This window comes from Panicum hallii, chromosome 1, assembly GCF_002211085.1.
Source record: "Panicum hallii strain FIL2 chromosome 1, PHallii_v3.1, whole genome shotgun sequence".
Taxonomy (NCBI): domain Eukaryota; kingdom Viridiplantae; phylum Streptophyta; class Magnoliopsida; order Poales; family Poaceae; genus Panicum; species Panicum hallii.
Window position 1 is genome coordinate 55236955 of NC_038042.1, and position 132191 is coordinate 55369145.

Genomic DNA, 132191 nt, shown 5'->3' on the forward strand with positions numbered 1-132191 from the left:
GAATGCACACACTGATTTGACACAAATGATTCATATTGCACAATGCAGGGCCATCCTGAGTGGAAAAAATTGCAGTCCGGTTGGCCTATTTACCTTGACGAGTTGGACCGCATGTTCATGGGTGTTGCCGTTGATGGGTCGAGTTCATATGTGCCTGGAGATGAGGATCCTGTGGACGTCACCCCAAACGATGAAGAGGATGATTCAGAGGACGATCATGGCCTGCAGACCCCGCAGAGCACCGGAAGCAAGAGGACACGAGACAGCTCGCAAAGCCTACGCAGTACTGCTACGAGCCCCGACAAGAAGACGAAGAGCCCGGCAGTCCGAGCCATGGTGTCTCAAATGCAGCTGCACAACGAGATACAAACCCAAAGGAATGCAGCCATGGAAGGTTTCATGACGAAGAGGCTGCAGGTGACGCAGGCTGAGGAAGCAAAGATGGAGAAACAGTTTGACACCATAATGGAAGCGGCAAGGGACTGTGGTGTCACCGAGGACAATGCGCAGCTGTGGATTGGTGTGCTCAAGATTGCTCAGGACAAGGGTGCATCTTACTTTTTCCTGCGCTCCCTTCCGCATGGAAGGAAGGCTCTTATTGAGCACTACGCTAGGGTCGTCGACTAGAACCTTCTATCTTTGCATTGTCTTTTGAACTTTGTGGTGTCTGTGCGTGGATTTGAACTACTAATTTCCATGAATGCTGTGTGTTCGGAGATATTTATGTGGATGCTGTTTATGTGGTTGGTTTTTATGTGCATACTGAGTATGTCGATGGTCTTAGGTCGATGGTACTTATGTGCACGATGTGTTCGTAGTCCTACCTTTGCTGAGCTGCATGTGTTCATTATTTGTACCTTGGAGACTGATTGCTTGCAAATCTTTTGTTGTTGCAGGAAGGGGTTCATTGCTCAGAAGAGGGAAACGAAGATGCAGATTCAGATGAGGAGTTTGAAAACTTCATGATAACACAATTCATGGATGATTCTGCAGACATTGATTTCATTTACGGTACGTTTCAGCTAGCTACGCATGTTGACACCTACTGCTGTAGAAATGTGTATAGGACAGTACCAGTAGGCTTCAGTGGTCTGGAATGGGTAGAGAGGGTCCTTTTGAATAGACAGAAATGCTACAACATGTTTAGAATGCCCCCAAATATTTTCCATCGGCTTCACGAACTTTTGCTAGAAAAATATGATTTGGCATCTAGTGCAAAGTCAACCTCCATAGAGGCTTTAGGCATGTTTCTGTGGATGGTTGGAGCTCCGCAGTCAGTAAGGCAAGCCGAGGACAGATTTGAAAGATCCATGGGGACGGTTCACAGCATGTTTTACAAGGTTTTAAAGTCTTTACTCAAACTTGTTGCTGACATCATTAAACCCAGAGACCCAGAGTTCCGAACTAGGCACCCCAGATTGATGCACCATAGGTTTGATCCATTCTTTATGGATTGTATTGGAGCAATAGATGGAACTCACATTCCTGTCGTGGTGCCCCAACAGCTTTTGGTCCAGTACATGTGTCGTAAGAGCATCACAACACAAAATGTGATGGCAGTCTGTGACTTTGACATGATGTTTACATTTGTTCTCGCGGGTTGGCCTGGATCGGTACATGATATGAGGGTTTTTGATGATGCAATGAATAAGTACAACAATGCATTTCCCCATCCCCCTCCAGGTACACTTTTAACATGAAGCTCCATTTGCAATTCTAACGGCAGTTTCTTGACGCTTACAGGTGTTTGGTACTGCAGGCAAATACTATCTGGTGGACTCGGGGTACCCGAACCGACCGGGTTACTTGGCTCCTTACAAGGGCAGCAAGTACCATCTCCAAGAGTTTCAAAACGCCAACGAACCTCAAGGTAAAGAGGAGATGTTCAACTACGCACATTCATCCCTTAGAAATGTCGTAGAAAGATCATTTGGAGTTTTAAAGCACAAGTGGCGAATGCTCACCAAAATTCCCTGTTATCCAACACAAACTCAAACACATATTATTGTTGCGTGCATGGCTCTGCATAATTTCATCAGGCAGAGTGGGTTTAGGGATAAAGACTTTAGGCGCTGTGATATTGATGATAACTATGTGCCTGATGAAGCCTATGAAGATCAGCCAGAATGCGAGCCTGCGCCCAGTTATTTGGAATGTCCACACATGAATGGCTTTCGTGATACAATTGCGCTCCATATATTGCATCGAGGTTGAGCTGTGATTATATAACGAGACTTTTACTTTTTATTGTAATTTGTGAGGACGTGTACTGCTGCGTCTTTTTAATTTCGAGTTGTGGTTGCCTTGAAATACTGTTGTTGTACTGTTATGCATATATATGTTGTTGTGTCAACTTGTGTGCGCAAGGACACTTTCCTTCATCAGTGTGTGCAGACAAGTACTTTCCTTCAAACGTTGCTGTTCATCTATGCACAAGAATGCAAAATGAGCCATCCAACTAAACAGCTGTAAACGCAAAAAAGCTGTAAACGCAAAAAATCTGTAAACGCAAAAATCTGGCTATCTAAACACCTGTAAATGCAAAAAGGTGTAAAGTTTTACGCATGCAATTTTGCGTTTTGCCTTTTTGCCTTTACACCGGAACTAAACAGGCCCAAAGTTGTCCTGGACGACTGCTGGTGCTGAAACCGTTGCCGTTTCAGGCGGGAGGGAAAGAGCACTCCCCCAGTCCCCTTTCAGTTCGCCCTCCTTCCCCGAAGCACGAGAAGGGATGGAGGCAGTCACGCGCCGCAGCAGGTCCTGCGCTGACTGGCCAATTGAATCGCCTCCGGTTAGCCGGTTGGTAGTACAGATACAGCCTCCCCAGCGACCGCCATGATCATCGTGGTGGAGCGGCCGGGCGGATTCCATGGAGACGGGCCTGGCGAGCTGCTGGTTCGGTTGCGTCCAGGCAGCGCCCGGAAATGGAAACCCACCCACCCGCGAGATCGCGACCGCGACGGCGCACCCGATCCCGATCCCCTCCGCCCCCCCACGGCCGCACGGCGCGCGCGCGCTTCGCGTCCAGCCAGGCGTCCTCTGCCATCATCACCTGGAAGCGGCGAGGGGAGGAAAATGGAGCGGGGAGCGCGCTCGGCCTGCTCATTTCCGCGGAGATGACGGCTGCTCGCCGTGATCCAGAAGCACGAGCATGAGTGCAGGAGCACGGCCCCGCCGCCGCCGGGCATTCATTGATCAAGGACGCACGCACCCGGCAGCGGCGACACGTATATGCGTTCTCGCGAGTACGGCGGTTTCAAATCTTCCGGCACGCAGCGCCGTGCACAGTTGGTGTCAGCCGGGACAATTAATCCGCGGCAGCGACAGCACTGGCGGGCGAGGAAAATGAAATGGCACTGCCAGGGTCTCCTGCATGCCTGCGCTGCGGGGGCTGCTGCACAGTCCGACAGTCGCAACGGGTAACCAGCAACAGTGAACAATCTGGTTCTCAGCTCATGCCTCGTGGCAACGTACGCAGGTGCAGGCAGAGAGGCAGTACTAATTTGAAACAACCGATTGATAAAGTAGGTACACAGATTTTTAGAGTTTTAGTAGGTACACAGATACATCAAGCTGCTCTTCTTCTTCTTCTTCTTCCTTCTTGTCTAGCTCTTGTCTCTCTCCTTATACTGGATGAATGTATTGAAAGAAAATACGCAAAACATATAGAGAAAAAAAGAAATGGGAACACAATACGACGCGAACGAGTCACACCCAACGAGTGTGCCTGTATAGCCGCCCTCCTGGAAGAGGCCGACGCGAGATTACGACCACACCAGACCCCTCTTGTCCCTCGACCACAACACACTCGCCCGCCCCGGCGGCGCACATGCACGAAGAGCCTCACCTGACCCGCCGCCTTTATGACGACCACCCCGCCGCCCGCCCTGACAGGCTAGCTGACACGACAAAGCCCTCGACCTCAAACTCCCGAGTTCATCACTGTGCCAACGGTTTGATTTCCACGAGCCAAATGCGGCAATGGCAACGGAACCGGAGGCCGGAGAGGGAGCAGAAGAGTAAAGGAAGAAGCGGACGGGGAGAGAGGATGTGCAAGACACTGGACGGGGGAGGCAGGAATGGCTGCACGTACAGGAGGTCGCCGGCGGCGGGCGGCGCGGTCAGTGCTTGAGCACGTCGGGGATGTGGACGGGGTACCGGTGGATGCAGTTGGCCCACGGCCCGTCGGCGTTGGCGGCGGGGCGGATGCACTCCCAGGCGGCGCTGTTGCACTTGAACCCGGAGCCGAAGCCGATCATCCAGACGCGGTCGCCGCGGCGCATGCGGCCCTTGGCCTCGATGTAGGCGAGCTCGTACCAGAGCGAGCTGCTGGAGGTGTTGCCGAACCGGTGCAGCGTCATCCGCGACGCCTCCACCTGCTCATCCGACAGCGTCAGGCTGCGCTGCAGCTCGTCGATCACGGCGCGCCCGCCGGCGTGGATGCAGAAGTGCTCGAACGCCGTGCGGAAGTCCGGGATGTAGGGCCTGATCCGGTTGTTGAGCACCTTGCGCGCCATGAAGGACAGCGCGAACAGCAGCTGCTCCGACGCCGGCAGCACCAGGGGCCCCATCGCCGTGATGTTCGCCTTCAGCGCGTCGCCGGCGATGTTCATCAGGTCCTTGGACAGGTTGATCCCGACGTTGCCCCGCTCGTCCTCCTCCTGGTACACGCAGTGGTACGCGCTGTCTGTGGCGCCGCGGAGTGTGCGCACCACGCGCGCCAGCCGGAACCGCGCGTTCGCGCCGTTGGTCGACAGCAGCGCCGCCGCGCCGCCCATGCGGAACAGGCAGTTGGGGAGCAGCATCGCGCGCTCCTGACCCATGTAGTAGTTGGGGGTGATGGTCTCCGTCGACACCACCAGCGCGTGCGCGCCCCGGGGAGCCACCTGGAGCAGGTTCCGGGCGAGCTCCACGGAGATGAGCCCCGCGCTGCACCCCATCCCGGCGAGGTGCACGTTGCGCACGTCCTCGCGGAGCTTGTACCGGTGCATGATCATGTCGGTGAAGGACGGTGTCGGCGCGAAGAGGCTGCAGTTGACGACCAGGATGTCGATATCCTGCGGCGACATCTTGGTCTTGGCGAGCAGATCGTCGATGGCGGAGAAGATGACGAGCTCGGCCTCGGCGCGGGAGGACTCGAGGTCCCGCGACGGCGGGATGTAGTGCTGCGCGTACGGCAGGCACGTCTCCTCCCCGAGCCCCGAGCGCTCCAGCAGGCGCGTCATGAACCGGACGCTGCGCTCGTCGAAGCCCGGCCACACGCGGGAGTGCTCCAGGAACGTCGCGAACGGGACGCGGCAGTTGGGGTTCGTGCGGAAGCACGCGTAGTCCACCAGGTACACCGACCGCGGCCGGAGCAGGAGGTACAGCACCGCGCCCGCCGCCGGCAGGAACGCGGCCAGGAACATGTGCGCGGGCCGGAGCGCGCGCAGCCGCGCCAGGATCTCCCCGGGCCCCAGCTCCGCCGCCTTGAGCACCACCGCGGCGGCGAGCGGCACCGCGACGATGGCGAGGATGTTGTTCACCACCAGCTGGTACAGGGGCTTGAGCCGCTTGAGCTGCGCCGTGGAGCCCATGGTGCACGAACCCCTAGCGCGGGGCTCCGGTCGCGTTGTGCGGTTGCGGTGCTGGACTAGCTAGCCGCCGGGTGTCCGGGCCAGGCCAGGCTCAGGGCGTGGAGCTGGAGCTGGAGCTCTAGCTGCTCTCGTATGATTACTGAAGTCTGAAGCGAGACGAGAGGAGAGGCAGCGAGAATTTAAAGCGGCCAAGCGAAGCCCGGGTGCGGTCGGGCCCCGCGCCTGTGATGAGTCACTCCGTTAGAGGGCAGGCCACCGAGGAGAGACTGAAATTGGATAGGCGACGGCATCGTCGTCGTCGTCGACGTCGTCATCATCATCAAAACTCAGGAGTGAAGGACAAGTCATTGTACATCTCCAGGGCGAGGGACTGACGAGGAAGACGGACTCGAAAGCCATGGCCATGGAGGTGAAGTCCAGTGAAATGAATTTTGGTAACGACACATGGCGAGCGTCTGCAGATGAAGATGCAAATGACACAAGGTTACGACCGAGTGAATGGAATGAAAGTGTCTTCTAACTACCTAGATTGTTGCTTTCGGCAGGAATTACAGTGCCAAACTTTCAGTGCGGCGCAGCATTCTTTTTACAAATCAGATCGCAACAGCAAGGCCGAAATAGACCTCCAACTGATTTATTTATGAGCCCTCCCGAAAACAACGAAATCCACAAGAAATAGAATCGGAGCACGGAGTTCGCCAAAAAAAAAATTGTCAACTACTCAACTCATCATGTGTGATGTGTGGATGGTGTTCTCGGCACAGCGGGACACAGTTAGCTTAGATATGCAAGAACAAGACCGAAATAGACCTCCAACCAGTGAATTTATTGGCCCTTCGTTCCGAGAAGCACGAAATGCCATCCAGAGATTACAGTGTGTGCACTCATAGCCTGATCATGGCGGCACTGAAAGATGCTGGAGAGATCGCCTGCGGTTTTTTAAACACATTTTACGGACGATGCACGTTTGATCAGTTGATGCATGGTTCTTGAACGCTATTGCAGAGCAGAGCTTTGCTGCGTAAGTTCCTGCAGGTTGGCTGTGTACGGTTGCTGAGGTCTGAAACTCTCCCTTTTCTAGAAAAAGTTCCTGCAGACTGTCTAGTTTCAGAGCAAGGCAGTTCTTCAGTCTAAGTAATGGATACGCGTCAGACAAGGAGACATTTTCTTAAAAGAAAAAAAGAAAGACATGGCTGCAAGTACTGAAGGGAATGTTTCGGTGTCCATTGTTCTCATCCTCAGGTCTGGAACTGAAGCGCGTAGCTCCTCTGATGCGTCCTCTGAGTTGCTAGGTCTTGTACCTTGAAGGAAATTCTGTTCCCTAGTCCCTACTACCAAATTGCTTCATTCAAACATGGCCATTTTCGTCCGCAAGTGACAGAGACCGCCCGAATTAATCTGACAAGGACGTCTACCAGAACTAATCAATTGCCGGTATTCATGATCGATCAAGCATTAAGGAGGCGCCCGGGCGTTGTTCTTCAGTTGCTACTTGCAAGAACAAGTTGCAACCTTGGAAGTTGGAACTACCTGTTTGCCTGCCGGTTGGATCATGAGTGGCATGGGCCTGCCAATTTTTGGAACTTCGGCTACATCTCGAGAAGAACTTGATGTTGCTGTGGCCGATTGATGGTAACTGGTAGGCTAGTAGAGGCTGTGATTTGTGCCGGCAGGCTAGTGTCTCGTTGCGGCTAAGTTACAACAAATCTGAAACTGGCATGACGCCAAAGGCAAACGTGCCTGAATGTCACAACTCACAGTCTCTCTCTACCAGCTGCTTTAAATGGAAACATGCGATGAGAAAATGGCGCCCAGTTGAGAGACTGTGCTCGAGCCAGGTCCCCGCCCGGGTAGCTGTTGTCTTACTGTGTTGCCCAAGAGACATGCAGTTGACTGTGCCCGCTCTCTCTCCTGCCACCAAACTACAATTAATCCGTCGCGGTACTACGAGTCTACGGTACAATTTAGGCTTAATCAAGTGATTTTTTCCATTAAATACTCCGTTTTGTCATTACCAGATGGGGACTTTTGTTGGCAGTGTAAGACGGACTGTCTCGGTCTGAATTTTGCCACTAAACACTCCGTTTTTGTTTTCATTTCTCTATCGTAGGTCATTAAGCGAGACATGCATGCCAGTGAGAGTGTGAGACACTAGGCCTGAACCTGAAGTGTTTGGTGCTACTATCCAATTGCACTGGAACGCGAATTCTAGGTTATTTAAACTCGAATTGTCTCGTCGAGATTTTCCTTTCTAGAAAATGAATTGTCCCCGTCAGAACGGCAGGCAGATAGGGCGGACCGAGCGAGGACTGGCCGACCAATAAATTAAGACGCGCTCTGGCGATAGGGCGGTAGCCATCGCAGATTCTGAGCAGCAAGTCTGCAAGTGGTGGGCGTCCGTGTGGCACGGCCCCCATCCGTGCGGTTCGACGTCGCCGGACGGGCGGGGCCGGGCGGCGCAACCGCGCAACGACCCTCCTGCTCGCTGAAGGCCACCGCCACCCGCGACGACAGGGATTTCGTCTAACCGCATTGATCGGGGGGACGGTGGAGCCGATGCCAGTTGAGTTGGGGAGGTTGGCACGTAGTCGGCCGACGCGGCGCGTGCTGCTGCACAACTGCCGCCGGCGCGGAGCCGACGAGCATTTTTCCTTTTCGGAGTGGTTGCGCCGAGCCGTGCGCTTTTATGCATGGGCGGGTCGCAACCGCTGCCGCGCCCCGGCGGGTGAGGCCAGCGATGCAGTTAGGTGACGCGGTCTCAGCCGTATATTTTTTTCTTGATTACAGTACAACTCAGATATTCACAACACAGCATGTATATCCATTCTATGAACATCCATACTATAAAGGTACGTGCGTAAATTCTACTTCTATAAATATTTTTAAGACTGGATTGACAAATCCTCGAGATTGATAAAGCGTCTCATTGTTGATATGAACATTGTCTATTATCACTAAAAGTACAATTTAAAAAATTTGCTCATATGGAAAGTCGAAATCTAAGATACTACTCTTTCTCGTATTGCATTTGGCAGGCGAGCAACAGCTAGACGTTCACCTTCTCTTTCTCGTGGAGATCAGAAAGCCTAGCAGCCGGCAGCCGCAGCAGTGGACGGTGCGGGCATGCGGCTGCTGATGCTCTTCGCGTATTTGTCGTCGTAGCGTGACTGGGTCCCCGTACCAGCGAGTCCAGGGCTGCGTATAGCAGGCCTCGCATCGATCGGTGATCATCAAAAGAAGACGGAAGCAGCTGGGCACGCCAACGGGGGACAAAAGCCACGTTCGCGTACGATGCATGGGGTGAGATGCTACTGACTTTATTCGTACCACCGTGCATGATCGAGGGGTTCCATAAAGGCAGCTACGTACGTTGATTTCGATGTCAAAGGTTCAGTGCAGTAGGACCTCAGGACGGCCACGTGGATAAGATCGGGCCACCGTACTCATCACTCAAACACTGTCCATCAAGTAAACTGATCGACTGACATCTGCCAGTTTAGTGGCAGGCAGCTGCCAGATTGCCAGTTTCAAATAATTGAGACTGGCATCGATCAAAATATGGGCTCAATTCAAGCTAGGCTTTGTCTCCCTTACCGGGCCTTTTCCCTCTGTCTGGGCCGTCAGCTAAGGAGTCTGAGAGCCCAGCTCACGAAGATCTCGATTTCTCGGTTCAGTTTCCCCGCCTCGTCAATATAGGCTGGAGCTAGTAATTTGGAATTCAAAAAAAAAATCGTGGTCATCGTCTCTATAAAACGGAAACAAATCTTGGTCAGTGCAGTTCTCCGTTCCTGATTAACGCTAGCACGTCTCTGCGGTTTCTGGAAGACTGAAGACCTCCGTATTTTTTCCCTAGAACGTGGGTGTGAGAGTGAAATGGGCAGAGAAGGTTGGAGACGGCGACGACGCTGGGAACCGCAAGAAACTACTCCTCTAACGGATAAACATACATCAGCTGCCCTGCGCAGCTAGGGCAGTAGGGGGGCGTAGAGATACGTACAGGAGAGCGACCGTTGAGCAGCGACAAAGAAGGGGAGCGAGAGCTGCCAGGGATCGGCGCGCGCGCCAGGTAAGGTGATGCTCCGACGGCGGCGCCGCGGCACGTCGGCGTCAGCGGCGCGGTGGCGGCGACGCCCTTGCCGCAGCGCCGCGTGGCGGGTGCGGCCAAGCGCCCCGATGTGAAACCGGGCACATGCGTCGCCGGAGCCCGGATAACGGTACGGTGATGCGGCGATCCATCTGGTTCTTGTCTTTCCCCGGAGGGCTGGACCGTGGGGGATGCCGCGATGCCGGGATGGGCTTGGGCGCTTCCGCGCTTGACGTTGATGTCCCGGCCGGCTAGGGTTAGCTTACAGATAGAGCTGCGCGAAAGACTTGTCAGTGAGTGTCTGGGCTCATCGCTGGAGCAAGGAGTTTATGATATTTTCTAGGAGTAGCTTGTTTGCCGGATTCCATGGAATTCTTTTGCATCTGCAGAAGGATATTCGAACACAGTAGTAATTTCTTCATCCTGTCTCTGGACCTTCCCGGCTGGACATCTGCGTCGGGCATGCAGTGGGAAATGCCACCAGGAAAAGAAAGAATTTATCTGCATGCAGCTCCAGACATTCACACATTCGGTTTATCCAAGTAGGATAAGGTTTGATTCGGCTGGTGTGGCCTCAGCAATGCAAATCTAGTTGTGAATGCAGCGCTCGATCTGACCGGTGCTGTCCGAGTCCAGGAAATTATCAGGAAGTACCCATGTGGTGGGCCCCATTTTACGAAAGGCCCGCATCGCACCAGTCTCTTTACGTTCTATTCTCTCTCACTTTTACCGTAGTGGAGCTCCTGCGAGACTTTAATAATTTTTTTATCATAATTCTGTTTCAAAATTTTGGTCACCGATTTCACTTCATAATTTTTTGGCTCATATTTTGTGTTTACAATTTTTTTCACCTTCTCATTTTCTGCCTCAGATCCAGTTTGATTTTTTTGCATGTAAAACAACTTTTGTGTGCATAAATTTAGATCATGAATTATGTGAACAAAATATGCACAATTGTTGTTCATGAATTATATGAACAAAAAATTATCCATAAACTATGCTCACAGCTTTCGTATCCACAACTTCTATACGTATAATTTATGTGTCCACAACTTTTGTCTACATAATTTGTTCTTTTACGATTCATGAATTATGTGAACAAATATTTGTTCATAGATTATGTGCATATTTTTCTGGTCACTACTTATGGGAACAAATTTGTTTTCATCTAAATTTTTGGAATGCAAAATTATCTGTACAAATTTTGATAGAGAATCCTTGAGAATTTTTTGTGTATGGATTTGCGTGTGGAAATGAGAAAATCTGCAGCGCTCGGAAAGGAAATGGAGAGTACGCTGAACTGCAGAAGAGGGTGGGGAAGGTTTGAGAAGCCGGAAAAGGAAAATCAATACTTATGCGCACACGTATTTTACTTCCAGAAAAGAAAATCATGGTGCTGTCGAAAATCGGTTGCTGGAATTCTCTCCCAACGAGCGCGCGCTGATTAGCAAGACTCCCTCTGCAACCATGGTCTTTGCCTCTTTGGTGACCAGATATTTGCTGACCTGTGACCTCTCCAGCTACCTTGGCAACGTTTCGATCAGTCAGACCATTTTATCAGGATGGCCGGATGGCATGACAGGATTGGCTTTGAGCCTGACAGAACACACAGTGGATCTTACTGGCTTGGCGGTACTGCTACTTTAACAGTGTCCAATCATTTGTGTACACGTTACAAACATATATATATGATGGTGATTGACATTATTATCAATTTGGCCTCTACAAGCTCATGGAAGTCTCGAGGTAGGATGGATTACTTCCGTTGAATTTATGTGCATAACAGGTGAGAGGCTTAAATCGTTGAAGTTACTTGATGTCTCCGTAAATCACTTGAAGGAAGCTACTCGTGGTAGCTATATATACCTCATCGAAAAGAACAATCCATGGTACTAGCTCGGTAGCTCCACACCCAGTTGTAGCGGTGACGACTGCAAAAACATTTTTGCACTAGAAGAAAGGCAATAGACGATCGGTGTCGGAATGTATTAGATCGATCTAAACCACGACAGGATTTAAAGGGAAATCAAATGAGCAAAGAAGTTTGTACACGGCTAGATATATATAGCCACAATAAATAACATTATCCAAGCAGGATAAGATGTCAATTTTTTTGAATGATCACCGTGAAGGAGAGCATCCCCACCTGAATTTGTATTCAAATATGGCGGACCACTGATCAAGGCCTCATTTTTAGGGAAAATGAGACAAAACCCAACAACGCTCGGTTAATTTAAGAAAACCGGGCTAAAACTCTGATAAACTACCTAGCTAAACTAGGCCTCACACCCTAGCACAAGGGCAAAATTTTATGGCTGAACCATAGATTACAACACCATGTCCTAGCATAGGGACAGAATTGCGGCTTAACCACGAATAACCACTGGCAACCAAAGCGCCGTACTGCCGGCAATGCCATGAGCTTGGTGGTTGAGCTTCATCTTGAAGGCCTGGCACCATGCACAAGTTTGAGATGCCCATCTCCGAGACAATGTCTCCAACGAGGATTTGATGTCAAGACGCCAATATTGCTCGATCCGGCATATCCGGATCTTGGTTTTCACCTAGAGAAAGTAAGGCGGAAAACCAAGAGAAAGTAAGGCACCTAAGAGAATCCATGGTTCCTCCATGGCGACGCAGTTGAGGGGTGGAGAGAGCTATATGACGCCTCCAAGAAGGAAGCGACGTCCGCGGACGCCGCCATCGCAAGCATCGACTGCATGTCGGGCATGGTTTTGGAGAAGCAAGTATCCGCGGCTCCACCTCTGCCACCCCTACCGCGCCCAGCCACGACGCCAATCTGGCCGCCGGGCGCCGTCGTCCACGTGAGAGCCTGGCACCCGCGGCCAACCAGGGGTGAGTGCCTCGCCGCCAACTTCCTTAAAGCCCTCATGGGCTTCCGACGGTCCTGAAAGGATCTTGGTGATGTCTAGAGGAGGGTGAATAGGCATACCTGAAAATCTAAAAAATTCTTCGCAGCAATTAAATATGGCGGAACTTCCGACACTGGATCGGAACTTCCAGCAAAACTAAAGTGCTTATACGAAATTCAAAATTAAACTTGAAACTGCAAAATCTGGCTGAATCAAAAGTTGCACAGTGATACTAGTAGACTTCTTCAGGTGATCTTTGCAAGCACAACAACACAAGTACGTAGATCGACACTAAACAAACTCTAGGTCAATAAGAACTAAATAGATGCATAATCACAAGACACAAGAGATCTGTTCCCGAAGTTCACTTCCACTAAGGAAGCTACGTCTCCATTGAGGAGCTCACAAAGAGCCGGGTCTTCCACTAACCCTTTACCTCACTCACTCAACCACAAAAGGAGGATTGAATCACTTATTATGAAATCCACAAAGGATAGGGTAATACAAACTTCCCGGGGTGCACACACGAGAGGACGCTCCACGGGCGACACCAAACCGTCTAGAAGCAAGCTTCAAGAGTAACAAACCCGAATCGAATGATGAAAATGCTTCAAGTGCTCTTGACATAAACTTGGCTACCCTAAAAGGTTGAGCCTCACACCTTAATCTTGCTCTCACTCAAGCCTTAGCTCAAATCAACTAAAGAATTAAAGGATTAGCTCAAAGAGGGATTAGGGAGAAGTAGTAAATGCTCTTGGAGATGTTTGTCTCGAGTTAGGTCAGCAGCAAGTGAGGGGAGGGCTGAGGGGATATAAATACCCAAGCCTCAAAAACTAGCCGTTAGTGCACTGGTTAAGTAATTGTCGGAACTTCCGACACAGGATCGGAACTTCCGACCCATTAAAAATAGCTGGCCGAGGACCCCTTATCGGAAGAAGCCGGATTCTACTCACAAGTGTCGGAACTTCTGACACACATTGGAACAGTCAGAAAACTAGGTGCACAAGTGTGATTTTGTGTCTCTCCTTAATGGTTAGTATCTTAAATAAGCACTTTGACACCTTCATGCTGTCCATTCGCATCCCTCTTAATAGTACGGTATTTTCTAAACTCAAATTCAAAATATAAAATAAATGAAGATCTTGTTTTAAGTCCAACACCATCCTTTAAGCAAATTTGGCGTCTTTTGTTGCTCTTTTTCATTTCATTCAATTTTAACGTATTCAAAACTCGATAAACACATTAGCTCCTTAATTTTTATATCATCAACACCAAAACCTATTTAGGGGGCCAAATGCACTTTCAGCCCCCACTGCCAGTGGCGAGGTGGAGGAGGGTGGAGGTAGAGGTTGGCGGCAGTGCTAGGGTTAGCCGCCGCCCAAGCTGCTTGCGTGGGAGGAAGCTGCTGCCGCCGCTACACCACGTAGATCCTGGCCCGGGGGCGCCGGATCCAGCTGCCGTCCACCACGGGCTGGACGGGCGCTTTGTCGCGACGGATGCTCCCGTGTGGGGAAGCCGCCGCCGCCGCACCGCGTAGATCCGGTCTCTGGGGCGCCGGATCCGGCCCCAGGACACGGCCTACGGAGCCATCCGACGCACGCCATGGCGAGCTCAGGTGGTCATCAGTCAGTCAGCGGCGACGTGGATGGACGTGCTATTGGGCACCAGGCAGACAGAGCACACGTCCACTCGGGGCATGAACACCCAGCACAGGTGCCGGCACAGCAGCAACAGCAGCACCAACGCCTTGCCGTCGCTGCACACCCTGCAGTCTCGCTTGCTGCTCCCTGAGGACGTGGCCGTCGTGGCATCCACCACCGCATCCTTGGCCTCAAAGCAGCACGATTGTGCGCCGTCCGCCGCGCCGGCGACGATGGCCAGGGGCTCCCTGGAATCGGGAGAATGGCCGCCAGCCCGGACATGGTGCAGTGGCACGGCCGCCAGGCCCCGAATCCGGCCACCGGCCACCATGGGCACTCGCCCCCGCGCCGCTCCGCGTAGATCTGATCCTGGGGGCGCCGGATCCAGCCCCTAGGCCGCTGGATCTACGGCCCCGGACCGCCGCCGCCGCCGCCATGTCTGGGCGTCGGCGCGTCGTTGCCCACAGACGTAGAAGCTGCCGCTGAGAGAATCCCCGCCGTCACCTTCCCAGCAGGCACACGGGCTTCCGGTGCCATGCTCCGGCGGCGGCGAGGTGGAGAGGACGGCGGGAGGGGGGGAGTGGTGACGACGGAGGGGGGCACCGCCCTAGTCGCCCCGAGAGGAGACACGCAGGGGCCGGAATCTTCTCTATCCTGCAGCAAAGAATTTCGATATCCTCTCCCCTCAATTTTGGATAAGATATGTATTTGGCTGGTAATGCCTGGTTATCTAGGATCTTTAGTCTTTTGTGGAGCCCGTATAGTCCGACCTTACATTATTTTGCCAAACATAAAACAATTCAACCTATACTTTTCCAAGATACGCTATTTATTTCTATTTCCACAAAGCGATGCAAAATCTAAGAAATCCTAGACCAGACCCATATCATTTTCCTTCTCTAGGCTCAAAGCGCAGTTCCATTTTCATTTGAACAAGGGCAACTGTTGGATTGGATCAGACCCCTTTCTCCGTACGGCCACCGGATGGCTTGACAGGTCAGTTTTAGCCTTGAGCATGACACGCACAGATTAAACACACAGTAGAGCTCCAATATTTGAGAGTGCTGCTACCCACCTTAGTACCTTAATAGTGTGTATACAATGATTTGCACTCAAAAATAAAACAAAAACAATGTCCAATCATCTTTGTGCGCGTTACAAAGCTGATGGTGATTAGCATGACCAATTTGGCTTCTACCAGTCCGAGGAAGTCTCGGGATAGGCTAAGGGCTGTTTAGTTCGGCGTCTGTAAAGGCAAAAAAATTTTGCGCAAAGGAATCTTACCAATTTGAAGTACTAAATGAAGTCTATTTACAAAACTTTTTGCATGGATGGGCTGTAAATCGCGAGACGAATCTAATGATGCTAATTAATCCATGATTAAGCAATAATTAGCGGATGGTTACTGTAGCATCACTGTTGCAAACATGGATTAAGTAGGCTTATTAGATTCATCTCGCGATTTACAGCCCATCCATGCAAAAAGTTTTGTAAATAGACTTCATTTAGTACTTCAAATTAGCAAGATTCCTTTGGCATCTTTGCGTTTACGGCTTTTTTGCGTTTTTGCGCTGGGAACAGGGCCTAAACTACTTTTGTTGAATACACATGTATAAAGTTTTGTTGAATGTCTAATCATCTGTCCCATTGTAACTACCTTTAAAAAATCAACCGTTTGGAGGATATTCTAGCAAAATTCAAAAATCCACACATAGGGCCACTTATGCCGTACGCAGAAACAGCGTCACGCTCAACTGATCGGTACAGCGAACGACTTTTCAATGGGTGGCCCCTCTTCCACTGGTCCCATCAGTTTTCCTCCAACGTGTCGCGAGGCCATGCCGTGGCCCCACGAAAAATCCAGCCGCAGCCAATCACATATCGAGGAACCGGATGGGGTATTACCAGCGGGCCAATCGGCTACCAGATAAGGCCTGCAGGTGGGCCCCCACGTCCACACTAAAAGTGGAAAGTACACTTGGCATCGCCGCCGAGGTCCCCGTAAAAGAGCCATGCTGGGCCTGTGGGCCATAGCCCTCAATCACGCAGCAGCCCTAACCCGAATGATATTTTCTTGCGATTTTATTTGCCACGCTGCAATTCTGTCACGCACGCGGTAGGAGCGCACCTACTAGCTTTCTCTTCGGATCGCTGCTGCACCGGGAGGAACGCCGCCGCGCGTGTCGGCGGCGCTCGGCGGCACATGAGCGGCTCGAAGGCGGCGCCCGGCGCCGCCGTGGGCGGCAAGGCCGCGCGCGCGTGCGACAGCTGCCTGCGGCGGCGCGCGCGGTGGTACTGCGCGGCCGACGACGCCTTCCTGTGCCAGGGCTGCGACGCGTCGGTGCACTCGGCCAACCCGCTCGCCAGGCGGCACGAGCGCCTCCGGCTGTGCCCGACGTCGCCGCCGCGTCACGCGGCGCTCGAGGCGGGCGCGGTGTCCACGTCGGCGTCGGCGTCGAAGAAGCGCCAGCAGGTCACGCCGGGGTGGTCCAGGCGCAAGGCGCGCACCAGGAGGCCGCACGTCAAGAGCGTTGGGCAGCTGCTGTCGGGGAAGCTCATTGTCGTGCCGGAGGTGACCGTCGAGTCGTCGTCGGATGAGCGGAAGGCCGAGGAAGAGGAGGCGGAGGAGGAGCAGCTGCTGTACCGCGTGCCGAATTTCGACCGAGCCCTCGCCGAGCTCTGCTCGCCGCCGCCAATTGATGACCCGGCGCCCGGAGCCCCATGCTCCAGGGAGGACGCCGACGGCACCGTGGAGCATACAAAGACGCCGGTGGTTGCAGAATCGCCCGTGCAGCAGCTCCCGGACAGCTTTGTCGGCTTCGGCCCGACGGACACCGAGCTCAGAGAGTTCGCCGCGGACATGGAAGCCCTTCTCGGCCAAGGTCTCCACAACGGCAACGAGCTTGACGAATCGTTCTACATGGATAGCCTAGGACTAATGATGCCGGCAGAGGACGGCGGGCGGGTAAAGATGGAGCCAGGCAGCAGTGTAATCTCCCACATCGAGGGTTCTCTCCGTCGTGGTCCTGCGGAGCTGAAGCCGGAGGATTCAGCCGAGGTGCTGGACATAGACTTCCACTGCGGCTCGCCCGCGGTGATAGATCACGACGAGGACAGTTTCGAACGGAAGGCGCAGTTCCTGAAGAGGAGCCTGGATCTCAGACTCAACTACGAGGCCATCATCGAGAGCTGGGGGAGCTCGCCGTGGACCGGCGGCCAGCGGCCGAACGTCCAGCTCGAGGACTTCTGGCCCCACGCGCACCACTCGGTACGTGATTTGCTTGCGAATTTACGCTGCTCGTCGATCGATCTTGCATGTGGTTCAGATTATTGTAGCTGTAATTGTGTGTTCATGATGTTGCTGCGCGGTGCAGGGCGTGTGGATGGCCGGGGGAGGACGCCTGGGTGGGGAGGCGTTGACGCCGCGGCTGGGGATGATGGGCGGCGGGCGGGAGGCGCGGGTGTCGCGGTACCGGGAGAAGCGGCGGACGAGGCTGTTCGCCAAGAAGATACGGTACGAGGTGCGGAAGCTGAACGCGGAGAAGCGGCCGCGGATGAAGGGCCGGTTCGTCAAACGGCCGGCCGCCGCCGCCCCTTGCGCCGTCACCTAGCTGATGATGAGCTGGCCGGTCAGGCCGCTCCCGTGTTGCCGTGCGTGTCGAGGTCGTCGCACTTGCAGACCGCAGCACGCAGGTCTTGCGGGGCATCACGGGCTCGGCATGAAATTACGGACTCGTCAGAATTTGTCGAAGCTCCTTTAGTTAGTTGGTTCTTCGTTGTTCGTTCACAACTTGTGTTTCTCCCCTCAATCATTTCGGCATCCGTGATTAAGGGTTGAGACAAAGTAGTGATGTACATTTGTACATTGTTGTCCACCCTCTTTGGCAAAACAAACACAAAGAACACGTGTGTAAATTACATGCATACTGTAATTAAGTTATGTATACATTTGCAGCAGCCTTTTGTTGTCGCAGGGAATAAAAGTTGAGGGACTTAGTTTAAGATTCGAAAGTTGAGGGGCTTAGTTTAAGATCCAATGTTGTCACATTTTTAACATCTCAATTTATCTGACACGAATATCTGCCTCAACAACATCTTCAATAAAAGTTTGGTTTAATGTTCTAGATTTTTTAAGTAGATTATAGAGAATGTAAATTAAGTTTTGAAAATGTCAAATGCATATGAAAATTAAAGGCAAAAAATCGTAGCGATAGCAGAGGTGTCAAATTAGCAAAATTGCGCCGGTTGAGCACACTTTATCTCTATGTTAAAAATTACGAAAATTGGCTGCTCTCTCTCAATGAGTGTTGTTGTTGGTGGAGTGACATAATCGCCTGTCCATCATTGGGGACGAACTTGTTTTGAATATATGACCAACTGTCCTTCTACTAAACGTATTCGCAACTATGGTGTGATACTTCAATTTAGTTTCACATTTCATCTTGAATCGAATCTCCTTTCACTAGTTGTCCACGACAACACATGTATTTTTCTCAACCAATTTGATGTTCATGGTTGCTAAGGATCGAGCCATATAATAATTACAAATTAGATATGGTGGTTTATTGTGCTAATTAGAGGCCAACTGGTTGTCTAGCCTGAATGGTGCTAATTAGAGGTTTCCATAGAAATTAGGATGCAGCATTCCCCTCGAACAAAAGAAGGGCCGAAAGCGGTTGACTGAGATACTCTCGCTGGACCGTTTATTTTGGTCAAAACAAGTCCAATGGGCTATCACTGAAATAAAAGTTACACATAAACACACCCATTTGATTGCATGCAGTCTAAACAGTAGATATTGGTTGCAAAATGAGGCGATAAAGGTGGTACCCTGACATCATAAAGTTTGTACATTGTCTCTGTTCCATTAAAACTAAGCTTCTTGGGACACGGTCTCTGGTGCCTGCTCAGGTATGCAAAATGCAAAGGCAACGTACGGCAATAATACTCTAGAGAGAAGGTAATGGGCTCTCGCAAGAATCATCCTAAAAAATTCACGGGAGCAACATTTTACTACTCTGTCCCAGCAATCCTTTTCTTGAGTGACTCGATGTCGTCAGCCAACTCTTTCCTGCCTTCCTGCAATCGAATGGAGTATTACTTTGATGCTCCTACAAAGGCAGGAATGGACGTAGTAATCCTTGATCGCATCTTACCTTGAAGAGAAGGTAGCGGTAGACGAACCATCCGGTGTAGCCAAGTCCGACGAGCTCCATGATCTTGGGAAGCTGCAGAAATCAAGGACGAACCTGTCAAGCTATATATACTCAGGAGCGAATCCAGAGCGATTACTGGACAACCAGAGTTATGCATCAGCCACGCCATGATCACCAGGGCATACCAGAGGCACGGAGTTAATGGCGCCGACGATGACGGAGGTCAGCCAAAGAGCGACGATGGCGCCGCCGGCGTACGTGATGACGATGGTCTTGTTCTCGACGGCGTCCCACTGTCACAGTCAACAGCACGCACGATCGCTAAATTTGAGCCGTTTGATTCACCACCCACGACGCACGTACCTTGGCTTTCAAGTCGGCAATGAGCTCGTCGCCGCTGGCGGCCGAGGTGTCGTCGGAGGAGGCCCTCACCCGGAGCGGCGACTGCCTCGGCGCATCTGATTCGCGCGGAACAGTCAGAATAATGCAGCCGCTGAAATTGCCAGAATGAAGAGGAGCCGATTCACCACAAATTATTGTGTTCTCACCTTGGAGCCGGAGAGGCGTCAGGTTACCGTTACGCCGCCGCAGGAGGAGGATGGAGGGCGGCACCGCGGCGGCGCCGCCGCCGACGGCGGCGAGGCGCGCCCCGCCGAGAAGCGCCGTGGAGTACGCCGTGGTGGCCATGTCGTCCCGTCAGTGCCTTATCGCACGCCCTGGCGCTACGCAGGCGGCCTCTCTGCTCCGCGTCTCCCTTGCTTTGCGACGGTCTCCTCCCGAGGTCAATTGGCACAGTGAAGCTTCCGACTTTTTCCTGCGCGCCCGTTGCCCTGCGTCCACTCCCTTGGATGCTCACCGCGGCGATCGGCCACGTGGCCGGACGCTGGGCTGTGATTGGCCGCATCTCTATCTCGAGAATCTGTGGCTCGCCTCCCAGGATTTCATCCGCTGGCCCTCCGGGCACCAAGTCATCGCCGCGTGAGCCTCGAACCCCTTTGGTGGTTACGAACGAGCGATGATTGGCAAAAGTGCACTACTGCTGTTTGGCTTGGCTGGCCATAAACGTTCCTAGTTCGCACCGATTTTGTACATGCGAATATGCGATGTGCAAACCCCTAGAGCCTTTCAGACCCCTTGTGTGACACCAGATAGTTTAAGGCGAGGCAAAGGAAATAGTTGCAACATGCCAACATACACGACTTGAAAAATTTGGGAAAATTAAGCTGTTGTTTGACATCTGCCAGTCTATATTGGCCGCTTGAATCATGGAGTGGAACCTCTGTTTTACTGCAACAGTGAAATTCTCGCGTCTCTGCCCATTACCTTTTCGAATGTGCCCATTACCTTTTCGAATGAATTTGACAGTAGATTTTTCGCAGCCCACAACCAAACCTGTAACAGCCCTAAGGTAAAAGTGTTAAACATATAATCATATGCATTATCAAGCATTAACCATGATTAGATTGCACTTAAGGGTGATAAAACTATAGGACTAAGCCCTGTCAAAATTATAGAGGCAGACGACTGTTCTCAGTTCATCAGCATGTCTAACAGAGGTCAACGCCACCAAGTCAATTTCTTCACCACGTCAACGCCCCGGACGGTCCGCGCCCCACTTACGGACAGTCCTGCCATCCCGATGCGTGTCAAGTGCGCAGATTTTTTATGCCACGTACACCCCACGGGCCCCACACGTCAGTCTGAGCTCCATCTCCACCAAAGCGCCTCCTGCTCTCTCTTCCTCCCCATTCACTCAAACTCCTCTCTCTCTCTAACCCCAAGCCATGGAGGAGCTTCATCTTCTCCCCCACCATTGAAGCCCCTCCACCTCGCCGGAGCTTCATCGGAGGACGCCGGAGATCGACGCCGACGAGCTGCACCACCTCGACATCATCTTCTTCCTTGGAGCTAGAAACTTCCCCAATCTTCTCCCTCCATCTTCTCCCCCTTTCTCAAGCTTCAAGCAAGAAGGACAAGCTCGAGCTTCACCAAGCCTCCTCCATCATCTTGCAGCCCTTGCCGGTGTTTCACTCATGGCCAGTGAGCTCATCCCCTCCCCGATCCATCCCCATTGTTCTAGATTTGGAAGTCATGAAACCCTCTAGAGCCTAATCACTATTGATGACCTAGAGCTTTGAAACCTTAATGCATGTGTGTTATAGCTACCAAAATAGACTACCCACACTCCCAGAAACCTTTAGGAACAAACCCCATCCCAAGCCGTGCCGGAATCGCCGCTGACGAACTTGCCGGTGAGCCTTGGCCGTGGTGCGGACGGTCCACCCATCATGGGCGGACAGTTCGCTAGTCAACCTATCCGACCAACATAGCTTCTTGATATTTTTCGGCCTCCCAAAAATTTGTATGGCGGATGGTCCACCCCGAGGGGCGGACGGTCCGCAGGTCATTTTTAGCACTACATAGAAACACATAGAAACCTTATTTTTAGCCAAAACAGTCCGCAGTTGACCAGCGGACGGTCTGTGAAATGATCCGTCGTTTAGAGCCGGATGTTCCGCTTTTTCCAAGTCGGACGGTCCACCTTTACTTGTTTAATATCCATGCACTTACCCATAATTAATCCACCTATGTACTATATCTCTAGCTGCTTTTATCATAGTTTTGCCATGTTTAAGCATACCTTCTCATATCATTCTCGTATCATTGCAATCATTCATGGCATATTTATTTGTCAAGTATCATTGCACTCGTATAGAGACTGTGACGCCGGAGCCGGAGCAAGAGGAGTGTGAGCACGAGTTGGAGGCCGTAGGAGACAACAACCCCGTTGAGACTCAAGGTAGGCACCTATGCATCTTTTCACCTATATTTTGGATCAATGAAGTACATATATCTTGTTTGTGCATGAGTTACTATATGTATCAATGATTGCTTAGAACTTAATTAATGCATTACCAACCTTGCTTAGAATATTATTTCCTAGTTGAGCATGCTTGTTAGGTGTCAGGAATTATATGCTTAGCCATGCTTAGCTATAGGATGTATGTTTAATTCTACATGATTAGTCAAGGATAAATAAAATATGAGCAACTATTAATGATAATTCGGACTTGAGAAAGTATGGTAGAGCCATGTTGGGAGTGGAACTCAAATGGTTAGACTTTCTTGGGTTGATTAAGGACCGATGCGTAATCGCTTTGATACTTGAGCACTTTTCCGTACAATCCACGTACTTAATAATGGGATGGTAAGCTCAGTAGCATAAGTCGCACCTTGCCTTGAGCGGATTCGGTGCGGGTTGTGATGGAGTGTGATCGGCGGTTCCGGTGCACTTGTCCCTCCCGACCGTTCGCTCATAACCGAGTATGGGTATATGAACGGTTGAGGTATGAATCAATACTTATCCTTGGTTGTGAGTATGGTCGTTGGTCTTGTTCTCGTGTGGGAAAAGTTGTACACCCCTGCAGGGTTTTTGATCTATTGCAATAGCCGCGCTCTCGGTCATTGAGCATGCTCTCATACTTTGAATTTAACGTAGAGAGAGTTCATGAAAGATTGAGCTCATGAATTATGATCACTTTATTTATGCAATTGTTTGATGCTTGAAGTATATAGACCATAGATGCTATGTCTTTTGTTTACTATCACCTGATCAAATGTAGATCCTTTTACGCAAAATTTATTACCATGATTTTTTTTCTTGCTACCTAACTAAATGCATTATCCTTGAGGTTGGGCAAGTATATACCCATATTGGATAAATCCTGCGCGTACCTTTTGTACTCGTGATGCTATCGTTAAGTTGATGTAGGTGATCCGCAGTTGCAAGCCATCTTTGGGTACTTCTACCCCGTGGACGGAGGTGCGGGTGAGGAGTAGATGGCCGGTGGCTATGAAAAGAGCACTATCGGTATATAGTAGGTATATAGTGTTAAACTTCTTAATTTGGATTATGTATCATATGAGCGCGATGATAGACTTTTCCGCTATAAAACTCTAAGACTTATGTTACGTAACTTGAACCTCTTGAACCTCTTTAGGTAGTGTGAACCTCTATGTATGGATATGCTTGTGAAGTGTGTTTAAGTTCTGGATATTGCTCATGACATATTCCAAGAACTACCGGGATTAATTCTTTTTAATTGAGTTGATCAATGAATGATGACTCAAATAGATGATGACGATTAAATGGAATCAATTTGACCTGGTTCCTCACGAAACCGACTCACAAAGCCAAACTAGTAGTTATAAGTAACAAAACAACATTAAGGAATGGAGCCTGGACATACAAAACGACACGAGCAGCATGCAGCACCGTACCATCAACAAGCAAGCTACTAATTGACTGGCATTAGATTCTTCAGGCTCCCACGAAGCTTAAGCTTGATCGATCTGGGCTCTGCAAGTCGGACGTGGCCGCCGCCAGCGGCCCAGCCCAGCCCAGCCCATCCCCACTACACGGCCCTGACGGCGATCTTCATGCCGGCCTGGCAATGCCCCCGCACGGTGCAGACGAAGTAGTGCGTGCCCCTGCCGAGCCGCACCTTGTCGCGCCCGCTCCGCAGCACCCTGGCGCCCCTGGGCACCACGCAGCTCCGGTACGCCGCCGCGTTCACCACCGCCACGTCGTGCACCGCCCGGTTGTAGTTGAACACTGCGCAAGCACAGATCCTCACGTCACGACGCGCGGCATAATAAGAAGGGAAGAACGAAGAAGCAATGCGCGGAGGGGGACGGGCCGGGGACGGAGCAGCTCGCTGCTTACCGAGCTGGTCGCCGGCGCGGAAGGTCCTCCCCTTGGCCCACCGGTCGACGTTGAACTTCCAGCCGCCGTAATCGCCGACCATGTACGCCGCCGCCGCCTCGGCGAGCGGCGCGCTCGTCGCCACCACGAGGAGGCCGATGGCCAGGAGCGCCCCGGCGAGGGCGCCGCCGCTCGCACCGCCTCTTCCCCGAGCCATCATCACGCACCGGGCCGCAGCGAGCTAGCTTGTCAGTGGCGATCGAGCGATCAGATTGGTTGTATGCGCTGGCACATGAGCAGGAGGAGCTGGCACGGCGCGGGTAATTTATAGAGCGTTTCGCCCGCGGCTGAGCTAGGAGCAGGTGGAGTGGGTGCGTGAAACGGCGCCCCGGCAATGGCGCGGAGTGCTGGCCATGCATTGGCAACCGCGCTAGACCTGGCCAGTCGGTGGGCGCGATCGATCGAGCTGAGAGAGGAAATAAAAAAGGTTCAGGCCCTGCTGAGCTTTCCGAGAAGTAAAATACTTGCTCGCAGAGGCATGTCGCATGCGGCTGCCTGTGCTACAGGCACTCGATGACTTCGAATTAAGCCGAAAAAAATCAGTGGCGTCGCCGGCCGAGGTTCCAGCAGCCTTGCGGGTTAGCTGAATCTGAAGCAAAAGCTCTGCCATTGCAGGCTCCAAGAACATAACGTTCAGTACTTGATCTGTCGCAAGTTGATCCCGCTACTCGCAATAGCAAATCAATATCGGGTCAAGTGCAGATGCAGTAGTCAAGTTCTCCAGTAGTCAAGTGCAGATGCAGGCTTTGTCAGGGACCTAAAATGGCAGCGAAGTCCTCATTGCTGACTGTTGTCATGCTGTGCTGGAAATGTAAACTTGTCGTGGACGCGAAGTGTTATAATTGCTGCCTATGCATGCTAATAACCTTCAGCAAATGAATCAGAGATCCAGAGATTAGACATGTCCACACTCCAGGCGCAGGCGCGCCATACCACCGGTAGCATAGTATTGCAGCTTCCCTCAAAAAAGAAAAAGAAAAAGAAAAGAAACTGGTATTGCAGCTAGCCTGATCATCATAGTACACGCTCCACTAGCAGTGGCATGGCACGAAACTTATCCACGGAAAACACTCAGAGGAGGTGAAACCTATCGACATTTTCTTGAAAGTAGCCGCTACTCCCGAGGCAGATCTTTGTCGACTTGCCTGTGTCCGCACATCATCGGCGTTCTGATAACTTGTCGATCTCGATGATGCTTGCTCTTTTTTTCCATGACCCCGCCGTCCAACGTCAGGGAGGCCAACCAAACTATGGCTTGCTGTCTGCTGCGCGCGACAGATTATTGGGCGTGCTTGAATGCTTGATCGCCTTTCGCTTCGAGATGTGGATCGCGATACAGGGGCGCCGGCTGTCTCACCTGGACGTCGCTGTTATCTCCGATGGCCGGATGCGAGTGAATCGCGCCGCGGTACATGCAAGCTCTGCTTTCTCAGCGTACCAATTCTTAACGGAAGGTGATGCCAATCATGACCACACCAGCAAATTTTTTAGTGGATGATCACACCTCACACCGGTTTCGTGGCGATTTATGTAGTGGGCCGTAGGCCCATGTCTTCGCCGGCGTTCAGGCGTGGGCCTCGTGGAGAAAAGGCCGGCTTCAGAGGTTAGTAGTAGTAGTGTGGGCTGACTGATAGGCTTCTCGTCCAGTGACAGCCCAGTAGCGCACCAGCCCAATAAATTGGAGGAGGAAACGAAAACGCCAGTTTCCACTTACCATCATGGCCGCCCGTTCTTTCCTATGGACGGTTACATTAAGGTCCCAAAGCGGTTTGAGCCCTCGAGGGAACTTGGATATTTTTTCCAAAAAAAAAAACTAAAGTCATTTACCGCTACAGGCCCCAAGGCCGCCGCCAGGACCCTAAAACCTCCGCTCCGGCGATCGCCGCCGGGACGGCCGCCACCATGACGGGGTCGGTATCAGCCGCTTCTCTTTCTCTATTCCCATTCTTGGCAGTATTATCCCGTCCAGGTGCTTCAAGATTCGGTTTGGTGGGGTGGGGTGGGTTTGCGGCGGGGTTCGGTCGGGGGGAGTGAGGCGGAGCTGTGTTCCGTTGGTTTTATCTACGATTTTTTTGGTGGTTGGAGTCTTGGAGAGTGCGGTCGCACAAGTCTCTTGGTGGATTGCTTCATTCTAGAATGTTTGGATTGTGGTTGGTGTCAGGATTCGTTGACACTTGATGGTTATGTGGTGTTCAAAAATGATTGTGATGGTTTGATCACTGGTCATGTTAGAATATGGAGACGGAATAGGGGTTAGAAGAGAATAAATAGCAGATCTAGCTTCCCTGTTGCCAGGGGGAGAAATGTAAGTTTAATAACTATCTCTTGTAGCATCAAATTTGACTCTTTTGCCATCGAATTGTACATGCTGTGTTGCTATCCTGGCTGTGGTTGGGGGTTGGGGCTTGGAGTAATGGTGACGCCAAAGATTGTAGCCAGATGATGCTTGATTTATCCTTCTGTGAGTCCAGTTATCCTTCTGTGAGCTCATGTCCACTTGCCAAAGGAGTAATTTGCCAACAGATATGCCTTCATGTTTTTTGACTGGATCTTCAGGTGTTAAGCAGGTTGGAAGTGTATCACACTTCTTCCACAGAACATTTAAGGCCTACACCACTGGGACTTAGAAGCGTCGGAAGATAAATACCAATGAGCTTGGTGAGGTTCGTTGGAACAAGACTGGCAGGACGAAACCAGTAGTAATTGGTGGAACACACCTAGGTTGCAAGAAAATAATGGTTATGTATGCAAGCAATGTAAAGGGTGGGAAGCAAGAAAAGACTAATTGGGTGATGCACCAATACCACGTTGGCACTGGGGAAGATGAGAAGGACAGTGAATTTGTTGTCTCTAAATTATTCTATCAGCAGCAACCTAAGGCCGGGGAGAAGATTTCAGAGGGCATGGGTGATCATATGGAACCTGTATATGCTGCAATAGATTTGGCTGATTGCCCTCCATTGATGGACTTGTCATCTTTGCCCTTGGAAGAGGACAATAGTAATCAAGAAACTGTTCAGAAGTCTGAACATAACTTTGATCAGGTACCAAGCATCAGCATTTGTGTTGAATATATGCAGTTCGAGTCTGTCGATACACTGTAGGACCTTTGATGTGATGCCATTTGCAATATGAATTTGCAACACAGATGCTTTTGCCGTAAAAGAGCTCTTTTTCTGAACTATTATGCAGGCAAATAGTCATTGTGAAGTAAGGGACAAATAAGACATTAACCATCCTGCATCTGAAAAGGCTGAAGATGAAGATAGCCACCCTTCACAGGATCCAAAATGGTGGGAGGGCGAATCCCAGTTTATGTTGAACTCTCAGCAACTGGCAGAATGCATGTCAATTTGTGATGAGTTCCTTCAGAGTCAGAATTCATCTGGCAATGGAGATGAGCCTGGTATAGCAGGCCTTGTCTTGCTGAATATGCTCAGCTGCCTGCAGACGACTTGAAAAAGGATCTCAAAGAATGCCAGAAGCTGGACGACTCAAATGACACAAACCTAGAACTTGAATGCATTCCTGAGTTTCGACTTAGCCAACTGGTAAATTTAGCTGGTGTCCATCACATGCGTTTTCTGTTTATCATTCAAGAGTTATCTTGTGCTAACCAACCTGCTTGAACTTTCACAGGTTTGCTTTGCTACAACGTGGATCGAAGGGAAAATCTAGAAATGGTTAAAGTGAGGAGGCGTCACTGCTGCGAGGCGACAGAGCGCATACATCACTTTGTAGTAGCTGTCCATTTAGTGTTTAAATACTGTAATTGCTGTGACTTGAAAGTATGGATACTGTTTTCGAATTGACCAGCTCTTGGCAAATGTAAGTGGGGATATTCGCTGAGGAATTGCAAAATATAGTATAGTAAAGAACTCTTGACCCCTTGGTTTGGATTGTTCGCTATTGTAAATTGTTATCCAAACCAAATGCCATGGTCTCGATAGCCTAGTCCCGTTTCTTGTGTGTAGCGGAGAGCAGACGGGACATTTCGCCGGATAGAGATGGGAAGGAGGGCCCCCACGGCGTAGAGAACCTGTGCACCGAGCCAGCCCAGGACGGCACGGCGTGAATTTGAGATCCGTTTCGTGCCAATGGATCCAACTTTCCAACTTCCAATCTACGAGTTGCATTGTTAGCAACCTCCAGAGTCCAGACTAGGAGGAGTCTATGATCCAAGTATGAAGAAGATACCAGCCAGACGCGTTGCCTGGTACCTCGCTTGCCTGCTCACAATTTTGAGCCGTTCTGAAAGCATATTCCTATACTTCAGAGTTCAGACCGTGGCCTAATAATCTTTGAGCAACCATTCCAATTATAGAGGCAACAAGTATAAAAAAATCACAAAATAGTGCCGCATCCACCTAATGGTTCTTACCGAAGGCCTTTTGCACGAAAAACGGCTTTAGTTATCCTTCCATTTCTTTTTTATCATCAGAAAGACGTCAATGGTATACAAATACCCTTACAAACGCACAAATGCATAAACTACTCTTGTGAATAATTGTATACCAGCAAATTTTAAAATTAACAACGAGTATACGACTGATGAAACTAAAATAACCTACTTAGTAGTTAGTACCTTGCGGCAGTAGTAAGCATGTCAATTTTCTTAAAACTCTTTAGGCTTTGTTTGGTTGCAAGGGAATTGAAGGAAATTAAAAGAGGTTGGGAGGGATTAAATCCCAAACGAATCGAAATTTCCCCTTCAATCTCCTTGTGGAGGGGATTAACCGAACAAGTCCGCAGTGGACTGCATTTGACGGCGACGGAAAAATGTGACGGCAACCAAATATCACGAGAGGGAGGCCGTGCAAAGTCGCTAACCTAACAGACATCCGGCGTTTCATTGGACCACTAAGCGCAGAAAATTCGAAAATCAGGTACAAGTTCTAGAACTTTCGAGGTTCGCAGGCCGCTCTCGTAACTCCGCAACTAGTTTAGTCGCAAACAGGCAGCATATAGAAAGCCAGGTCCTGATTGAACCGAGTACTCCCCGTCCCACGCTCCACTCCCGACACCTGTTCCGTTTAAAATCCCGGGCGCCGACGTGGCCGCGTGCGCAGCCACAAACCACCGCTCCCCGCCGCAATTAACAACCCGCCAATCAGCTCGGCGCGGCCCAAATGCCCCGCTAATCCCCCGCTGAGCCGCTCTCTCCTCCCTCCGCCAAAAAGCTAATCCCCTCGCTTTTCCTATCTCCACTTGGGGGGTTGGGGTTCTAGACTCGTCGATTCGGTTTCGATCCTTCTAGACACTTCGCCGCGCCCGGCTATAAAAGCCGGCACCTCCCGGGGCCATCGATCGGCACATCAGCACTCGCACGCAGCCCTTTGCTCATTGGCCGGGGTTGGGTTCGAGACTCGTCGATTCCAAGGTATGGAGAAGTTTCTAGATGCTGCTGTTTTTGCCCCCTCGTAAGATCTCGTAGAGAGATCTCGATGCCATTTTTTGCTCAGATTTCGTGTTCTGAGCGGTGATCGTGGCGTGGCGCATGGGATGATGGGAGATAGATCCGGGGTGTTTTGGCTCTGTGGTGTTATGGTTATTTTCCGAGTGGATTTCACGAGTAGGTTGGTGCTTGAGAGGGATGTTCTTAGCTACGAGGAGTTCGGAGGATATTCCAGATTCGTGGTCAATTAGATAGCAAGTGATATATCAGATTCGTGATTGATTTGACGGGAGCCGAGTGTTCAATCTGGAATTCCAATTGACTAGTTCCTGATACGCTTCAATTTTCCTTTGTTTTTACTCTGTGAAAGTTAGGTGCTCCAGGGCACGGTCAGATTCTTTTAACTCAGAATACTTAGATCATCCGACAATATCTGCAGCTAATGATGCAATGCTCATAATATTTTAGCTTATTTAAAGCCAATTTAAACCTCTGAAATACCATGTTTTTCTGATAAGCCGATTTTGGCATTTTGAATGATCCAGTGATTTACGTTTTGTTTATTAGAAGTAGCATTGATGCTGTATTCCGGTTTCAATTCATTGTCAGCATACATTTCTCAAACAGATAATATTGGTTGCTGAGTGCTCTGACATTTGTTTACTTTTGCTTGGCCAGCTATTGGTGTATTGCATGCGGTGGCACCAAGCATGAGGCAGGAACTGCATTACTTGCAAGGAAGTCACAAGTAAGATACCAAGCTTGTAGTTCATCATAAGGCGCACTTAGTTTTGTCTAGCTGGTTTCTTCAAGCTATTGTTCCAGAAGCGGCCCTTTGTAGCTCATACTTATTATCTAGAAGGCTGGTTCTGCAGTTCGCCTTCATGGGCCTGCAATTGACCTCTATGGGCCTGTCTCCTTCTATGCAACTGTCTGTGCAGCTCATGATTGTACATTTTCTGATATTAAGTTACGATGTGTCTCCCAAACTATAAGCAATGACAAATAAAATCATAGTTTCCATGTCCACTTGAAGTGTGCTTCAACTAGAATCCGAGAAAAATTAACCACTTGAAGTGTGCTCCAACTAGAATATGAGAAAAATTAAACTAGTAAGTACAACTTTAAGTCTTTAAGTCAAATCCACATACCTGGTTCTTCTTACTTACCAAAAACTAGTCATTTAGTGATGATCGACTACTACGCCCTCCCTTTCTTTTTATTTGATAACTTAGAACCGGTGTAGTCAGGAGCATTGACGTTCCAGAAACTTCATTAAACTTTTTTTTTTTGCCAAATTTCTAAAATAAGATAGGTCAATAGCATCAAATAAAGAAGAATGGTTGGAGTATTAACAGTTCAGTTACTCAACACTGTTGATAAATTTTGATACAACTGCGCATTTAATTCTTTACTCATAATTTTTTTCTTGCCATACTGGCCAAAAGATCGCAATAATCCAGTTGGATATAAAATAATCTGCTGAACTAAAGAGCACTTTCAAGCAAATAGGCGCTAAGAAACTAATGATCTTGAAGCTGTGACCCTGTAAATCCTTTCAAACAGGAACAAACGACCTTCATTTCTAATGTTCATTTGCATTCATGGGCCTGTAATTCACCTCTATGGGCCTTTCTCCTCTATGCAACTTAATGTTCAAACTATAAGCAATGAAAAATAAAATCACATTCTCTGCGCCTGCTTGAACTGTGCTTCGACTAGAATATGAGATATTTTAAACTAGTATTTACAACTTCTAGTCAAATCCACATACCTATTTGGTCCACCAAGAACTAGTCATCAAGTGATGATCGACTAACACGCCCTCCCTTTTTTATTTGATGCTTTAGAATCGGCATAGTCAGGAACATTGATGTTCTGAAAACTGAGTACTTCTATTGTTCAAGACCAGGTTTTTAAAAAATTCGGCTGCTAATATGTTCAGAAGTATCTAGATTGCCATTTGAAAGCGACAACACCATTTGTTGTTAAGTGTACATGTAAAGTAATAATTAAAAGACAATAGCATCAAATAAAGAAGAATCGTGAGAGTATTATAAAGTACTTGAGCACTTTCATTTCATGTTGGCGTAAACCTTTTTTTTTTTTTGAGGGCATGTTGGCATAACCTTTGGTTGCTGTCAAGGATCCACATTTTCCTTTCAGCAAGAAAAATACTCAGATACATATGCATTGTACTTAGTCCAGTTACTCAACATTGTTGATAACCATATATGATACAATTGCACATTTGATTCTTGATTGGCACATAAATTCTTGCTTGCCATACTTGCCAAAAGATTGTAATAAGCCAGTTGCATGGAAAATGATCTGTTGAACTAAAGAGCATTTTCAAGCATATAGGCACTAAGAACTAACGATTTTTCAAAGTCAACAATACAATAATCAAGTGTACCATATTAATTATTTTTTGAAACACCTTATTAGTTGTTACAATAACCAATATGGCGTTTTCAATACAGTAGAGCATCAAATAACATGATTGGTCATATATGTAGTCTGTACACAAGCCAGTTTCCACTCGGTATATTTCACAAAACACTCCTTGCAACCAAAGTGCTCTGCACCCGTGAAATTGGTGAAATGCCATGACATTTTCCAGCTTTTGCTGCATTTTTTTTAGTGCAGTTGAAGTCTGCAACATATCAAAGCATAGGTTCTTCATTAGGATTCTTCATACTTCTAGGAGTAACTCAACCTTTTTGATTCTAGAAAAAAAAATTTACCCCAGTTCTGGAGCCCCTGTTTTGTGGTTCTCCCCCTCTTTTTGGTGCGATTGTATCTGTTCAAGATTAGAAGGGATGTCTGCATCCTGTGCAATACTAAAGCTGTAGGGAGTGCTAGAGCTTGTATTTGCATCAGCAGCATCTCTTTGTTCACTGGCCTGGAGCTGAAATTGAAGTCATTTAGGTTAGCTGCTGAAATTGCATCTTTATTTGGTTAAAGTTTTTGCAGAAGATCATTCACCAAACCTTTCTATGCAGTTCCATTTTTTGTTGTGACATGATATTTACTCTTCTACAGAGTTCCATGTTTTCCTGGTGAATCATGCTACCCTGTATCACCATCAATATAATTAGATGCAGCAACTTTCAGGCATGATCATTTGTTTGAAATAATAAAAGGGTAGATTGTAGGGCTTAACCTTCCTGTGCAATTCTTCAATCTCACTTTTCAAAATATGGTCCTGTTTGATATATGTTTACTGCATATCAGATTGAAGTAAACGGAAAAAACAAAATGTGGAAACAAAATGGATAATGAACATGACCTTCCTCATTCTGACATTACGTAGGCTCATCTCAAGACGATTCTCTAAACTTTGGAGGTCCCTCGCACCTAGGCCTGAAAGCTCCTCTCCCATTAGTTGCCTACAATAGCGCAGAGGATTTTCTCATATTATCTTGGGTAGGATATTCAAAATAATCCCAATGTAAAAAAAATGGGTACACAGGTTGAAGCGAAACAGCTTGTTATATTGATAGGAGAGTATCAATTTCCTTTCCTGAATAATGAATACCTATATTTTTCCCTCACTCCTGGCTGAAAAGGTTTCATTTTTGACTTATACAGTTCTTATAAAGTTCTCATATGGCAGCTAAAGTTTGTATTGATTAGTGTTTTTTTTTGTTTCAGAATCAATTGGAAGATCATACTTGTGGCTTTCTTGCAAGTTGTGCAGTTGTTGCCTCAAGCTTGCTGCCTCCCTTTGCCAGAGCTACAAGTAAAACAAGAAGTATTCTCAGTTTCTGAGCCGCAAAAATAATTTTGGAAAAACAATCGAGAAATGTATTGCATAATATATGAATATGCTGCTAAAAGTTAATCAATACTCATCGATACTCACTAACTGCACATGCTTTGCATTGGGGTTAACATGCCTGCTTAATTTACATGCAAAGATTTGGAACTATAATGCTGCATATTTAGTTATACAGTAGATATCTGAGCATGTATGCTATGGTCTCTGTTACTGTAAATTTAATAATCGATACTGCTCCACTTCATCCAATGTTAACTAAGTTCAGGGGTTTGTAGCTGATCATTATGTTGGAACAATAAGTAGAGTAACATTGTTGCATTACAGTCACCCAACCTGATTTCAAGGTAAACTGAGTTTAGTTTATCTGTTTTCCTAAAGAATGTTGTCTCTTGCATTCTCTCATGAGCATTTGTAGTTTGAGTTCTGTGACATTGTGATGTTCTCTTCTTAATATAATGCTCTCCTGCTTTTTCTAGGGGAAAAAAACATTGTGATGTCTTCTTTTACATTTAATGATATTCTGATTCTGTTAGTGAATAGTATCATAGTTCCAACATCTATAAAGCTTGATATTGCCTAACACAATGGTGGAGCAGCTAAGTGTAAAAGCAGATACATGTCATAATCTACATTACCGTGTAGCCTGTAGGTGATGATCTGGTATTTTCTTGATTATTAGAAAGGAAAAGTCATCAGGAACAGACTGGCACGGAATGATGCTTTGCAGGTGGTCTATTAGCACCGTATATACCTAATACAGCTCTTCCAGCTGACATGAATCATGATACCAGTCTTACACAAGTGTCAGTTACATCGACTAATTGTTCTGGTTGTTCCAGCATTTGATATTTTGATGTTCTTTATCTTGTGCAAATGACATAGTTTCAGTTAATTTCTTAACAGATGTATTTTAAAGTGTGCCATCTCCTTTTGCGCCAGTTTCCGTAGCAGGGATGGTCTGAACTATCACTATGCCCAGCTCTAAAGCATGAATGGAAGTTCAGATTGTTAGCATATTCAGTAATCAGTGTGCCCACTTCTAAACTATTGGGTAAGCGTGAAATCTAAAGCGCCCTGTACTTGTCTTTGTTTCGGTGCACTCTTTTTCATCTGCCTTTTCTTTTTTACCAGGATGAACCTTGGGGGTGTGTTGGCTTTGACCTCGTTTTCGGACATAGAAGATGTTGCTCTGAGATGTGTGGCTTCGACAGCTGACTGCTGTAAAAAGTTCTATATTGTTGCGGGTGATGTCCATTTTTTTTTCATTCATGTATTTTCTTCTCTCTCATTTTGTGCGCGTTTGTTGTAAGACCGAACCCATGCTACTTACAGTACACTTGCAGATAAGCTGTCCTGTTTTCTTTTTTTTCTTTGTGTGTGTGTGTGTGTGGACCAGCAGGTGTCTGGCAACATCCTATGTTGGACAAGCTGGGGTATACCAGTCCATTCTGACTATATTGAAAATGATAATCCTGGTTTCTGTATGCGCAAACAACCCCTTGTAGACACACTAACCTTATACTCTCTACGATCACAAGTACAAGCTTGCATTAGCATGGATCTTGTATCATCAATAATTTTATATTGAACCAATTTCGTATTGGAAGAATTCAAACCCCTCTATCTAGGGTGTATTAATTAGTTTATCCCAATAATTATAGGGAAAAGAAAACAAATCTGTTGGAGTACTAATTTCGCATCAACTCTCAGTACGTACCAAATTTCGCATCAGTACGTACTAAAATATTCTCTCAGTACGTACTAAAATATAGTTTGGTTTGGCTTTTCTAAATTTATATACAATTTGCTATACATCTAGATATAATATATATTTAGGTGTATATCAAAATCTATGAATTTAGAAAAGCTAAAATAAACTACATTTTGGAATGCAGGAAGTAGTTAGATTTGAAAACGGGGCCGGTTAGAAATGCTCTTAGATTTATTTAAGGAAAATCTAAATTTAAATATGGAAATAAATTATTCTAAATGAAAAGAGTTACAAGTCTTCTGCCTACTAATTGGCCCCATCATTGTAAAGTTTGAAATAAGGTTGATAAAATTGCCATACTATTTTTTTTGTGTGTGTATCATACGATTACCACTTTTGTTATTATAAGGAGCGAAACAGAAAAGCCTGGTTAGTGACAAATCAAATAATTAAGCCGAAGCACATGGAGCCAGACGGGAGAATTCCTGGGTGCTTACTAACTTCCCAATAATTTGGCTTGTGCTGAAGCACATTCACTTACTCACACAGTGTGCACCCATTGCAATCTTATAAAATACTCCTTTCGTTTCAAAATATAAATTATTTTGACAACTCTAGATATATAATTTTTACTATGTATCTAAACATAATGTTTATCTAATAACATAGCAAAAGTTATGTATCTAAATTTGTCAAAACGATCTACAATTTGAAACAAAGGGAGTATAAGAGGATGGGCACCTAAATAAAAACTAGAAATGCTTAATAGATTGCCACAAAATCGGCTACGATAGAGAAATTATGGTGTGTTTGGCTTTTGGGATGATGTAGGATGGGATAGGATCATCCAGTTCTATAGTTTTGAGCAATCATCCCATCTTATCTGATTGGTAGGTAGATGAGATAGGATAAGATCGCTCAAGGTATAAGGATAATATTGGGCTCAAAATGTTTCTAAGGTTTGTATACGGTCGCTCAAAAAATATATATACGGTGTGACTAGGGTATAAATGGTTAGAGTAACTCCAACCCACCTCTCATCCCACCCCTCCTCTACGTCTAGGAGAGAGACTCAATGGACCCCTCGTGTGCTTCCTAAGCTTGGAAAACTTCTCATCCGACAGCCTCGACCTCCCAAATCTAGGAGGCTCACTCCGGAGCTTCATCTAAGCAACGTATCAGGGGTTTGTTGGAGCTCATTTGAAGTAGGATAAAGAAACGGGATGAGAGACCGGCTTTTGGCTAGAATAAGAGGTCAAAAGTAAGAGGTAGGTTGAAGTTGCTCTTAGATATGTCAGACTTAGAGTATATTAGTATATTAGGTATTTGCATTTGTACGTGAGATCAAGTCTGTCTCTGCATCAGTTAGATCTTGTCCGTCACGGTTAATCTTACGGCTCCCACGATATCCTGTCCTTGAGATTTCTTTCTACACTCAAATGGCCTGATTGGCGAGGCATAGCCCAGAACCAGAGGGAGAAGCTTTGAAAGCAGCTGCTGCTTATTATTAGTTTGTCCTCATATATATTTTATTTACTGATAGTTTGTGGCAAAACCTTGGTTATTTATTTGGCACATGTTATGTTTAATATATTTTTTTCTGGAGTTGTTGAAGTAAAAGCTATGCAAAACTCAGTTATATATTCTTCTTCTAAACGGTTGACAACTTTTAAGCACTACTAATTAATAAACTTTATTCAAACAGTACCCTCAATGTTTTGCCCCCAAAATTAACAAAGGATCACAGAATCACTTTTGGCAGTGATGCAGCACACAATTGCACATGCGTGAACGAATCAGAGACAAAATCATACTATACTAATCAGAAAAGAAACCTAAAGGATGAAGCACCTGACCTTTGGCTAGACGGCCAGACCAACATCACATGATCACACATGTGCCATCTCACCAAAGTTCTGTAGTGAGCACTAATAAAACTAACGATTAACAACATATGTACATGTACGTACTTATTTCTCACCGTACCATAAGTTCTGAAGTTGCATTGTTCACGCCAAGCTGCTCCTCTTTTGCCTTCCCGTACCGGTCTATCACAGCTTTCATGCTAGCAATGTAGAGTGAAACAAAATGGTGCAGTTAGTTGTTTTGTATGTTTGGACTTTCAGGTAGATGTTATAGATACAAGTAAGGTATCCCTAACAGAAGATGCTTTACAAAATATATTAGTATGTATACCTGACCTTTTTGTATTAAAGAAATACGTTTCCTAATTAACACAGACGTTGTACGTATAGTGATTCTTCATATAATTACTATCAGGATTCAAGCTAGATTGCATGGTGCACAATTAGCTATTCAGATTTTTAAATGTCGACAACAATGTAAGGCTGTAGTTTTAGTTGTGTATACAAAGACGAGACATGAATTTTTTTTCCGTTTGACTCGCTTGGATTTCTCTAATAGAAGGAAAACATTTCCTCTAGTCTTGCACACTAATTTCTTTTGCTTTGATGCTTCATTTGTTTGGATGGAAGTGTGTATGCTGATGAAATAATATTTCCAGAGAAAAAAAAATCAAAACATTTCATTTCATGATATAAGGTTATCAGACTCACTATAGGATATAGAACTCTTTCTATTACTGTACAAGACGAGGAAATGTTGAAATATCGCCTAATGTTAAGATAACAAAATACCAAGACTAGAATTTTTTTTCCCACATGGATTTTGTTATTAACTTGTTTATATAAAGATCATGTATTAATGCTATCTTTCACAGAAAATACTCGAGATCATATATATCATTAGTTCTAATCTATTCACGCATCTGGGAGTTAGCTAGCTACGATAGTCATTAATAAGGGGGTATATAGCAAATTAGACAGATCATCAGTTGAAAGCAAGCGAAACTAATAGGAAATCTGTAACGTATGTGAAACGAATCCTACTTGGTGCTGGAGAACTCGTAGAGCCTGCCGGTGCTGGAGAAGATGATGAAGCCGACCTCCGCATCGCAGAGGATGGAGAGCTCCTTGGCCTTCTTCAGCAGCCCGTTCCTCCTCTTGGAGAAGGTAACCTGCCTGCTCGTCGAGTTGTCTATCCGCCTGATCACAATCTTACCCCTCCCCATCTCGATCTGTCTCTCTCAGATCTAATAATCGATCGAGAACAAAGATCAACGACAAGAAGCTATCTAGAGGAAGAAGATGAAGGAGATATAGGACGTACGATTGATCTGGTGGGAGCGAGAAACGGAAGCTGGCTTAAAGCAGGTGGTTTCAGCTATACCTGAGGGAGGAAAGCGACGGCAAGGCGAGGTGCCGATTAGGTTTTTATGCACGAAGAATTTGATGCAGGTGGGCAAGTGGCCGGCGGCTCTCAACTAGTAGAGCCCTTGTCTATTTAGCTTCTCGTTCAGGCTAACCACCAGCTGCTTAGGCACTTCAAGCCATGATGTACTCCAGCAGTCCAGCTCCTGTATATATATAATTATATTGCTGGCACAAACCATGCTATTTTATTGCTGGCACACAAATGGAAACCCTCCAGGTGATAGATGCCACCATTGGCTCTCCTTAACTATGTGTCAAGGCAGGCCCTTTGTTGATCATTGTGAGCGCGGTCATGACCCCTGGCTCTCTCAACTGTGGTTGGTGCTTATTAACTTGTTTGCTGCAGCAATACATGTAGCATCAGGGAGACAGAGATGCATGTTCCTTGGCGTCCTGAGAGGGCTTATTTGGTTCTGATTAACATATGGGCGATGTCGACATCCCACTATCAGCGCCTACCTCGTACGATGACCTTAACATCCACTTCCATTCTCTTAAAAGGCCGTGCTCCCTTTTATGTTTGTACACTATTCTATGATAGTAGTACGCTAATTCTACGCGCATCAATGGCATCCGGTTTTGTTCCTATTTGTAGATGGTTAAGGGCCTGGCCTTTGGGTGTCAGGAAAAATAGTTAAGGAGGTAAAGAGGTAACATCGTCTCAGATAAATAATAACCATATCTCTTGTCCCATTGTATTATACTTTCATTCTTCGTGCTTGCAAAGGGATATCTTTTGAGTGAAGAGAAACAATCATGGTGAGTGAAGAGAAACAATCATGGTGAATGATCCTTCGCACCTCTGGGCTAAAACAAGTCCGGTTCATCAGCCAATAGCTGATTTATTATCCTTTTTCTCCTTTAGCTATTTCTTCTGGTTTTGCATAAAGGTGACAAATCCTGTGGGCGAACCCGGTACTGAGCCTAGGTCAACTATGTACACCCTGCATCTTTAGACCACCGACAGACCATATCGGTGGTTTTTGTGCTCTTTCTCATCGTGAGGGCGACCATGACCCTTAATGTATTTGTATCTCAAATTGTTTTTCTTTATGTTTCTTTCCAGATAGAATTACACCACCTTCCATTTCACAGGACAAAAAAGGAAGAGAAGAAAGTTGCATCCCATCCATCCCAAATTACAGCCATTCTTGAAGAATCCATTTCCAACATGTAGACAAACTAAGGATAAGGACTAACACCAACTAACGTTATAGAAATGATGTGAGGACCTTCTATAGAATATCATATTTTTCGAATAACATCTTTTGTGGGCCCAAAATTAATGCCAAGGTAAGGTCTAGTTAATCTAAGGGTACATGGGGTCCATTGTCCAACTGCCTATATGTACAAACAAATGATCATTTCGAAGGTGTTGTTGCGCTTTAAGAGAGTATTTTCTTTAGGAGAGTATCGAATCCAAAGGGTCCTGGATATTGTGCGCCTAGGGGGTGAGACACACTCTGGCTCGTCGTATAGTCAAATTTCAGCATGTTACCTGCATCATGGTGACCACGCTGGAGGAGAGATCGCCTTGGAAACTGAAAGGAGATTATCCTCGTCGTCGTGCTCCGGAGCTGCTTCCGGTTGGTCGCGCGGACCACGTGGACCAATGGAGCTTCAGTTTCCGTCACGCCGATCGATCACGGATCAGCAAAGGGGCTTCCAAGTTCCGAGGTTCAAACCACTTTGAGGAAAGCAAAGGTTAATGGCCGCGCGCGCGATCCCTTTTGGGTTGGAAAAAGTGGCCCTGCATTTCCCGGTACGAAAGTGGCCGGACACGTGTCAATCATTGCCGAATGATGGCACAACACCTGTCGAGAAAGGTGGACGGGAAGCACAGCGAGCCAACCGCAAACCAGGGAGCGCAGCTGCGTGGAGGTTACTTTATTTATTCAACTTGTTCATACTGATCTGGTTCTGATCTCACTGCATTGGCCCCCTCCAAAAGCAGTATTTGCGAAGCCATATATGCGAAAATTTGCAAAGCCACGCGCGAAGGAAGTATCAAATATCCAAATTTCTTGTCTTTGTCACCTTGACCGGTCTGATAGATCTTTGCTTCCATTTTTTATATCATCCACATCCTTTTCGAGGTCGTTGCTCTGGATATTTCACCAGCAACGGATGGAGAAAAAAATATTAGACTTTGCTTTTGGTTATTTCCTTTTGTTTGCTGTGTGCTCTTTTCGTTTTTATTGGTGATCAGTATTTGTGCTAAGAATTATTGTATGAACTTGACTGTGTGCAGTCGCACGCAGAGGGCGGGAACAATTTTTTTCCTCCAAAAATCACCCTTTTCAATCTGACCCCTCCCAGTTTACATTTACATGTATCCCCCATCTTGGTTAATTTTTTAAAACCCTATCTTAGTTGTTGGTGTGGGAGTGACACCGAGTGAGCTGTTGTGATCTCTATCCCATGCCACTTTCCCCGGCATGGCCTCTCATGACTCATGAGACAAGGAGGTCATCTTTTTTTTTTCTTTTGAATAAAAACCATGGGGTCATGAAATGTGACAATCTAGGCATCCCAGGTATGCCAAAAGCTCAAGTGTGAAAAGGGAGGATAAATAGATGGGAAAATTGGAGTTTTATGCTATGTGGATTCGAACAAATTATTATATTTCAGTCAAGAGAAAGAATCCATGTTTTCTCAATGCTACATATACATTTAGCAATTTATTCACATTTCTAAACAACCACTTGTAGCCAACACAAACACAAACAAAAAAAAAAGTTTGACCAGCAGCTTTTCTCGACATGCGCTTCAGGGCATGTAGGTGCCAACGCCCACAGTGAAGCAAACCTAACCATCAGCTGTGCTTACTAGCTGCTTTAAAATTCTAAGCTGCTCGTGAAGCAAACCGTGTATTGTAGTATGATGAAACAGTGTGCAGCACTGAAAACTATTGTTTAGCCAGTTTCCACACTTGCAAAATGTATTGGCTACTAAACCGCAGTGTATAGTCCTAGCTACTAGCTGACGTCTAGTTGATGGTCGTCGGTTGTGTATAAATCTGACTGCTGACCTTGTCATTTGGCTAATAATAAGATGTGTAGTCCGATAGATTGGCTTCAACTGGATAATGATGATCCTGTGTCTAGCTAGGAACATTGCCAACAGCATACTGTGATTTATGCTGGTTGCTTTTGCTTATGTCGATTATTCACTTTGCTTATTGGATTCCGACGGTAGACTACATTTAATTTATTGGTGTGGGGAAGACGGGTCATCGATCATGCTCACACTAATAAAAAGATAGGTCAGAACAGAGTGGACTGTCCTTATGCACGTTGCAGTGATGAAGCAAGATGACCCTGACTCATAGTAGGGAAACTTCAAAACCCCACATGCAAGCTAGGAACTTTCAAATACCCACACTCACCTATATCTCTATTCCTTTCCGTTTAATACCTATATGTTTTATATTTATTTTATGTACGCCTTTTGTGCTGATTGATGAATCGAGATGTAGCTGTTTGCAATTTTGCATAGCCTAAGCTAATGGGTGATCTAACACTAATAAGCTTGCCCAACACCACATCGCTACTCACGAGCAAACTGAACAGGAGGTCTCCATGTTCGTTCCACATCCATGAGTTTTGATGCGTTCACATGTTTATCTGCCAAATTCTTCTGGATGCTCTTGCGTTCTTTCTCCTGTCGGCAGTCGGCATGAGCACGCCAGTATGACCTGAACACCCGGTGCAAAAATTTTTGTTCTTCACTCCTCTCAACTCGCAAAATCCATCACAATTGATGCACGAGTAAACTTTCGATGCATTCATCAGGCTGCCATGTTGCCAGATCCACCCCTTTCGATGCATTCAGGCTGAATTTCATGCTCCGACCATCTGCTGCTCCGATCCATGCGACACCTGCCGCAACGCATTAGATTGTTGCTTTCCTCCTCGTCGTCGCAGCTCCCATCCGTCAGTCCTCGAAGATGACGGCGTCGGCGATGGCCAGCAGCGGGCCAAGGCAGTCCGGCGCGAACTTGTGCGGGCGGCCGTGGTTGGAGGCGCGGAGTCCGTTGACGAGCCGGGGTGCTCTACCTCCGCCGCGGCGTACGTGCGGGGTGTCCCCCGGTGCTGCCGGTCCAGGCGACTCCGGCGAGCATGTCCCGCCGGCGGGGTCCGCCATGCTTAGCGGCGTCGGGAAGTACGGTTCGTCGGGTAGCACGAGCACTGCGCCATCTGCAGTGGGCAGGGCACGCGTAACTTGCGCCAGGACCACGAGCACGGCGTGGAGGCGGCGGGCCCGCGACGGACATTCCCGGCCTCCGCGGGAGCTCAGCGAGCGCCGCTGGTTTTCACTGAGGGGGCCAAAGGGGAACGGAGCGGAGCGCTTGCGCTAGGGCCTTAGAGGTTGATGGAGCGTCACGATTCCGCCCGGGAGCTCGGCGGCGGCGGCGTCCAGGAAGATATACCAAAGACAGGGTCCTATTTGTAAATAATATGGGGCAATTTGCAAATAATCGGATCGCGATCCTTAATCGCGATCCAAACTAGGGGGGTATTTGAAATTATCAGGGGCAGTTCCGCAAAACATTCGGCGCCGCGACGCTGCCGGCCCCGCCTCGGAGCTCCTGCTACAGTAAGGTGGGTAGCCTCCGGCCACCGGAGCTTCCATCCTCGCTCTGCTCGCCTCAGACTGCTCTGGGCTCCGGCCGTCCGGCCACCGAAGCTCGAGGAGAGCTCGTGGTTCGCCCGCGGGGTCGTCTCGCCGACGGCCTGCTCTTGCCCCTCGTCCCGCTCCCCGCATGTGCCTGCTCCGCTCGACATTTCCGCGCGCCAGGACTGGCATACTGTGCGTCATGCGGCCTTGATCGCCCGCCTCGTATCAACGACACGGCACCCTCCGCGCGCCCGGCCGCCCGTGATGGTCTGATGGAGCTCCACCCTCCGCCTCAGCACGTCCAGCGCCTCCGCCTGCCGCACGGGGAGGCGGATGGGCTCGAGCGCCGGCGGAGAAGAGAGGGAGGCGGAGGGGCCACACGCGGGAACGGGAACCTCCGAAACGGGCTCGCCTCCTCCTCCACCGCGTTCAGGCCCATGAACCTAGTTGCGTGGCCCATTCGGTATCTGCGTCCGCCTGCGACGACCCTTCCTTGCCAGCTCGGCCCCCCTCATTTTCGTCACCAGTTTTTCTTCTTCTTTTCACCCTCTCAGTGAAGTCACAAATAATATTCTTCTACAGACCACCGAAACGGGACCAATCCTCCTGCGCCGCCACCGCTTTGCCGTCCATGGCCTCCGCCGCCAGCACCGCCGCCGCCGGGGCCCCGCTGCGCCTCCTCTCCTCTTCCTCCGCCCGTCTCTCAAAGCCCCTCCTTCCCCGCCCCCACTGCCTCACCCTCTGCTCCCCCATCTCCTTCCAGCGCCTCACGGCCCGGTCCGCCGCCTCCCCGTCCCCGTCCTCCTCCACCACTTCCTCCTCCCCATCCGGCTCTGGCTCCGTTGACCCGTCGCAGCTTCCCCCAGCGCTCCGCGACATCGTCGGCCTCTTCCAGTCCGTCCCCGACGCGCGCACCCGGTACAAGCAACTCCTCGCCTACGCCGCGCGGCTGCCGCCGATGGACCCGGCGCTCAAGACCGACTCCAACCGCGTCCGGGGGTGCGTCTCCCAGGTCTGGGTCCACGCCGAGCCGCAGGAGGGCGACGGCGGCGGCCTCAGCGTCAGGTTCCATGCCGACTCCGACGCGCAGCTCACCAAGGGCCTGGCCGCGCTGCTCGTGCTCGGGCTCTCCGGTGCGCCCGCGGCGGATGTGGCCAAGGTGCCCGTGGAGTTCATTGAGCTGCTGGGGATAAGGCAGAGCCTCTCGCCCTCCAGGAACAGTGGCCTGCTCAACATGCTCAACCTCATGAAGCGCAAGGCCCTCGAGATCGCTGCAGACGCTGGTGGTGATTCGACGACGAGCCAACAATCAGCCCAGGAAGTTGCTGAACCACGTGCTGAGGGCATGGAGAACAAAGGGTCCGAATTTGCGGCATTCGGTGCGCAAGAGGATGAGAAATTGGTGGCAGATATGCCTAGTCAGGAGGAACAATTGGAGGAAGTGCCAGATAATTTTGTTGAAGGGAATGGTTCTTCTTTGGGGGGTGGGAGGAAAGAGAGGATAAGGGAGAGTCTGGAGCGCGCACTTTCGCCCGTGGAGTTGGAGATTGAGGACATATCGCACCTCCACAAGGGCCATGCTGGGGTGGCAGGGAGCAACGGGGAGACACATTTCAATGTGAGGGTGGTGTCGAAGGAATTTGAGGGGAAGAGCTTGCTCAAGAGGCACAGGGCTGTGTATGATCTCCTGCAGGATGAGCTTAAGGCTGGGTTGCACGCACTGTCAATCGATGCAAAGACTCCATCCGAAGTTTAGGTACTAGCTTACCATGGAAAAACATGTTTTTTGGGCCTACATGATTTTTAGACTTCATCTGTAGACATTTGCTTACCAACATAAGATGGCTCAGTGTGACATATACATATTTTTCGCATGTCTCAAAACCTTTTTGTCACCTATCCAACCATTTAGTTTGTAGTTTTTAATTTTGCGTCATGTCAAAATTCCTCCCAGCAATTTAATGTAATATTTGAACGTTGTTAAACATTTGGATGCAAATGAAATGTTTGCCAATTCTGGTCAGCATTATCAAAATATGGGAACAAGTGGATGCAAACTAAAGATCATCTATCAGGCTATATGATCAAGTAACAAACAAGGTACAAACTTGACAACAATGAAAATTTTGCTTGAGAGAAGTTACGACAGGAAAGAGGGACTGTATAGATTCAGATGTTTTTAAATGGATTTTAGAAGTTACCTACTGCGAGATAGGTAAAAGAACATATACTATCCCATGTTATCTTTCTCTGTGATCAACCTGTTGATTTTGGCCCAGTGTACTACAATGCTAGGCATTAAAATAACTGCAATTTAGAAACTAGCATTTCTTTTTTTAAATAAAAACTAGCATTTGTTTTTATCAGACACACAGACATGTTTGTGTAGACTCTTTCCATAGTGTTGTTCGTGTTCAAGTAAGGATGATGTGCATGTCAACTAGGAACCATCTCTTTAGCTTTGGAACCCCACCTGGTTTTGCACAGCTGATGAATCTTGCCAAATTTGGAATGAAAAGGTTAAAGTGCACCTGCCTAATGTCATTGGCTATGAAATTGATAAACCATAGTATAAATAATATTGTACGATATTGTTTAACCATAGTGTAAATAAAATTGTGAAGTTTTTCCACAGTAATTCTCTCTGGAATAAAATATGTGTTCCACTTATCAGAAAAAATCGCACCCAGTTTGTAAAATTTCAGTTTTTAGAAGTGTAATTGTTGAATCAAGGTAGATCAAATTGAATAAATCAGAGACAAATTGGCACTTCTTTTCTCCTCCCTCCCTTGGCCACACGTGTCTCCGCTCCGGTTGTGCCTTGCCTCTGCTACAGCTTGACCTGGCCCTGCTGCCCTACCCCGCCTGTGCCCGGCCTCCGCTCTGCCTCGCCTGCACCCTGGTGCCGCTCCGCGCCACCGGCGCCCCAGCTCTGCTCGGCTTGCCGCTCCACATGGGCCTTGGGGCACCGTCCCGCCCGTGTGTTGCCACTGTTGTGCTCTGCCCACCATTGGTTGCTTTCTCTCTCCATGTTTGATGGGCAAAACAAGGTAAATGATCTACTGAGTATATTGATATTTGGTTTCTCATTTGACTGCCTTTGACACACTTGCGTCCTTGATTTGGAGATTATAGTATCATTGATAAGTTGCTTGACAATCTGATTTAAATTCTCTGGAATGAAGATGCTTAAGCTGGAGCAACTACAATTTCTTGGACAAGCTATCTATCATTTATCATTTGTGTCAGGTATGCTTTTGCCATCTTTTTATATGCATGTATAGCATTAGCCAGGTAGTATTTGATCAAATCATAGCCATGGGCTGAAAAATGTAACTTCCCATAATTTTTCATCCTAATTTTAAATTAACTTAGATAATTAGCCAATAATTGAGCAAGATGTGATGGTATCTGTAGTGGTTGGTTATATGGCTAAAAGGTTGATAGCAACACCAAAGAATTTTAGGCTGATTGGGTGGTACTGAATACCTAATGCCCCTGGACCATTCTTTGACTACTGATCCCATGATTACAAAAAATTGCATACTTGATTTTTTTATGACTTCAAAAATTTGTTTCTATGCGTCATTATGCAAGGATGGATTGACTTGTAATTATTAATGTATGAACTAAACAATTTTCTGAAATTTTAGAGTGAATGATGGATTCTTCTCAATCCTCTTTAGCAGGTGAATGTTGTTGGAGCCTGTCATTGGTGGAAAGAAAGCACGTGGAGAGAAAGTTCAGCGGCATTTGTGGGGCTGAGAGCGGACACAATATTGAACATCTAGGTGTCAAATCGCAATCAGAGCACCTTTTCAAATGTGTAGTTGTTTGAAGAACGGGGCATCAACACTTTTCACGTTACAATGTGCAGCCCACTGCTGGAAACGGCAATGGTGCTAGTTGGAAAATATGGAACAACGGGGTTCATTCTTTTTCTTTCCTTCAAGTAATTCGACATGCAGTCTTTCTCTTTTTCTTTCCTTTAAATAATTCGATAATCGGTCATCTCTTTTTTAATTATCTGGATTCGTTATTTTGTTTTATGATGTTTGACGATGTAACACAATGTTCTGATAGATACTGCGAGTGATGATATATCTTATGATCTTTGCCCTTAGCAATGCACGACATTTTTGCCTGGTTGATTTCAAATCAGAATGGAGATACACCTTGGCGGAAGACCTAGATGGCAATGTGAATCATGTCAATGTTGGAAATTATTTCGTGTTCCTTGGGGACAATGAGAAAAAGATAGCGTGGTTAATTCATCTTTTCTCAATTCCAAAAGGGTAATTGGAAATTTTCCGTGTGTTTTGGGCCACAATGAGAGGAATACAGCGAGGTTAATTCATCTTTTATCAGTTCCAAATGGTCAACAGAAAAAAACTTAATGCGATAAAATTCCTTTTGTAATGAAAAGAAAAAAGTCAGAGGATATTTGTAAAAGAAAGAAATTTGTCGGGGCGAAAGTTGCGTGAAAAGAGAAAACACGTCAACGGATATCCTGTTTTATCCTTCATCCTTTTCCACGTTCTGATGGAGCATGAGCCGAGGCACTTCCATGAACAATCTCTCGTTGCTTTCCCCCACTACCTCAGGTTTCCCGTCAAGTCCCCGACCCTCCAAGCCTGTCTCCAACGCCACCGCTCTCCGATGCCGCGCTGCGCTCTCAGGCGACACCGCGCTCCGCTCGTTCCGCGCGCACCACCTCGCGGGGCGAGCCCTCGACGCCAACCCGGCGCTGCTACCCGCGCTCGCCGCCTGCGCGCGTCTGCCCGCCGCCGCGGCTGAGGCCGAGCAGATCCACGCACTCCTCGTCAAGTGCGGCGTTCCGCGGGCCGTCCCCGACGTCCACGCGTGCACCTCCCTAGTCCGCGCATACGCGCGGCTCGGCCGCGTGTGGGACGCGCGGAAGGTGTTCGACGGAATGCCGGACAGGACGGTGGTCACCTGGAACGTCCTGCTCGATGCGCTTGTCAGAGCCGACGACTTGGATGCTATGTGGGAGGTGTTTGTGGAAATGCCACAGCGCAATATAGTTTCTTGGAACACCATAATTACTGGGTTTGCAAGGCTCGGGTGGGCGCAGGAGGCAGTGGACTTGTTTGTCGAGATGTCCGTGGTTTATGGTCTGGCACCAGATGAGGTCACAATGGTTGGGTTCATATCAGCGGTCCGTGACATTGGTCTGCTTGGACTTGGGAGGAGTGCGCATGGGTATGTTCTTCGGCGAGAGTTATCACTCGATGGTGCCCTTGGTGTTGCGCTGATCAACATGTACACAAGGTGCGGGAGCATGGGTGCTGCACACAGTTGCTTCTCAAGCGTCAACAACAAGAACGTGGAGCATTGGACGTCTGTCATCGCTGGTTTTGCAGCACATGGCTCCCCAGAGATGGCACTATCATTGTTCGGTGAGATGAGGCAACTGGGCATTGAGCCTAATGGTGTCACCTTTGTGGCCGTCTTGAACGCCTGCAGCCATGGCGGGCTTGTCGATGAAGGCTTCAAGTACTTCAGCCTAATGAGGAGCATGGACATCAAGCCAACGATCCAGCACTATGGCTGCTTGGTTGATCTTCTTGGCCGTGCTGGGCTCTTGGAGGAGGCCTTTCATCTTGCCAGCAATCTACCGGAAGATCCTGGTTTTGTAATCTGGAGCTCGCTACTAGCAGCCTGCCGTAGCCATGGCAATGTCGAGATGGCAGAGCTGGTTGCTTCAAGGCTGGCAGACACAAAACCAAGTCATGGCAGCTCGTATGTGCTGCTATCGAACACATATGCACGAGCGAAACAATGGGAGGACTTGAAGAAGACGAGGATGAGGATGGAGGAGCATGGAGTAACGAAGAAGCCTGGGCTTAGCTGGATCGAGGTAGATGGAAGTGTGCATTCCTTTGCCACTGCAGACAAGTGGCATACGGAATGCGAGAGTATTTATCAGATGTTGGAAGATTTGAAACATAATTTGACATCAGCTCCATACGAACCCGAACCATTGGCTCTCTGTGAACAACTGTAATTATCTATTCAATCTTTTTCTTAAGAATAATGTGGTATCAGAGAATAATTTTCTTTGCAGATGTTAGTGCTTGACTGCCTGTACACATTGCCATATTGTCCTTCGCATGCGACTAGCGGCCTCACTGGGTGCTGCGCGAGGCACCCCTCCCCACGTCCGCCGCCGGCTGCCTGCCTGCCGTTTCGCGCTAACACGTTCCTTCTTCATGCACTCATGCTTCCTTTCGCAATAGTAACCTTTTTTTGGCGAAAGAGTGCCAATGCTTAATAAAAATAGTGCATCATAAATATAACACATCTGTCCAGGCTCATGAGCTGAATTTTTTTCAATAAATTGTTCTAGTAGATGTTAGTAATCGTACACTTTAGCTGCATTTACATATTTAGCTGGGAGCATCCTCCAGCAATTAGCAAAAGAGAAGGGCACTGAACTACAATCAGAAGAGGCAGCCGACATGTCCCAACTAGTGGTCGCTTATCTCTACTCTACACCTGCTTAATTTTGTACACAAACAGTCATCTCGTATGATAGGGTGGTCGAAAAGTTTGATTAGGTCGACCGGATTGATGGTCTCTTGATCTGGTTTTAGCAGCATCAACAACTATCATCCAGCCATTTATTATCTGCAAACAAAAGCATAACCGTGAGTTTCAAGAGGTGTATGAATATCCAGAACCGTAAAAACACTAGCAGTAGCATAAGGATTTAAGTCACCTACCTGTCCATTCATTGCTTTCAGAGCAGCACCTCCAGCTTCCTCAGTAGTGTATTCTATGAAGGCATACCCTTTTGATCTTTTAGATATCTTATCCATTATTATCTTTACTGTATGTAACAAAGCAGTTCAATGGATCAGCATCTGAAATGCAAAGACATCAATGAATTGGTATAAAGCATTCAGCAGTACAATCACAAACCTTCTACCAGCTCACCGAAAGGCTGAAAGGCTGCCCGTAAAGTTTTCTCAGATGTATAAAATGAAAGCCCTGTCACAGTACACAAAAGTTAGGGACATCAAGATCAAAACAGATCTAATTTTCTACCATAGCGTATACATGTTAATGCTGTTGGCCTCATGAACTGGTCCAATATAAGCTTGCATATCAACCATTTTCTCATGGCCTGTAATTGGATGATGACTCTTTCCATCCTCTTTTCTGATGGCCTGTGTATGATAAAGACTACATGGTTCCTTTCTACTCCCGAGTTGCATCTAACCAGTAGTAGATCTGATCAAGGCTACTCATTCTCAAGGATGCTTAAATTGTCCAATTTATGTGACACGGCTGTCCACAAGACTTTCTTATTTTTTTAAAGAAAAATCAGGGCATGGAATTTATGGAATGAATTCACATCCTCCGTTCAACATAAAAGACACAGGAATATTACTTCATGCAAAGAAGGGAAGACCCACCCAGGCGTTAGTGATACATGAATAAACAAATTAGCTGAAATACATGCAAAGTATATGTTGTACTTTACCTGTGACAAAGAGCCTTTTAGTTTTGATATCGACTGCTCCAGTCCCTTCAGATGATTTGAAGCCATCGTTACCTGAAACATCAATTTCATTTACCATCTGGGTGCTTTATCCAAGCTTTCTTAGAATTATGAAATTCAAGTCGTAAGATGTACAGAGTGTAGGAGAATCAGATATACTGAATTAAGACCCAAGGATTGATAACAAAAACTGAATATAGATGGCATCCTTCTTATTATTGATCAGATCAGAGGAATGATCCTAAAAAGGTACTGTAAAAGGAATACAATGCGGCAAAGTAGGGTAAGGAACAGGATTTCAGTTCGGGGTGAAAAATCAGAATCTTCCACCATTCTATAAACGGTCTGATTTTCGATTTAATTCATAAAGATTGCTTATGGGACTAATCCAATCTTTCAATCATTAACTCTAAATATCATTTTAGAATGGCAAACTAGTCAAACGGTCAAACCACGGCACAAGATTTGTCTACCAGCATTCACGATCTCCTGTATTGAAATGAAATGCACCATAAAAAGTCTTCAGCGAGAAAGGAATTCTGGTTCCCAATGACGCACATATAATTAATAGGTGGGTCTTTCGATATCAGTGTTGAGAAACTAGTAGATATTCATCAGAATCAGAAGAAATGAGAATGAACCTTTATAATCTTTGTTGTCTGATTCAAAGTTTGTATCTGGTCGAACAGATAACACCCCAGGAACATCTGGTATGCAAAGTTAGTGTGTCAGTGCATCCGAAGACAGGAAAGTAATCAAAACTGTAATGTAAATAACCCAAGTTGCTCACCAGCCAACTCCTTTGCACATTCTTCATCAATGTGACAGCAGAAACCATAATCCCTTTCCCATGAAATGTGATATATGCTAACTTGGGCATCCTGTTCGCTGAATTTTTTTTTGAAAAGATAACAATAATTTTATGTCACACGCATGGCAGACAGATTCTAGCAAAGTAGTAGCAAGGTTGCTGATGAGACTACATACTTCCCCAATACTTTCATAAGGATTTGGGTATAGTGGTCCACCATTTGTGCCTTTGTTACGACTTCAACTCCAGGCTTCTCCATTCGAACAAGCCAAAACTCATTTCTCCCACTTGAAGATTTAGAAGCACCATCGCTTATGCTTACAAGGTTGGCTGCCGAGAGACTCAAACCATCATTATCCATCTCCAATTTATGATCCATATCTGGACGAACAGATAATACTCCAGGCATCTCTGTAAATTGAGAATGGTGTAAGAAGCAAATCATATGGGTTTCAAGCATATATCTCTTCAAGTACTTTTCAATTGTAAACCAGAGGTGCTAATTCTGAAGCACAACATCAAAATCAGTCCAACATTTTTTGCATATTCTGAAAACTACCAAAATTATTATATCTTAATCTGAATCCAGAGAACATAGCAATTCAGTTATTCAGAGAATGGCATGATAGGAGAAACAGCAGTCATCGACGAACTTGTACAATTGTCTCAGCCTACGCATTTCTCACACTGCAAGATTAAACTTACACAATCCTTGTGTAACTGCATTGCATGAAAATGAACACACCAAGGTTATGCTAATTGAATATAGCCTGAATATGTATAATAGTACTAACACACTGGAATACGCAAACTGCTTCTCCCAAATTATACAAAGGAACTGCAAAGCACATCAATTTTTTGCACAATCCCAAGGGATTCATACTTGCAAGCTCCTTTGACGCTTCCTCATCGATCTCACAGCGGAACTCGTAGCTCCCCTCCCACGAAGCCTCGTACATGCGCATCTGCGCCTCCTTCTCACTGCCGTACATCACCCAGAACACAATGTTTCAGCATCGGAAACCGTCGAGTAGAAGCTAAAGCTACCTGCTCCAGTTTGCAACGGAATGCCAAGCTACTCACCTCCCCACAACCCCGGCCAGTGTGGAGGCGTAATAATCCACAGCCTCCGCGCGGGAGACCCCGCTGCCTCCCGCGGCCGCCGGGGGGCTATCCATCACCACTACCCACCTTGAGGGAGAACGCGAGTGGCTCTCAGACAAAGCGGCGGCTAGCGGGGTGGAAGGCGACTCTGAAGCAGTGGCGAGGAGGGGGAAGCGGTGGCGGCTCCGATGGCGAGCGGTGGAACGGAGTGCGGAGGGCGAGCGGTGGGGGGCTGAAATGGCTCGGCTGGCGGCTTTGGTGGAGGTGGAGACGGAGACGGAGAGTACACCGCCGATGAGGAGGGGTGGTAGCACGGCGTCCATGGCCGGCGCGGCGGCGTCTTTGGCACGGACCAGCGGGTGGGGACGAGGCCGAGGCGAGCTCGCGGTCGCGGGAGTGGCTTACCCGCGCCGGCAAAGTGGGAGACGACGAGATTGGTGCGGGCCGCGGGAGAAATATCTCGCGGGGTTGCGGCCCCGTGGTTTGGTGGGCCTGAAGTAATTGAGGCCCAGTGGGCTGGTGCTTCGTTGCTAGCGTTGGGCTAACGGTCAGATCATTTTCGTGTGCAGAGCAACGACGGACACCGCACCCTCCTGCGACTCCTCCGTGGCGACAGGCGAGATCGTTTGCCATGGCGATGGCCCATGATCACCACTTGATTCGAGTCGCATTCAGGTAGCAGGTAGCCAACGGCCAAAGCCTATCCATTGCCATTGCTGTCAGATGTGGCATCGGATCAGGCGTCTAGTTTGACGAGATTGCTGATTGGCTGGCACGGCTTCACGCTGCGCGAAGCTGCCTCACCATTGCGCGGCTGGAAGAACCAATAAACAGGGCCAAACAATGATACCGCTGCTGCATGGAATTCTCGCAAAGGTGGTTTTCAAGCGTACGCCATATCCGCGTGGCCACCATTATTCAATCGCGGCTCCGTTGAGCAAAGCAGCCCGTCGACGTCGAGAAACCCGGTTCTACCCCTGGGTCGAGACGAGGTCAAGAGTCAACGAGCCAATCACCGCGCTGGGAGCTCCAAGTCACTCCGCTGTCCGCGTACCAAAACCACCACCAACCCGGGCCCACAGCCCCTCTTCTCCCGGGACGGAATTCGCCTGCAGTACTCCCTTCTCACTGACGTGTGGGGTCAGGCCCGCACGTCAGTGACTCAACTGCAGGGAAAGTACTCCCGAGTTCCTTGCCCCCGGTTTCCGCCCTCCTCACTCGCCTCCGATGGCTCGCCCCCGCCGCCTCCTCTGACCCCGCCCCGCATCGCCTCCTCCTCCCCGGAGGGCGCCGCGGGGATCTAGCCGGAGATGGCGCCGCCCGCGCCCCCGCCGGCGGGGGAGCACCAGCCGCAGCTCCACGGGGTGGTCATCATCACGCTCCCGCCCCCGGACCAGCCCTCCAAGGGCAAGACCATCACGGCCTTCACCTACAGCGACGACCCCGGCGCGCCGCTCCCGCCGCAGGAGCCGGCGATGGGGTACCCGGTGCCGCCGGGGGCCAGGAGGCGGTCCAGGCGGGCGCTCTCGCCGCGGCGGGTGGCCGCGATGGCGCTCGTGCTGGGCGCGCTCGCGGTGGCGGCCTACTACTGCTTCTACTCCGACGTGGCCGTGCAGTTCCTGGGCATGGAGCAGGAGGAGGCGCAGAAGGAGCGGAACGAGACCAGGTCCTTCCTGCTGCCGCTCTACCCCAAGGCGCGCCAGGGCCGCGCGCTGCGGGAGTTCGGGGACGTCAAGCTCGCCGCCAAGAGGGTCGACGACGGCGGGAGGACGGCGGCGAACAAGATGAAGGTCGGGAAGGCGGCTGCGGCGGGGACCAACTCCACGGCTTTGCTCCCGATCAAGGGCAATGTCTTCCCCGATGGGTACGCGTACAATTGCGCAGGCATTCGATCTGATTTCGAGTCAATTTGTTTGATCCTTCATGATTTCGGTCGGTAGGAAATTAGCTCATTAGCTTAGTTTTGAGAAAGATGGTAGCTTTGATGGACTCATGGACCTGATCTGGGGAAATTTCGCTAACAGGGAACTAATGGATCCCACTCATTTATTTGACCAAACTGGGTATACATGTTGCTATATTTACTTGTTTAGAACCAATGCAGGTTTGGAAGTGCGGCTATTGTCGTCCAATTACAAGTCTTTTGGTTTCTTTAGTGGTTGTGGTAGTGTCTTACTAGTTCTGCTGTACATGTGTTTATGCGTGTCCAGGTAGTAGGTCTGGAATCGTCTTAGTTTTGATATTCATGGATTTATGACTCACTCACTTCTTGAGTATCCATCAAAGAAGGAAAACCTTTGGTGTCCTGACAGCTATTAAGGTCAGAGAATCCTGGCATCCAGCACTAATCAATATTCATTTTTCATCCACTTTAGCCTACACACTCTGTACTCTGAATGGACAATTCTTTATGTTTATGTCTCTGTAGGCAATGTAATGAATGCTAACATCTGACATTGTCATTTTTCATTTTTGTTCCATTGAATCTAATTCTATCTCACGAAAACTGCAGCCAGTATTATACATCTATCTTTGTCGGCAATCCGCCAAGACCGTACTTTCTTGATGTTGATACTGGAAGTGACTTGACATGGATCCAGTGTGATGCACCATGTACAAACTGCGCAAAAGTATGCAATCAAACATCAGCTATTCCATTCTAATTGTGACAACAAGCTTTTCCTAAGCTTCTGTAGGATCTCCATTCACTACTTAGTTCTACTCTTGCTCTAGTCCATGTACTGCTCTCTGTCTCTCTGATGAACTTGTTTGATAATTTCAGGGACCTCATCCTTTATACAAGCCAACAAAAGAAAAGATAGTCCCTCCCAGGGATTCGTTATGCCAAGAGTTGCAAGGAGAACAGAACTACTGTGAAACCTGCAAGCAATGTGACTATGAAATTGAATATGCAGACCAAAGCTCTTCTATGGGTGTCCTTGCAAAGGATGATATGCATCTGATCGCAACCAATGGTGGAAGGGAAAAGCTCGATTTTGTCTTTGGGTATGTTCAGACCTTTCAGAAGCATCTCTCTTCTATTTGTATGATGCATCAGGAAAAAAAAATTGATGTAAGATTGTTAAACTTTTGCTGTTTTGGGAATCTAGGTGTGCATATGATCAGCAAGGCCAGCTTCTGTCCTCACCAGCAAAGACTGATGGGATCCTTGGACTTAGCAGCGCAGCGATAAGCCTTCCCAGTCAGCTAGCTAGCCACGGGATTATTTCCAACATTTTTGGTCATTGTATCACTAGAGAGCAAGGTGGTGGAGGTTATATGTTTCTGGGTGATGATTATGCGCCTAGATGGGGAATGACATGGACTTCTATTCGGAGTGGCACAGAGTAAGTCTTATCAGGTTTCCTTGAAAATGTAACTGCATGTATTGCCATCATCATCTCCAATTTTCGTCATATATTTTTCCCAAACTGTTGCAACTATCCTAAAAGATCATATAAAAGCTCCTCCGATTCTCTTTTCATGATTTTTTCCTTTTTTCCAAATTTTCAGTAACTTATATCACACAGAGGCCAACAATGTAAAATATGGAGATCAGCAGCTCAATGTGCATGAGAAGGCAGGAAACTCAGTTCAAGTGATTTTTGACAGTGGTAGCTCGTACACATACCTCCCAAATGAAATATACGAAAATCTTATTGCGGCTGTGAGTATTGTTCGCAATTGTTCATAGGGATGGGATGAATATTCAAAATCGCTTTACCTTTTTTCTTTTAAATTCGCAGATCAAATATTCCGCCCCGGGTTTTGTCCAAGATAACTCAGATCGGACATTGCCCTTATGCTGGAAAGCTGATTTTCCTGTGAGGTAAGATAATGGAACTACAGTAGATCATCACTTCAGATACGAATCAGCAGGCTTCATCAGAGATCCGACTTGCCCTTAATATATTTTGTTCAGGTATCTGGAAGATGTCAAGCAGTTCAAGCCCTTGAGCCTTCATTTTGGCAAAAAATGGCTTTTCATGTCTAAAACATTCACTATTTCTCCCGAGGATTTCTTGATCATCAGTGTAAGTTTCTTTGCATTGATCCTATTTTACTGTTAAGCCTTTTATCATCTATTTATATTCATATGTGTAACATTAATTCTGTGCTAATATTTATGTGTATGTTCCTTCTCTTGGTGGACCTTTTCCAGGATAAAGGAAATGTCTGTTTGGGGCTTCTCAATGGAACAGAAATCAATCACGGGTCAACTATAATAGTCGGAGGTATAGATGACCTTTCTGCTTTAACACTTGAATTTTTTTTTGGTTGCCTATTTTGATAAGTTCCACTATCTGTTGGAAATTGTAACTGCTGATATTGTCAAACTTTGGATGATCCCTTCCTGTTGTTCAATGTAGATGTTTCACTGCGTGGCAAGTTAGTTGTGTATGACAATCAACGGAGGCAGATTGGCTGGGCAAATTCAGACTGCACCAAGCCACAAACACAAAAGGGCTTCCCCTTCTTCCTCTGATGGGCACGGCTCGGCTCACAATAAATATGTCTGAAGTATAAATAGTGGACACCACTAGAATGCATTACTAAATAGCAGCTGCCGTTATGTACACTATATCCTCCAAGGAACTGTCATTAGTCCCACCATATGTTGTTGTAAAACTTGTGTACAATATGTATACTGTATGTATTGTATATATGTACTGTCACCTCTACAGGGGAATTTTATAGGTCAGTTACATTATGAACATTTACTATCTAAAGTGGTTAGTGTACACATCTGGCTATCCATCCATTCACCTTGCATAAAACTTGGTAAATCTGTCACCTGAATCACCCCTGTAATCGTAAAAATTTGCGTATCCTAAGTAAAAAACCACAATACTCTCTGCTGATTGCAGCAGGTTCCTCCACAGGGTCCTTGAAGTTGGCCTTGTTGCTCAACTCTTCAAATGCACCAACAAGGTTCTGGAGCCGGGCAACAAACTCAATGAGGAGTGAAGCAAATGTGGCCAACGACAAGGCGCTTGCGCTCTCATATGTTCTTGACTCCACGCCTTCAAATGGCAAGTTGGAATGGAATGATTGTCGTGCAGGCCAAGATGATTGCGGCTTAAGTGAACCTGAATCGTATCTGGCAAGGAATGGGTTTGAAGAATCGTCTCTGCGGAGGAATGGATTTGAAGAATGGGCTCTGCTGAGGAATGGATTTGAAGAATCGTCTCTGCTGAGGAGCGGGTTTGAAGCGAAGCTGGTTGATTTGTGCACTGAACCTATATTGACAGTGGTGTGCTCAGGCGGTTCATCCTTGTTTTCATTGTCGGCAGCACTAGAACTGTCTTGGATTTGCGAAGTTCCATCATGCCGCGGAATCACTTCCCATCTTTCTGTGTTGACGAGAAGGTAGGACTTCTCGTCGATCTTCTTTTGCAGCTCTTCAGCTGCCAAGTGCACTTCTGAAAGAATGTTTGGAGAGCTCAGTTTCGTCATCGTCTTCACTCTCTGCCCAAGTTCTCGCAGCACTTTAGCACCTTCTTCGCCCACTCTATGAAGCTCTGCGCAGAAAACCTTTCTACTCTCTGGTGGTGCCTGAAATTTGGAAGAGAAACTTAGCAATGAAATCCGTATATCCAATGGATCATTTGTTGCTGGATATGATGCACAGACCTGAATCTCTGAAAGTATGCAGCCATGCAATGCCATGACTGCAAATGAGCAATGCCTCAACGCACCACCAACTTTGGTGTAGTTCTTCCATGGATATTTCATCATCTTGTAAGGTCCATGCGGTGGCTCCCATATAGCAAATCCTAACTGCAAACACAAGACCTCACGCTTGTTAAGAAATCGATAGATAAATCCTAGAAGGAATGCATTTGGAGAGAGAACTGACCAAAGCTTCCTCCTGTACGGATGCTTCGACAGCTGCCCTGTACCCACTATAGAGAGGATCATCAGATGCTTGATAGGTGAGTATCTTTGATGGAATCCTTTCATATTCCATGCAGCTCAGATATCCATCAACACATCCTAGAATGAAGAACAAAAGTGAACTTAGATACAAGGACTTGATTGTATCTTTACTGCGTTGAAAAGGGGCTTGAACTGTGCATGAAGGTTAGACGATCTTACCTTCTAAAGATTTTGCCACGCCAGAAAAAGTCTTTGCCACCAACTTGTGCAGATCCTCTCCAGCCCAGATTGGGTGTATACCTATGTTGATGGTGAGACTCACAGCAGCACCAATAGCGATCAGCACAAATCTACTTATAGCTGTGGCGGTAAATTCCCCTGTGTTGTATCCAGAGACTGTAACATAGCAGAAGGTCAGCAGGAACACACGAACCCCATATTCATATGCTTTCATCTTCGGGTGCAACTTTATTAAGCTGGCAAAGAATCCTAGCGATCGAAAATATAAAAAGAGAAAATTTTGAATCAGCTATGCTCGAATATCATAATATATACTATATAAAGAACGGTTTTAGCAATTTCCCATGCTTACCAACGACGAATGTGCTTACGATGAGGATAACCGCGTCGTATTTTCCTATGTGTGCCGCCAACTCAGCGACTGCCAGAGCAAGCCCTCCTGCAATAAGAGTGCCCAATCCCCTATTTAGCCCTTTGCTCAAAGTTGCACCTGTTTAACATTGAAAACCGAGTTAGAGATTAAACATATGCGATGATGCAGACCTGGTAAAAATAAATAAATAAACTTGTTATTGTTCATATGATGATTGTATATATGGTCCCTCTGGTAAGAGCAAAGCAAACTTGCATAATGTCTTAGCAGAATCTAGTTTTCCATCCAACATAGTTTACAAAGCCTACAACGGTTATCTGAAAATTTTTGATATCGATGACTGTATTCCGTGATGCCCCCCCCCCCCCAACTTCCTGTTGGCATGTTAATCTTGTTAATGTCGTCCATGATCTTCGCTTTCTCCAGTTATTCATGATCATACATATCATTCCATTGGCCAGAACATGAATCAGCAAGACGTTTCCCTCTCTTTTTCTTCATTGAGGGAATTCGATATTACCCATTGGCATGCGCCGGGATTCTTAAATTGACAGCGACAACGATGACGGTTTGGGACAAGATAGAGAAAGCGGGTTGGTGATCACGAGGCAAGGGAGCGGCAACGCACCGATGCTGAACTCGAAGACGACGACGACGGTGAGTATGGCCCAGACGGAGTGGCTGGCGATATCGCTGGGCTCGCGAAGGAAGACAAGCAGCGTGATGAGCACGAGCGCCACGGCCACCTTCGCCGCGAACACGGGCTTCCGCGGGTCCTTGCGCGCGAACGCCCACATCTCCGCGGCCGCCTCGCGCACCGCCTCGGCCGCCACCCGCAGCCGGACCACGACGCCCCTCGCCGCCCCGTCATCCACCCCCCACGCCGCGTACTCCTCTCCGCCGCCGCCATTGCCACCGCTACCGGCGGGGACGCCCCAGTCGAACCCGAGCAGCGGCTCCCTCGCCGTGCGCTGGTCCTGCGTCGACCGCAGCGTTGCCAGCTGCGGCGGCAGCGGCGGCAGGCCCGGCGGCGGCGGTCCCATTGCCTCGACAAGAGATCGCTCGGGGCGGGGCGGCGTTTCTCTGGCCTCGCTGCGTACGCGGCGCGCGGTTAGGACCGGTACGATACGATGCGCGCGCGTCGGAGCCTCGGAGGAGGAGTCCCGGGTGCTCTCGGGGGCAGGCGGGGCTCCTCTTTTGTCGGAGTTCGTTTCATTCCTGGCAGTTCGGTTCAGGGCCCGGGCGGGCGGGCTACTCCTGGTCGGTGTCGTGCGCGTCTCCTCCTCCGAATCCTAGCCGTACGAAAATTGGCCGGTGGTGGCGGTTGCGTCGTCCTACTCGCCTGGCAGCGAGGCACCGAGCGATGGCGAGGCGCCGCCGCGGCGCGGAGCGACTAAGCAACAAGCGAATGTGGCGTGACGCGGAGGCCGGCGTCTTTGTCCTTTGAAGCGACGACCGGGTGACGGAGTCCGTGTGGCCGGCGACGGCGACGTGCCGGCGGCGGCGGGTAGGACATGAGATCACCTCTAATCTAACGCGCAAGTCACACACACACAGCAGCAGCGACGCCGAGTCTGACTAAAGCAAAAGATATCGGCCCACTTGAATTAGCCCATTACGGCCCATGAAAATTCTTGGGCTACCAAAACCTCTGACATGACGGCCCAGATTGCCCGATCCTGCCCTAGTATACTCTCCTTTCCCCTCCCACCCCCATCGGCATCATCGTCGCAGCCTTGCCTTCCTCCCACCGTCCCCACGGCCGCCGCGCCGCCTCGCCGCTTTCCCCGTTCCCGCCCCACGTCCACCCCTGCCGCCGGGTGGCTTAATCCAGCACCTAGGCGGGAGAAGTGAAAAGTATCACGACTCGCAGCGTTAGGCTAGTGATGTCGGAGACGGCGGCGCCGATCGGCCTGTCATGGGCGCCCAAGCTGCCTTCCCTAGCGACGACGAGCGGTGGCAGCAAGAGCGACCGGGCGCCGAAACCGAGCACCGCGCAGGGGTCTATCTGGAAGCCCGCGAGCGAGCTCGTGGACGGGCTGTTCGTGCCACCGATGGACCCCAGGAAGGTTAACAAGCTCGCCAGGAAGAACGTCAAGGACACCACCGGCAAGGGCTGGTGAGTTGCGTTGTCCTCGGAATTTATTCGAGTTCGCATGATTGATTGCTGCCGCATGGTAGGGCTAACGGCTGAGTGCTTATGCTTTCTCCGCTGCGTTTCTCAGGTTCGACATGCCGGCGCCGAGCATCACTCCCGAGTTGAAGAAAGATCTCGAGATTTTGCAGGTGTGGTGTTACTCTGGCTCAGTAACCCTATTAGCAGTAGGATACCGTGATATGTGCCTGTAAAATAGATGATTAGCTGTCGAAAATTTGGGAATTTAGTATTGGCAATGATAAAAGCAAACGGAACATATTTGTGCAGCTGTCATTTGATTGCTGTATGTGAAATTGAGCACTTCGCGGCAGCAATCCGACAGTGTTACCATCTGGTTGAAGCTGTCTTGGTTTCTTGCAAAAAGATTCAGAATTATTTACTTGAGAATCAAGATGCAATACAAATAGTAATGCACGGTGCTGGATGGTGCTGTCTCAACTCGGTTGGTACTGTATGATTCTGTTTTGACTTTTGGGATGCTTATGCGATTATACGCTTGCCATCGGTTTTACAGCTGAGGCATGTAATGGACCCAAAAAGGCACTTCAAGAGGGCAGGAAAGTCCAAGGCCCTTCCCAGGTACTTCCAAGTAAGTAGCCTAATCACAATCAGACAGACTTATTTAACATTTTTTTCTTCCTAGTCTGTCGAAAACTTTATGTATCCTCCTCTGTAACTGATGTACTGAATATCTCGATGTTGGCTTTAGGTTGGTACAGTTGTTGAGCCTGCATCTGAGTTCTACTCAGGTAGGCTGACAAAGAGGGAGCGGAAAACAACATTGGTTGATGAGCTGTTATCGGATCAATCTCTTAAGAGCTACAGGTATGCTCATCATGCAAGCATGTTCATCAATCGGCACTGACTTGTCTTTCGGTGTAATGTTTTCTGTATCGATTGCATATGACCTTGCCAATTCCTCATGAAATTGTAGTTATCTAGCATTATCTGTAAAATTTGTGTTTGGGAGTAGTTATACAACAAGAGAAATTCATTTTAGTTATAGACCATAGAGCCTCGTCATTATAATTTGGATTTCAGATACTGAAGCAAGGCTCCAGAGCATAGAAACTCAGAACAATGTCGTAGTTTCAAGAATGCAGTTCCTTTTCTGTTTTGACTCCAGGGCATGTACTGGTGTTACCTTAGCCTTCCCCCCATCTTTGATGTCTGATAATATAATAAAACAGATCTTGTGCCAGATCTTTACCCTGTAGCTTGAGTTTTTTTCCTTTTTTCTAAAATTGGATTTGATGTCGATCTCCACTGAAATGCAGGAAGCGCAAGGTACGGGAAATCCAGGAGAGTCGTACGCCAGGAGGCAACCAAAAGTGGAAGAACAAGGGGAAGCAAACACTTAAGAGGGCCAAGGATAGGCGAAAATGAGATTGGTGCGTCAATTGCTTCGGTTGTGAGAAAGAAGAGAGTGAAGGAATGGACGAAGGATTGCCTTCAAGTTGCACTATACTTTCTCAACTTTTTTTGGTATAAATTGTGATTCCAGTGTAATGTGTGGTGAACTTCAGCAACATGTTGCATGCATTTTCAGGTCTAAATATTTTCAGAAATCTTTGTTCGTGGACTCTGTTTCCTCTGTCAAGTAGCCCCGGATATTGCTTAATGTTTTCTTTTGTTGTTGGTGATGCTAAAACGCGCGCGCAGTTATCCATCGCCGGAAGGCTAGTTATGGGCCAATACTATCTTTTCAGCTCAGCTAGCTGCTTTCGCGTGTAGACGATCATCAGCGCACGGAAATGCCTTACCCCATAATTGCCAATACGAATTCTCACGGCAAGGGGTTCATTGTGTGGAGATGGGGTTTTCGATTCTTTAGCTGCGTACAGTTCTTCCCGTCTTGTAATGATCTCTCGGTATTTTCGGAAGTATAGCTTCAGTTCAAGTCGTGTAAGACGTACCAGCTTGTTTACAGGATGTTTTGATAATTTCGTTCTTTTCTAATTATTTTCAGGTTTTTCATATTTTAGCTCTAATTACTAAATTAATTATATCCAAAACGTTGTCTATGACTTGCTGCTAATCGCCCAAGGGTCTAATACGTCAACTCACAACTCCTATAGGCAGTACTGGATTCCCGGAAAAATAAACTGATGTTGCGGCCATGTCTCCTATTCCTCTCCGTTTTGCTTTCAAAGAAAATAAAAATAAAAACCTCTCCTCTCCTTCTCCCGTCTCTCTCTCTCTCGGCTCTAGGCTTTCTTTGCTGGCGGCGACGACTGGGCGAGCGGCGCCATCCTTCGGCGAGGTCTTCGTCGGGCCCAGCGCCGGCGATGAGCATCCAATAGGTACGCCCTTCCATTCCATCCCATTCCTTTCCCTTCCCGCTATCGAAATCGAGCTCCCCAAACCCTAATGTGAACCAGTTTTATTCGGATCTGACCCAATTATAGTGTCCTATACTGGATCCGCCCCGCAGCAGGGTATCTGACCCTGACTTCAGACGCCCTGATGGCAGGGCTGGAGGAGTTGAAGAAGAAGCTGCAACCCTTGCTGTTCGATGACCCGGACAGAGGTGCCGCCAGTACCAGGCTGCCCTTTCCGGAAGATACTTGCGATTCCTACGTAGTAAGCACGCTTTGTATTCTCTTTTTTGTTCCTGGTTTTTAATTACACTGAATTGTGTTAGCCACCTCTGGTCTTGGATTTAGTTTCTTTAACTCTGCGTGCTACTTTTACATGACCTCCGTTGTTTATACTTAATTTGAGGATAAGCAATCAAATGAATACATATAGGTCTATGTTTTGTTCACTTGTTGGAATTTTTTTTCTGTTGGGTACAATCTATGCAATCCGTACAGGGTGGACAACATCCTAATCTATTTTGCTAAACATAGCAGTGTCTGCTATATCCTGTGGAATTTGATATAGTGGACATAATCACATCAATGTTATGGTTCAGTTACCTTCTGGGGTTTTTATTGACTGCCACGTATCACACTATGCTTCCTGTGTTTCTGTTTAGTGAAATGCTTTTTTTGGAATTTATTTCTCAGTAGTCAAAGTCAACTCATTTGGATGTGCTGCTTCCCCATCTGTGAAATCTTCACATCCTGAGTAGCCTTTTTTGCCTGATAAGTCTTACTTTCTTTGATGTTGTGATGGGACGCAGTTATGCTCTCTCAATTACTCCATCTTCCCCCATATCAAACTAGATCACAGTAACCATACTGAGGCACATAAGTAGGAAAGGATATGCACATGAATTGTGGATGGTTAGGATAATTTATGACAACCAGTTTTATTCAAACTTATGTATACCATGCTTACTGCTTAAAGTCTTAAGCACATATAATTTTATGCATAGTAATTTTGATATAGATCTTTTTTTATGTAGGTTTCTGATGGCGGAACTGTTAATTTACTTAGTAGATCCTTGGGTGAGTACAACATCAATGAGCATGGATTTCAGAAACGAAGTGCTGGGCCAGTCGAGTCAGATTCTGATGAGAAGGCATACCGTTGCGCCTCTCATGAGATGCACATATTTGGTCCCATTGGTAATGGTGCAAGTAGTGTTGTGGAGAGAGCTATCTTTATTCCAGTTCATCGAATTTTGGCCTTGAAGAAGATAAACATATTCGAGAAGGTTCGTATCTTTATTCCTTACGGTCAAAGATACAAATGACGACCATGTTTTTGTGTTCTCTTTTCACCTTTTTTTCCCAGTTCCTTAATCATAGTTTATAGTATTGGGAGAATTCCCTGGAAGGCCCTGGACCAAATCACGCTTCCTTCTATGGCCCTGGAAAACTGAAACGTCTTTTTATAGCCTCTTTTTCATTTTTGTTCCCTTCCATGGCCTTCCGTTAGACCCGTTAGGTCAATCCGTTAGAATTTGAGGTTTGAGATGAGAAGCAAAAAAATTTTAGACTGAACTACCCCTGCCACTCCCCGACCCCATCTCCCCCATCCTATCCCGTGAGCCCCGAAGCAGAGGAGGGCGGCGGGCGGGCGGCGGGCGGGCGCGCGAGCGGCGGGCGGCGCGCGGGCGGGCGGGCAGCGCACGGGCGGGCGGCGGGCGGGCGGCGGGCGGCGGCGCTCGGGCGGGAGGCGGGCGCGCGAGCGGCGGGCGGCGCTCGGGCGGGCAGCGCACGGGCGGGCGCGCGGGCGGCGGCGGCGGGCGGGCACGGGCGGCGGCGCGCGGGCGGGAGGCGGGCGCGCGAGCGGCGGGCGGCGCGCGGGCGGGCGGCGGCGGCCAGCGGGCAGCGCACGGGCGGGCGCGCGGGCGGCGGCGGCGGGCGGGCACGGGCGGCGGCGCGCGGGCGGGAGGCGGGCGCGCGGGCGGCGCGCGGGCGGGTGGCGGCGGCGGCGGGCGGGCACGGGCGGCGGCGCGCGGGCGGCGGCGGCGGGCGGGCACGGGTGGCGGCGCGCGAGCGGCGGGCGGCGCTCGGGCGAGCAGCGCGCGGGCAGGCAGCGCACGGGCGGGCGCGCGGGCGGCGGCGGCGGGCGCGCACGGGCGGCGGCGCGCGGGCGGGAGGCGGGCAGCGCACGGGCGGCGGCGGCGGGCGCGCACGGGCGGCGGCGCGCGGGCGGGAGGCGGGCGGGAGGCGGGCGCGCACGGGCGGCGGCGCGCGCGCGAGCGGCGGGCGGCGCTCGGGCGGGCAGCGCGCAGGCGGGCAGCGCACGGGCGGCGGCGCGCGGGCGGGCAGCGCACGGGCGGGCGCGCGGGCGGCGGCGGCGGGCTCGGGAGCAGAGTCACCCCAGGGGCGCGGTGGAAGGCTCCCCAGGGGTACTATTGTCTTTTCACAGTCATTTAACTGGGAGTTAACTGCAGATGTAACAGCAGGGCCATGGAAGGGAAGGAAAATGAAATCATGGTCACATAAGGAAGTTGCAATTGTGCAGGGCCATAGAAGGAAGCGTGATTTGTTCGAGGGCCTTGCAGGGAATTTTCTCTATAGTATTTCTTTGTGAGGTTATCTATCTCTAGTTGATTCAATAGCTGTGCAGTGGCAATATTCATTGTTCCCCCGGCAGTATAATTCAAGATGTCTAGTCTAAAACTCTAAATCCTACCTCTTCTAACCAATTTCTACATTCATTTTTGGAAATAAGTTAATGTTAAATTTTTTCAGTGGAAAATTAATTTTAGTATGAGCCCTATATTCCTATTTACCTGTTTAGTTGAGTCATGGAGCATACTTACACTATAAGGCATATCTGTTTTTCTTTGTCCACCATGGAATGCGATTAAATGTTCTTGCTGTTTGAAAAGCTGGAGCAAAACGTGTTGGAGCTTAAAATATCCTGCCAAGACTTGTACTTTCTTTGCACCCAATGCAGTATTGTGGACAATGGCATGTGGCCGTTGGACACAAAGGGTACTGACGCGTGAATAATTGGAAAACAGAATAGTGATTGGAATTATGCAAAGATTTGGTATGCCGTGCTTTTATGTGTACATATTTGATGATATTCTTTTCTGCTGATATTAAATTGCATATCATTGTGAAAATGAAGTAATTTATACTAGTACCAAATTAAGTCCAAGTTTCTAACTAGCTTAGCTCATTTCATGGACATGCAGATTCATCTTGAGGCCAATCTTGTGCATTAGAAGTATCACTCTCTCACACGTATGAGTCTTTGTTCTTATCTGAATCATCTTTTTTCAAGTTGATCTTGTCCATAAATCTCATAAGTATACTAATGTGTGAATATGATGGTCTATTTACACAGATGGGCCAATGGCTGTAACTTGCGGTCAGAGTACTGCTAGTCAAACATGACTATGCTCACTAAAAAACATGATTATACAGCTGACTAAATGTTAATCTGATAGTTAATCAGCAAGCTGGCCAGTTTTGCATTCACGAGCTCTAATTGGAATCTAAGTCATGTATATGTAATGGTCACTGCATCCATTTAACCAGATGACTTAATGTCCCTTTACTGTGATTTCCACAACACCCATTTAATGGAGTACAGTAGGATTCTGTTGTTGTAGTGAGAGTGGAGTAGTTGGCTCAGTTTTGTGCATAATGAGAGCAATTAAGCAGACATGTCAAAGAATAAATAAATAAAAACTGGACATGCGGGGGGTAAGAGTAAGACGGTCCCCAGGCATTTGCTAAGAAGAAGACCTTCTCATGCAGGTCGAGAAAACCCCGAACCCCTACCCCACCTTTACACAGCGGCACTGTAGCCTGTGTGAGATGACCAACGACCTGGGCCGGGCCTTAGACATGTGCTTTGGTGTGGGACAGGCGAGGGGATTTTTTTAACCCCAACCTGAAATTCGCTCCCAGGGGGAGTTGAACCCAGAATCCGAGGAGTGCTACTAGAGCCACCTAACCAATCCAGCTAGAGACCCGTTTGCATGTCAAAGAATAAATATGCTCTCTTCTATTCTAAATTCAATTTGAATACCACTGCAGTGAAGCATGTTTATTATTGCATATACTAATCCAGGTATTATATGTTGTTGTGACTACCTATCTAATTCATATTTTACAGTTTCAGTTGGTAAACTTAAGCCATTGCTTTTCACAACTTTTATGTTTCTCATGTTTCCTGATATCTTTGCAGGAGAAGAGGCAACAAATTCTGAATGAGATGAGAACATTATGTGAAGCATGTTGTTATCCTGGTTTAGTTGAGTTCCAGGGTGCATTTTACATGCCTGATTCTGGACAAATAAGCATTGCTCTTGAATACATGGATGGTGGTTCCTTGGCAGATGTTATAAGGGTCAAGAAATTTATACCAGAACCAGTTCTTTCACATATGCTTCAGAAAGTATTGCTTGTATGGATCTTCCACATCTATTTTAGTTTCCATGCTGGCATTAGTAAACATCAAGCTGTGATTTTCTGTAAATTTTGACTTGCTACATTCTTCTGTGTATAATTCTGAAGGGTCTGCGATACTTGCATGAAGTAAGGCATCTAGTGCATAGAGATATAAAGCCAGCAAATTTGCTGGTAAATCTTAAGGGTGAGGCGAAGATTACAGACTTTGGTGTGAGTGCTGGTTTGGACAACACAATGGCTATGGTATGCTACTTATTGGTGACAGTCATCACTATGTTCTTCTAGCGTTGCTTAATGTATGATAATTCTTTTTGTGAATAATATTGAACATGAAATTATATAGACTGAATCAGCAATATATTTTCCTGCTAAATAAATATGTTCCAGTGTGCTACCTTTGTAGGCACGGTCACATATATGTCACCTGAGAGAATTCGTAACGAGAACTATTCTTATGCTGCGGATATTTGGAGTCTCGGACTAACAATATTGGAATGTGGTACTGGAAAATTCCCATATGACGTAAATGAAGGCCCAGCGAATCTCATGCTGCAGGTGAGTGTTATTGGTCGCCTACTCAGTTTGTTTCTTACTATAGAGTATAGACCTACAGTTATTCTTGATTGATGTTTGAGATGTAATGTATGATGGTATGGGAGAAATGACCCATTTGTACAAGTCCTCTGGGTTATCTTAGTTTTTCTTTATGATACTTTTTTTCCTTATACTCCCTCTGTTCTTAAATGTATGACGTTTTGGACAAGCAAATCAGTTCATTTTTTGAACTTATTAGCTTTCTAAACATCATATATTTAAGAACGGAGGTAGTAATTAGCTAGTGACAGCCCTTACTGCTGTAAGGTTTGCCCAAGAACTCACACAAGAACAATAGGACACAATGGTTTGGTGTTGCCGAATGACTTGCAGCCTTTTCTGTTTTCTCCTCTATGTATAGCAGAGATAGAGCTACAGTTATTACTGAGATAGTCTCCTGGTAACTACAAGCATTTATAACTATGATCATCTACTATTCTCCTAAACTATCAGTGGAAAATCTGCTAACACAAAAGACACTGCACTTAGAAACTTGACTGAATATGGACATGTGCTCGCACACACAAGGTTACTGGTAACAGCTAGTTGAATGCATGGATGTTAGGTTCCCCACTTCTGCTATGAATTTTCGATGTTAAATCATCAACACAGTCAATGCTCACTCTCTATTGCTACTTAAAAAGTTGCTTTTCTATAGCAACTTAAAAAATAAGCACAGCTAGCTCAATGCAACAACCGCAAGTGACCTTAGTTCTAGCTGCTTATGTGCTGTTCTGCCTGCAGTTGGCTTTAATGATAGCATCATATTTCGATTTGCTATATGATGCTGTGACCACTTCTAACTATCTTTGAATGGTTATTTGCACTTCGCTCTCTGCTTTCTTAACTTGATGTCTTGTAATTCAGATACTGGATGATCCATCACCAACTCCACCAGAAGATGCTTATACACCAGAGTTCTGCTCGTTCATCAATGATTGCTTGCAGAAAGATGCTGATGCAAGGCCCACGTGTGAGCAGGTAAAGATACTTTGTATACGATGATTTTCATATAATTTGAGTTCTGCAGGTCATGGTTTCAATACATACATTTGTCATAATTCTCATGGTCTCTCAGTGTTGTCAGTGTTTGTAAGAAGAATGTAAGTGGTTATTAGTGATCAGTTTGATTTAATCATAGAATGTTAAAATGTCATTTTGCCAATAACTTCAGCATATCAGTGAACTTAAGTAGATTATGTTTTATCCCACTGTTGCATTGATTACATTCAATACATTCTGCAGCTTTTGTCACACCCATTCATCAAGAGGTACCTGAAAATCGATGTGGACTTGGCATCATATGTCAAAGGTGTTGTTGATCCAACAGAAAGATTAAAGCAAATAGCTGAGGTGAGTCTAGTAACATATTTCAACTTTATTCTTACTGTAGTTTAATTTCAGTTTGATTACAATTTTTGTCACTCGATTTAGCCAATTGGCTCACATTCCTTTATTCTTCCGAAGTATCATATGTACATTCATGCCATTGAATAGATGTGGTCTACTAAGATGTGTTGAGAAAAAAAACGCTGACTTTTTATGGGAAGATAAGTAGGTGGGTATCATGTCTACAATGCATAGCATATAATGTTCTTTACTTAATTCCAGATGCTTGCTATACATTACTATCTCTTGTTCAACGGATCTGATGGGATTTGGCATCATATGAAGACATTCTACATGGAACAATCTACTTTCAGGTACCTTAGCCAGTGTTACAATTGTAAGCATCATGATTACATACTTGTGTATCAACTTCACTGTCTCTTAAAACTAGTTCTGTATCCTGAAACTACTGGACGGTTACTGCCATCTTTTCCAAATTTATCGTTGTGGTGGTTTTGCTCCTCTTGGAGTATTATTCTTTACATGGTAATTGTTGTTAAATTGTTATAGCTGTTCTGAAATCTGTCTGAGCACACATACATGATATGTTGTCTTACCAACCCTGTTTTGGCAGTTTCTCAGGGAACGTGTACGTTGGCCAAAACGACATTTTTGATAGCCTGTCAAATATAAGGAAGAAGCTAAAGGGTGACAGGCCTAGAGAGAAAATCGTTCATGTCGTTGAGAAGCTACATTGCCGTGCAAACGGTGATACTGGAGTTGCAATTCGTGTATCTGGATCGTTCATTGTTGGGAACCAGTTCCTTGTATGTGGCGAGGGGATAAAGCCTGAAGGGATGCCCAGCTTGGATGAGCTCTCTATCGACATCCCAAGCAAACGTGTAGGGCAGTTCAGAGAGCAGTTTATCATGCAACCAGGGAATTTAATGTCGTGCTATTACATATCAAAGCAAGATTTGTACATCATCCAATCCTGAATGAATGTATATTGACTTGTAAAATCAATCTTCAAGCTCATGTATCATGGCTGTGGAAATTTTCCTTTTGAACTCTGGTTTTTTAACCTCATGTACGATGTGCTTTTCACACACGCCCGCACTAACCAAATCACGTTGGGCTCGCTTGCTAGCCAGCAGACTTGACTGATGCATGGTGCATAAGCTCAGGCCAGGTGTGTGCACAATAGGTGAAAAATTGTAATAGTAATAACTATAAAAAGGCAAATTCTACAGTCGGATACCCTTTGTTGTTTGTATATCTGCATTGGGTCAATGAAAAAAAAATATAGGCTTCAAGACGCTAGCAGTATCCTGCAGCAAAGAAGTGTCATGCAGCAAAGAAATGCATTTCAGTTTCACGCAGCACTGTCCAGTAGTGTTTTTTTTTTTTTGCCTCATATAGACGCTGTCTCTGAAGCAAGTGCAGCAGGTTCAGCAACCATGTCTTCGCCCCCTACCGGTGTCCGGCGGCGCATTCAAAAGGCTAAATCATCTCCATACATGATACACGTGACCAGCGGGAGTAAATAAAAAAAATGTCAAATGCTAGCACGCTAGCCCCCGGTCCACACTGAGCCAATCAGCCAGCCGTCCTGGCCTGCCTGCCACCCATGACCATGAGCCGAAACACCGCACATGTCCTACTACAGTGCCAGCAACTACTCGAAATCATCTCCCCAACGAATTCACGTCGACTGAGATCAAAACCCATTTTACTCAACTTACATACATACTATATATATGTCACCACCAGTAAAAGAGTCCAGAACCAAGACCACGACGCTCTTCTACCAAAACCCAGCTTTTACCGTTGCACAGAGTCAATCAGGAGACTGGTACTCCCTCGATTCCTCTCTACTCTCTCCTTTTCTAACAGCGGAGACTGGTACAACGGAGGACGCTCCAAAACCACTAGGACGGAGGCAATAATAAATCTTCCTCGACTAGTTGCTGCCAGTGTAGCCCACGCTGTAGCTGCTGCGGTAGCGCAGCCCGTTCTGCTCGTACGGCGGCGCGTCGCCGTGGTTCACGGCCTTGATCTCCACGGCACGGCGGCCGGTGTCCGCCTCCTGCACGGCTCCGAAGACGATCTCGTTCGTCGCCTCGCAGCTCGGCTCGTAGAAGGTCTGCGGTCCGGCTGAGTACTGCTGGTGGCGTTGCAGGTACTGCTGGTGGTGCACTTGCTGCGGCGGCTGTTGCGGCGACGGCTGTTGCGGCGGCTGCTGTTGCTGAGGAGCTTCTCCGGACCAGCCGTGTAACTGGGGCCGGCCATGCCGGATGTGGTGGATCTTCTCAGGCTCCTTGGACATGAAGGCGTAGTTCTTGCGAGGGGTTGGCGTTCTTGTGTCTAGCGGCGGTGGGGTCTCGTCACGCGGGATGGCGTAGCTTTCTTGCACTGGCCAGGAGGCTGGTCTACCCAGGCCCAGCTGATGATGATGGATGTTCACGTTCTTCTTTCTGGAGAATGCTGCACGGAAAACCTCTCCAATTGATGATTTTGCGCCACCCACAAGTTTGCCGATTGACGTGAAGAGCCCTTCTTCCTCTTCTTGTTTCACAGGTTCATCCTCGCTAGGGATTAGCGGGGGGCGAAGGGAAGGCTTCAGTGGCTTCTGGTATGGAGGTGGAATGCTTGATAATTTAGCTTGTACTGGACTCAGAGCTTCCTGCTCCTGCATGGTAAAATTTGCATTCAGAACAATGTACTGCAATAATGATACAAGTAGGATGGCAAGTCTCGACCAGTAGTAGTTTTTAATTAAACAATCAGAACAACTAAACAGGGATAAACTAATTAACTAAAACTGAACAATTGTGTTATTTTTTCTGTTATCTTTTTTGCTAACACATGTTTTAGCAAAATAATATTACTCTAGATATATAGAAGTTTCAATTTAAGTTATGGCAATTGGATCAATTAGTTCAAAGTCCTAATCTCAAATCCTAATATTTACAGACGATTCCAATTGGAATGCTGCATAAGCTGGTAAGTGGTAACTTTTGGCTGGTTGGAGGCATAGGGAGGACCCATATTAAGGCCAATGGATGATGGACACTAGTACCAGGAGAGACAAAAGACTGATGACAACGAAATTCATGTGCTGGCCTGCTGGGTTACAGCAGGCTTGTGGACCACAGCAGCCCTACCCATATTTGCTTACTCTGCCAAATCTGCCAGGGAATGTACATTATGTTTTTTCCCCTTCAAATAAAAAAAGTGTTAGGCACTTGATACTTACATCTCCATTTGAATACATCCCCAAAGCGCGGCGCTGAAGCAATGCAAGCATGTAGCCAAAGAAAGCAGCAGCAAGAAGTAGTGCAACTCCTGTGGGCATGGAAAATTGATGTAATCAGTAATATTACAGATTGACGGGTTTGAACAAGTTTATGTGGTAAGCTTCAACCATGCTTGATGTTTGTCAGGTCCAGCAATAATTGCAGAGAATGGAGCTGTATAATATACCTAGAGGAAAACCAGCTTCATACTGGTACACGCAGTCATCAAAGTGGAGCTGAATCTCCCGAATTGCTTGGTTTCCTCTGTCGATCACCAGAAGGGAGCAGCTACTGCCAATGTATCGAACTTCAAAATCAGTAGAAAATTTTGCCTCATCACTTGGTCCATCAACATGCCCTCCTCTGCCTGATTTCCCCCCAGCAATAGTTGTAACCCCTAAAAATCATAACATGATATGTCAGGCACTTGTTCTTTACTAGAGATCAGATAAGGGGAAAGTATGCATAGTGATTGCAGAATATGTAAATATAGACTGTACTAAAAATCAAACCCAGTTAGAATCATGCCTTTAGCTCATTTGAAGAATACAGTATAATTATCCATCTTAAAGTAATTTTGGAGGGCACAAAGTCATAACCCAAAACAAGTCAATAATACATATGTATATGTCAAGTATACCAGGTCCAAATTAGGATACAAAAGAAGAGAAGATTTCGGTTAACAAATTTCCTAAGTGACTTTAGACCATAATGTTCCACGGAAAGCTAAGTCCAAATTTAAAACTGCAATTTTGTTATTCTCTATTGCCATTTGAAACCCAAAGCTGGTCTGTTCTGAAAAAACTTTCCACAAATGGGTTTTTTCTCTTCAAGTGGCAAGTTTCCCAAAAAAGAATACTGGAAAAGGTAAAATAAACTTTCAGTAATTAGCACTCAGTTTAATATTCCTCTGGACATCACAATGCATTGCAGAGACTCAAAGCTGATTTACTCAAGCTGACCAGAAAATGTTCATATTTCCTAACAAGCGTCCTTTTTCTGAATGTAGTTTTGGATCCAGTTGCTGAATACATGCTGGGCAAGACCAGCAAGAACCAAAAGCCAAACGTAGGATGCTCCAGGAACAGACAAAAGCATGTGCATCTACCCTACCACAGGACATTTTAGCTTACCTGTATCACTGATCTTTCTAATGGCCATGTTCATGGCATCAGCCACATAGATGTTACCCCTGTCATCCACTGTAAATCCCTTTGGATGGTTCATCCTTGCCTCTCGCACCTTCCCATCAACATGACCAGGAAATCCTTCTGCGGAACCAGCAACAAGCTTGGGCCTGCTATCTGCAATGTTCAGCCCAAATTCAGGAGATGAGATAAACCCCGTGTGGCTCAAAATCATCTGCTGGTAAATGAAACATGGACTAGCATTTCAATGCCTAAGAAAAATGCGACATAAAAGATATAGATCGCAGGTAATAAGTATAGCCGTTTGGGTCAAATGTTCGTACCAAAGTCAGGGGATCAACATGCACGATGCATTTGTTAGTGTTAAACAGTAATAGCAATAACGTGACGAAATTTGCTAGCATGCATAAGCATCTAAAAGTAGCATAGAGTGGATTGAAGCTTTTTTTCAGACCCCATTTCTACCTGTGTAAACAATAATTTTGAATCCACATAAAAATGGAAGTAGCCGTGCTGCATAGATCAGCTGAAAGCAACTGAAAAGCATCGCATAGGCTGTGCAAGCTGCAAGTTAACAAAGCCATCGCCATCAAGCGATAGGCCATGCCGGAATTGATGACACCAACCAACCCACAGCATCAGCGGCACCAACTCCACCAAACACATCGCGGCATATAATTAGCAGAGCCCCCACTAGGGAGTAACACCAAAACATGCCGGATTCAGGGGGTGCTAGGGGGGGGGGAGGTCAGCAAGGGCTCACTCACATCGGGACAGCGGCAGCGCCATCCTGTAGATGTTGCTGTTCATGGAGTCCATGACGAGCAGCTCGCCGCCCTGGGTGACCTCCACGGAGTAGGGCTCGATCCCCAGCTTGCTGCCGTCGAAGACCGTCTCCACGGTGTACCCGCCCTCGTACTTCACCATCGACTTGCTCCCGGTCGCTGCTCCAGCAGGAAGAGAACACTCGTCTCAGAAAACCCGAATCGGGACCGGAGGAGAAGAGGAGGGTACAAGGATTACTGCAGTAGTCACCTGTCTTGGTGGTGGATTTGAGCGACCAGAGCCGCTTCACCACCGCCGACGCCGCATTGGAGAGGAACCCGCTCACCACCCCTGCGATGGCACCGAAAACACCAGTCAAAACTCAAAAACCAGGAAACCCCGGCGAAAACCCAAGAGCCCGAGCTCGGTCGGCCCACTCACTCGCGGGGTACGAGGACGCGGAGGCCGGAGCGCACGCGCCGAGGAGGAGCGCGGCCACCAGCAGCGCCGCCACCGGGGCGCCCCTCGCGCCCCCTCTCCCGGCCGCCATTGGCCGCAGCGGGACAACCAACAAGTGGGGAGGAAGCTTGCTGCCGAGGAAGATTTAGAGGAAGCGGGAGGCGGCCATCTGGGGAGGAGGCGAGGCGAGGAAGCAGGGAGCGCCCAGATCGAGGACGGGGAGTGCGAGAAACCACCAGGAATCCGAGCTTTTCTCGCGCTCCGGGAGGGGAGAAGGGGGGAGGAGAGAGAGAGATTGAAACAAGTGGGGGGAAAGAGACAAGCGATGCTGTGTTCGCTCGCTGCTGCGCTCGCCTTCTCGCCCTCGCTGATTTCGTGGGGTTTTAGAGGGAGGAGGGAGAGGTCCCGTGAGGCGTGACGGTGGTCTGGTGGTCATATGAGAGAGAGAGAGAGAGAGAGAGAGAGAGAGAGAGAGAGAGAGTCACGTGCAGAGGGTGATGCAAGGGGTGTTCACTCGTCATCTCGGTTTCGAGTACCACAGTCCACAGGCACAGCACTTGTCATGGGTAGTGGAGTGCTAAAAAAGGCCATTTTCAATTCGGTGAAGGTGATTAGTAAATAAATGTAGGAAAAGGGTCTCATTAAAAAACCTGGAAAGTAGCTTAAGATTTAAGCGTTTTTCTTATTCCCAAACACGAACGTTGTTGGGGGAGTACTTTACTCGCATCGCATGCCGGACATGCACGCGTATTTTAAGCAGCATGCGACGTTGGAAAGCTCCAGCGCCCCAATTATAACCCCCTTCAGATCCAGCATTCCGGCTAGTGATGCAGGAATTTGGTTCCCACTTCACTAGCATTTTCACATCAATACGCTAGTTTAGTGGGTGTTTGAATGCTAAAGGATAAACCTACCACGTCGGATGTTCGAAGGTTAATTAAACATACTAAATATGATCTAATTATAAAACTAATTGCATAAGCATAATACTAATTCGTATGATGAATTTATTAAACCTAGTTAATCTATCATTAGCATATGTTACTGTAGCACTACATTGTTAAAATTATTAACTAATTAGTTTTAATAGATTCGTCTCGCGAATAAGCCTAGAGGGTATGCAATTAATTTTATCATTAATCTACGTTTAATACTCCTGAACAGTATCGAACATCCGATGTAGCAGCGCTAAATTAGCCCTGTTGGAACCAAACACCGACTTAATAAGGTTGCTTACACCGAGAAAAACTCCAGGTTGGACGAGGGCGCGGGGCAGATAAGCAAATAAAGTCAAGATCCCCCAAGCCACTCAAGATTTTCGTAGTAGTATAAAAAGAAGCCAAATCATAAGTGCATTCCATATAAGAACTTGGATTTGGACATTTCCCCAAGTAAGTTTCTAAAATTTCAAAGAATTTGGACTCAATTCACACCTCCTTTCTCCAAACATGGCCTCGGTGTCCTCACAACACAAGCTCCATTCTGCTTTCCAACGCCACATACCACCCAGCTTTGCCGGGCAGTTTTTCCCGGACATGTTGCAGCAAGTAGCGCGGAGAAGCAACATGAGATCCTGGGCGTTCCACGCGCGCGCGCTTCGCTGTCCGTCCTTTTGCCGGCCAGTTCACCCGCCTCGACGCGCCCGCCGCGGCTTCTGCCTCCTGGCGGGCGGGCGGGTACAAGTTCGTGCGCCTTGCCGAACGTTCCGGGGTGTACCGGGAGCTACGGCCAAGGACCAGGAGTGGAAGCAGTAGCACGAGCACGACGGCGATCCATCACCCGTACGTACGCCCCTGACGAGGTTCGGTCCGGCACCTACCCCTCTCTCCGTCTCTCGTCGTCGCCCTCCGTGACAATGCAGCACGAGCGCCGGGCATCTTCGCTTTACGTGACACTTGGCCGTCCTTTCAGGCTTTTCCCTGCGCCGCTGCGCTAATTCCTTTCGGACGCATCGCAGCACGCACGCACGAGGCGGCGACGCCCGCCCGTCAGGCCATCAGGCCATGCGCGCGCTCCCTCCACGCACGGGTGCCGGCCATGTGACGGCCGAGGGCTGGCCCGGAGGCCCGCAGTGTCCCGGCCCGCGACACCTTCCCCCCGCTGGCGTCGTCGTCGCCATCGCGGGCGACGAGAAGCCGAGCCTGGAAAGGTTCCAAAGGAGCTACCGAGCTACGCGATTTTTCAAAAAAGAAAAGGGGGAGCTACGCAAGGGGTCAAAAGGGCACTTGATTCTTTCCTGATGCGCTGCGCGCGACTGCTGCGCAAGCTGGCGAAAACACCCTGCAGAGGGACAGGAGGTTGCCGTAGGCACGCCAAGAGCTAGGTGGGGCTGCGATGGCCCGCAACCGCAAGGGGAAAATGGGGGGAAATTACCACGCAATTACCTTGCCCCGGCAAGCTCTGCTGCAAGTGCAAGTGCATCATGGCTTGCTCTTGCTGCTGCCTGATGTCGTTCGGCGAACCAGGAAGGCAGGAACGGAGCTTGGGGGGTCGCAGGTCGCAGCCTTGCAGAGTTGCAGGTTAGGGGAAAAGGACAGGAAGGTGCACGGCCTGATTCGCCCTCGAGAGACGGAGAGAGTGAGAGATCGGCATTCCCAGCTCTTCGTACTGGAGCCATCAACCATGCCATGGTAAATTTCGAAGGTGGTAATTTTTTACTGTTTATTTCCAACTGAAGTGAACTGTCCCGGTTGGACTCATGTGTTCCCGACAGACAGGCCCTAGCATTTGCTAGAGTACGAGTAGTCGTACAGTAGTTACACTACGCACGGCACGACGGTAAAGACAATCAAGCTTTGGTTCTCTCGCTCTACGATAAAGGATGCGCGCATGTGCACGAGGGGAACAAGGAGCTGGATCCGGGCCCGAAATCAACAGAAGGCACAGCTCTAGGAGCTAAGCGTGGGCCGTATAGAGCCCACACTATGGCGGCGAGAGTGTGGACCGGAACGATCGGCGCCTGATTTCGCGGTTAGTTTATTGTGGACGGGGCCCACAAACCAGGCTACAACCCTGTCTCTCCTCTTGGCCCAAAAGAAAATGGCTTACGGCCCAGTCTATGATACAGGCGGGCCCAATTAAACAGCTGAATGTTGAGCTGCTTGCTGTAATGCTACCTATACACTCTGGAAGTACAGACAAGTGACAGAATTACAACCCCTCAAAAAAATAAAAAATAAAAGTAACAGAACTACAAAAGTCGCTGAACATCAAAAATGCTATTTTGCTAGTCACTCTTACAGACTTACAATTAAAGCTTCACAAGTGCCTCAACAAGTCAAGAGCAGCAGCAAACACAAAAACAAAAACAAGGACCAGCACAGCAAAAGGCTTCAGGAACAAAAATCCCGGTTGGGCTCCCCAAAGATCTGCAGGTGTGTTGTTAGCCCGTGCTGTGCTCCAGGGTCTCTACTTCTGTCACTGTGTTAACGCCTTAGCGTATAGGCGACAAGGTGATTTGATATGTACAGGCGGGGTGGAGGAACACCAACTCATCTCTACCTTTTATACAGCTGCTAGTGCTATCAGACCTGGTAGACCATTCCTACCTCCAGGGTGGACGCATGAGGTATGTTTGCGGCGTATGAAGGGCCACGGCTGTTCTTTCTCAAGAACTCATAGAAGAAGTTTATCACAATTCGCTTTATGAAACTTGATCCGCTCTTTGCCTTCATGTATGAGTGCCCCAGGATGAAGGACATGCCTGCCTCCCTTGCGTCCATGAGCTCCTGCAGCTCACGGCGCACCTCACTGTCTACCTGGGCGCTTTTTGGTATCATGAACCTCGCTTTCTTTCGCTTGGGTGCTATATTCTGTGGGTCTATCCCCTTATGAGGAGATGCTGATGCATCAAGGTCCCCATCCTCTTCCCACAGTGGAATGCCAGTGCTAATGGGAGACAGTTTATCAGAGGGCTTATCTGTATCCTCCACAAAACCATTCTTGTCACATTCCCCAGTGCTGCGGATGAACTCTGCAATGTTGCTGACTAGCTCCTTCTCAAATTCTAGGTCATCCTTCTGCACATCACGATAACCATACCTGACAATAACCCTGTACAGCCTGTACTCTTTTGGACCGATGCGACCCACCAGAAATCTTTCTTCAGGTTGCACGTGCGGCACTGGAACTGATTTAACACAAAGAAAGACCAGTACCTGATGAAAACCAAACGTGAGAACTTTACAAGTTGTATCCATAAACTGCCAGTGCAATGATGCAATTTATTCAGATTTCTGAATAGTGCATTCAGGCAAACTTTAAAAAAGAAGGGGTTGCATGTACTCTGAATAGGGAACATGTGATGAGATACCTGGTGAAACGCAGGCAGATTGGTGACAAAGTGGGAGAAAATGGCTGGAATTCCAGACATTAGTTCCGTATGTATTAGCCCAATGCCTCGAACGCGGACAATGCCCAGTGAAGGACCAAGGTTTAAGAGCCAGTTTACTGATACCTTGTTTTGCACATCGAACTCGTACTTCTTTATTGTGCCATAGTGCCAGACACACATGACTACCATAAATATGAAAGAAAGAGTGATAGGGACCCAAGCACCTTCATGAAACTTGACAAGAGAAGCTGAGAAGTAGAGTACTTCAATTGTGCCAAAGAAAAGCAGGAAACCAATGGCAAGGAAGATACTCTTGTTCCAGCAAAGCACAATAACGAGTGACATTAAGCATGTGGTGACAAGCATAACAGTTATTACTGCCAACCCTGTACAAGAAAGTAGGGCGAAACCACAAACAAAAATATATGAGATTCACTTCAATGTACAATAGGAGCACAACAAGTAGCTGAAATTATTACTTGGGAAAGAACTATTTAAATATGGGCTCTCTTTTTTTCTCCTTTTTTACCTTGTGCGTTTGCCAAGTGCTTTGTGTCTCTGAAGCCAATAGTAACAGCCAGGCACAGTATCATCAGCATCCAATTGATTTCTGGTATGTATATCTGACCGTGCACTGTAGAGGATGTATGCACAATCTTCACTCCAGGAAAACAACTTAATGAAGAGCACTGTTTGATTATTGAAAAGGTTCCTGTAATAATTGCTTGACTCCCAACTACAGCTGCTAGTATAGCAATCACCAGAACAGGCCATCTGAGTGATTCTACAAAAACAGTTGCCTACATCAGTGCTTCAAAATATGCAGACCTTTTAAATGGAAAATTACGATAACAAATCACTTTAATAATAATATTTAGAAGGGAGCAAAAGGGAAGTCAAAGAAATAATTACCTGGTACTGACACGTAAAATCCAATATGATAGCTACTCTCAAAGTTGTGATGTTGTGAAATAAAAGCAGCTTGTCCCATATAAGCCAGTACAAGAGCAGGATAAACCACAGATATGAACGCAATCTGTTGGGGAAAAAATAATAACTCGTTAAACTGGAACAAGTCCAAAACTTCAAAAAGAAGACCAAGAATGGCAAGTGGAACAATCAAGATAAAAGATCATGAGAATGTAAATATCTCATAAAATGTCAAGGATGCTGTGTATGGATATACAGATAGGTTTAAATATGCAGGGAGAGAAATAATCTGAACTGCCGACAGAACAGAAACATGTATTGAGTACAGGTAACTGGTTGATCTTTCAAAGAGATGAGTAAGTATTGTTTTTGCATGAAGATTTAAATTACTCCATTCCTATAGCGAGGAGATTTTAGTCAAGAGCAGGACACTTGCAGAAATTATTTTACTGACGAAGGAGACAACTCACCACAAAATTCCTAAGAAAAAAAGGAACAATGAAAATCCCATGTGGATGAAGAAAAAGTTTAAATGTTAAGGATAATTAGAAAATACAGTAAAACTCTTAGTGCCTTATAATTTTTCTATATTTACAACAATCCAAAATGTGGCATACATATGGAAAGCCATGAAAGTAGGAGCTTTTATCAGAGTCATGTAAGTAACTGTATCTTTTTAATTTTATTGTACAAAGAATAGAAATTGAGTTAAGTTAGACATAATTTTATTTCTGTACAATAAAAAGGTGTGGAATTAGTAGAATTGAACTAAGCAGGGGTCAGAAATAAACACTGAAGGCTATATACAAAACGTGCATCATGTTCTTGTAAGTTGTAACAGACTCATCTCATACCTGAATTGACGATTGTGAGAAGTGTCCAAGATCTGCATACATAGCTTCAGAGCCTAAAAGTTTCAACAATAATAGAAAGAAGTGTCAGCCTTCTGACATTGCAATTCAAGTAGGGCCACAACCAAACAGCAGGCAACAGCAGCACAGCTTATCTGTACCTGTTACACATAGAAGGATTCCACCCAGTGACATCCAGCCACCAGTTTGAGTCTTCTTGAGGAATTGATACATGTAGTATGGCGAGAGGGCTCGATAGACATGGTGGTTCCAATGGATGATATTGTAGAGGCCTATTGCACTTATGCAGAGAAGCCAGATGCATACTATTGGTGCAAAAAGAAACCCAACTTTGTGCGTACCATAGTGTTGCAGTGCAAATAAGCATATAAGTATGGCACAAGCCACAGGAAGTTCTATATCTGCATATAAACAAGTTGCAGTGAAAACATCTCATAAGCATGGCACAATTGAACATATAATACATTAAGTTGACTGAAACTAACAGAATTCAACTGTAGTTGAGACATTGGCTACTATCAATTCAACTATGCACCATATAGCATGCAATCAAAGAAAGGATTTAACCTACATTTGTGCTGCTCCTTTTCCATCGACAACTCAAGCCCAGATACCGCAGAAAACACTGCAAATGGACCAGCAGAGCACACATATGGCATCAGAAACAAATAGAACGGCATGGAGACAGATCATCCAAATCGAAGGTGGAGAGGGTCCAACCGGAGACTGCAGGGGTGAGCACGCCGTCGCCGATGACCATACAGGTCCCCAGCAGCGCGAACAGCAGCAACAGCCTCTGCAGCACCCTGTACTTCTCCAACACCGCCCTGACCCTTGACACGGGCCGCTCGCCGCGACGCCCCGTGACCTTCTCTTCCTCCATGAGCTCATCTCTGGTGCCGCCACCGGGCAGCAGGCCGGCGCGGACGTGGCGGCAGATGAGGGAGTAGAGCGCGAAGGTGCCGCCCTCCCCGCCGTCGTCCGCGCGGAGCACGATGAGCACGTACTTGACGAGCGTGATGAGGGTCAGCGTCCAGAATACGAAGGAGAGGACGCCGTAGATCTCCTCGTTGCCCGTCGAGTGCTGGATGTCGTTGCCGGAGAAGGCGCTCTTGTAGACGTAGAGCGGCGACGTGGCCACGTCGCCGTACACCACCCCGAGGCTCTGGTACGCGAGCAGCAGCGTCGCGCGCCATGACTCCCCACGCCACCTCTGCAGGAGAATCAATCGAGCAGGCAGTCAGGAAATGGAGGAGCAAGGCCCCCAACACAGACGAGCGTTCCAAATCCAATGACCCCGAGCCACGAGCTGACTTGCTCACCTTCCCGTGCGCCGCCGCCGCGCCGCCCGCGGCCTCCAGATCCATGTGCCCGGCCCCGGCCCCCGCACGCGCGCCTCAATGCGTCACGCCTGCTGCCGCCATGGCAGCAAACCTCGTCGAATCGTCCAAGGGAACAAGGAATCGGCGTGCCGAGCCAAATCCTACCGCGGCGGCGCGCCCGAGACCAAGATTTGTCCGTCGGCTTGGCCAGTAGCGAGCGGGAGGCCAACCAACCAACCAGACCAAGCAAAGCGAGGCAACACAAAGCAAAGCAAGGCGCAGTCCACACTCCTCCTCGTCCCCCTCCTTCTAGCAGCTTCCCTCAAGAACCACCTCGCCCAAAGCTCGCTCGCTCGCCCCCACGCCGGCCGCGCCTCTTAACTCGCTATCAACCGCCCGTACGGACCGAAGCGGGGCGGTAACTTCCCCGCTGGCCGCGTACTAGAGCGCCACGACAAGGCAAGGCCCCAAGGTGGAGGGAGAGGTCTCTGGCGGAGAGGGCAAACCAGCGAGCCAGCCAACCAACCGCGCGAGCAAGAGGAAGATAGGGATGCCGTGGGCTCCCCCCCGCGGCCGCTCGCCCTACGGATTTGGATTCCAAACCACCACCCTGCTTTTTTGCTGGACGACGTCGAGTCGAGTCAAGTGAAGTGAGGCACGCAGCTTCCTCCTCTCTTGTAGCCCGCTGCGGGTGCGGGGAGGTGGCGGCCGGTGAGGCGAGGCGAGGCGAGCCGGGATCGAGTGGAAGCTTGGGCTGTTGGGCGGAACGGACGCGTGGGGCGGGTGGCTTGTCGCGACGGGGGTCGATACGTCGTTGTACGTTTTGCCGGTTTCAGCGCCTTTTAGGCCCTAATCAAGCGCCTTTTCTCGCTCCGCTCCTTTTTGGCTGCACTTTAATGGCAGCCAGCAGTGACTTATACAGGTTTGATGGGAACCCATCATGGAGTGGAGTGGAGTGGAGAGAAAGGCGAAGAAACTGCAGGTGTCTGATTGGAAAAACAGTGGCGCTGAATCTACATCTTGATGAAACCAGTTGAAAGTTATGTTTTGGGTTTCCTTCGAATATCAAAAGGGAAACGCGCCTCATAAATAGCATGCGTCTGATATTTGAAAAAAAAAACAACGCGTGAAACAAACACCTTCGATTTGGATTCAGATATGCTAATGGCCCATGGCGACGAAGGATGGTCGGTGTGTAGCGTTGGGAGCTTAAAAATCGAGTAGTTAGCAATGGGGACGATGGGCGGGGGGAGCATTGGTGTGAGGTGACAAACTGAAGATGAAAAGCACATGAGCTGGAGGTGAATAGGTGGGAGTTAAGTTATAAGCTGCAAGATTGTGATCTCGTGTCTAGAAGTTGTTGCTTGGGGGTGCTATTTTGCAGGCACCTCAAAATAGTGTACCCCCTAAAAGGGAAAAAAAAAACCCTTCCACAAACCTTTTGGACCGAGTCCAAGGCAAGCTAAAACATCATTTTTTTCTGTAATTAATGCATTTCGCATTCTATGAAAATTACGTGACGAATGAGCAAAAGAGTTGGATGCTCGCTTGAGGTGAGAGGCAAACTAAACATCATTTTCCTTTTTCTTACGCTGAACGCTGTTACAGTCGTACCACCGCCATGTTCTCTTCGAATGCGAAGTTCTCTCATTACAGTCAAAGATGCTCCAATGTGACCTTCGCCCTCGACCCCAGGTAAGAAATTTCAGCGCTGTCAAAAACTGGAAAGCGTGGCTGCTAGCTACAAATTACTTCACGTAATTTTCATGCATTTATAAAGATCCTTTCGAAGGGGGAGCACATTTCTTTTCGTTGAAAAGAGGAGTCCACTTTATACTGCTTCTGATAGCTTGTCAAACAGGCGAGATGCAGAATAAGCGAAAGAGATATGCACGGACGTGTGTACTTGCCGGCGGAAAGCTACGCGCGGGCGATGGTGCGCCGGGCATCGCATCTGACGGCAGAAAAATATCCGTGTCCCCAAAGCTGCGTCCAGCCCATCCAGCGTTTTGACCCTGAAAGAGACGTTGCTGGCAGCATCTGTTTTTTTTTCTTTTTATTTCCCCCACGCTAATGGCGCTGACGCTTTTATTTTCAAAGAGAAAAAGAGGCTCGTTTACATGCAGCACGGATTAGTTTGTCCTTGCTGTTGCTGTTAGATGCTGCTGCATTTCTTGCTGTTCAGTGCAGGTTCAGGCTGCTCGCTGAAATTTGGACCGTCGTTGCTGAAAACCTTTGGTCGCCTGCTTGAATCCAGTGAAGCAGAAATCTCACGTCTCTGACAAACTGAGCTCAAGATATTCTTTCTGCAGCTTGACCAAGTTGTTCTTGCTCCCGCGCATCTTGTTTTGCTCATATTCTTTTGATTCCTTTTTATACTATTTACTATTTAGAAAGTACCTGGCATTTCAGAAAACGCACGAAATCGAAACAACAAGTGCAGGCCACCTACTCGCGAGCCCCGACAGAGCCTGCTATATTTAAATCGTCGGGAGTCACTGATAAAATCGAGAGAAAAGAAGCTGGACGCTTCCAGGTGAGATGCATGCCTAGAACCTTAGCTGTGTGGTGCCACATGGTTGGGAGGCGTTAAAATTTCTCAAATCAATAGATTAATTAACCCGGCGCCAGAATTGAGTACATCACTGTCAGAGTCTACACGTGGCAGCAACATACGGAGACGATCTGATCCACCAGATCAGCTTCGGTAAGTCGGGAGGTTGGCGAGCAAACCATCAGAGATTTCAAATCCATACTTGCGTGTGTGTTCCCAGTTCATCGTTCTAGAAGACAGGACGTCAAATCTGAACATCTGATGGTTAACAACTACTACTCCGAGCTTGCATTTGAAGGTTTGCGATTGCATTACCTTTGACAGCGGCGGATTCCAACCCCCTGAGCTCCCTGTCAGCCCATGCAACATCGTCCCTCTTATTCGCCTTGTCTTTTCACCTTCTTTTTGTAGACGCCATTGGTATGGCATCGTCCTCCCTACCTAGCACATTGTTCGATCGGAAGAAACCAAGGGGTGGAGCGACGTTGCTTTCGGTCGATCGGTTAAGACTGGGCGTCTATGGGTGTGTGAATGTGTGATGCTCTGTTAAGAGAAATCTTCAGAGCTCCTGCATGTCAAACTCGATGGCGCCGGTGCTCTCATCTCGGTCCTCAAACCACCAACCAGAAGATCCTGATGCAACGATGCTACAGCTGGGGACTAAATCTGTGACGCTTCCGTGTAAGTATTTTATAAGAACTTATACTAATTTCTGTCGGGAAAGTTCCAGATCCCGTTGAAACCGAGCCGAGTTCCCGCTGAAAATCGCACGGATTTATCCAAAAATAAATCTCCGCATTTCCAGCAAGCCCTTGTTCTAATTCGACCTCGCTTTCGGAGCACCGTATCAGATTTGTGCTCGCAGCACGGACGACAAAGCTAAACAAAACACGTCCAGCTTGTTAGCCTGCCCTGAATCTCTGTGATGACGTCTGACGTGGACCGGCCCTGAATAATCCATCCAGCAAATAATGACCGCGCGCATCAATCAGCCATGGCGATCGACGCCCCGGCCCCACCGCGGCCTCTGACGCGCGCAGAGGTTCGGCTCCGGTCACATCCGCGCCCCGGCCGGGCATGGCGGCGTCGCTGTCGCCGGCCGGGATCCGCCGTCGACGGTGCCGATGCGGAGGCGGGCGTTGGCGTTCTTTTAATTTTTTTTTCTTCTTTTTGGGTAGGCGTACGGGCTTGGGCGGAGCTGGACGAGAATATCTTCTCCATCGTCTTCCCCAGCCGCCTCATGAGACTTCCCATGTTCTTGGGCCACGGCCACAAATTCCTCCGTGTTTGGTGAGACTTGAGTGCTCGTGAAGAGTTCTGCTTACCGTGGCAGCTGACTAATCGACGGTGTGAGAGACGCTACGGTAAGCCAGAGCCAGTCCAGCAGAGATTTTCGTTTGCTTATTCTTCCGGTAAACCAAGCCGCCATTAGCTCGCGTGTACTAGTTTTTCTTAAATGTTAACCTATACGTGGCACGTGCACTGACACGTCGGCTTCACTACTTGATTTGTTTTTGGTATGCGGCTGACACGTCTGCCCAGTGCCTATCCCCGCTATCTGGTATGCGGTCGATTTCTTGCTGGTTCGATATGATAATATCTCCTCGAATAATTGGTTTGTTTGTGTCAGAAAGAAAAAAAAATGCTAGAAACGTTATAGGCTGGCGTATTGCTTGGTGGATTGAGCTATAGTACTATATGGAGGCGGATGGTAATGGAGAGCAGAGGTTGGCAGCTAACCTGCTTCCATAAAACCGTGTTAAGCGACAGCATCTCGAGCGGTTTTGCAGAAAGAGACCTCAACGGCGGCTGAATGTGTAGCCCACTGGGATGAACACTCTTCTTCCTTTTCTTTTTCTTTGTTTGAAAGTTGAAACCGACACTGGGATGAACATTGAACTGCGTACAAGGCTTACTACGAGATGGCATCTCCATCACTGGTACGTTGAACAGCACTAGTTCATCAGGAATTCAGGATCATCTGTTCCAGCAGCGAATCAATGTGGAAAGCCATCAAAAATCAAAACCTACAGTAGTACATGGTTCGAAACCCCGGCGCGTGGAGCAGCGAACAGTGTCCGGATCCCCGATGTCCGGTCCCGATTCATGGAAACCATGGTAGGCCGAAGCAGGCGCAAACCCTGCCGCCGCCAGCAGTTCCAAAATCGTCGGGTCGCCTGCCGGAGCAGTGAGCTGACCCCCGACGGCTCGTTGGAAATCATTGGGCATGGGTCGAGCTCAGGGCCTGCCTCCCCGAAGGGCCACCGAATCATTGCGCCTTTCCCAATCTTATCCCTCGAAGCTGTGTCGAAAGTCGAAACAGCCGTGCCGTGCGTCGTGGAGCTCGACCGGATCGATCGGCTTCGATGGAATGGGAGTCCAGCTTGCTTCCTGCTGCCCGCTCCGACGCCGAGAAGAGAGCGACGTGCTCGCGAGTTTGCGAGCGTCGCACGCGACGAACGCGAGCCACATACGGCGACGCGTCAGGAGGAGAACAAGTCTGAACGGATAACTCTCCCGCAGCTGCTGCTGACTGCTAGCCTGGCAGCTGTTAGAGAGGAGGGGCCGCAGGCAGACTGCCGACTTACAGTGCTGAGGACGACGACGCAGAGGCACGATCAGCCGGTCGTCGGCCTGCTCCCTACCCCTATGGCCTACGGATCGTCCCGTCAGTTCTTGAGAAAGCGAGAGGTTCAGAGGCCGAGCGGATCGGCTTGCTTCTCGCCGATGGCGACGGAGGGAGAGAGGTCGAATTGAAGGGGTGTCGTCGATCCCATCCTTTCCGTTCGGTTTGGTGTGGGTTGCTAGTCAATGGCGACGCGCGGCCCCCGTGCGCCGGCATTGACGTCCCGGCCCCGCCGGTCCCCGGGGTCAAGGGTCCACTCCGATCCGCGGGCGGTTGGGCGTCGTCGTCGTCCGTCGCCGTGTGGGTGTGGCCATGTCTCCCGGACCACCCCGCGCCGACGCGGAGACGGCCGGCTTGAGTCCCCTTTGTTGCCATCGTCCCGGGGAGCCGCACTTGGCGCATGGTGCGGGGCCGCGCCGGCGCGCCGACGGCCGATTCCCTCCCTCCCTCCCTCCCTCCCTCTGCAACTGGCCATCCCGTGGGCGCGGGAACGACGACGACCCGCGACTGGGGTGGGGGGAATCTGGGACGCCGAATTCCCTCCTTTTGCCGGGCCGTTGAGCTAGGCAGGCCGACAAGGCCGGGACAACCCACACGCAGTGATGGGCTAGCGCCGGCGCCAAGCAGCCCCTGTTGTGTAATGGGCCGTATCTGCGCTCCGCCGCGTAGGAACCTCAACCCACTCTTGTGTGATGGGCCTAGCCGTGGAGTCCGCACCTGGCTTTCCTGTGCGGGCTCGGCACTTCTCGTACCCCTACGGACCTACGGCGTTGAGGTAGACTGGTAAAGCGTACTAGAGCCGGATAAAAATACGGAAGGCGGTTCGAATACGGCGATCGAGTCGCATCAACGAAATCTCGGTTCCGCCGCCCTAGCACCGGTGCCCGCCGCCGAGGGACGCGGGTTCCAGTCGTGGTAAGTTCGTGGCGCCTCCTTCGGATCAGTTCGATCGCCGATGCCGCGGTTAATCTATGTTGGAATTGCGTCTGCGGATCCTCAAACTACGCGACATCATGCTTACGGCATCCATGCTTGTTAGGATGATTTGTTTCCATGAGGTGGTGGTTTCCTCGGTGAAGAACTGCGGCACAGTAAAATTCCACCTGCGATTCGTTTCTCCCAGAGAAAGACAAACCACCAGAAGACGATGCGCTGCCCATACAAATCGAATTGCCTCTCTTTTTCCCCGGCCATGCCTTGCTCTGCCTCCAAAACCATTCGTGACGCCGGTGTGAAAGGAACCGACCTCGATCTGTGTGCGCCGCCCACAGTTTGGGAGCAGCGGCCTTGGTGGAGCACTTTGCCAAGTTGCCCAACGAACCGCGAGGACTGTACAGCGCTGACGCACCGGTTGCAGTGATGATCGATTTCTTGGATGTTGATCGAGACTGTTGCCTCTTCTTGTCGCCTGTATAGACTAGTAGTAGAAGCCAACGATCTCTCCTTATCCGGGACCAGGAGCCGACCTGCTGCTGCGGCTGAACGCATACGAACGCTCCTAGCGCTGCAAGTCCGTCACTGATAAAGCTGTTTCTTCCCTGTAATGATGCTCTGTTCCTGTTCCTCTTGGCCTTGCATTCGCTGCCTTCTTGATTCTTGTAGACATGTAGGAGTGACGATGGTTTAGGTCTGGGAATCTTTTTGCTTATGAACAGTGTCATCAGATCGCGAGGGTTACGTGGGGCCAGCATGTAAGTGACACATCCCTGCTAGTTTCCAATCTGTATGATCAGCGTAGCCCTGCGCCTGCGCTTGTGGGCGTCGTTTGGTCGCATCGACGGACCACGGTGGGCGCCGTTCATGGCAACTGGACGGCGAACCGGAACAAAGCTATGCAATGCACGGAACGTAGCGTCCGGTGGTGGTGCCGTGTCCCGGGTTTGTTTTCACGTGAAGACTGGGGGCTGTCACCGGTCGGTACTGTTAGTGTACCAGCGCTTATCAGCAGCACGTCGACCGTCTTTGCAGCTGCAAGTCGTCGAATCCGATTCGCCTTCTCATGCCTGATGGTGGGTCCTCAGAGAGGTCACGAGGAGCGTCTACAGTCTACGCACAGTCGAACTGAGTGTGGCATATCATCTTTTCTGGGAAAGGAAAAGATGACATGGAGAGGACGAACCTGACGGTGGGTGCATGATTCCCTTCATTACGTCATTCGATCACAAGTAGGGCATATTTTAGGTTTTAAGTAGTCAAATTATCCAAACTTTCACCACTGATACCTATCTTTATACTGAACATCTGAGGATGCCACTGTCACAATTGTCCCCTAAACACTTATCATATTGTAGTTTTTGGTACGCTTTGTCGATATCTTATGAACAAAATGTCTCGAAAATATGTTAGAGCATATCCAACGGATATTCCAATTCTACTTTTATAGATTATTGGGAGAGATGCTTTTACAGTTTTCTAATAATCTCATTTCAGTACTACTAACATATTGAAATATACTGAGAGAGCCAAAATTCTTGTTTATTTGAGGGGAACTGGGGTGAAATACCGAGACAATCCAGTAATTATTAGGGAAAAGAGAAAGATTTTGGAAAGTTGCTGGAGTATATATACCTTTTTTCTAATATTATTTATTGGAGAAAAGAAGACTACTGGAGATGCTTTTAAATATAATTTTTTGTTCATGATGACCGTAGGAAGCTTGATTTTTACTCCACATCCTTTCTCTCGTTTAAACATTCTTTCCTTTGCAGTAGTCTGGTAGAGCACAGTATTGTCATGTCTCTCCCCTCCTTTTTCTATTCTTTATCTGGACATGCTTTCACCAGCAGCTGCACTGGCGTGCCGTCACGCAACCTCGAGACTTGCCTGATATAGAGGCCCCTCCAAAAGAATCCAAGGCAGCAGAACAAGAGGCCATCGCTCTCCCATACTGGCCTCAAGACACAGAGAGACTTGCCTGAAACACACACACACACACACACCCAATAGTTCCCCGCAGCTGACGGCTGAGCTCTGCTTGAGATTTTCAGCCGCAGTGTTACAGGTAGGGATCAGGCATGACTGCAAGGAGGGCTGCTTCCTCCGTCCTCTCTCGCTGCCTCCTGGCAAGGTCTTCTTCTTCTTCTGCTGCTGCTGCTGCTGCTTCTTCTCCAGCCAGTAAATCCGCCCTCCACGGAGCAGGTGACGGTATGTTCATGGATCTTGTTTCCTTTTTGGTCCATTTCTAGTTTTCTACTCGCGATCTCGATCGAAGCTCTGGCGTTTGGAATGTTGAGCAGATAAGGGCGGCCGTCTTACCTCTGCCTATGTTTTCTCTGTCGCCGTTTCAATCAACTGATCACTCACGTTCAGGTCATCAGGCGTTTTGTCTTTTTTTTTCCCCTTCTCTGTAAAAGTTTATTATCTTTGTCCCTATCTGAAGAACAGAAGAAAGCGATTGACGTCACTGGTTGTTCGGCACGCCGATCAGCGAAATTTCGCTCAGAAAAAATGAAGCTATGCACTTTTTTCTAGGCCAAATTTCTTCTTTTTCCTTTTCGGTTTCAGTAGTCACGTCATCAGCGAGTCATGGCGCTAAAGGTATCCGGCATTTTCCTCCAAGTTGGTGAGGTTCTTCCTTATAAAAACTAGTGGGGAAGCAAAAGCACAGTAATTGCGTACTCACTGTTTGGTCTTCTTGTGACTAATGTTTTTCAAGTTGCAAATTTGCAACTTCAATAGTTCCAGGCCATAGGTTTGCATCATTGCATGCCTATCATGCATTCATGCGTCAAGCGAATGTAACTTAAAGCATGTTCTGATCAAACGCTGAGAAATTGTAACATCAGTCCATTGATTCTGCAATCGAAGCTTCCAGCAATTTGTCATTCATGTTCTAGCTGAAGATACGACTCCGTTGAACCGTGCTCTGTTGCCAGGGACTCTTCTTCGCAGGTTCGGTACCGCACCGGCAGCCGCCGCTGCCGCCACCGAGGAGCCAATCCAACCCGCAGTGGAGATCAAGTACACCCAGCTCCTCATCAATGGCAATTTCGTCGACGCAGCTTCTGGTATGGCAACTTCAGTACCTCCGACCTGTCTGTCGATCGCGTTCAGGGACTCAGCGAGGTGCCCATGTCACCAGGGAAGACGTTCCCGACGATGGACCCGCGCACCGGCGAGGTCATCGCGCGCGTCGCCGAGGGCGACAGCGAGGACATCGACCGCGCCGTCGCCGCCGCCCGCCGGGCATTCGACGAGGGGCCGTGGCCGCGGATGACCGCCTACGTACGCACCCCATCCACCGCCCCCACATTGGCACGGCGCACGCCGGCGGTTCACGCTCACGGCACGGTCACCGTGGTCTGATCTCTTTGCAGGAGCGGTGCCGGGTGCTGCTGCGGTTCGCGGACCTGATCGAGCAGCACGCTGACGAGATCGCGGCGCTGGAGACGTGGGACAACGGGAAGACGCTGGCGCAGTCGGCGGGCGCCGAGGTGCCCATGCTGGCGCGGTGCATGCGGTACTACGCCGGGTGGGCGGACAAGATCCACGGCCTGGTGGTGCCGGCCGACGGCGCGCACCACGCGCAGGTGCTGCACGAGCCCGTCGGCGTCGCCGGGCAGATCATCCCCTGGAACTTCCCGCTGCTCATGTTCGCATGGAAGGTCGGCCCGGCGCTCGCCTGCGGCAACACCGTCGTCCTCAAGACCGCCGAGCAGACGCCGCTCTCCGCGCTCTACGTCGCCAGCCTCCTCCACGAGGTTGGCTAGCTAGTCGGGCTCGTAACTTGTCATTGCTCTGCTCGTGAATTCTACCCATCAATGTGGCCGTTTCTTGTGTGTGTCCCTCGCAGGCTGGACTCCCCGACGGTGTTCTGAACGTGGTCTCCGGCTTTGGCCCGACGGCCGGCGCCGCGCTGTGTAGCCACATGGGCGTGGACAAGCTCGCGTTCACCGGATCGACGGGCACGGGCCAGATCGTCCTCGAACTGGCGGCGAGGAGCAACCTGAAGCCGGTGACCCTGGAGCTCGGTGGCAAGTCCCCTTTCATCGTCATGGACGACGCCGACGTCGACCAGGCCGTCGAGCTCGCGCACCACGCGGTCTTCTTCAACCAGGTACTTCCTTCCAACACAATTGTGATGGATCGTTTCGTGTTCCGGTGTTGGAGCAATTGTTGCTGCTGATTCCTGAATTCTGAAACTCTCTCCCAATGCAAGGGCCAATGCTGCTGCGCCGGGTCGCGGACGTTCGTGCACGAGCGCGTGTACGACGAGTTCGTCGAGAAGTCCAAGGCCCGCGCCATGAAGCGCGTCGTCGGCGACCCCTTCAGGAATGGCGTCGAACAGGGGCCTCAGGTGCGAAGAGAACTTTTCGCCGGATGCATCCAGTTCAGCCGCGACATTGATCCTGGCTGCTGACGCTGAAACCTTACATTGGTGTTGCTTCAGATCGACGAGGAGCAGTTCAAGAAGATCCTGCGGTACGTCCAGTCCGGCGTCGACAGCGGCGCCACCCTCCTCGCCGGCGGCGACAGGGCGGGCAACCGGGGGTTCTACATCCAGCCGACGGTGTTTGCCGATGCCAAGGCAAGGCCTCGCCAGCCACACCAATATCTGCTTTAACCAAAAAACACATCCTTGAATTCTGTGCTCGTGCGTGCAGGACGACATGAAGATCGCTCGGGAGGAGATATTCGGGCCGGTCCAGACCATCCTCAAGTTCAGGTACACTTCTGATTTTTTTTTTCAGATTATTTCGTGGCACGCAACGTGTCGGCTGACGGGGCGAGCCACGCGCTGGCAGCGGCGTGGAGGAGGTGATCCGGCGGGCGAACGCTTCGCAGTACGGGCTGGCGGCGGGGGTGTTCACGAGGAGCCTGGACGCGGCGAACACGCTGTCCCGGGCGCTGCGGGTGGGCACGGTGTGGGTGAACTGCTACGACGTGTTCGACGCGGGCATCCCGTTCGGCGGCTACAAGATGAGCGGCGTCGGCAGGGAGAAGGGCGTCTACGCCCTCCGCAACTACCTCCAGACCAAGGCCGTCGTCACGCCCATCAGGGACGCCGCCTGGCTGTGATCCGGGCCGCCGCCGCCCGATCGTCGCCAGCGTCGACGCTCGCCGGTCGTATGATCTCTGATGTACTAGAAGAACATGGACGACGGGACACCAGAAAATGTGGCGAATAATAACAGCCGGTTTAGTTGCAACACCACACCACTGGTGGTGGAGTCTCCTGAAATCACCGCGCCGTCCGTGCTCTTCGTTTACCAGGCCGATTTCGAAACCGTAATCAAATGCGTTCACATGAGACATTTAGAAACATGCAGTCATGCAGACATACAAGCTGCTACCGTCCACTTTCAGTAACGACCTCCACGGTGGTGGCGGCCTCGGCCACCGCGCCGGCGTGCTTGCGCTGCAGGACCGCCTCGGCGCGGCAGACGTAGCACCGCCGGCTCTTGCGCAGCCACGAGTCCACGCACTCCGCGTGGAACCGGTGCCCGCACCGCGGCAGCACCCTGCACCGGTCGCCCGCGCGGAACGCCCCGACCGGGGTGGACGGTGTTCCATTTACCTTCCACCCCAGGAACCTGGGAGCCGTCCAATCTGTATTTTGCGGTGGAGATTGAAAGCTCGGAGGCCGGTCGCGCCGCGATATGGCGAGGAACCGCAGCGCGCTGGTGCCGCCGAGGGGCGCCGCTGACGTCGCCAACGGAGAAGGCCGCCGCCGCCTCCGCCACAGGCCCTCGCCGCTGTCATCGCCGACGTCGTGGTCGTGCTCGCCAGCGTCGCCAGGCTGCTGGGCCTGCGCGAGGGCTGCTTCGTCGGCATGATGAACGAGGGCGTCGCCATGACGCACGCCAGGTTCAACTTCTACCCGCGCTGCCCCAGGCCGGACCTCGTCCTCGGCCTGAAGCCCCACTCCGCCACCTCCTGCTCCGACTTGGCGTCCGAGGACGCCAGCGCTGGAGGAGGTGGCGGTGCTGGAGCCGTGGAGGGGTGGGGCGGAGAGCGCGGCGGCGATGTTCGGCCCTCACGCGGGCGGGAAGGGGGAGCATCGGCGCTAGGCGGAAGCGGCGGCGGCGGCTGCGGCGGCGGCGGGGTATGCGGAGGTGAGGATGGAGAGGAATCGCCGGGAGGAGGCGGAGTAGGGGTAGGACCAGCCGAGGGAGGAGGAGGAGGAGGTGGTGGTGGAGCTGGTCTGGTGCTGGGTTCTCCGGCGAGAGGGATCCATCACGGGAGGGATGCTGTGAAGGGGGAGAAGGAGGCGCGACGGGATCGACCGCTGGCGTGGGCGGCGGCGGTCGGATTGGCGACGCCATGGAGTGTACAGGGGGCTGCTGGTGGCTGTGGCTGCTTGTCTGTTTGCACGCTGGCCATGTTGGCACACGCGGCAACTGGACCGGAGCTCGTGGGCATGGAGTTTCATGGCCGCCGCCGCCAGGCCCCTCCATCTATCATCTATCTCGTATTCCCGTCTCCTCCCTTGTTCTCGTTCGAAAGCGGGCCAGCGTTCGGGATGCTCAGGATTACGGTGTGTACAGCGGCGGTGGCCTGAACACCAAGCCGGCGGCGAGGGGTTCGCCGTTGCCGGGATACTTTTTTTGTTTGCAGAAAACCCCCTGCAGACTATCCAACATTTATATAAACCCCCCTAAAACGGATCGCGATTATTAATCGCGATCCGTATATTTACATAAAAACCCTACAACGGATTATATTTTGTAAAAACGTCCTTCCGCTCTTTCCCCCACCATGGCCGGCTCCCGCTGGGGCTCCCCTCCCGTCCGGCCACGGCGTCAACGGAGTTGACTCCTCCTTGAGATCTCTCCTCCCCATTTTCCCGCTGTATCTTACCTCTAATCGCTTCTAAGTTCCACCATTGACAGCCTAAATCGGCCTCCTTTCCAATGCAGTGCCCGAGTGCCGGCCGGAATTTGGCGCCATAGCCCGTAGGTCCTCCAACCTGCTGATGCCTGATGGTGCTGGTGACAGAGAGGGACGGAGATGGAGTTCACCTTGATCTCGTTGAGGTTATCTGTGTTCGTTGTCCATTGTGATTGTGAGGGACAATCATCGACGCCAAGATGGAGCTCATCTTTATGTCGTCGGGTTCATCGCCCAATTTGAGAGACAACGATTGGGGGGTGGGGTTTCATCTGCGGCAAGATCATTGCAATGTCCCAAGACCAGACCGTCAGAGTCCATGGTCCTGCATTCCTGATCTGTTCTTGAGATTCAGAAAAAGATCTTCAAACTTGGGTTAGATGGCAGAGATTCATGATCCTGACATATTAGACAATTACTATACATTCTTCGCTTAATATGTATATTAGAACGAATAACCAGTGATCAGCACCACCTCTTTTCTTCTGATCACCGAAAATGTGATGGATTGATAGCTAAAATGTTGTTTAACACAATATGATTCCTGAAAAAAGGTTGAACTTCGAAAGGCAGCCAAACAGAGAAAAATCGTGTTAAAACTGACTGCATTAAAAATCCCACAATTAAAATGAAGACCTATTTCCAAATGTCAAATTAAAATATCGGTACGAATCTGTAATGTAATTAGCTGAAAGCGTCATTCAAGGATAACATCTTGATACATTGCTCATGAGCAGACCATTTAGCTTGAGCTCTGCTCGAGTGTAAATTTTTGTGATTCAGTTCACTGAACCAATTCACCTTCTTTGTGCCTTTCTCTTGTGAAATTTCATGCTCTTCTTACGCAATGGATCATGCTTTTAATTCCACAGAAGTTTTGGCCTCTAGCTCGTTTTATAACACCAGAGCCTTGCTGCATTTTTTTATGTGTTATCTAGCAGCCCTTAATTAGGTCAGGAGATGAGGTGAAACCTTGGTGGTGTGTGCCTGATTTCCACGGTCTCCCTCTAAGCCCGGTGGTGGTGGAAAATCTTGCTGTGAGTGATCCTCTTCTAGCTGTTCTTCCTCATCACCGATCGAGAGGCAGAATTATATGCTCAGTTCTAGAAAACAGAAGATGCAAGGCACACTCACACAGTTCACATTATTAAAGCTGTACTGCACAACATGCATGCAAATGCAGCAGGTAGGCAAAGCCAATACTGCACCTAACCAGGATGAAAGCTCTCTCTCGGTAACGATCTCCAAGGCGGCGGCCTCCGCCGCCACCGCGCCGGCGTTCTTGCCACGCGCGGCCACGACGACGTCGGCTCGGCAGATGGGGCACCGGGGGCAGAGAAGCTAGGGCGACAGGGACAAACGAGAAGACTTGCTTTCTGACTTTTGAACCGTGAAACAGGTACGGTGCGTTTTCTTTCCCGAAACATAGTACCAACGCAGTTGCTTATATATACGCACGCATACTCACTCTTGTACGTACATATACACAATCTTACTTCTATGAGCATCTCTAAAAGATTGAGCCAGCGTATTCTTGAGAGTGACGAAGTACCCCACGCGCCTCGCTATCGACGAGCACGTTGCTGAAAGTGTATTTGGCCGGACTAAAATGGATTTTGGTGCTGATGACATGCATAATTAAGGGACTAGTATGTTTATCGAGCTATGGATAGTAATAGAATGAAATATTTGCTTGAAAAGACGCCAATTTACTTGATAGAAGGTGATGGAGCTCAATTTTTTTTTTTATTTTATATTTTGAATTTGAGTATATGAAAACCGTACTATTAAGAGGAATGAGAGGAGATGATTTGAAGATGTAAAAGTGCTTAATTGACATGCTAACCTTCTATGAGAGACATAAATCACACATCTGCAGTTATCGGAAGTTCCGACACCTGTCGGAAATAACTGGGTTCTTCCGATTGGGGGTCCCCGGCTGTTTTTAATAGGGGCGACCCGGTCGGAAGTTCTGAAAATCACTTATTTTGGGCACTAACAACTAGTTTTGGGGTTCGGGTATTTATACCTCCACACCCCCTCCTTCATTTGCTTCTGACTCCACACGCAAGAACACTCATTGCACTTCTCAAATCCTTCCTTGAGCTAATTCTTGAGTTGATTTAAGTTATGGCTTGCGTGAGAGCAAGATTGAGGTGTGAGACTTAACCATTTGAGTGTGGGGGCAGCCAAGTTCATCTCAAGAGCACTTGAAGCATGAAACTTGCTTCTAGACGGTTTGGTGTCGCTCAGTTGAGCGTCCTCTCATGTATGTGCGTACCGGGAAGTTTGTATTACCCATCCTTTATGGATTTGATAGCAAGTGACTCAATCCTCCTTTATGGTTAATTGAGTAAGGTAAAGGGTTAGTGGAAGATCCGACTCTTTGTGAGCTCCTCAACGGAGATATAGCTTCCTTAGTCGGAGTCAATTTCGGGAACAAATCTCTTATATCTTGTGCTTATTCCATTCATTTAGTTCTTCTTGACCTAGGACTTTGTTTTGTGCTGATCTACGTACTCGAGTTGTTATGCTTAGATCACCTGCAGAAGTTTCGTAGTACGATTGCTCAATTTTTGATTCAGTTAGGTTCTACAGTTTTAAGTTTAATTTTTAATTTCGTATAAGAACTTTTCTTATGTTGGAATTTCCGGTACTGTGCCGGAAGTTCCGAAGATTTAATTGTTGCGAAGAATTTTTCAGATTTATTAGATATACTTATTCAACCCCGCTCTCTAGGTATCACCAGTATCTTTTCAATCGCCTACCACTGGAAGAACAGTGCCGGTTAAATCCTAAAATAAGTCTAGAAAATACGAGCATCTATGTTAAGTTGAGGAGTCAAATCCGGATTGATAAGGTTCACCGTAAGAAACTTTATCAGCTGAGCTAAGCTCAGTTTGCCGGTGTAGCATTTGACACGCTAGAGATGTTGCAACCGGCAGTTAAATAGAATTTGTTAATGGCAAACAATGTTTTTTTTGCTCTTTTATTTTAGAAGAAAACACAATAAGAATTCTAAAACTAAGTTAACTACTAGAGCCAGTAACTACGTGTTCTTTGCAGAAATACAAAATACAAAATGGATAAACAAAACCTTAACGTCGACGAGTGTCAGGACCAAGCCAGCATTATTGCATCATTCAGATTTCCACTTCACTTCTGAAGTTCTGATGGAAGTCTTCGTTGCAGCTCTTTGTCCTTGATGAGTAGCAGGTAGTGCACGAGGATATGCATTCCTCAACCAATCTTGTGAGACTATGAGTCCGATTGGTTGGATATCAATTCTTGCCAAGCTAAAACCATGACAAGCTAAGATATTGGCAAGCCAAAATCAGAACATGCCAAAGTATGGGTAAAAAATTTAGGTATTCATTTAATTTAGTGCTAAAATATTGCAACTAATATTTTTCTTTTTATAAGGTTTAAGAAGTCTCTAGTAACTAGTAACTTGCTATGATTTTGGTCACAAATACAAATATTGAAGTGCTAACCTTTTATAGACGTGAATCAATTGGTAGCCAAATTTTATTAGCATACCTTGATTTTGGCAGGATAAAATTGGAAGCCAACTAATCAAGCTCTATGTCCTTTAAATATTTACATTGCTGATAGAGTAAAATACATGGACGGTCCATAAATTTATTCCGAGATGTCATCTAAGTTATAGAACTCTCAAAATACATTTTCAGGCCCTTGATGTATCACCTACATCCCTAAACTCTTAAAATGCATCTTCATGTCCTTAAGTTTATTCTAGGGTGTCATTTAGTCAGATCTACAAGCTCATCAGGTTCATCATTATAAGTTTGGAAACTAAATATGTTTTAAGGCAAAAATGCATTTTCAGATCCTCAAACTTATCTTGCTATATCGTCAAACTTATCACAGAGTTCGAAAATCTAGATGACACCTCACGATAAATTTAGAAACCGCCAATATATTTTACTCTATATGGATGGGCGCCGGCCGTTATGCGAAAACCTGGATACTCCAGACTGTTTACTAGTGGCCGGGGGCGTGGCCCGCCGCGCCGCTCTACCAAGGAGACACACACCCAGCTCAATCGAAGAAATTTGCCTGCTGGTGGCCGCCGAGGAGCCAGATGGGCTAGACGTGGAAACGCGAGTGCTCATGGACTTGTCGAGCGAAAACTTAATGAATTGTATGTTGAGCCGTTATAGTCATAGATGCGCGGCCTGCGAGACTGCTGAATAGGCAGGCAGGTGAGCTGCTTTACTGAGATAGCTTGAGAGTTGTATAAGGGGGATTTTTGGGATAGACATGGAGGATACATGTTCCTGTGATAGATTATTTCTAAGAGACCTCAAGAGTTGTTCACTGTAGTTTTTGCTAACCGTTGTTTCTGGACTAGGGTTCGAAATTTTGACCGAAAATCGGCAAATTTTGGTTCTACCTGCCACCACTGGTAAATACATATACTGGTGATTTTGTTTTTTCATTTAGATAAAAAATGTTCATTTTTTCGAATTTCAGTAAAAGTTTGCAAAGGCAGAAATATTGTCTATATATGTGTATGTACAAGCACGAGCTAATCAAATTGAAAAGTCCAAGCCAAACTCATTAGATCAGTTAAAAAGTGGCACTCTATGGTTAAAATATGGTAATTAAGTCTTGAAGTTTGGATTTCCTTGAATTTAAACCTATAAGTCTATTAGAACTGTCCCACATTGGTGGTGGAAGGCAGAACCCATATATAAAAGTAGTGAACACCTTACCTCATTGGCTATCCTGTTGGATGTAGAGGCCCTTTTAACAATTCAACATGTTCTCCCATGTTGTAGTAGGTGGGACCGAAATTGTACTTCTCCCATATGGTAGCTATTGGTTTAAAGATTATGAGCTTGTTTGGGAAGCCCAAATTCTAGTCCAATCAACTTGGTTGGGCCGGAAGTTGCATCAAGTTCAGGTGAGGCCGAGAAGTTTTTTTTTTGTTAAAATAAAAGTGCGACAACAGCATTGTTTGTGCATTTTTTCAGTTATGATGGCGTTGCATGGGCAACAGAAAGTAGTTTCCCTTTTGCCCATGCAGTTTATGATGATACAAAATGGAGTACTGTTCAAGTTAACTTCGTAAAACTGAAGCCAGATATGTTCCAAAATGTTCCGGATTTCTGTGAAAGAAAACATATCTAGCAAAAAATCACATTAAATTCGAAATCAGATGGATTGAAGACACGTTCAGAGCTCACATAACTGATTACAGCTATATAACTAGCATGCAAAAGCAGGAAAGCAAAGCCAACACCAAACATGCGGCGTTATTGCGATGCCCGTGCGATGGCAAAAGCTGCCTATCTATCTTCCGTTAACGATCTCCACGGCGGTAGCCTCCTCCACCTCGCCGGCGTTCTTGCCCTCACCGGCCACCTCCGCGGCGCGGCAGATGGGGCACCGGCGGCTCTTACGCAGCCACGTGTCCACGCACTCCGCGTGGAACCCGTGCTCGCAACCCGGCAACACCCTGCGCCGGTCGCCCGCGCGGAACGCCTCCAGGCACACCGCGCACTCGCCGCCGCCGGGCCCCTCCTTGCACTCGTGGCACGGAAGCTCGCCGACCTGCTCGGCCGAAAGGCCGCCACCGCCTTCCTCCTCCGCGCGCTCCCCGACTACGCGGGACGAGGCTTGTGCTCGGCAGCACCGGTTCAGCGCCCAGAGCAGCAGCACGACGTTGGCGACGAACAGCATCGCGAGGCCGGCGTCGAGGAAGACGACGGAGCGGGTTCCCGCCATGCAATGAAATGCAATCGGACCAAAGAGCTGACGCGGGACTGGAGAGCACCTCTGGCAACTTTTTTCGACGACCTGGAAGTCTGGAACCTGAGACGAGCTGTCCAGGTGACCAGGATGATATAGCTAGGACATGACAGACAAACGATTAGTAGCGACTTGTTGCTTCTGACTTTGGATACGCTAGAAATTAAGTTGAAACAAGCAGTTAAGTATAGCATCCGTCCATGATGCTACGAGCATGCGCTCTGGTAGGTGGCGTACGAGGATACACATTCGACCATTAATCTGCTTGTCATCAGATATATATGTATTCTTTCAGATCGATTATGACCCCTTATGCCAGTTATAAATCCTTTGGATGCTTCCGGATTCGTTAAGCTGGAGAGTTGTTTAGACGCAAGAGATTGGTCGGAACAGAAGACTTACATCGATTTAACAATTAAGGTATGTTTCTAAGGTTAAAATTGAGCGCTAAACTTTAGCACCTGCTAGTACTCGTACTTTTGTTAATATTTTTGAGTCTAGACTAAACTTTAGCCCATCCCATTATGACTCCTGTTTGGATGCACTAGTACTAAACTTTAGCAATTTTTATCCATTAGCACTTAGATCCAAATATGGTCTAATGCAGTGACGAGCTACTGCTGCGGCCGACGCCGATCAACGGGCATGGTTAACGGCTACTCTATCCCCCTCTAAATTATTAGTTATTTTAGCTTTTCTAAATTTATAGATTTTATTATACACCTAGATATAGTTATTTCGATTTTCTAGATGCATAGTAAATTATGCATCTAGAAAAATCAAAATGACTAATAATTTGGAATGGAAAAATAATAAACAAGTCCGATCCAGGGCCTACCTACAGCGGCCGCCGCGGTTGGAATATTTGCTCCGCTGTGGCATCCCTCCTATGTTGATATGGAACTGCATGTCCGTGTTCATGTTCAGTCCGCTTCGGTTTGCAAACAAACTCAACAGCGCACTGAACTTGATTGGGAAGTACCTCAGACATGAACTGCATCGTACGTGATCACCTGGTCACTAGCTACCTGGGGGCCGGTGTTTCAGGCTACTAGTTCGTTCTAGGCAGGCATCTTGGACTGAGATGAGACAAGATGCGCTAGGCAGATCTTGAAGCAAGCCTACGGCGAGTTGAACACGAGTAGTCACGAGCCCTAAGTTCAGTCAACCCAAGTCACGATCTTGAAGCAAGCCTGCGGCTTCGAAGTGAACCAACAAAATATTGCTCAGTTTTCAGAAAAGAGACGCTCACGGTTTTCATCATTAGAGCTGTATAACATGCACGCAAAAGCAGGACGGCAAAGCGAAACACCAAACAGTCAAACGCATGCCGGCGTTCTTGCCATGCCCGTGACATGATGACACAAAGCTACCTAGCTAGCTAGCTATCTTTCGGTAACGATCTCCACGGCGGTAGCCTCCGCCACCTCACCGGCGTTCTTGCCATGCGCGGCCACCACGACCACCTCTGCTCGGCAGATGGGGCACCGGCGGCTCTTGCGCAGCCACGAATCCACGCACTCCGCGTGGAACCCGTGCTCGCAGCCCGGCAGCACCCTGCGCCGGTCGCCCGCGCGGAACGCCTCCAGGCACACCGCGCACTCGCCGGCGCCGGGGCCCTCCTTGCACTCGTGGCACGGAAGCTCGCCGACCTGCTTGGCCGAAAGGCCCCCGCCGCCTTCCTCCGCGCGCTCCCCGACGCGGGACGAGGGTTGTGCCCGGCAGCACCAGTTCAGCGCCCAGAAGAGCATGAAGACGTGGACGACGAACACCATCGCGAGCCCGGTGACGAGGAAGACGACGGAGTGGGCTCCCGCCATGCTATCGAGACCGAGATGAGCCGACTCGCGCGAGCACCTGGCAGCCGCGCAACCTGCAGCCTGCTGGAACCTGACGATAGGAGTTAGGAGTTAGGACAGGGACAAAAGAGAAGACTTTTTGCTTTCTGACTTTTTGAGTGATCTGGTGTGGTATCAGACACGCTAGAGAAGTCGCAGCCGGCAGTTAAGTAGTACTGGTAGAACTTGTCCATGGTGCTACGAGTATTATAAACTTCAATAGGTGTCTGGACCAAACAAGCATTACATCATTCAGCTTCAGCCTCTCACTGAATGACTGAAATTCTGATGAAAGTCATCGTTGGAGTTCATCTCTGCTTTGGTGGGTACGGTGGCGTACGAGGATATACATTCGACTTGTCAGACATAATTTTTTGGACAGTGATGTTTTATCAGATATACATCCTTTGAATACTCCATTGCTGGGATGGAAGTACATGTTGTACGGATGGGCATCCGTACCACCATCAGATTCTTTAATGAGTAAAATATACCGTCGGATCTTAAATTTGACTCGGAGTATCATACAAATCTTCAAACTTTCAAAATGCACATTCAAATCCTTAAACTTGCTAATCGTATCACGTGAGGTCCAAATTACAGTTGCTTAAGCTAATCCAAAAATTTTATAATTTGGTTAAATATGAAATTACATAAAAAACTTACACACAAAAAACATAACAAATTTACTTGTATGTACAAATATGTTCAAATAGAAAAGGTATGTATAAAAAATTGTTGGAAAATAAAATTCATACGGCAAAATTTGTTAAAAAATCAGAAAATAGAAAATATAAATTTTGATGGAAATATTGGAAAAAATTCAGAAATAAAGTTTAGAAATAAATTTTTGGAGATAACCCATTTTGAAAATATAAGAGCTGAGCATAAAAATTCAAAAATAAAATTTGGACCCATGTGTAAGCTCCACATCAGCAGAAATACTTCCGTTTTATAACTTAAAACTAGCGAGGTGGCCCAATATTTGCGATCTTTTTACTTCAGAATAAATGGATGCATAAATTTTGGTTTTGCCATCCCGATATAATTTTTTCTCCTAATGGAACGGCGTCGCACAAGAGCTATCATTTATTTTTTTTCATCGTTATATTTAATAGTGTATCTCTCTTGAACATGAATTTAGGAGAAAAGAAAATACCTTATAAAAATATAATTAAAGGTTTATATATTTTTAGGAATTTTTTTTACTTTTGGACCGGCGATGTACATTTTTGTTTATTTTTCGTTCATTTTGGAGATGGCTCTTGCCTTCCATTAGTTATTTTTTCTATAGTAAATGGAGAAGCTAGAGCTATGAATAGTTGTGCCAAAGCCCTCTTAAATGGGGACCTAGCCTTGTCACTCTTCTCTTCTATCTTCATATGCTGCCTCGTGAATGCGCAGATTCTTCATAGCCAACCACTATTTTTCTCCATGGTCATTATCACCCACTCGGTAACCTTGAAAATTATATTATTATCTCGGGAGCATCTCTTTTTCTTAATCTCCATTGAAGAGTTAGCCCATTTAAACTATACCATGTAAGGTTGTATAGGTGGTCTCCTTGCACCATATACACTTGGGAATGATGCTATGGATCTCCGTTAGTGTGAGTGTTGCTTTTTAGGGAATGTGTGAGTGTTGTTTGATCAAGGTAGAGAGAGTTGTATAGGTAACTTTATGTCTCCTAATTGGTAGTGGTGGACCTCGGGTTAGGTGACCCTGGTGCCCATCCAGTCTCTGACGCAATAGATATAAGGTCACAACCCTATTTTGCTAGAGATGGTAAGATGAAAAAGAAAGTTGTCATTATTTTTTGTCTGAGCTATGTTTAATCCTTAGGAATGCCACTTCCAATTAGATGTTACCGTATTAACGTATCCAACAACATAGCCCTTTTGAACCTATTATTACTTTATAGATTGCTTCGAGTATGTGACCCAACTATCTATTATAATTTTTAATATTATGTTTGATAATTTACTAACTGTACTTAGCACAAACACTTTAGCTTAATCTAAACCATATGAAAATTGAAAAACATTTTTCATTATTTTTCATTCCAAATTTAGTTGTTATTAATTTCATTTAACATGGACTCTTTATTTAGATTTTTTCTTAAATTTTATGAAATCAATGTAGCATTTTTTACTATTAAATTTTGAATATAGCTATACTTAATAGCCACATTTTACATTAATTATTTAGATTAATCTAGTTCATATTTTTATTTTTTTCACTAAAATCCTCCTAGTCATCATATTGCAAATGAAAAAAACACAACAATGATGCATCAATCAGATCTGTATATTTTTATTTTTTTTAAAAAATATAGCAGTTGTTTGATTTTTTTATTTTTTGTGAATGAGCTCCATGTTGTTTCTAAATAAGGATTCTTCTTAGAGTTACTTGGATATCTCTAGTGTTCATTAGCATTGCTACCTCATATCTCTATGAAACAAATAGTCGTTGGACACCCATCACTCCATCTCTATCAAAATGTTGTTGTGTGCATAAACACATCACTTGCGTCGCCACCGGTGACCATACAATATCCCTGATGTCTACACGTGCACGAAGGCTGGGAGTTACTTCCATCGCTAGTCACCGAATAAAATCTTTCTTGCCTGCGGTCGTGATGGTCTCTAGGCTTTCCCTACTAATTTCTCTATTTCTCCATGTACATGGGGCTCTATGGAATTTTAATGCTTTAGGAGGACATAGATGTCAACTAAATAGATAATGACTCAATAGATTATATTTTTCTTCTCCCGTGCATGTAGGAGGGAGGCTGAATTTAGTTATTCGGTCTGTCATAGGATTCAAGGGAAGATTATTTGGGTACTAAATAAGGCGGTAGATTACACACATTTAATTAGTAGTTGTACTAAAATAGCTGGTGATATTTTTATTTCTATCTGTAGGCTTTAGGAGTCCTAACTATGAGTAACTACTTTAGATCTCATTTGGGAAGTTGAGACTGAAATAATTGACACATCGACATCATTAGCCTGTTTGTTGTATGCCTAGATAGAGCCAACGGCTTAACTGGATCTTGTAGGCACACTTTTATTGTGGATTTCGAGTGAGCAGTGCGTTATGTAGCGTGATGTACCATGCGCCTACGTAGCAGAGCAAGGGTCAAAAAGGATATAGGATTATCATGTAGCATGATCCAATAATTTTATTTTGTTGTTCATGACAATGGTTTTGTCCATAATTATCATTTGTCACATCTTTCACCGTTCAATGTAGGAGCTTCTAGTCCTTTAGATGAACATGGTGATTTATTATTTTGTTTCAAAATTTATTTGCTAAATATAAAGGTATGAGTATAATATTTTTTTTATTTTAAAATTTATCTATTAAGATATTGCACATGGTCCCTTTATTTAATTAATACGCTTCTAAATATTAATGGAAACTAAAATACATTTTTTTATTTATTTTCTTGATTTTTAGTTATTTATTAATTGGTCTTGGCATGGACTATTTATTTTGCTATTTTGGTTCCAATTTAATATAGGGTACTACTAATCTTCCTGTTATTTTAATTCTAAATTTAGCTATTCATCATTTTTCAGTTGTACTAATCATCTATTCTTAGATAGACCATTAGATTATCATAAAAATTAACGGTGTATATCTTTTTTGTTACCGTGGTAACGATAAGTCCTAAATTAAAATTTATCTATTAACAAATTTTATTATACATACGAAAGTAATTAGCTTTCCAATCTAAATGGAAATTCAAAATGTTTGGTGCATTATTAGTGTAAATGACTTTATAGTTTAATTTTTTATCTTATTCCATCAAAAAGTTATTCGGTTTAAATATATGTTTCTTTAAATACAAATTAATTTCCTTTTTCAATATTGGGCGTAAACGTATTTCACATTTGATTTGGTGGGTGCTTATAGCCCAACTAAATAAGTATGGCTTGACCTTCCGTATGTCTCAGCCACTTCTTTTATTTCTCTGCGTCAGGCCCATTTAGTATGTTGACGTGCTCTGTTTTTCTACTTCATAATTTGCTTCACTTTTTTTTACTTAAACTACAAAATTTATATTTGTAAATTAGGCGGAAACCACTGCAAAAATTGGATCATCGCATCTCTCTCAATGGATTAGGCGATGACGCATCTGATATGTTCTGCGGAGGGAGTAGCATATTGTCTTGATTCTGGTTGAGATAAGGTGAAAGCGCCTCTCTCTCCCACTTTCCAATCCAAATGGATTAGCCCATTGCAGCCGCTCGCTTCCTTGTTCAGCATCGCTGCTAGTTTACCGATTCATGTGCCCAGGTGCTGCTGCTGCCATGGCCGAACGCTGCGAGGTCCCAGACGTCAGCTCGTCTTGGAGGGCTGTCACGCCACATGGGACGCGTGCTGCTGCGCGAGGGCGACACCGACGGCGTGCTCCTCCCCGACAAATAGCAGCAGCAGAACCTCGTCTCCGAATACAGAGGAACAAAAAGATACGCATTTGATATGGATTCTTAATTAGTTTAGACTGTTAGATCTTTATAAAATTTATGTAAAATTTAAATATAGAAAAATAAAAAATAAATATTTTATATGGACTCTTGGTTAGATCTCCATAAGATCCAAATGTAGAGGAATAAAAAATAAATATTTGATATGGACTCTTAGGTTAGTTTAAACTATTATATCTTCATAAATCTGACGGTGCAATTTCTTCTTTTTTAATTAATGTGAGAATTTCTAGACTCTCTCGGCGGATGTGGTAGTTTTTTTAACACTCCCTTATTAATATAATAGATGATGATTCGAATCTCACGTAATATAATTAGCAAGTTTAAGTATCTAAATGTGCATTTTAAAAATTTAGGGATCTGGATGACATGACGAGCCAAATTCCCGGTGGTGCATTTTACTTTTATTTAATATTGAGAGTTCTTGAGAAGCGAGAGATTGATCGAAATAGAAGACTTGATCAGCCAAAAAATGCGATCAAGATATAGCAACTCTGTGGTCGAGAGCCTTGGGTAGCAGGTGACAACTAAACAAGTTCAGGGCAGCGGCGGCGGCCGCGGGGCCGGGAGCTTGCTCGGAATATGCCCCGCCGTGGCATCACGTCCAGTGCGGATTCGCCCGAACTCATGTCAAAGTAAGAACCTGGCCTTGGGAGGGGGTGCAGACTTATCGCAACGGCAAAGGATGGAAGAGAATTTCGAACTAACTTGCGCTGGCAACAATTTGGCACCCAGTTCATCAAACCGACTTTCTTCCACTGTGTGGGCATCATACACAGGTCCGAATCAGCTGCAAACTGCCCAGTTCGACCGACCGTGCTCTGAAGCCTGAACCATGAAGACCTTGTCGGCTTGTTACGTGGGAAGGCCAAAAATGTGTCCCACCACACCCTCGATCCTCAGCGTTGCCTCCTTGCAGGCAAACCGTCGAGCATCCTTGGTGCGCAGCTGGCAGCACCACCCGCCGCTGCCGACGCAGGGCCATGCCAAAGCTAACGAGAGCAGGTCGCCGGCATAGGCGGTGTCACCAATTTGCCGTGTCACCAATTTGCACTGAATAATCAAAGCAGATGACACGAACCGTCGTGAAAACGTCACCGGACCTGGCCAGGTTGTGCCGTCGTGGACGCAATCAACTTCTCAACTTGGAAATCACTATCGAATGAATTAAATCTGCTTTGCACTTACAATTGATGAACCGAATTACGATATGGTACTAGTAAACACGGATTTGGCAAACTACTATCTATGTGTATATGTACAAGCACGAACGAATCAAACGGCAAACTCGCAGCCGAGCTCACGGGCTACCGATCCGCGCCCCCCCTGTCTTTCGGCCACGACCTCCGAGGAGGCGGCGGCCTCGCCGGCCACCGTGCCGGCCGCCTTGCCGCGGCTGGTGTCGACGACGACGACCACGGCGCGGCAGACGGGGCACACGCGGCTCTTGCTCAGCCAGCGGTCCACGCACTGCGCGTGGAACCCGTGCTCGCACCCCGGCAGCGCCCGGCACCGGTCCCCGGCCCGGAACGCCTCCAGGCACACCGCGCACTCGCCGCCCGCGCCGGACTTGCCCTCGTGGTCGTGGCACGGCAGCCCGTCAAGATCCTCGGCCGACAGCCCCTCCGCGCGCCCCTCGTCCTGCCGCGACGCCGCGGCGCGGAGCGTGATGCCCCGCCTGAGCGCCCAGAAGACGATGAGGATGTGCAGCACGAGCATCGCCACGACGCCTGCGACGAGGAGGAGCACGGACAGCGTCACTCCCGCCATTGACGCTGCAACGAACGACGACGCGAGGCAGAGCCACCAAGCCCGTCGCCTTGGCCTAGCTAGGACGGGAAACGAGAGGGCAGAGGAGATTAACCGACGCCATAGAAGTGGACAAAGGAATCCGCAAGTGGCTGGAGAAGAACCACCTCGGAGCAGCTCGCTGGATCTTCTGGTCCAGGTCAATTGCACCGATTCATCTTCCATGCCTATCTCCTTGTCCGCGCCTTTGAGAAACTCGCCGCACAGTACATGTTCTGAAAAGCGACGTCGTGTCTGATCACGCGGATAGCATTACCGAATTCTTTAAGGTCTTGCTTTGGAAGAAACGGTGTGCTGGATCGGATTAACAAATGCCGCAAATGGTCATCGCTCACCGGTGCTGCAACTGTTGGATGATCGGTGCAGGGCACTAGACCTCGCTGGGTTGGTGAAAACGACAAGAGGTGCTGCCCCTGCTAGTGCTAGGGCCCTAGGGGTTTGGAAGATTATTAGTAGGTGAGACGAACAGGGGTGCGGCCAAGCGATCTGGGCAGGGGAAAGCGATGCCACGGCCGGTAGAGACAGTTTGGCGCTAACTCTGTTGCGATGGAAGAATATAGTTACAGGCTTACAGCTTACAATTACAAGTGTGAGTTGCCCTCGTTTTTCTTCAACTGTTGCTTGCGTTGCTCACCAGTCCGTGGCCTGCGCTGCGTGTCTTCCATGTTGCAAGAATGCAAGTAGACTGCAATATACTGACGACGACAACGGTGAATATAGTATGGAGTATTCTTGTGTGACAAAGGTAAGGCCAACTGGCGGTCCATCTACTGAAACTAATCAGAGTTCAGAGAATACTGCGACGACACCACACATTCTCTGAACTCGGATCGCAGGAAAAATCGTACGAGGAAACTAGAAATGTTCAGCTGAGGGAAACTGTCAGGATGTTCATCTGAGCTTGAATTTTCTTCAGGTTTCAGCAACTAGCTCTTTGTTCAGTACAGGGGAACATCCAAGAAATGAAGTCTCGTTCACATCCAAAGCAGCAGGGGCCACTGGCGACGAGCGATCTTCCTAGTCATGCCCCGGCACCAGCCTCCAGACGGTCAACGGCCGCTGCGACGACGCCGTCGAAGCCGAAGGGGCATAGGAGAGAGGATTAGGAGGGGACGCGGCAGGGGAGATCCGGTGAGCAAGGGGATGGTAAATCTGGAGGAGGAGCTCAGCCCCCCGCGACGACGAGGCTGCCGTCGCCGGACGGGAAGGGGACATCAGGCCATCAGCCATGGGGGAGCAGAGGGCGAAGGGAACATTTCGAGAAAATAGTGGACACTAAAGGGGTATTTATATAAATAACCTAGGCGCTTTTTCATAAATATTCGGATCGTGATCATTGGTCGTGATCCAATTTAGGTGGTTTTGTGTAAATTTTCGGATCGCGATTATTAGTTGCGATCCGATTTAAGGGTTTTCTGGAAAAAGACTGTACCGCTTTCCCGACGTCGCACTGGCCGGCCCCGAGCTCCCGAGTCCCGAACCCGTCGGTGCTGTGGCCGCCTCCACTTCACTCCCCTCCGACTAGGGAGTCCCAAAAGCCCCCAGTCCGCACTCGAAGAAGGAAGGCAATCGCTGCGGCAGCTGCGCCGGCGTCGATTTGGTGACTGATGGTACGATGCCAGAGGAACGGGAGGCTCGCTGTGCCGGTGTTGGAGCTGGAAGCCTGGAAGCCAACCCCGCCATGGGGAAGCAGCCGCGTGCGCAAGGCGAGCAGGAGGCGGCCGTGATACGGCGCTCCGAGCAAGCATGAAGGAGCAGCGAGGAGAGGATGAGGGCGGTGGCGCTGGGGAAGGCCAACGCCGGTCTGCAGGATGCATTCAGCTGCTGGTGCAGGTGCAGGACTGCAGGTGCCACATTGAGGCGGCTGGCATGGCAAGTGGGCAAACGGCATTGCGGCAACCTCCATCCCCAGCAATGTGTCACACCTCACCAATCCACCATAGCCATCCGGTGAGCTAAATCTTCAGGTCAACCTGTTAATTCGTTCAAATATTTTTACTACCATCTTGTGCTTAGTAGTGTATAAAACTGTACCAGCCGTTGACCCTTGAAAAAAAAAACTGTACCAGCGAGAGTAACCGAGGAAGACAGGAAGGCCAGCCCTGAAAGGGTGAAACACTTCTTTCCTTTGACCAGCAGAGAGCTTGAAAGAGAAATAGGTGTACTGTTTCAGGTCTAACTGATCTGCAGGTCTATCTGAGAAATAGTTTGTCAGGAATTCAGGATGGCCAACTGATGTATGGTTTTAACAGTGATCCCATGGGATAAACTTTGCCAGTGGAGTAAATAAACAGGATCCGCGACTAAAGTTGGGATGTGATTTAACTTGATTCAAGCTTCAGACATTCAGATGGCATGCAGGAAGAAGCTTCACTTCTGAATCCTGAACTCGTCTGAGTATGCCTCGCCACGGTGGGCAAAGCAATCCATGAATTTGTCCGGTTCAAGCCCGGGAGACCACCGGCGTGCGAGTTCATGGGACGACGAAGATTCTAGAGAAAATTCCCTGCAATGCCCTCGAACAAATCACGCTTCCTTCTATGGCCCTGCACAATTGCAACTTCCTTATGTGACCATGATTTCATTTTCCTTCCCTTCCATGGCCCTGCTGTTACATCTGCAGTTAACTCCCAGTTAAATGACTGTGAAAAGACAATAGTACCCCTGGGGAGCCCTCCACCGCGCCCCTGGGGTGACTCTGCTCCCGAGCCCGCCGCCGCCGCCCGCGCGCCCGCCCGTGCGCTGCCCGCTCGCGCGCGCGCCGCCGCCCGTGCGCGCCCGCCTCCCGCCCGCGCGCCGCCGCCCGTGCGCGCCCGCCGCCGCCGCCCGTGCGCTACCCGCCTCCCGCCCGCGCGCCGCCGCCCGTGCGCTACCCGCCTCCCGCCCGCGCGCCGCCGCCCGTGCCCGCCCGCCGCCGCCGCCCGCGCGCCGCCGCCCGCGCGCCGCCGCCCGTGCCCGCCCGCCGCCGCCGCCTCCCGCCCGCGCGCCGCCGCCCGTGCGCGCCCGCCGCCGCCGCCCGTGCGCTACCCGCCTCCCGCCCGCGCGCCGCCGCCCGTGCGCTACCCGCCTCCCGCCCGCGCGCCGCCGCCCGTGCCCGCCCGCCGCCGCCGCCCGCGCGCCGCCGCCCGCGCGCCGCCGCCCGTGCCCGCCCGCCGCCGCCGCCGCCCGCCCGCGCGCCGCCCGCCGCTCGCGCGCCCGCCTCCCGCCCGCGCGCCGCCGCCCGCGCGCTGCCCGCCCGCGCGCTGGCCGCCCGAGCGCCGCCCGCCGCTCGCGCGCCCGCCTCCCGCCCGAGCGCCGCCGCCCGCCCGCCGCCCGCCCGTGCGCTGCCCGCCCGCCGCCGCCGCCCGCCCGCGCGCCGCCCGCCCGCCGCCCTCCTCTGCTTCGGGGCTCACGGGATAGGATGGGGGAGATGGGGTCGGGGAGTGGCAGGGGTAGTTCAGTCTAAAATTTTTTTGCTTCTCATCTCAAACCTCAAATTCTAACGGATTGGCCTAACGGGTCTAACGGAAGGCCATGGAAGGGAACGAAAATGAAAAAGAGGCTATAAAAAGACGTTTCAGTTTTCCAGGACCATAGAAGGAAGCGTGATTCGGTTCAGTGCCTTCCAGGGAATTCTGCCAAGATTCTAACGAATCGAACCTTGCCCGACGGTGGGCCCACGAGGCCACGGCGTTTTAAAAGGGGCGAAACCCGACGACATCTACCAGGCCCACGAGGTAGTGGGCGGTGACTCGGCCAACCCCAAAACCTCCGCCCCGGACCCATGGCGTCGTCGTCCTCGCCTCCGCCGCCGCCGCCGAAGCTGCCGATCCCCGGCCGCCGCAACATACTCATCACCAGCGCCTTGCCCTACGTGAACAACGTCCCGCACCTCGGGAACATCATCGGATGTGAGCATCTCTCCCTCCTTCCCTCCCCTGCCCTGCATCCGCGGCCCGCGAATTGTCCCTCAGACTTTTCTCCCGGGGCATCTCATGGGGATTTTGTTCGGCTGTGCGCGCAGGTGTGCTGAGCGCCGACGTGTTCGCGCGCTACTGCCGGCTGCGCGGGTACAACGCGCTCTACATATGCGGGACGGACGAGTACGGGACGGCCACGGAGACAAAGGCCATGGAGGAGAACTGCTCTCCCAAGGAGATCTGCGACAAGTGAGTCAGCAGGCCCTTCGCCTGAAATCCTTGCCTTTCAGTGCGGGCGGTGCCTCTGTTCTAGTTGGAAATTTGATTAATTGGAAATTCGGGTATGCAGATGATTCGGTTTGGTGTTTTATAGCTGCGCTCGAGCTGTTTGGTTTTGGGAGTTTTAGGTACAGGGCGAACTGGCGATGCGAGGTGGATTTCCTGGCCCAGCCGAATTCTTTTGCGTTTTGACGTCAATTCACTAGACGCTCTTCACTTCCTTGGGTTTGATTTCCAGTGGTATTTCGTAGGGTACCGTTAGTGTGTTCAATCAGCGATGATGGCTGATAATTGAACTTATACGGGGGGAGTACAGATCCAATAAATTTGTTTCCGTTTCAACTGATTGATATTCATGAATTTCGGTTAGACTTTGTTATTCCTAAATTACATTGAACATAAGTGTCCATGCTGGCATGCTGCAATATTGAACCAAGTGGATTTGATTTTTACAATAGTTGACCGACGACTTAATCATGATCCTGCAGTTCTGTTTCATTATATCTTCATTGGCTACAGTTTGATTAGTGCTTGATCATAATATCTTGGTTACAAGCATTTCACCTAGTCTTAAACCCACTGCTTTTTTTACTTTTTGTATTGTACACTTGAAGTATTCAACTAACAAGTCTTGATGTGCTAGATGCATTGTTCGCTGAGCTGCATATATCAGATAAAAGAAACCAAAGAAGACTTTCCTCATAGGAACCTTTCTTTACTGAAAAATGCAGGTACCATGCTATCCATGACGAGGTTTACAAGTGGTTTGACATAAAATTTGACAAGTTTGGACGAACGTCCTCTCCTCAGCAGACAGAAATATGCCAAGCAATTTTCCATAAATTGATGAAAAACAATTGGCTCACAGAAAGTACCATGCAGCAGGTACAGCTTGTATCGTGGTAAACTTGTCTATTCAGCTTAATATATATGATGTATCCTGATTACAATATTTTTTTCTGCTTTGCAGCTTTATTGTGATATCTGTCAAAGATTTTTGGCGGACAGACTTGTAGAAGGAGCATGCCCTACACAAGGGTGTACTAATAAAGCCGCGCGAGGTGATCAATGTGATAATTGCAGCCATATGTTGAATCCAACGGAACTAATTGATCCAAAGTGTAAGGTAAGCATATCCAGTACTTACTGTAGAATTTTTGTTTCTGTATCGTTATTGTTGTTTGATTGCATAAGATGTTGTTGACATGTGAATAATGAATTTCCTTTTGGTTTACTGTATTTTCTTTGTAGGTCTGCAAGAATACTCCTCATATTCGTGAAACAGATCACCTATTCTTGGAACTCGCTCTATTAAAAAAAAAGTTGGTAGACTATATCAATGATACTTCAGTAGCTGGTATGTGGAGTCAAAATGCCATTCAAGCGACAAACGCATGGCTGAAGGAAGGACTAAAGCCACGCTGTATCACAAGAGATCTTAAATGGGGAGTTCCTGTTCCAATGGAGAAGTACAAAGATAAGGTTTGGCCATAATACATATCAAGGAAGTCTACAATTATGAATTTATCTGATTTCCCATTATGATTATTTTCAGGTTTTCTATGTCTGGTTCGATGCGCCAATTGGCTATGTGTCTATCACAGCATCTTATACTCCCGAGTGGGAGAAGTGGTGGAAGAATCCTGACAATGTGGAATTATTTCAGTTCATGGGCAAAGATAATGTGCCATTTCACACGGTATGATGTCTATAACGAGATTGCTTTATGATGAGTTGATGACCACGCGTTGTGCTCTTCAATGCCATTTCTACAACTCTATTGCTCACTTTCTAGGTATAGTGTTCGTGGGACTTGTGAACTCTGCCATTTATTCAAGTGCATGCACTCCTTTTTGTTATGAAGTACTTATTAATTTTTGAAGGTGCTGTCAGATCATGTTCCCTTCAACACTACTAGGAACCGGTGAAAATTGGACGATGATGAAGACCATTAGTGTTACTGAATATTTAAATTATGAAGCAGGTACATGCTAAGATTGATATGTTTTCTATTTGTTAATTTCTGATTGAGATGCAGCCCGTGCAATCATGTGATTATTAACATTTGCGAAAAATGCTTGTTTGCTTGAAGTGGGTTCTGTCAAATCCTGGAAGATATGTTGCTGAATGTATTAAACTATTATATCTCTAGTTTACTACTCTCCTTTCTGTTCTAGCTTTTGTCTTTCGACATGCTTCTCTTCTGCCTTATGTTCAATGAGCTACAAATTTATACGTTATGCCTGATAACTATAAGTTTTTTCCCTTAAATGAATTGGTGTACTGGTGTTGCCTGCAGGCTACAGTCTGTTGTTTTTTCCAAACTTTGTTTGTGTTTAAAATATCGCAGTATGTACCTATATTTCCTGCAAGTAACTAAATATTCCTTGTGCCTGTAGGAAAATTCTCCAAGAGTAAGGGTATTGGAGTTTTTGGTAACGATGCAAAGGATACGAATATTCCTCCTGAAGTCTGGCGATACTACCTGCTTATGTGTCGTCCAGAGGTCAATACCAAAATTGTCCAGTGATCCTCTATTTATGACATTATATGAGTTTAACAAACCATTTGATCTGATCTACATAGGTATCAGATACACTCTTTACGTGGACCGATTTGCAAGCCAAATTGAACAGCGAGTTGTTAAATAACTTGGGAAACTTCATCAATCGTGTGCTAAGCTTTATTGCAAAACCAGCTGGTTAGTCAGTCTTGCACCAAATAAAAATACAATTTGAGGATTCCTTTGGTATGTTAATCATATATGATCAATAACTGATCCTATTACCTTCCTCACTTTTGTGAGAGTTCATTTTGTTATTATTTATATAGGAGCTGGATATGATTCAATTATACCTGATGCCCCCGGTGCCGAGTCACATCCGTTGACAAGTGAGCTTGCAGAAAAAACCAGTATACGGGTTGAACAATATCTTGATGCCATGGAAAAGGTAAAGGTGCACTGATGCACTATGTGAAGTGGCACAATCCCAACACGTCATGTGTACCCATATGTTTTGCCACGTCTGCTGCTAGATTTTTCAACATTGTATTGGCCTTCTTATGACAGGTTAAGCTGAAACAAGGACTGAAGAGTGCAATGGGTATCTCCAGTGATGGAAATGCTTATTTGCAAGTAATTATGTTTCCCCTTCTTTCATTTATCTCGTTGTTCTGTAGTAACTCTTATTTATCTTTGCTTTGCTACATAAATGTAGGAGAGCGAATTTTGGAAACTTTATAAAGAAGATCCAGTAAGCTGTGCGATTGTGATTAAAACTTCAGTTGGTCTTGTCTATCTCCTTACCTGCCTGCTGGAGCCTTTCATGCCTTCCTTTTCTAATGAAGTATGATCCTAGTTGTCACTGAGTGTTGTCAGAGTTTCTTCGAGTAGCATTCTTGCCTCAAACCTCACTATGTGCTATCTTCTATAAGGTGCTACGTCAATTAAACCTGTCCCCGGAAGAAAATCTCTCATTCAGTGACGAAAAAGGAGAAATTGTGAAGGCAAAAACTCCTTGGGATTTTCTACCAGCAGGGCACAAAATAGGGAGGCCTACACCTCTGTTCGAGGAATTGGTGCGTCTTGAATTTAGAATATTTTTGTCTGTTGGCCATAACTTTACACCTCATAAATTGCAATGACTGCAGAAAGATGAAAACGTGAGTGAGCATAGGAAAAAATATGCAGGAAGTCAAGCTGAGAGGATGTAACATCCCAGTTTTCATCACTATTGAAAGAAATGCAAAGTAAGGGTGTTTGCGTAATTTTATAAAAGTACAAGTCCTTTTATGCAAATATTTGATTTACAAAAGTAACTTTTAAATTTACTCAGGACTAAAGTGTAAAAATGCGAGTCATCATGATATGTCTATCCAATCATTATGACGAGTCTATCCCGTCATAATGACATGTCTATCCAAGTCTATCCCGTCATCATGACATGCCTATCCAACCATTATGACAAGTTTATCCCGTCATCATGACGTGTCATAAATGCTTGCATTTAGGTCCTGAATTTTATAAAGTTTTACCCTTTAGGACAAAAGCAATTCAAATCCGACTTTTATTCAAAAATTCATGTGTAAAAACATAAGTTTTGAGTTTTTGAATTTGAGCCCTAAAGCAATGCTAAAGCAATGTTGTAGAGTTTGAAAAACTCTTCAAACTTTCGTTTTAGGCATTTCTTCATTTGAGTTTTGATTGATGGAAAATTTTGCCTTACAGATGAGTCCCTGCAGTTTTCTGAAATTGCGCATAAGTCCTTGAGGAATTCCATTTCCCTTTCCCCTCTATTTTCCTTCTCCGGTGCTTTCTTTATCTTCACTGGTAGCACCATCCCCTTTGATCTATAAATAGGACCCTCCCTCTTTTGCCATCCACCCATGAGCAAGGTAGATAAGTTGTGGTAAGGTTAGTGCTGGACTAGCTACTTAAAGGTGTGCGTTCCTTCGTGACTTTGTCGCTCCAATAAGGTAAGTGTTAGTCTCCTGGTTAAACTTGAGTACGTAGTATATAAGTTGTGATTCATCTGTTGGTAGGCTCCACCTCGCCATAAATCAGGGTCGTCGCACACAGCGCCGGCCGAGATATTTTTCCGCCGCGCGAACCACCTCACCTCATTTAAAAAGGAAGCCGACGCACCTCCCTGCCGTCCCCCACCCGTGCTCGCTTTCGCTCGCGCACGCGCGACACACCGGCCCCACGACGGGACCGCGCACTGCCGCCGGCACCGCGCCGTGCCGCCCACCTCCGCGTCCCCACCTTGCCCACGCCGCTGCAGCGTCCTCGCCGGCTTTGCCGCCTCGACGCTCGCGTCTTCAGTGCTGCCACTGTTTGAGCTGACAGCGAGCTGCCGCAGCCCACGCCGTCGCCGTCCCTGTGCGACGCCGCTGCTGCTCTCCTTGCCTATAAAAGGAGCGAGGCCGTGATGAACTCCACCATCAGCCCTAACACACCGAGCCGCTTCACCTTGCTAGCTGAACCACTTCTCCCGAGCCCAGTTCACTCACGAGACGAAGCTCCAACAGTTGACCCTCTCCTCAAATCGTATACTATCTATTTCTCCTATTTTCATCTCCATTTGAGCTTATTTTATAGCTTGCTTGTGTTGTTTGCCGGTTGTGCCGTTTCCGCCCGTAGATCACGGAGTGACCGAGGAGGAGCCGGCCAAGGAGTACGAAGGCCAGTACAGCGCGCCGGAGCCAGAAGACCCGTACCACGAGCAGGAAGCCGCCGCCGCCGACGCGTACATAAGCGAAGGCAAGTTTCATCGACCCCTACGTGAGCGGTTGCATCCATGTGAGGACGTCTAGTTGTAGCTCTGGTTTAGGATCGATTACATATACCGGTGCTTGAGTGATTGAGTGTGCTCATACATGCATGTGAGTAGTTATGTATGTCCAGAGTTGAGACTAGGATATGAAGGGTTTTGGCTGAGGCTAGGGCAGCTGGGTATGCTGGAGCCGGCGCTACCGTGGTGGTAGACTGGCAGGTGAGTGCTACCGTGGAGGTAGGCTCGAGTTGACATGTTGAGGAATGGTTGCTGCCCTGGTGAACCATAAGGACCGAGTTGTTTTGACATCTCACCTAGCTTACTTTAGTACGACCACAGGTTCCGTTATGGGCCGGATTTAGCCTAATCCCACTGGTTAGCCTGACGGTCGCAGAGATGGTTCACGGGTATAGACCATTGGGGTCAGGGCCCGAGGGTTTGTGCGGCCGGGCTGGGGCGTGACCACGGCTGGGTGTCGGCTATGTCGGTTGTCCGTTCGGGCAGTCGAGATTGTGGGTACAGTGTACGACCTCTGCAGAGTGTAGAATCCATTCGAATGGTCCGTGTCCACGGAATGGACAGGCTACGGTGTGGTCCTGACAACTAGTGAGCTACCTACTGTGGGCTGTGTCGGGAAGAGTTGTATAACTTTAGTTGCATTACTAATGCATTGTGATTAATGTGCATCGTGCATATCATTCCCCTCCCGTAGGGTGAGGTGGAACTTGCTGAGTACTTTTGTACTCACCCGTTTATGACTTGTTGCAGAGGATCCTGATTTTGTGCCTGAGGAAGGCGAGTAGTTCGTGCCCTATACCCAAGTCTGGAGTGGTGCCGTCGCAGTAGAAGCCACCATGTCAGATGAAGAGTTTACCCTCGCGTTTATCACCGCTATTGTTGTATTCCTAGTTTATGTTATTATTGTAATCGAACGTATTAAATAAAGCTATGTATGACTGTGGCACCACTTGTGTAATGTATTTTCGCCAGAGACTGCTTTCTGGTGTTTAAATACATGTTTAGCTCCGGTTGTTTAGACCGGGGCGTTTCAGAGGAGCTCAAAAGAAGTAGCTGATGCTGAAGCCACGAAAATTGCTAACCAGCTCAAAAGCACCACATTATCTGGTAATTGTTTGGACACTCTAATTTACTCTGCTTCAGCCTAGAATATAAGGCAGATTTGCCTTTTCTATTGCACGTCTCGGAGCAAAGAGAAAAATTCATGTTGTTCAACTTATTAGCGAATTGTGCACTTTATGTCTCATTACAAAAAAAATATTATCTAGGGATCATGCGCTTTCATAGTTGGCAGGTGTGCTGCAGGCACCCTGCCCACCGGGGTCCAAACCCGGATGGGCCCCTGTTTGTAAAGTGTCAGCCAGAGCTCCTAGAATAATTTTGGAAAACAAACACCAGAACTATCAAGCAAATGTCAGCTTCATCGTTCAGTTTGAAGCACTTTGACTCTTCTTTGAATTATTCTGCCAAGCTATTTCAAATTCCAGCAAGTAATTGTCTATTTCTCCACATTTTTTTCATCCAGAGGGAGGCTCGAAGAAGGAACAGAAGAAACAGTCCGGTAGCTCAAAATCTAAGGCAGCAGAGGCAGAAATGTCTGTTGCAAAGTTGGATATTCGAGTGGGGCTTATCAGAAAAGCAGAGAAGCATCCAGATGCTGATTCCCTGTACGTAGAGGAAATCGATGTTGGAGAGGAGGCTCCAAGAACAGTGGTTAGCGGCCTTGTCAAATACATTCCTCTTGAAGAAATGCAGGTTGGTTTTACTAATCATCATTTGTGCTTCCTAGATTTTTTTTTTCTCAAGATCCCTTGGGTTCAGCCACTGATTCTGCAATCATTTTATGACTGAGCAGAACCGGAAAGTGTGCGTTCTCTGCAATTTGAAACCAGTGGCAATGCGTGGTATAAAATCACATGCCATGGTTCTGGCTGCATCAAGTGATGACCACACAAAGGTACGACATCGTATAGCTTCACATTTGATAAAGTTATGCTCTGAAATATGAAACGCGTCATCATGAAGCAGCGCTATTTATTTCGATGTACAATAATGCTGAGTTCCCATGCGAGTTCAGGTCGAACTGGTCGATCCACCAGCGGATGCTGCCGTGGGGGAGAGTGTCACCTTCGCTGGGTACTCGGGTGAGCCCGAGGCTTCTCTCAGTGGCAAGAGCAAGGTGTGGGAGAAGCTAGCCGCTGACCTTCACAGTAACGGCGAGCTTGTGGCGTGCTACAAAGATGTCCCGTTCACGACTTCGGCTGGAGTGTGCAAGGTGAAGACAATAGCAAATGCAGAAATCCGCTAGACGTGGTGGCGAGAGTCCGCCTGACCTAACTGCTGTCTGAAGTTATTGAAATGCTAGCTGATTGCTTTTTGCTCCATAAGTTTATCCTTTGATTTGAAAATATGTATATTACTATATTGAAAGAAATAGTGTGACGCAAACGAGGCGATGACTGACGATGTTGGCCTGCATAGTAGATGGAAAAAATGGCCAAATGGACATGTTCTAACGCAAAAACAATGTTCTCTTGGAGGGGAGATGACACTTGTTTTCTGCCTTCTAAGGAAAGACGAAAGAGAATGCTCTACTTGGCTTGGAATGCGGAAATTGTAAAGATCGGTCACCCCTGGGCCGTTTGTCGAGCCGGGTTAGGCCTTCTGTATTTTGGGCTATGCTAGCGATATGGACAGAGGAGTAAGGCCCAAGGGGCGGCGTCGACGCGTGAGCTACCTGTTTTTTTTTTTAAGATATTTTTGTTAGCGAGCTCTGTCGCCTATCAATCGTATCTCTCTTTTCTTTGTTGTCGCGGCTAGTTTAGTTACACTACCAGGAATACCTGAATCTCAAGAGCAGAGTGGAACACAGACACAGGTGATCAATTATTTGTGCTGCGTAGCAGATTTGCCATGAGCCTGCTCGTGCCAACGGCTGAGGGCAGGAGACTGACAAAAGCAAAAAGAGAACCCCACCCCTGCGCAGCGCGCAAGAGTGCAGCACCAGCAGCACCCAGCAGCAGAGCACATGGCAACTCAGACGAACTCACGGACGGTGGGATTCACACGCGGCGGTCACAGGCCGCGTCACCACCGGCGTCCGGCCGGGATCGGAGTGCACGGGGCGCGGCAGGCGGCAACCGCGCCTCCGCTGGCCGGTGCAGTTGAAACTTGAAACCGCAGCCGTAAAAATTCCGCACGCGAGCCACGCAGGGCACGTGGTGGGCGGCGGCTGGCGCCTGGTGAATGGTGATGGCGGGTGGATCCGCGGCGGGGGGAGCAGGGCAATGAAACCCCCGCCCCGCGCGCCCACGGCCGCGGGCACAGGGACACAGGGTGGAGCGTCGGCGCACGGGGTTGGGGGCCGCCCGGGGCAGCTGCAACCTTGGCAGCTGATCCCCCTGGTGATTGGGCGATGCGTGCGGTGCGAGGCTGGCTGGGGCACCCCGGCCAGTCCCGGACACGGAACATGGCGGGCGGAGCGCAGCAGAGCAGGGACCGGTGCGGGTGGAGATCAACCTTGGGAAAGCGTCCGCCAGATGCGACGCGACCACCCTACTGGAGTACTGGGCGCCAATCCAGCCCCCACCATCTGCTCGTGCTCCTGCCCTACGCCCAGCTCCACCACCACCCTGATTTCTCCTGCCTCCGCTTCGTTTTTGCGATTCCCGGTTCACACCGGTGCCGTCCGTTATCGCAACAGGCCGCGTCGTGTCGTGTCGTGCTGCACGAACGAGACGTCCACACGAACGGCCAAGCATCTTCTTCCTTTAAGCAAAGGCTGTGCCGTGCGGCGCCGGCGGTTGGTACCAAGCGAGCAAAGGTTTCTGTCCGCGGAAGATCCCCTCCCTTGCGCCCAAGCCCAAACACTCCTTCCTCTACGCTAGTTGGGCTCCGGCAGACGCCCAGACCCACCCGCGGCGCGCCAGACGACAGCTAGCCAATCTCCGAGACGCCAAGACACGCGCCTGCCGTGCTGCGCTGCGCTGCCGCGCTGGGGATGACCAGGACGCCGCGAAAGCGAAGGCTCCGGCAGCGGCCGGTGCGCAGGCCAACACGACGGCACGCCGAGCGACCTCGTTTTCCTCCTCCTCATCTCCTGATCATCCCGGCGCGCCCCCCTGATACCGGTAGCCGGCCCACCCCTAGCTAGGCGCCTACGCCCCTAGCCGGCCCGCACCGCCACGGACACGCCTCCTCGTCCCGTCGGTTTCCCTCCCGCGGTCGCCTTCGGAGGCGAAAATTTCCCTGCTTTTTCCGCGACGGGACTGATGGCAACCGCGATAGATGCCCGGATGGCGAGGGTCACCACCAAATATTCTCATCCCCAGTCCGGCGGCACAGATTTTTCTGACTGACGAGCGCTACCGGAAGCAAAGGTTATCATCGGCTTCGGCTCGATCACTCGATCAGACGGCACGGCCTCATGGAACATGGCCGCGGCTCTAGGACAAAAGCCTTTCCCCTGACGTCGCCGTCGAGGATGGGGGCGATGGAATCTTGGCGGTTCAGTGGGGGCTGCACAGAGACGAAAGGCGCTCCCGCGTCCAGTCGCCGCCGAGCCAGATTTTGCTTTTGCGATGCATATGCTCTACTCCCTCCGTCCAAAAAAAATATAAAAATTAAATAATTTTAAATTTAATTAAATTTATATTAAAAAATTACTAACATTTATATCAAGTATTAAAATATATTACATGATTAATCTAACGATACTTAGGGGGTATTTGATTTGGAGGGGCCTTTTATAAACCCACCAATAAACTCTTAAGACTTTTTTATCCAAACATGAAGCCTTATAAGTGAGTCCTGTAAGTCCATAAGCCCCTCCAAGGGATGCTTACGGGGCTTATTTTTTGTAGGCTCCACCAAAATATCCCCTCTTTCCTCTCACTAACCTTGTATCCCTCACCTACAGAGGTATTAATGAAGGGTAGAAAGATCATTACCAACTACAAGAGCTTTTTATAAGCAACTATAATCAAACACCACTTTAAACTCATAATAAGCACCTTCATGTGAGGGGCTTATGGGTTTATATAAGTCTCTCCAAACCAAACACCCCCTTATTTTATAATATAAATGTTAATATTATTTTGTATAAATTCCATCAAATTTGAAACTACACGCTAGGCTTGATCAGCTGCTACAGGTAACCATCAGCCATCTGTCCTCGAGGAGATTTCTTATCTGTTGTTCGTCGGGGGGAAAGATTTCTTATGCGTTAAAAATGTCAAATCTCCATGTGTGAGAACATGGGCTTACTCCGGCAAAGCGTGTGGATTTGTAGACTGTGATTATTGGGAACAGGTGGCATGGCATGGATTGTATTGTGTTTAGGCCATGTATGTACTGAGCCGCGTGAGGGATTGAGATGACTTGTTCTAGGGCAAACCTGATTGGAGGATGAGACTCACTTGAGAGGGATGGATCAACCTTGGAAACAGTAAAAAGTCGCAGGTGAGAGCGATGGCAGCGTGGGGGAGTGGCGACTAGGCTAAAGACCCTTCTCTTTTCAGAGGAAAGGATTGGATCGGGCAGGGAAAAAAGCTTCCTCTTACCAGCACATTTTTATTCAGTATTGATCTAGACACTGTTGAGAGACAACTTTCAGCTCCTGTTGTTCTCTATCTCCACGAGTCAGCTTTTCCAGATATATTCGAGGAAAAGGCCTTTCACCAGAACTTGAAAGGCACACCTATGGAAACACACACAAATTGCGTGTAACAAGCCAGTCACTTACCCCTTGATCTCACATCCATCCTCTATTCCTCTGGACTGAATTTACCATGCCAAAACCCAAAACCTTTATAAATCGGTAATGTTTGCTTTGTTCCGCTGTGATCTCAAACATCCACTTGTACGATTTTTTTTTTGTAAATGTTACTAGCAAGTGATGAAAGCAGATGGCTATGTAAATGAACAACAGAACAAGAACAGCAGACAGATTTGCCAGGACCAACCGTTTGCCTCGATCAAGGCTATCCGTTTTCTGTGTAATGAATGTCCAAAGTTGCCACTCGTATTCAGGCTTCCTGTTTGTGCATGTCTGAAAAGACGAAAGGGAAAGAAAGCTGCACTTGTCTCATCCTCGTGTTGCGCAAGTGGAAGACTTGTTTAACGTGTTCGGGCTTTCCAGGCGCACTGATCTATACTACTTAATCTGGTCTTACCAGGACTCTGATACATTAGTGTTTGTTCCGAAGCAGTACTGCTTCCATGTTCCATTCACAGAGCACAAGCCAATCATTCAGTGACATGTTCTATCTCTCTTTTCTTTTTTGCACATGAAGGATTCAGTGACATGATCTACAGATGCCATCTCTTGACTCGCATTTGGAAGCTGAATATCATATTTACTAGGTTGCATCTACTGCAACTGTTGGTCTTTTCTTTGTTTTTACTGACCTCAGGTCAATACAACTGACCACTAACTAAAAATCACTTTCCGGCACTATTCCATTCACTTAACACATTATCGGTTTAATTCTGTAGAACACATAATAATCATGCGAAAATGTGTAAAGTGCATTTAAGAACTCCAATTGGTATTGACAAAGAAAAACAGAAACGACATGATGATGATGGTGACTGAATCTCATTTGACATGCTAGTAATGTACTGTGCAATAAAAAGAGTACTTGTCTCCATGCACTTATTTCTCACCCCAACTCTCTTAATCTTCTCGAACGCCACATCTGATTGGGATTAACAATATTAATTGCCCAATTTTACCCTACCATGCATGCATACACCTTCTCCATAATCACAGCTAGGAATTCACCATGTTACAGCAACGTTTGCGAAAGAAAAGAGGCACGAGATTTTGACAGCACAAGATTTGACGGTCGATCGGCGTGGGAAGAATGTCTAGTTCCACATCCACCAGCCGATCTGACTGGCGTCCTCGTCGTCGTCGGCGTGGGGGTGGGCGTGTCCGGCGAAGAACGCGGCGGCGACAGCGGCGGCGGCGGCGGCTTCGGCTTCTTCGGGATAGTAGCTGCACCCCTCGTCGCTGCCCGCGCCGTCGTCATCCGACTGGATCCCTCCCGCGCAGTGGTTGACGGGGCCCATCCCGCAGTCGTGGTAGTGGCCCTCGCCGCCGGGGAAGTAGGACTCCACGCTGCTGTCGACCGCGGCGGCGAACCGGCCGCACAGCAGCGCGTCCGTGTCCACCACCGCGCTCCCGCCGCTGCCCGTGCTCAGCCTGTCCTCGGACTTCACCTGATGCGCCTCGAACGCCGCCGCCGCCTCCGTGGCTGGCTCCTCGATGTCATCGGCCAAGGAAGCCTTGACATCCACCGGCAGCACCTCGGCGTCGGCGCCGCCCTCCGTCGCCTCCTTCTCTTGCAGCTTCTCGGTCAACGACGCCACCTTAATTAAACAAAAGCACAGATCCATCAGCAACGTGCTCGGAGACCGTGGAAGTAAACGGAAGCTCGATCAATCGGCGCCAAGAGCGAGAGGAGGAGGAGGAGGGTTACCTGCGAGCGGAGGCGGTGGTTGTCCTGAAGGAGGACGTCGTGGTCGGCGCGTAGGGCGTCGAAGGAGGCCTTGAGGCGGTCGAAGTCGCGCTCGAGCTGCTTGGTCTTCCAGCGGGCGCGGCGGTTCTGGAACCAGACGGCCACCTGGCGAGGCTGCAAGCCCAGCTTGCGCGCCAGCTCCGTCTTGCGCTCCGGCTCCAGCTTGTTCTCCTCCTCGAAGCTCCTCTCCAGCAGATGCACCTGCACACGTGCGCGCATGCATGCGTCATGCATCTGGAGTACGTGTCGCCCAGCTAGCTAGGCGGCGGGAGCGGGTTGACTAGTTACCTGCTCCGGGGTGAGGCGGCGCTTCTTCTCCGGCAGCTGCTCGTCGTAGTACTCCTCCTCGAGGAGCTCGTCGGGGGAGGTGAAGAAGGGCCGCTTTACGCCGCGCCCTTCTTCCAGGCCCAGCATCGGTCTCCCACCTTCATCACTCCCGCATGGCAACCCCAATCAGTACACACGAATTCCAAGCCAAGGTCGAAGCAAGCACCACGTACACCATGACGGAAGATGGGATCACCAAGGAAATGGAAATCTAGATGGGACTAATACCTCGATGGAACAAGCCGCCGCCCGCGCCGCAGTCCAGGAAGAGCATCTGCCCGGCGCCAGAGCCCGTGGCGTTGAAGATGAGCCGGCCGGACTCCATGGATCCAAGACCCAAGCTCGAAGATTATTATTTACTTCTTAGGAGAGGAAATTAACTATACGTGCGCCGGCGTATGTACAACGCAGAAGCTAGGCTGCCGACGACGACGGTGAGGGATCGGATCTATAAGAAGCAGGAGGAGGAGGCGAGCATGGCGGCGATCTTGTGGCGGAAGAAGCTGGTGCTCCACAGAAGCCTCGCCGGAGTCTCCATCGGAATCAGCCAAAATCCCATCATGCACGCCCCAATTCCGAGCGCCCAAGGGGATCCCCTCAGCCGCGCGGAGGAGAACGAACGCTCACCGGGAACAACCTCTCGCCGGCCGGAGAAGCAGGCGAGCCCCGGGGCGGGACAATTCGGCTACGATACGGCGGCCGGAGGAAGAAGCTGGTGGACGACGACGGGGTAGCAAAATGGAAAAATCCTTTTTGCTTGTTTTTAATATTCCACTATTTCTATCGATGAGGAAAAGGCTTTTAATATTCGATAATATTTTTTCTTTTGGAGGGCTCTGGAACTAAAGTTTGAAGAAATGGAGAGGGGCCTTCTTATAGGCGCCGGGGCAGGGTGGGTTGACGATTTTGCCCTCCGGTGGCAACGGTGGGTGGCCGGCGCGGGAGACGAACGGTGTTAGCAGTAGGCCCGTAGGAGAGGATCTAATCTCATCTCATCTGATCTTTTGCGCTGAAAGGTGAGAAATGGTAGCCCACTAGAAGACTCAAAGGCATGCTCAAGGCTCACTCAGGATCTTCTGTCAAGGGACCATCTACGCCGTGTGCTGAAGTCATCAGCTTGGTGCTTGGGTATTCACAAATTCCTCAATCTTTTGGGTCAAAATCAGGACATTAACCATACATAATACCACTTGCAGTATTGCTGATATTGATCAATTATTAATGCTAATTGCTAAAGCTATTTTGTAGTGTTTTTTTTCCTCTCTTCTTCCCTGACGACTTCTCTCCGTCCCTCTCTCACTCCCTTCTCTTGTGATCATTATAGACTATAGAGCTTCTTGTCCGATAATTTGATAAGGGTAGGTTCTGAGCTAGAGGAGATCGTAGTGGTAGGTTGGCATGGTAGTGGTGATTAGGCATGATATAATATATGGTGCCTCATGCTGTGTTACTCGGCTAGCAAGAAAAATAGAACAATTGAGTGCCTAATACTACATGGTGAGGAAGGTAAAGTTCCTTTTTAAATAGTGCACCTCTATTTCTTACCTTTTTTCTCTTGTTGTTTTGTGGCCTTTTAAAATATTACATTTGTCCAAAATATAAGGTGTTTTAATTTTATCGTAATTAAAACTTCTGTAACTTTGATCAAGTTTGTAGAAACATTCAGATCTACGAAACCAAATAAATACACTACATAACATATTTTATGATGGATTTAATCAAGCTAATTCGAACTATAGGTGACGATATATTTTCTATAAATTTGATCAAACTTAGAAGAGTTTGACTTAATTCAAACCTAAAACACCATGCCATAATCACGAAATCATCTTCCTAATTGCTAGGTGATGCTACGGAAACCTAACCGTCTACAAAGTGAAGTTAGCAAGAAAATATGAATATCGACTTGCTTGACATGCTTAGATTCCGAATAATTCAGGAGGGGCCTACGTATACGTAGTCATCTCCTGTTTTCACCACACTCGGGCAGCTGCCCAGGTGAATACGATTGATTGCGAAGTTCTCGACGCCAGAGGATAAGCCTACATCGACCGGCAACTCTCCCCGGAGCTTAACTGTTCCCCGGACAAAATAGTCACCATCCGTGAAAAAACAGTTTTCTTACTATCAACCGTGACAAACGGATTGAACCTTGGGTCTACATGAGCAAGATGTTTGTTCTGTATTGGTGCAGGCCGAAATGAAGTGAAGACTCGAATCCCTTCTAGATCTCCAAGGCGAGGCCGTGAACAGGTGACGGATAACCAATTGGCGCTCGGTCAATGCCGCCCTGTCGGGTAACTGTCCGGTGACAGGGAATCCGGGTTATCCAACGGCACGGAGTCCGGGGCTCCAGTGCAGGGGCCTTTGCGTCCAGCCGAAACGGCCGTTTACCCGGTCGAGTTGCAGATTCGCTTCAATCTTCTACCGCCGCCATCTTCTTCACTGTTACCGTGGTGTGCGGCCATGCATGTGGCCTCACCTGTGGCCGGAGTCGACAGCCAATGTGGTAGGGCGCCGGGGCTGGTGGTCCATGTGGTAGGCTACTGGCCACGATTTGCACTGAAAGATTCCATCAAGTCTCGTCCAGCGCATGCTCCATGGCCTGGGTTTCGGCATGTTATCATCCCATGTGGAAATCAGTTGAATACATATATTTTTTTCTTGTTTTTGTCTCATTAGTTTTTGTGAGATGCCTACCATTTAGGATGGTCCAAGAGTATAGGTTGGGGCAGCCTGTGCCCCCCACAATATGTTCGATGAGGTTTATTATGTCACTTTCTAATGTTCTGTTTCATTGTTGAATCATGCAGAAATCAACTCCGAGTAAAATATCTCTGAATGACAAAAACTAAGTAAAAATATTTGTGCACCTAACTTGTGACGTTGAATCGTGCATCTCGCTCCCTATAGCTATCTCAACACTGCGCTTTTCTAACACGAACACATTAATTTTATGCAGTGGTGCTATTAGTTAATTTTGAAGTCTTAGCTAATAATTAACCGCTAAAGTCTCAATCAATGTACGTGTCAAGGGTTTAGAGAAAGCACCACCCCCAAATAGCGACATGCTATTCTTTCACACAAGGATAACTAAACTAATCAAAGGGTTCACTAGCTCACTGGAGAGAATCAGAGATGTTGTAAGCTATAGGTTGTTGTATAGTCCACTCAGGAGACTTTGTTTTGGTGCAGTGTTTCGAATATTAGTTTAGTTGGCATGAAAATGACCGTGTCATCACTAAGCATATGCTACGACTACACTTAATTCACTTACCATCGTTTCCTCCAGATTCCTCCACATTTATCATCAAACGGTCATGCTAGAGATAGAAATGGTCATGGATATTTATAAGGATGGCATCATTCAAATAAGGAGGGCTCTCAATCTTGAAGAGAAAATTCTGTACCATACAAATCTATCCTTTTGGCCCTTCAAATACGCGGGGGAGATACATATAATTTTTTACAAGGTTATCCAATGTGATGGAATATATATGACTTGTGTGGTTGTCTGACGTTATGATCTTTTATCAGAAGAAAAAAAAAGGTCCTTATCAATTTAGCATGGGCTTTCCTTTGAAATTCATTCATTAAAGTAGCGAGCCAATCATCGACCCGCTTTCAAATCTGTCTCCTGGCTAACTTAGCTTGGATACCAATATTTTCATGTCTTTATTTGTTTCTCCGGTTCCTTCATAAACCGGTAAGCATTGCTTGGTGGATCAAAAGCAATGTATAGGTGCAAATTGGACCTAAAATTTTCTTTTTATTTTCTACTATACTCCGTATATTGTTTGCGCCGACGGCTGACCCTGGAACTACGGGGAGGTAGGTAAAAAAAGAATTCTAAGAGCGGGTAAAAACGTAATGTTAGGGCTAGGTACGGTACCCGTTCTACTTCTCGCAGCTAGAAATACTATTTTTAGGCTGGATAATGCGCCTGCTCCTGAAAATGATGCTGTGACCTGCCTTTAGAAATCGATTTCTAGGTGTGGGTCATGCCATGAGCCACCTTTACAAGTCAATTTCCAATAAATAAAAAAATAAAAAAATATTACAGCAAACTAGCCACCACCACAAGCTCCTGTACTATCGAGGTATAATTTTTTTGATGAAATATACACACTTGCATCGTCCAGAGTTCGAGCCACATACCTGAAGCATCGCGCGTATCTTACTCTCCACCATGCTATATAGACACTTATGACTCTATGTGGTATGCTATTCTTTTATATTAACTCTAAAATTGATTTGTAGGGATAGGTGGCGCCATCATCTACCGCTAGAAATCCGTATCCATTTCTCGGGATGGGTGATGCCATCACCCGCCTCTAAAAATATTTTTCTACTTTATTCCAAAAAATTATTTAAATATTTACATATAGCAAAATAAATAAATAAAAAAGTGAAACTATATAGTTCTAAAGGTTAAGATAAAAAAATATGCCAAGTATATTTCAGTATATATAAAGGTTAAGATTGCGGAAATCTCAAAGTATAACTTGAGTTGCATGAGATACTATATAGTTATAACTATTAGACAACTTATAATAATTATTTGAACTATTAAATAACCTTAAATGAAAAGTTATCGACTACAAAATTGTACGTCTCGTCAATCTCTATAATTTTAGTATAAAGTTTGACTTCATCCAAGATTATATGAAAAAAATATAATTTTTTTGTGGAACTATTTGTATAGCGGGTCACGCTATCCCCTGGGTGATGGCGTCACCTGCCCCTAAAAATATATTTTTAAGGGCTTTTAGGGGCGGGTGACGCTGTCACCCGCATCTGAAAATGGGTACCATTTCCAGGGGCGTACTCATTTTCAGCGACAGGTGATGGCGTCATCCGCCCCTAAATGCCTCTAAAAATATATTTCTAGGGGCTGGTGATGGCGTCACCCGCCCCTAAAAATGGTGGTCATTTCCAAAGACGGGTGACGCCATCACCTGTCTTTAAAAATACATTTCTAAGGACATGTATATTGATATAGTAACTCCGCTCTATTTATAGAAGCGAATTATCTTTTGGGCCGTTCATAGAAGAAAAGGAGCCTCCTAGAAATTGGTTTTGTAGCCGTGCATGCGGAAGTTTCATCTCCGCCAATAGTCTAGTTT

The 132191-nt window shown here is 48.1% G+C and overlaps 22 protein-coding genes, 1 long non-coding RNA gene and 1 pseudogene across 39 annotated transcripts; 11 read left to right on the plus strand and 13 right to left on the minus strand.

The window, feature by feature from the left end:
- Positions 1-3499: 3499 nt before the first annotated feature.
- Positions 3500-5743, minus strand: LOC112875561 (3-ketoacyl-CoA synthase 5-like). Its single transcript, XM_025939446.1, has one exon. It carries the CDS (start codon positions 5574-5576, stop codon positions 4122-4124), a length of 1455 nt encoding a protein of 484 aa, XP_025795231.1. The 5' UTR covers positions 5577-5743; the 3' UTR covers positions 3500-4121.
- Positions 5744-16213: 10470 nt separating this feature from the next.
- On the plus strand, positions 16214-18184 carry LOC112877728 (zinc finger protein CONSTANS-LIKE 16-like). Its single transcript, XM_025942087.1, has 2 exons — positions 16214-17441; positions 17548-18184. Exons 1-2 carry the CDS (start codon positions 16377-16379, stop codon positions 17782-17784), a joined length of 1302 nt encoding a protein of 433 aa, XP_025797872.1. The 5' UTR covers positions 16214-16376; the 3' UTR covers positions 17785-18184.
- Positions 18185-18879: 695 nt separating this feature from the next.
- On the minus strand, positions 18880-20150 carry LOC112892476 (protein CURVATURE THYLAKOID 1A, chloroplastic-like). Of its 2 annotated transcripts, none has more exons than XM_025959637.1 (5): positions 19878-20150; positions 19693-19787; positions 19515-19622; positions 19330-19401; positions 18880-19248 (listed from the first exon to the last, which is right to left on the minus strand). In XM_025959637.1, the coding sequence occupies exons 1-5, from the start codon at positions 20014-20016 to the stop codon at positions 19168-19170; spliced, it is 495 nt and encodes a 164-aa protein (XP_025815422.1). In that variant the 5' UTR covers positions 20017-20150; the 3' UTR covers positions 18880-19167. The 2 variants fall into 2 exon arrangements, with proteins under 2 accessions (XP_025815422.1, XP_025815419.1); XM_025959634.1 differs by having other exon boundaries at positions 18880-19252; positions 19878-20142.
- A 3328-nt stretch (positions 20151-23478) lies between these two features.
- Positions 23479-24455, minus strand: LOC112880670 (basic blue protein-like). Its single transcript, XM_025945408.1, has 2 exons — positions 24056-24455; positions 23479-23944 (listed from the first exon to the last, which is right to left on the minus strand). Exons 1-2 carry the CDS (start codon positions 24252-24254, stop codon positions 23745-23747), a joined length of 399 nt encoding a protein of 132 aa, XP_025801193.1. The 5' UTR covers positions 24255-24455; the 3' UTR covers positions 23479-23744.
- Positions 24456-25893: 1438 nt separating this feature from the next.
- Positions 25894-27969, plus strand: LOC112902398 (annotated as a pseudogene).
- A 1109-nt stretch (positions 27970-29078) lies between these two features.
- Positions 29079-34765, plus strand: LOC112888761. Its single transcript, XR_003227912.1, has 4 exons — positions 29079-29474; positions 30168-30237; positions 33147-34324; positions 34405-34765. It is a non-coding gene; the product is annotated as an uncharacterized LOC112888761 (long non-coding RNA).
- Positions 30331-38400, minus strand: LOC112888752 (MADS-box transcription factor 57-like). The gene is made up of 8 exons (XM_025955076.1): positions 38234-38400; positions 37894-38096; positions 36971-37049; positions 33167-33228; positions 32782-32881; positions 32656-32697; positions 32483-32566; positions 30331-32400 (listed from the first exon to the last, which is right to left on the minus strand). The coding sequence occupies exons 2-8, from the start codon at positions 38073-38075 to the stop codon at positions 32233-32235; spliced, it is 717 nt and encodes a 238-aa protein (XP_025810861.1). The 5' UTR covers positions 38076-38096; positions 38234-38400; the 3' UTR covers positions 30331-32232.
- Positions 38401-43432: 5032 nt separating this feature from the next.
- Positions 43433-46923, plus strand: LOC112893235 (sufE-like protein 1, chloroplastic/mitochondrial). 9 transcript variants are annotated; one of them, XM_025960504.1, is made up of 4 exons: positions 43433-44653; positions 44922-45947; positions 46033-46146; positions 46551-46923. In XM_025960504.1, exon 1 carries the CDS (start codon positions 43529-43531, stop codon positions 44651-44653), a length of 1125 nt encoding a protein of 374 aa, XP_025816289.1. In that variant the 5' UTR covers positions 43433-43528; the 3' UTR covers positions 44922-45947; positions 46033-46146; positions 46551-46923. The 9 variants fall into 9 exon arrangements, with proteins under 9 accessions (XP_025816289.1, XP_025816281.1, XP_025816256.1 ...); XM_025960496.1 differs by having other exon boundaries at positions 46584-46923; XM_025960471.1 differs by having other exon boundaries at positions 46587-46923.
- A 492-nt stretch (positions 46924-47415) lies between these two features.
- On the plus strand, positions 47416-48991 carry LOC112894678 (pentatricopeptide repeat-containing protein At3g22690-like). Its single transcript, XM_025962462.1, has one exon. The coding sequence runs from the start codon at positions 47447-47449 to the stop codon at positions 48923-48925; it is 1479 nt and encodes a 492-aa protein (XP_025818247.1). The 5' UTR covers positions 47416-47446; the 3' UTR covers positions 48926-48991.
- Positions 48992-49229: 238 nt separating this feature from the next.
- LOC112892779 (organelle RRM domain-containing protein 1, chloroplastic) lies at positions 49230-52776 on the minus strand. Its single transcript, XM_025959921.1, has 9 exons — positions 52320-52776; positions 52120-52217; positions 51413-51647; positions 51216-51313; positions 51067-51132; positions 50408-50479; positions 49843-49911; positions 49644-49750; positions 49230-49548 (listed from the first exon to the last, which is right to left on the minus strand). The coding sequence occupies exons 1-9, from the start codon at positions 52661-52663 to the stop codon at positions 49441-49443; spliced, it is 1197 nt and encodes a 398-aa protein (XP_025815706.1). The 5' UTR covers positions 52664-52776; the 3' UTR covers positions 49230-49440.
- A 663-nt stretch (positions 52777-53439) lies between these two features.
- Positions 53440-57084, plus strand: LOC112899943 (aspartyl protease APCB1). The gene is made up of 9 exons (XM_025968614.1): positions 53440-54204; positions 54853-54970; positions 55123-55346; positions 55451-55687; positions 55854-56007; positions 56087-56169; positions 56263-56374; positions 56503-56575; positions 56711-57084. The coding sequence occupies exons 1-9, from the start codon at positions 53651-53653 to the stop codon at positions 56824-56826; spliced, it is 1671 nt and encodes a 556-aa protein (XP_025824399.1). The 5' UTR covers positions 53440-53650; the 3' UTR covers positions 56827-57084.
- Positions 57085-59876, minus strand: LOC112898853 (aluminum-activated malate transporter 5-like). The gene is made up of 6 exons (XM_025967158.1): positions 59462-59876; positions 58813-58950; positions 58440-58709; positions 58201-58337; positions 57975-58121; positions 57085-57896 (listed from the first exon to the last, which is right to left on the minus strand). Exons 1-6 carry the CDS (start codon positions 59874-59876, stop codon positions 57141-57143), a joined length of 1863 nt encoding a protein of 620 aa, XP_025822943.1. The 3' UTR covers positions 57085-57140.
- A 665-nt stretch (positions 59877-60541) lies between these two features.
- Positions 60542-62576, plus strand: LOC112892684 (rRNA-processing protein fcf2-like). The gene is made up of 5 exons (XM_025959816.1): positions 60542-60952; positions 61059-61119; positions 61506-61580; positions 61701-61816; positions 62269-62576. Exons 1-5 carry the CDS (start codon positions 60720-60722, stop codon positions 62375-62377), a joined length of 594 nt encoding a protein of 197 aa, XP_025815601.1. The 5' UTR covers positions 60542-60719; the 3' UTR covers positions 62378-62576.
- A 568-nt stretch (positions 62577-63144) lies between these two features.
- On the plus strand, positions 63145-70793 carry LOC112892762 (mitogen-activated protein kinase kinase 3). 5 transcript variants are annotated; one of them, XM_025959902.1, is made up of 10 exons: positions 63145-63294; positions 63465-63574; positions 64344-64595; positions 67538-67756; positions 67867-68004; positions 68149-68316; positions 69223-69336; positions 69601-69708; positions 69967-70058; positions 70319-70696. In XM_025959902.1, the coding sequence occupies exons 3-10, from the start codon at positions 64485-64487 to the stop codon at positions 70680-70682; spliced, it is 1314 nt and encodes a 437-aa protein (XP_025815687.1). In that variant the 5' UTR covers positions 63145-63294; positions 63465-63574; positions 64344-64484; the 3' UTR covers positions 70683-70696. The 5 variants fall into 5 exon arrangements, with proteins under 5 accessions (XP_025815687.1, XP_025815666.1, XP_025815681.1 ...); XM_025959881.1 differs by having other exon boundaries at positions 63146-63294; positions 63400-63574; positions 70319-70793; XM_025959896.1 differs by having other exon boundaries at positions 63147-63294; positions 63426-63574.
- Positions 70794-71227: 434 nt separating this feature from the next.
- On the minus strand, positions 71228-75597 carry LOC112886883. The gene is made up of 7 exons (XM_025953272.1): positions 75338-75597; positions 75167-75247; positions 74899-75075; positions 74117-74287; positions 73171-73380; positions 72944-73032; positions 71228-72376 (listed from the first exon to the last, which is right to left on the minus strand). The coding sequence occupies exons 1-7, from the start codon at positions 75444-75446 to the stop codon at positions 71648-71650; spliced, it is 1566 nt and encodes a 521-aa protein (XP_025809057.1). The 5' UTR covers positions 75447-75597; the 3' UTR covers positions 71228-71647.
- A 2798-nt stretch (positions 75598-78395) lies between these two features.
- Positions 78396-82857, minus strand: LOC112886035 (potassium transporter 25). The gene is made up of 9 exons (XM_025952164.1): positions 82813-82857; positions 82211-82703; positions 82062-82115; positions 81631-81891; positions 81473-81525; positions 80601-80724; positions 80218-80472; positions 79668-80074; positions 78396-79512 (listed from the first exon to the last, which is right to left on the minus strand). Exons 1-9 carry the CDS (start codon positions 82855-82857, stop codon positions 78880-78882), a joined length of 2325 nt encoding a protein of 774 aa, XP_025807949.1. The 3' UTR covers positions 78396-78879.
- Positions 82858-90798: 7941 nt separating this feature from the next.
- Positions 90799-94146, plus strand: LOC112889437 (aldehyde dehydrogenase family 2 member B7, mitochondrial-like). Its single transcript, XM_025956106.1, has 9 exons — positions 90799-91136; positions 91868-91999; positions 92074-92216; positions 92309-92692; positions 92785-93048; positions 93151-93288; positions 93382-93519; positions 93596-93657; positions 93737-94146. Exons 1-9 carry the CDS (start codon positions 91007-91009, stop codon positions 94008-94010), a joined length of 1665 nt encoding a protein of 554 aa, XP_025811891.1. The 5' UTR covers positions 90799-91006; the 3' UTR covers positions 94011-94146.
- A 135-nt stretch (positions 94147-94281) lies between these two features.
- On the minus strand, positions 94282-94787 carry LOC112898861 (RING-H2 finger protein ATL5-like). Its single transcript, XM_025967169.1, has 2 exons — positions 94649-94787; positions 94282-94541 (listed from the first exon to the last, which is right to left on the minus strand). Exons 1-2 carry the CDS (start codon positions 94785-94787, stop codon positions 94282-94284), a joined length of 399 nt encoding a protein of 132 aa, XP_025822954.1.
- On the plus strand, positions 94786-97167 carry LOC112898873 (rRNA 2'-O-methyltransferase fibrillarin-like). Its single transcript, XM_025967180.1, has 2 exons — positions 94786-95037; positions 97009-97167. Exons 1-2 carry the CDS (start codon positions 94786-94788, stop codon positions 97165-97167), a joined length of 411 nt encoding a protein of 136 aa, XP_025822965.1.
- Positions 97168-101141: 3974 nt separating this feature from the next.
- On the minus strand, positions 101142-101576 carry LOC112898882 (RING-H2 finger protein ATL56-like). The gene has a single exon (XM_025967189.1). The coding sequence runs from the start codon at positions 101574-101576 to the stop codon at positions 101142-101144; it is 435 nt and encodes a 144-aa protein (XP_025822974.1).
- A 1311-nt stretch (positions 101577-102887) lies between these two features.
- On the minus strand, positions 102888-103660 carry LOC112878730 (E3 ubiquitin-protein ligase ATL23-like). Its single transcript, XM_025942941.1, has one exon. It carries the CDS (start codon positions 103418-103420, stop codon positions 102986-102988), a length of 435 nt encoding a protein of 144 aa, XP_025798726.1. The 5' UTR covers positions 103421-103660; the 3' UTR covers positions 102888-102985.
- A 5411-nt stretch (positions 103661-109071) lies between these two features.
- Positions 109072-110151, minus strand: LOC112872566 (E3 ubiquitin-protein ligase ATL23-like). 2 transcript variants are annotated; one of them, XM_025935604.1, is made up of 2 exons: positions 109851-110151; positions 109072-109763 (listed from the first exon to the last, which is right to left on the minus strand). In XM_025935604.1, the coding sequence occupies exons 1-2, from the start codon at positions 109906-109908 to the stop codon at positions 109210-109212; spliced, it is 612 nt and encodes a 203-aa protein (XP_025791389.1). In that variant the 5' UTR covers positions 109909-110151; the 3' UTR covers positions 109072-109209. The 2 variants fall into 2 exon arrangements, with proteins under 2 accessions (XP_025791389.1, XP_025791397.1); XM_025935612.1 differs by having other exon boundaries at positions 109072-109759; positions 109851-110150.
- Positions 110152-113441: 3290 nt separating this feature from the next.
- On the plus strand, positions 113442-121678 carry LOC112876918 (probable methionine--tRNA ligase). Of its 2 annotated transcripts, XM_025941100.1 has the most exons (18): positions 113442-113633; positions 113747-113891; positions 114653-114806; positions 114892-115047; positions 115173-115403; positions 115477-115620; positions 115815-115905; positions 116321-116427; positions 116508-116622; positions 116754-116872; positions 116992-117057; positions 117140-117268; positions 117357-117500; positions 117573-117631; positions 120255-120322; positions 120741-120970; positions 121071-121172; positions 121293-121678. In XM_025941100.1, exons 1-18 carry the CDS (start codon positions 113507-113509, stop codon positions 121521-121523), a joined length of 2418 nt encoding a protein of 805 aa, XP_025796885.1. In that variant the 5' UTR covers positions 113442-113506; the 3' UTR covers positions 121524-121678. The 2 variants fall into 2 exon arrangements, with proteins under 2 accessions (XP_025796885.1, XP_025796892.1); XM_025941107.1 differs by lacking the exons at positions 121071-121172; positions 121293-121678 and having other exon boundaries at positions 113443-113633; positions 120743-120913.
- A 4059-nt stretch (positions 121679-125737) lies between these two features.
- On the minus strand, positions 125738-127902 carry LOC112890329 (homeobox-leucine zipper protein HOX16-like). 2 transcript variants are annotated; one of them, XM_025957239.1, is made up of 4 exons: positions 127294-127902; positions 127027-127163; positions 126700-126939; positions 125738-126589 (listed from the first exon to the last, which is right to left on the minus strand). In XM_025957239.1, the coding sequence occupies exons 1-4, from the start codon at positions 127388-127390 to the stop codon at positions 126086-126088; spliced, it is 978 nt and encodes a 325-aa protein (XP_025813024.1). In that variant the 5' UTR covers positions 127391-127902; the 3' UTR covers positions 125738-126085. The 2 variants fall into 2 exon arrangements, with proteins under 2 accessions (XP_025813024.1, XP_025813032.1); XM_025957247.1 differs by having other exon boundaries at positions 127027-127171.
- Positions 127903-132191: the final 4289 nt, after the last annotated feature.

What these genes read in the sequence shown, in the direction of transcription:
- LOC112875561 (XM_025939446.1), bottom strand. Translation starts at nt 5,576, where the DNA reads ATGGGCTCCACGGCGCAGCTCAAGCGGCTCAAGCCCCTGTACCAGCTG.
- LOC112877728 (XM_025942087.1), top strand. Translation starts at nt 16,377, where the DNA reads ATGAGCGGCTCGAAGGCGGCGCCCGGCGCCGCCGTGGGCGGCAAGGCC. An exon ending in GGCCCCACGCGCACCACTCG is followed by an intron (nt 17,442 to 17,547) that starts GTACGTGATTTG and finishes TGCGCGGTGCAG; the next exon opens with GGCGTGTGGATGGCCGGGGG.
- LOC112892476 (XM_025959637.1), bottom strand. Translation starts at nt 20,016, where the DNA reads ATGGCCACCACGGCGTACTCCACGGCGCTTCTCGGCGGGGCGCGCCTC. An exon ending in GACGCCTCTCCGGCTCCAAG is followed by an intron (nt 19,788 to 19,877) that starts GTGAGAACACAA and finishes CGCGCGAATCAG; the next exon opens with ATGCGCCGAGGCAGTCGCCG. An exon ending in ACCGCTACCTTCTCTTCAAG is followed by an intron (nt 19,249 to 19,329) that starts GTAAGATGCGAT and finishes GATTGCAGGAAG; the next exon opens with GCAGGAAAGAGTTGGCTGAC.
- LOC112880670 (XM_025945408.1), bottom strand. Translation starts at nt 24,254, where the DNA reads ATGATGGCTCGGGGAAGAGGCGGTGCGAGCGGCGGCGCCCTCGCCGGG. An exon ending in CCGCGCCGGCGACCAGCTCG is followed by an intron (nt 23,945 to 24,055) that starts GTAAGCAGCGAG and finishes GTGCTTGCGCAG; the next exon opens with TGTTCAACTACAACCGGGCG.
- LOC112888752 (XM_025955076.1), bottom strand. Translation starts at nt 38,075, where the DNA reads ATGGGGAGGGGTAAGATTGTGATCAGGCGGATAGACAACTCGACGAGC. An exon ending in AACTTGCAAGAAAGCCACAA is followed by an intron (nt 32,882 to 33,166) that starts GTATGATCTTCC and finishes GCGCTATTGTAG; the next exon opens with GCAACTAATGGGAGAGGAGC. An exon ending in TTGAAGAATTGCACAGGAAG is followed by an intron (nt 32,567 to 32,655) that starts GTTAAGCCCTAC and finishes ATGGTGATACAG; the next exon opens with GGTAGCATGATTCACCAGGA.
- LOC112893235 (XM_025960504.1), top strand. Translation starts at nt 43,529, where the DNA reads ATGGCCTCCGCCGCCAGCACCGCCGCCGCCGGGGCCCCGCTGCGCCTC.
- LOC112894678 (XM_025962462.1), top strand. Translation starts at nt 47,447, where the DNA reads ATGAGCCGAGGCACTTCCATGAACAATCTCTCGTTGCTTTCCCCCACT.
- LOC112892779 (XM_025959921.1), bottom strand. Translation starts at nt 52,663, where the DNA reads ATGGACGCCGTGCTACCACCCCTCCTCATCGGCGGTGTACTCTCCGTC. An exon ending in CTGGCCGGGGTTGTGGGGAG is followed by an intron (nt 52,218 to 52,319) that starts GTGAGTAGCTTG and finishes GATGTACGGCAG; the next exon opens with TGAGAAGGAGGCGCAGATGC. An exon ending in TTTCGGTGAGCTGGTAGAAG is followed by an intron (nt 49,751 to 49,842) that starts GTTTGTGATTGT and finishes TGTTACATACAG; the next exon opens with TAAAGATAATAATGGATAAG.
- LOC112899943 (XM_025968614.1), top strand. Translation starts at nt 53,651, where the DNA reads ATGGCGCCGCCCGCGCCCCCGCCGGCGGGGGAGCACCAGCCGCAGCTC. An exon ending in AAGCTCGATTTTGTCTTTGG is followed by an intron (nt 55,347 to 55,450) that starts GTATGTTCAGAC and finishes TTGGGAATCTAG; the next exon opens with GTGTGCATATGATCAGCAAG. An exon ending in ACGAAAATCTTATTGCGGCT is followed by an intron (nt 56,008 to 56,086) that starts GTGAGTATTGTT and finishes TTAAATTCGCAG; the next exon opens with ATCAAATATTCCGCCCCGGG.
- LOC112898853 (XM_025967158.1), bottom strand. Translation starts at nt 59,876, where the DNA reads ATGGGACCGCCGCCGCCGGGCCTGCCGCCGCTGCCGCCGCAGCTGGCA. An exon ending in CGTGGCAAAATCTTTAGAAG is followed by an intron (nt 58,338 to 58,439) that starts GTAAGATCGTCT and finishes TCTTCATTCTAG; the next exon opens with GATGTGTTGATGGATATCTG. An exon ending in CCGTACAGGAGGAAGCTTTG is followed by an intron (nt 58,122 to 58,200) that starts GTCAGTTCTCTC and finishes TTGTGTTTGCAG; the next exon opens with TTAGGATTTGCTATATGGGA.
- LOC112892684 (XM_025959816.1), top strand. Translation starts at nt 60,720, where the DNA reads ATGTCGGAGACGGCGGCGCCGATCGGCCTGTCATGGGCGCCCAAGCTG. An exon ending in AAGATCTCGAGATTTTGCAG is followed by an intron (nt 61,120 to 61,505) that starts GTGTGGTGTTAC and finishes TCGGTTTTACAG; the next exon opens with CTGAGGCATGTAATGGACCC. An exon ending in CCCTTCCCAGGTACTTCCAA is followed by an intron (nt 61,581 to 61,700) that starts GTAAGTAGCCTA and finishes TGTTGGCTTTAG; the next exon opens with GTTGGTACAGTTGTTGAGCC.
- LOC112892762 (XM_025959881.1), top strand. Translation starts at nt 63,458, where the DNA reads ATGGCAGGGCTGGAGGAGTTGAAGAAGAAGCTGCAACCCTTGCTGTTC. An exon ending in TGCTTCAGAAAGTATTGCTT is followed by an intron (nt 67,757 to 67,866) that starts GTATGGATCTTC and finishes ATAATTCTGAAG; the next exon opens with GGTCTGCGATACTTGCATGA. An exon ending in TGGACAACACAATGGCTATG is followed by an intron (nt 68,005 to 68,148) that starts GTATGCTACTTA and finishes AATATGTTCCAG; the next exon opens with TGTGCTACCTTTGTAGGCAC.
- LOC112886883 (XM_025953272.1), bottom strand. Translation starts at nt 75,446, where the DNA reads ATGGCGGCCGGGAGAGGGGGCGCGAGGGGCGCCCCGGTGGCGGCGCTG. An exon ending in TAGAAAGATCAGTGATACAG is followed by an intron (nt 73,381 to 74,116) that starts GTAAGCTAAAAT and finishes TATGATTTTTAG; the next exon opens with GGGTTACAACTATTGCTGGG. An exon ending in GGATGTATTCAAATGGAGAT is followed by an intron (nt 72,377 to 72,943) that starts GTAAGTATCAAG and finishes TTTACCATGCAG; the next exon opens with GAGCAGGAAGCTCTGAGTCC.
- LOC112886035 (XM_025952164.1), bottom strand. Translation starts at nt 82,857, where the DNA reads ATGGATCTGGAGGCCGCGGGCGGCGCGGCGGCGGCGCACGGGAAG. An exon ending in GCTCACCCCTGCAGTCTCCG is followed by an intron (nt 82,116 to 82,210) that starts GTTGGACCCTCT and finishes GTCCATTTGCAG; the next exon opens with TGTTTTCTGCGGTATCTGGG. An exon ending in ATTTTACGTGTCAGTACCAG is followed by an intron (nt 80,473 to 80,600) that starts GTAATTATTTCT and finishes CTGTTTTTGTAG; the next exon opens with AATCACTCAGATGGCCTGTT.
- LOC112889437 (XM_025956106.1), top strand. Translation starts at nt 91,007, where the DNA reads ATGACTGCAAGGAGGGCTGCTTCCTCCGTCCTCTCTCGCTGCCTCCTG. An exon ending in TCGCCAGCCTCCTCCACGAG is followed by an intron (nt 92,693 to 92,784) that starts GTTGGCTAGCTA and finishes TGTCCCTCGCAG; the next exon opens with GCTGGACTCCCCGACGGTGT. An exon ending in CAGACCATCCTCAAGTTCAG is followed by an intron (nt 93,658 to 93,736) that starts GTACACTTCTGA and finishes ACGCGCTGGCAG; the next exon opens with CGGCGTGGAGGAGGTGATCC.
- LOC112898873 (XM_025967180.1), top strand. Translation starts at nt 94,786, where the DNA reads ATGACGCACGCCAGGTTCAACTTCTACCCGCGCTGCCCCAGGCCGGAC. An exon ending in GCGGCTGCGGCGGCGGCGGG is followed by an intron (nt 95,038 to 97,008) that starts GTATGCGGAGGT and finishes CAAATGCAGCAG; the next exon opens with GTAGGCAAAGCCAATACTGC.
- LOC112898861 (XM_025967169.1), bottom strand. Translation starts at nt 94,787, where the DNA reads ATGGCGACGCCCTCGTTCATCATGCCGACGAAGCAGCCCTCGCGCAGG. An exon ending in AGGCGGCGGCGGCCTTCTCC is followed by an intron (nt 94,542 to 94,648) that starts GTTGGCGACGTC and finishes CGCAAAATACAG; the next exon opens with ATTGGACGGCTCCCAGGTTC.
- LOC112898882 (XM_025967189.1), bottom strand. Translation starts at nt 101,576, where the DNA reads ATGGCGGGAACCCGCTCCGTCGTCTTCCTCGACGCCGGCCTCGCGATG.
- LOC112878730 (XM_025942941.1), bottom strand. Translation starts at nt 103,420, where the DNA reads ATGGCGGGAGCCCACTCCGTCGTCTTCCTCGTCACCGGGCTCGCGATG.
- LOC112872566 (XM_025935604.1), bottom strand. Translation starts at nt 109,908, where the DNA reads ATGGAAGATGAATCGGTGCAATTGACCTGGACCAGAAGATCCAGCGAG. An exon ending in ATCCAGCGAGCTGCTCCGAG is followed by an intron (nt 109,764 to 109,850) that starts GTGGTTCTTCTC and finishes TTCCCGTCCTAG; the next exon opens with CTAGGCCAAGGCGACGGGCT.
- LOC112876918 (XM_025941100.1), top strand. Translation starts at nt 113,507, where the DNA reads ATGGCGTCGTCGTCCTCGCCTCCGCCGCCGCCGCCGAAGCTGCCGATC. An exon ending in ATCTTGATGCCATGGAAAAG is followed by an intron (nt 116,873 to 116,991) that starts GTAAAGGTGCAC and finishes TTCTTATGACAG; the next exon opens with GTTAAGCTGAAACAAGGACT. An exon ending in TGCCTTCCTTTTCTAATGAA is followed by an intron (nt 117,269 to 117,356) that starts GTATGATCCTAG and finishes ATCTTCTATAAG; the next exon opens with GTGCTACGTCAATTAAACCT.
- LOC112890329 (XM_025957239.1), bottom strand. Translation starts at nt 127,390, where the DNA reads ATGGAGTCCGGCCGGCTCATCTTCAACGCCACGGGCTCTGGCGCCGGG. An exon ending in GCCGCCTCACCCCGGAGCAG is followed by an intron (nt 126,940 to 127,026) that starts GTAACTAGTCAA and finishes GCACGTGTGCAG; the next exon opens with GTGCATCTGCTGGAGAGGAG. An exon ending in ACCACCGCCTCCGCTCGCAG is followed by an intron (nt 126,590 to 126,699) that starts GTAACCCTCCTC and finishes TGTTTAATTAAG; the next exon opens with GTGGCGTCGTTGACCGAGAA.